The following is a 143,754-nucleotide window of genomic DNA, read 5'->3' on the forward strand; positions in this document are numbered from 1 at the left end:
TATTCAATATGCCCAAATGTGAACACTGGTGGAGTTTGGGGAAAATAGAATCTTGACATTTGGGAGTTGTAGTTGCTGGGATTTGTAGTTCACCTACAATCACAGAGCATTCTGAACCCCACCAACGATAGAATTGGGCCAAACCTTCCACACAGAACCCCCATGTGGGCCACAGCAACACGTGGCAGGGGACAGCTAGTATATATATATAAATGCTCTGTTTGTTTTGAGTGACATCATAACTCAAAATACGCTGGACGAATTGCCGGCAAATTTGGACACAAGACACCTACTAGCCCAAGGAGTGACCTTCACTCAAAATAATAATAATAATAATAATAATAATAATAATAATAATAATAAATCTGCCCCAACCCCACCAGTATTCAAATTTGGGCATAATGGGTATTTGTGCCAAGTTTGGTCCAGTGATTGAAAATACATCCTGCATATCAGATATTTACATTATGATTCATAACAGCAGCAAAATTACAGTTATGAAGTAGCAATGAAAATAATTTTATGGTTGGGGGGTCACCACAACATGAGGAACTGTATTAAAGGGTCACGGCATTAGGAAGGTTGAGAAACACTGATTTAGTCTAAGCACAACTAAGTGCTCCTGAGAAATGCCCATCCAAACAATGTCCAAGACCTCTGAAGAAGGAGAATCCACCAACATCCAAACAAGTAAACAATAAACAGATTTTCTTCTGTCAGGAACTGTCCCTTCCCATCTTCAAAATATCTTTCTCCTTTCCAAAACTATCTATCCAACCTCCCATCTTATATACCATCCACAAACCCACACCCACCCATCCATTAAAATGAGTTCAATTCTGAAAATACCTGAAAGTATGGAGTCTGGAACTTCAATATTTGGTGTGACTTTTCTTTGCTTGCAATAAAACTGAACTAACTAGTGGGCATGGTTTTCCCCCCATCCCATTTTGGAGGAAGGGACAGGAGATAGCTGTTGGGTGGAAAGAAATAAGGGGAGGCATGCATCAATTAAGCCTTTGCACGATCAGCCATTCTAATTATATCCTTCTTAGTTCTCGGATCTCTCCCAAATGATGGTGAACAGATCACAGAACGGGATGGTCAAAGGCCAGTCCAGGATGTCTTCTATTCATTGGACAAAATTTGGCACAAATACCTTATATGCCCAAATATGAATACTGATGGGGTTGGGATTTTGTCATTTGGGAGTTGTAGTTGCTGGGATTTATAGTTCACTTATAATCAAAGAGCATTCTGAACTCCACCAACCATGGAATTGAATCAAACTTGGCACACAGAACTCCCGTGACCAACAGAAAATACTGGAAGGGTTTGGTGGGCGTTGACCTTGAGTTTGGGAGTTGTAGTTCACCTACATCCAGGGAGCACTGCGGACTCAAACAATGATGGATCTTCACCAAACTTGGCACGAATGCTCAATATGTCCAAATGTGGAGTTTGGGAGAAAATATACCTTGACATTTGGGAGTTGTTGCTGGGATTTATAGTTCACCTACATTCAAAGAGCATTCTGAACCCCACCAACGATGGAATTGACCTAAACTTGGCACATGACCTACATGGCCAACATTAAATATGTTATGCAGCAAGCGGAATCTATTCAACATCCCAAGTCCGAATGCAAAAGACTCATAGACAAGAGTAAAATGAACAGAAAAATATTTACTCTTAATAGCGGAGAAGAAACATAAACTTGCAATGTTGCATACAAAAACAAACAGTGCTAGAAACTTCCATAGTCCTTGTAAATAACACAAAATAAGGCATCTTTGCCTTGATTCAAATGAGAGAGCAAAACATAAACCTCGAGTAAATAGCTATTCCACCATAGCCTCCTTTAGAACAGCATAATAGTTCTTCTCCAAACTGCTCCTCAGAGCAGAGCCTTTGAACATAAATATCCTCAGATAAAAAGCTCTCCACCACCTCACTGTATTCTGAAATACCCATACAGTTATACAACATTGGGTGCAGAGGCGGCCCTAGGTAATTTTCAACAGTAAGCAAACAGTATTTTGGTGCCCCCCCCCCCCCAACCAATCACTGATATATATTTTCTGTTCGTCGTGGGAGTTCTGTGTGCCATATTTGGTTCAATTTCATCATGGTGGAGTTCAGAATGCTCTTTGATTGTAGGTGAACTATACATCCCAGTAACTACAACTGGCATATGTCAAGGTCTATTTTCCCCCAAGAGTGCCTCAAGAGCGCCCCTGGGCAAAATCAACTATACTGCAAATGCTTACTTTGCGTAATGGTTGAGCTGCCCCTGATTGGGTGTGGCCAAAGCTGGCTAGTTGACCTACATTACCAGCTGCACATAATAATTACCATCATAAGGTTTTTCTTCAACGCACACACACACTTGGTCCTGCTACAACTTACTGTAACAGAATACTGGTGGGATTGGAGAGTCTGTTTTTTAATTCTGGGAGTTGTAGTTCACCAACACAAAAAAGGATGGGAAGGAGAGGTAGAAATATCTTTAGCCTTCTCTACCAAAAGGGTTCCTAAGACCATCAGAAATATGTGTTTTCTGATTGTCTTTGGCAAACCCTCTGAAGCCCCGCTGGCGACCACCCCAGGGGTCCCAACCCTCAGGTTGAAAAACACTGACCTGGTTGGAGGGCCAAAGTTTGCCTATGCCTGGAATAGAAGGATAGTAATTCTTTAGAGTTCTACTCAGAGAAGGAGATGATTCCTTTTTAAATAAGAGTTGATCCATATATAAGTTGAGATGGGGGGGGGGGTATTTTAATGTATGTTTCTAGACTTATACATGAGTATATACTGGACATATTGTGGCAAAGTTTCCAAAATGGAAGTGTGCTTTGTGCTTCCTGCAGGCTGGTGGCAGCGGTGCCTCATTTCTGCCGCCAGCCTTGACCCTCACCGCCCCACCTGTCGCCCACCCGCACGCAAAAATGGCTCTAATGACGTGACCGGAGCCTTTGTGTCCAGCAGGTGCACCAAATCTCCAAGAAACCCTGTTTTGATCCGCCCTCAGAGACAATTGTCCCTCTGCCTCTCACACCCCTCCCTTCCGCCTCCATTAGCCTGTGGAGTGTGAGCTGGACACATGCGAGGCATCTGAAAATAGGTGGGACGTGTTTTGCAAAAGCAATAATGGCAAAAGGGGGAGTTTAACATTAAAGCGAAAACAAGATGTGGCAGCAGAAGTGGGATATACGGGACTCTGGATTCAGTGGTGGATGGTACAAGGTGGAGAGGCTACAGAGATGGATGGTGAGGCGAACAGAGGCAACACCAAGTTTGGCAGACACCAAAGTCAACAGTAGAATTGTAGCATTGTAGAGTTGGAAGAGACCACAAGGCCATCCAGTCCAACCTGCTGCCATGAAGGAATTTTGGAAAACCAGAATCTCCATAAGCTTTTGGAGAAAAATGGCATTCATAACCATTTGAAAAAAATAACTTTTTGGAGAAGTATGATCTTCCAGAGAAGAGTCAAAGACTCATTTGAGTAAAATCTTCTCTTCAGTGGTATATAACCACATGTATTTATGCAAGGAAACTTAGCTTTCAGTTGTTAGATTGATAACCTAGTTAGAATCATAGAATCAAAGAGTTGGAAGAGACCTCATGGGCCATCCAGTCCAACCCCATTCCGCCAAGAAGCAGGAATATTGCATTCAAATCACCCCTGACAGATGGCCATCCAGCCTCTGTTTAAAAGCTTCCAAAGAAGGAGCCTCCACCACACTCCGGGGCAGAGAGTTCCACTGCTGAACGGCTCTCACAGTCAGGAAGTTCTTCCTCATGTTCAGATGGAATCTCCTTTCTTGTGGTTTGAAGCCATTGTTCCGCGTCCTAGTCTCCAGGGAAGCAGAAAACAAGCTTGCTCCCTCCTCCCTGTGGCTTCCTCTCACATATTGATACATGGCTATCATATCTCTTCTCATCCTTCTCTTCTTCAGGCTAAACATGCCCAGCTCCTTAAGCCGCTCCTCATAGGGCTTGTTCTCCAGACCCTTGATTATTTTAGTTGCCTTCCTCTGGACACATTCCAGCTTGTCAATATCTCTCTTGAATTGTGGTGCCCAGAATTGGACTCAATACTCCAGGTGTGGTCTAACCAAAGCAGAGTAGAGGGGTAGCATGACTTCCCTAGATCTAGACACTATGCTCCTATTGATGCAGGCCAAAATCCCATTGGCTTTTTTTTGCCGCCACATCACATTGCAGGCTCATGTTTAACTTGTTGTCCACGAGGACCCCAAGATCTTTTTCACACGTACTGCTCTCGAGCCAGTTGTCGCTGATGCGTTAGGAACAGAGATTAGGACAGTGCACAAAATATAGCAGTTCTTCAGAAGTGTTTTCTTCAGTTGCCCAAAAAAGACATCTCTCCCATAAAATATCTTGCTTCTATATCATGCTCTCAAGAGACAAAAATAGACTTCGCTAAAAGTAATGTTTCTGGTTTATTTCCAACCTTAATGTATTCAGCACACAGGTACATAACTTGTCAGTGCAGTTACAGATAGGTTTGAAATAGTTTCTCTTTGCAGATTACACAGAGCCTCTTTCTTAGAATCAACAGCAACATTATGAGAGTCCAATGGAGTCTGTCCTATAAAACGATTTGTTCTTTACTGAACATCTGCACCAAGGTGAAAGAAGAAAGTGCAAAAGCTGGGTTGCAGTAAAATATCAAAACAACCAAGAGTCTGACAACCACACTGATTGATAACTGGGAAATAGAAGGAGAAAACGTGGAGGCAGGGACAGGCTTTGCATTTCTAGGCGCAAAGATTACTGCAGATGCAGACTGCAGCCAGGAAATCAGGAGACGCTTCCTTCTTGGGAGGAGAGCAAGGACCAATCTCGATAAAATATTGAATTGTAGAGACATCACACTGGCAACAAAGATCCGCATAGTTAAAGCAATGGTATTCCCTGTAGTAACCTATGGATGTGAAAGCTGGACCATAAGGAAGGTTGAGCGAAGGAAGAGAGATGCTTTTGAACTGTGGTGTTGGAGGAAAATTCTGAGAGTGTTTTGGACCACAAGAAGATCCAACCAGTCCGTACTTCAAGAAATAAAGCCCGACCGCTCACTGGAGGGAAGGATAATAGAGGCCAAGATGAAGTACTTTGGCCACATCATGAGAAGACAGGAAAGCTTGGAGAAGACAACAATACTGGGGAAAATGGAAGGAAAAAGGAAGGGGAGCTGACAAAGCACAAGATGGATGGATGGTATCCTTGAAGTGACTGGCTTGACCTTGAAGGAGCTGGGGGTGGTGACAGCCAACAGGGAGCTCTGGCATGGGCTGGTTCAGGAGGTCACAAATAAACAACAACAAACTATTCCATGGCATCACTAGAAGAACACAAGTAGAACATTCAGAGGCTCAGAAGTGAAGGACCAATGGGGCAAATGACTATAGGTCAGAAGTGGGGGAGGAGGCCCGGCATGACAATGGCAGGGGATCAACAACACGCAGATTCTATTGCAAACGACATTAGACTTTGATTACAAAGACACATTTCCACACATACCCCACACCCACACTCTCCCTTTGTACATACCCCGTCCCCCCCTCCCCAAATCCCTGGAATGTATCACCTCTTTCGGGATAACAGTTGTACTCTTGTTTGGGTATCCACTTTATAATGACTAAGTGGGCATTATGTCCAAGGAACGGGGCCAAATTTAATTCCTCCCTGTCTCCCTTGCTCACGCGCTTTCCTTTCGGCTGCAGAGGAGACAAAGGATGGAGGTAATTAACTCTGTGCATCCCCCCAATCCCCCCTCCCCAAGCGATTCCCTGGCTCTTTTTGTCTCAATATAGAAAGGCCAGGATTCCAGAAAGCGAGCCAAACGGAGAGGCTGTCAACAGCAGCTGAGTGTCAAGGCGGATATTTCCCAGAGACACGAGAATGCCACACTCCCAAATACTAAACCCTGGGTCCCACGTCTGACCCCCTTTAATTTATATCTGGGCGATTTTTGGCTCATTTTCAACTAAACAATATCCCCCTTCTCCTTAAAATGCTCCAAAATTTTGCAGGTTTTTTTTTAAATTCTGGAGAATGGGTGCCCAACTTGGAAAGCACCCATTATGCCTTGTCGAAGGCTTTCATGGCCGGAATCACTGGGCTGCTGTGAGATTTCTGGGCTGTATGGCCATATCATAGAATCAGAGAATCATAAAGTTGGAAGTGACCTGGTGGGCCATCCAATCCAACCCCATTGTGTCAAAAAGAAGGAAAATCGCATTCAAAGCACCCCAAGAGATGGCCATCCAACCTCTGCTTAAAAGCCTCCAAAGACGGAGCCTCCACCACAGTCCGGGGCAGGGAGTTCCATTGCTGAACAGCTCTCACAGTCAGGAAGTTCTTCCTAATGTTCAGGTGGAATCGCCTTTCCTGTAATTTGAAGTCATTGTTCCAATGCGTCCTTGTCTCCAGGGCAGCAGATAACAAACCTACAGAAGTTGGATTTGTATGTAAGTCAGAACAGGTATGTTTTTAAAGCATTTGTCTGTCTGTGCCTCTGTTCATAAGATTTCGCTTCACTTTCTGTCCCTGTGATCAAAATTTGGCTTGCTGTGGAAACAAGGAGTGGAGATAACGCTTCAGTGGAGACCCCTCTTCCCCATGATAATAACTCTTCCAGGCATGATTTTCCCTTCCTAGGGGTAGATTACTCTCACTGCCTGTTGTCTCAACCCTGTTCTTAACAATGAGTCAGGCTTTCATGGCTGGAATCACTCAGTTCTTGTGGGTTTTTTTGGGCTATTTGGCCATGTTCTAGAGGCATTTCTCCTGACGTTTCGCCTGCATCTATGGCAAGAAGTTTGCTCCAGGCACAGTCAGCCCATTGTATGCTAATCAAGGTGGTCAGTTGAAAGATTCACACCTAGCCCAACTTACAAAAGCCCTTTGTCTCACCCTGGTCATTCCACAGATATATAAACCCTTTTTTCCCAGTTCCAGCAGACCTCACTTCTGAGGATGCTTGCCATAGATGCAGGCGAAACGTCAGGAGAAATGCCTCTAGAACATGGCCATATAGCCCGAAAAAAACCCACAAGAACTGAATGAGTCATTTGTTTGTAACTCGGGGACTGCCTGTATCTGATATGGTCAAGGTTTGTGGTTAAACTTGTTCATTCATTCAGTCGCTTCTGACTCTTCGTGACCTCATGGACCATCCCATGCCAGACCTCCCTGTTGGCCGTCACCTCCCCCAGCTCCTTCAGGGTCAAACCAGTCACTTTTAGGATACCATCCATCCATCTTGCCCTTGGTCGGCCCCTCTTCGAGCTGGGGGTGGTGATGGCCGACAGGGAGCTCTGGCATAGGCTGGATCACGAGGTCATGTAGAGTTGGAAGTGACTGAACGAATGAATAACAACAACATGGTGGGGTCCCCTTCTTTGGAGATTTTTCAACAGGAACTGGATGACCATTTGTTGGGAGTGTTTTGATTATAACGTTGGCATGACAGGATGGAATTGGACTGGATGGTTTCTGGGGTATCTTCTACCTCTGTGATTTCCCCATCTCAGGAGCTCTTCCTTCTCTGGAGGCCCAGCTTGCTACTGGGCTAAAACAAAAGGGAGGACCCAGGGAATGATCTGAAAGCATCCTAGCGACACAAACAAAAGCGGGTGTTAATCTCCAAACCCCGCCAAGACTGCGATCCCCCTCCTCCCCGGTTAATCCTGTCCCTGGGCTTATCCGGGCTCCAGCACCTGTCCCCATTCTCCATCCCTCCCTCGGTGGGGACAACAATAGCAGCTGAGAATCGGCACCAGTCTGAGAGGCCTTGAGAGGCGTGAAGTTCCAGGGACAGTGGAATTAATTCCATCTCTCTCTCTCGCTCTCTTTCTCTCTCTTTTCTCCTTCTCTCTCTTCTTCTCCCCTTAAACAACCCCTTAGTCAGCCCAAGGTCAAAGAAGGTGAGCAGGGTGGGTTTTGGTTGCCAGTAGGCATTGGAATGATACCTACCTGGATGGAGATGCTTTGTTGGAAATATTCTTTTTTTAAACACACCATGCAAGTTCTACAATCACATGGCCACCATGTCTACGTTGGCCAGAGGATTTGGGGAGCCGTGGTCCAAAAAAGTCATTGCTCTCAGCGTTGCTTGGAAGGCATCTGACCTCATGCAAGATAGATTCATGCCATTGCTCCCCACGCTTCATGGGCGCAGAAGGTTTTTGCAACAGGAAAAGCTGGATTCATCGTCCTACGCTGGAACCTTTCAAAGAAGCCGGTTCTAAATTCATATCAGCTATCCTTGGTAACGACTATTTGCATCTTATTTATGTCAACTGCCCTAATCATCTGAGAGAAAGAGGAAAAGGGAAAGAACGGTAACTGAAGTGGATCCAGTTCAGCATCCAAGAAAAAGTCATATATGTTGAGCATCTCTTATCCAGAATTTTGAAATTCAAAATACTCCAAAATCCAAAATAGTCCACCCATATGTCTGAAATCCAGTGGCGCAGTGGGTTAAACCCCTGTGTCGGCAGGACTGAAGACTGACAGGTTGCAAATTCGAATCCGGAGAGAGGCTGATGAGTTTCCTCTTATCAGCTCCAGCTTCTCATGCGGGAACATGAGAGAAGTCTCCCACAAGGATGTTAAAAACATCAATTCATCCGTGCGTCCCCTGGGCAACGTCCTTGCAGACGGCCAATTCTCTTACACCAGAAGTGACTTGCAGTTTCTCAAGTTGCTCCTGACAAAAAATAGTGACACTTGTTTTCTCACGGTTCATTGTCCAAAAATGTTTTGTTTTTTCATACACAAACATTTTTAAAATTATCTCCATACTATTCCTGTAAGGCGTATATCAAACATGAGCACATTTCCTGTTTAAACATGGGTCCCATCTCCAAGATGTCTCATTATATTTGCATATACAAATACAGATATTCCAAAATGCAAAACACTTCTGGTCCCAAGCATTTTGGATAAGGAAGACCCAACTTGTACAAGATTCCACAAGAAGGCGGGACCAAGAGCAGGACCTCCCCAGACTATCTTAATCTCCGAGGTGGTTCATAGGAGCAGATACGTTTGGACAGGTAAGCTGGGCCGGAACCATTTAGGGCTTTGTAGCCTAAAGCCAGCACTTTGAATTATGCTCGGAAGCAGACTGGCAGCCAGTGGAGCTGGCGCAACAGGGGAGTTGTGTGCTCCATGTACGCTGCTCCGGTTAGGAACCTGACTGCCACCCGTTGGACCATTTAAAGCTTCCAAACACTCTTCAGAGGCTGCCCCATGTAGAGTGTGTTGCAGTAATCTATATGGGATGTAACAAGATCATGGACCACCGTGGCCAAGTCTGACTTCCCAAGGTATGGGTGCAACTGGTGCACAAGCTTTAATTGTGCAAAAGCTCTCCTGGTCACCATCGAGACCTGGGGTTCCAGGCTCAATGATTAATCCAGGATCACTTCCAAGCTGCGAACCTGTGTCTTCAGGGGGAGTGTAACGCCATCCAATACAGGCTGTAACCTTATACCCTGTTTGGCCTTGCAACTGACCAGAAGTGCCTCTGTCTTGTCTGGATTCAGTTTCAATTTGTTCACCCTCATCCAGACCGTCACAGTGGCCAAGCACTGGTTGAGGACCTGAACAGCCTCCTTAGTAGCAGGTGGAGGTTACTAGAGTTGGACGTCATCTGCATGCAGGTGACATTGAACTCCAAAACTCCAGATGATCTCTCCCAGCGGCATCAACTTGAGAGATAGTATTGAATCCTGTAGGACACAGAACAATGGCTGTGAGGCCAAGCAAGTGTCCCCTAACAACACCTTCTGCGAACGGCCCTCCAGAAAGGACTGAAGCCACTGCAGAACAGTACCTTCCCGCCAGGCGTCCCAGAAGGATATCGTTTAGATGCCCTCTTGGATTCTAGAGCAATGGAAAACAAGCTTGCTCCTTTTAAATATTGGGCATCCTTTCAAATAATTAAACAAGTTAACATGCTTCCTCTTAACATTCTCTTCTCCAAGCTAAGCATACCCAGCTCCCTCAGCCGCTATTCATAGGGCTTGGCTTCCAGATCTTTTACCATCTTGGTTGCCCTTCTCTGGACACTTGTCAATATCCTTCTTGAATTGTTTTGCCCAGAACTGGACACAGAGTTATTCCAGATAAGATCTGACCAAAGGGCTTCCCATGACCTAGACCAGGGGTGTCAAATTTTCATTGAGAGACTCATCAGTCTGATGGTGGCCTTCAAGGGCCACTGAATCCATGAATTCAGTGGATACAGAGAGCGCTCTCTCTCTCTCTCTCTCTCTCTGGATTTGGCCCATGGGCCTTGAAGTTGACACTTGTGCTCTAGATAAAAAGGTAAAGATAAAGGTTTTCCCCTGATGTTAAGTCCAGTTGTATCCGACTCTGGGGGTTGATGCTCATCTCCATTTCTAAGCTGAAGAGCCAGCAGTGTCCCTAGACACCTCCAAGGTCATGTGGCCATCATGACTTCATGGAGCACTGTTACCGTCCCACAGGAGCGGTACCTATTGATCTACTCACATTTGCATGTTTCCGAACTGCTAGGTTGGCAGAAGCTGGGGCTTACAGTGGGAGCTCACGCCCCTCCCTGGATTCGAACCTGTGACCTTTTTGTCAGCAAGTTCAGAAGTTCAGTGCTTCAACCCACTATGCCACTGAGGGCTCCTTGCTCTAGATCAGGGGTCCTTAAACTAAGGCCCGAGGGCTGGATATGGCCCTCCAAGGTCATTTACTCGGCCCTTGCTCAAGGTCAACCTAAGTCTGAAACGACTTGAAAGCACACAACAAAGTGTCATGAGTGACTTTTCAATAACAACAACAACAACAACCGTATCTCATCAGCCAAAAGCAGGCCCAGACCTACCATTTAAATACTAATAAGTTTATATTTGTTTAAATTGTTCATCCTTTTAATTATTGTATTGTTTTTAAGTGGGGGGGGGGTTTGCACTACAAATAGGATATGTACAGTGTGCATAGGAATTCATTCATATTTTTTTCAAATTATAATCAGGTCCTCCAACAGTTTGAGGGACTGTGACCTGGCTCTCTGATTAAAAAGTTTGAGGACCCGTGCTCTAGATACTGTACTTCTATTGATGCAGCCTAGAATCGCATTGGGTGCTCCATACATCAAAATCCATTTTGGATCACCCCATATTCCCCATGAGTAGGGAGGAAGAATATCTCTGTTCCTTCTGGCTCAAATTGCACTGGGTTTTGTGTGATGCACTTTAATGGAGAAATCATCTCCATTACAGACGTCTTTTCTCTTATCGGCCCTTGGCTCTCTCCTGGGAAAGACTCACACTCTGTCCTGTCTTTCCAGTTCCATCGCCTTGTGCTTATCTGGCACCACGATCCTCCTCTAAGTGTGCTCATCCCCCCTTCTGCTGCTGCTGCTGCTGCTGCTTTTCCCAGGAATGTGCCTCTCTCCTGGAAATGGAGGGGGTGGGAGGGAAGGGGGACAGATGAAGGGATGAAGAAGCACGCCATTCATGGTCAAGCTGGACCTCCACCGAGCCATCGCTTCTTCGCCTCCTTGTCAGCATGTCACTCACAGCTGCGATGGGCCTGCAGGGAAGCAATGGGGAGGGGAAGGCTTGGAGCCTGGGATGGAGATGCTGGAGCTATTTTGGATGGGAGGATATAAAGGGAGGAGGGGGATCGCCAAGGGCTCAGATCTTGACCGGACTCCAGGCTGAGTTCCCTTCCTGGCAGTGTAAGTCTTGGGGACATATCTTTTTGAGGGGCTGAGAACTTTGGTAAAGAGTAAGATAATGAATCTGAGAGAAGAAATCAACTTGGGGTGCCAGGTATTGATAGTAAAAGAGTGCAAGTCCTTACCCAAAAACACTTGCCGCAAGAACAAATAAATGTAAAACTAAAATTTGGATTGGGAAGTTGCAGCTCAAGAAAGTCATTTGCCATGTTCTACACATTTGCTAAAATCCTTTCCCTGTGTTCTTATACTAATACTAACACAGAGTTTGGAATGTGGGTTGAGAAGATGACTAGTGAGTTGTAGTGCTAGGAAGTTGTAGTGCTTTTCTATGTTCTCCATCCTTGATACAGTCGTCTGTTTACATTCTGGGGAAATAGATTGTCTTTGGCCATAAGACCAGAGTTTGGGAAAGTCAGTTGGGAGGATGATTGTGGAGTTATAGTTCCAAAAAAAGGTACTTTTCCATGTTCTTCACATTGGCTTAAATCAGTGGCTTAAATCAGTGGTGCTAGGAAGTTGCAGTGCTTTTCTATGTTCTCCATCGTTGATACAGTCGTCTGTTTACGTTCTGGGGAAATAGATTGTCTTTGGTCATAAGACCAGAGTTTGGGAAAGTCAGTTGGGAAGATGATTGTGGAGTTGTTGTTCCAAAGAAAGGTACTTTTCCGTGTTCTTCACATTAGCTTAAATCAGTGGTTCTCAACCTTCTAAATGTCGCGACCTCTTAATACAGTTCCTCATGTTGTGGTGACTTCCAACCATAACATTATTTTCGTTGCTACTTCATAACTGTAATTTTGCTACTGTTATGAATCGTAATGTAAATATATGATATGTAGGATGTATTTCCATTCACTGGACCACATTTGGCACAACTCACCCAAATCTGAACACTGGTGGAGTTGGGAGGGAATTGAATTTGTCATTTGGGAGTTGTAGTTTCTGGGATTTATAGTTCACCTACATTCAAAGACCATTCTGAACTCTACCACTAATTGAATTGAACCAATCTTGGCACAAAGAACTCCCATGACCAACAGAAAATACTGGAAGGGTTTGGTGGGCATTGACCTTGAGTTTTGGAGTTGTAGTTCTGTGGACTCAGACAATGATGGACCTGGACCAAATTTGGCACAAATGCTCAATATGCCCAGATGTGGACACTGGTGGAGTTTGGGGGGAATAGACCATAACATTTGGGAGTTGCAGTTGCTGGGATGTATAGTTCACCTACAATCAAAGAGCATTCTGAACCTCACCAACGATAGAATTGGGCCAACCTTCCCACTCAGAACCCCCATGACTAACAGAAAATACCAACAGAAAACCTACAACAACCCAGAAAATATTGTGTTTTCTGGTGGTCTTTGGCGACCCCTCTGACACCCCCTCGCGTGCCCGCCCCCCCGAGTCCCAACCCCCAGGTTGAGAAACACTGACTTAAATCCTTTCCCCATGTTCTGGAATATTGTTCATGTTCTTCCAATTGGCTGCAGTCACTTTTCAATGATCTGTCGACTGCTCCAAATATACCTGCAAAGCTGGATAAGGAAAGAGGGCAGAAATTACTAATTCTTGGCCCTGGGTTGGCACAGTTTGCTTTTGTAGGAGAGAAAATTAGGCAGATGCAAGGCATCCACCTCTCAAATACAATTCTCTGTGCAACATAGCCATCTTTGTGTTGTGTAGTTGTGTACTTAGGTGCAATGGATGTGCCAGGGATGCAAGGAGAGGATTTGGAAAAAGATAATTTGCTTTTGACGATGGGGATACAAAATTACAAACGTCTTCTTGCATTGTAAAGTCTGGGGTTTCACAGACCTTCTCATCTCACGTTCCATCTGGTTTTATGGCTTTGGGCTGCTGTGAGTGTTCCTGGCTGTATGGCCATGTTCCAGAAGCATTCTCTCCTGATGTTTCATCTGCATCTATGGCAGGCATCCTCAGAGGTTGTGAGGTCTGTTGGAAACTAGGCAAGGGATGTTTATCTATCTGTGGAATGTCCAGGGTGAGAGAAAGAACTCTTATCTGCTTGAGGCAGGTGTGAATGTTGCCTTTGGCCACCTTGATTAGCATTTAATAGCCTTGCAGTTTCAAAGCCTGGCTGGTTGCTGACTGGAGGAATCCTTTGTTGGGAGGTGTTAACTGACCCGGATTGTTCTTTCTCCCATCCTGGACATTCCACGGATATATAAACTTCACTTGCCTAGTTTCCAACAGACCAGGGTGGGAGAAAGAACAATCTGGGCCAGCTAACACCTCCCAACAAAGGATCCTCCAGGCAGCAACCAGCCAGGATTTGAAACTGCAAGGCCATTAAATGCTAACTGCATCATTCACACGTGCCTTCAGCAGGCAAGAGTTCTTTCTCCCTCCCTGTGGACATTCCACAAGTATATAAAACCCATTTTTTGCTAGTTTCCAACAGACATCACAGCTTCTGAGAATGCTTGACATAGATGTGGACGAATCATCAGCAGAGAATGCTTCTGGAACATGGCCATACAGCCCAGAAAACTCACCGCAATCCAGTGATTCCAGCCATAAAAGCCTTCAACAACACTTTTATGGCTTTGTTAAAGTGCTAATCCAGGAAGGTGAGTTAGTTTAGGAAAGACTAGGATCATATTTAGTAGAGAGGAGGCTTTGAAGACAAAAATTCAGTGTTAACACACAGCAGGGGTAGGATACCCTAATCCTGGGCCGAGAGATCTATCTATTGTCAAAGGCTTTCATGACTGGAATCACTGAGTTATTGTGAATTTTCTGGGCTGTATGGTCATGTTTCCGAAGTATTCTCTCCTGACGTTTCGCCTGCATCTATGGCAGCTAATCTTGGGAAGAGAGATCTATCTATTGTTGAAGGTTTTCATGGCCAGAATCACTGGGTTGTTGTGAGTTTTCTGGGCTGTATGGTCATGTTCCCGAAGCATTCTCTCCTGACTTTTTGCCTGCATCTATTTCAGGCATCCTCGGAGGTTGTGAGGTCCTCATCCATTCTGCACAAACTAGTTTAGGATTTTAAGCCCCCACGTTCTCTAATCCCATGCCCATACTTTCCAAAAAGGCAGACCTCACAACCTCTGAGGATGCCTGCCATAGGTGCAGGCAAAACATCAGGAGAGAATGCTTCGGGAACATAGTCATATAGCCCGGGAAGCTCACAACAACGCAGAGATCTATCTACAGTATTTTGCAAATTAATAGGAGCAGTATTGATGGGAGAGAAAGGAAGAGAGCAAAATGCAATAATAAAGGACGGATATCGCTTTAAAAGTGAGGACTGGAAACATGAAAATATATAATATAATATAATATATTGTATATACATATAATATATTACATGTAATATTACTAATAATATAACTAATACAGTATAATGGTATAGTACAATATAGTAATATATAATACTGATATTGTACTATGCTAATAATATATAATATAATATATTGTATATACATATATTTATATCATAATGTAATACAATATAATACTAATAATACAATATTATAATTATATATTTTATATTACATTTAATATTACTAATAATATTACAGTATAATGGTATAGTACAATATCGTAATATATAATACTGATATTGTACAATGCTAATAATATAATATATTGTATGTATATATATCTTGTAAGCCGCTCTGAGTCTCCTTTGGGGTGAGAAAAGCGGCATATAAATGTCATAAATAAATATATAAATAAATACAATGAAAAACAATCGAGAGTGATGGTTAAAAGAATTGAGCAGAAGGTAGGAGAAGATGGGAGAGAGAAGGAGAAATGAAGCTGAGATTCTCATGCGTAAAAGAACAAAGACTCCATATGGCATTTGTTGGCCCGCAGGGAGGGGATTAAAGAAGTCTAGTGAATGAGACTAAAAATAGAGCAGAAGATGAAGAGGAAAGAAGGGAAGGGCCAGGAAGGAAAGAGACAAGAGATTGATGGGTGGAGGCGATCTGGAGAGCAGAAAAATGTGAGGCTAAGACAATACACTTGTTGCACAAAACAAGATACAAGAGTGCTTTCCTGTTCTACTCTAGTGACCCTTGTTTAGGATTTTAAGCCTCCACCTCCTCTAATCCTCATGTCCATACTTTCCAAAAAGAGAGCTGTTTTTCCTTATCTGACAGACTCTCCCAGCTGGTGTTTCTGACTCAGTGAGAGAAAGCTAACCAATTCCTGAACTATGGGTGCATCTACACTGTAGAATGTGGCCAGCATGACTGCATGGAGCGCTATTACCTTCCCGCTGAAGCAGTACCTATTGATCTACTCAAATTTGCATGTTTTCGAACTGCTAAGTTGGCAGAAGCTGGGGCTAACAACGGGAGCTCACCCCATCCTGCAGATTCGAACCACCAATCTTCCGGTCAGCAAGTTCTGCAGCTTACTGGTTTAACCCACTGTTCAACTGTGGACCGATAACAAAAACAATAGCGATACATTGATTATCGTCTTTTATTTATATTGTTAGAGACCCTAAATTGGGTCTTCTTAGGTCCACATCATGGGAACAGGTAAGGAAGGAGACAGTCCCAAAAAAAGATCAAAAAACAAGGTTTATTTTAGTTTCTTCATGAAGAAGACGGACAGCCTGGCAGCATACACAGATGCTACCCTTCAAGTGACTGCCGCGCCCCTCCTCTGTTTCTGCTGACTTTTATACTCAAGTAATAGGTCATGGAAAGTACTCTCTTTCTAGCCCCTCTCCCTTGACCTTTTGATGGAAAGTACCTTCTTGTACCTGCAGACTCTGCGCTTAACCACAACCTTTGGCTTAACCACAACACAACTATTTCCTATGTAGGCTTGAACTTTGTATGACCTCTACATGTCACATCTTGTCTCTCAAAAACATTTTCTTCCGTGTTGCTCCTTTTCTACAGAGAAAGAGTATATTTCTCTTTTGCTGTTAATTTCATTCAAAGCCCCTTGCTTAACATTTGCAAATTTCACTCAAAGACCCTTTCAATATCATTTGAGAGGGAGTTCCACAGCTGAGGAGCAACCACTCCTGGTGGGGACGAGAGACAGGGACTTCTCAGTGGTGGCTCCTCGTCTGTGGAACTCCCTCCCAAATGATATCAGATCCGCCCCACTCCCTCCAGGCATTCCTTAAGAAAACTTAAGACCTGGCTCTGGGGTCGAGCCTTCAAGCAATAAATATAGGTGGGATCGAGATAAGGGACTCTCCCAATGATCTTAGTCCTTCATGGTGAGATACGTTCGGACAGGTAAACAGTGTGTGTGTGTGTGTGCGTGTGTGTGTGAATGACAACATGTCTCCCTTTTCTCCTCTCAGGCTTTAAGTTCTTCCTCCACTTTCTCCTCCAAGACTCTATAAAGGTAGGACCACCTTCCTTCAACCTCACCATCCATCCCAGTTTCCATCCCTACATCTGGACACAATGCCAAGATTGGTCATGAAATAGGGAGATTCAATTCATTGCTTGGAAAAAATTAGAGTTAATGCTCAATGCTCGGCTGGGGGATTCTGGAAGTTGTGGTCCAAATGGTACCTTCCCAAGTTGGGTTGGGTGATCTCTGGTTGCCATCCCAAGCCCTCTTGGTGACCTTCAATTTGTGCCAAGGAGTTGCATGTTCCTGTCACTTCACCACCCTCTTTCTTTCTCCTGCCCAGCATGGGTGACGCACAGATGGCCGAATTTGGCGCTGCGGCCCCTTACCTCCGCAAGTCGGACAAGGAGCGGCTGGAGGCCCAGACCCGGACCTTCGACCTCAGAACTGAGTGTTTCGTGCCGGACGAGAAAGAAGAGTTCGTCAAGGCCAAAGTCGTGAGCCGCGAGGGTGGCATGGTCACCGTGCAAACCGAGAACGGAAAGGTACCCAAAGCGATGGTGCAAATTGGTGCAAAACATCAGCTCTTCCAATCGTACTGATCACAGGGGAAGTCCTGGGGTGCATCTACAGTTTGACACAACTTGGAACTGCTATGGTTCAATGCTATGGAATTGCAGGAGTGGTAATTTGGCAAGTCACTAGTTCTCTGATTGAGAAGGGTATAGCTTTTGGAACAATTCCCAGGATTCTGTCACACTGAGCCATTACAGTTAAAGTGGTGCCAAAGTACATTAATTCTATAGTGTAGATACATATACTAGCATTTACTATCATTAGTATAATTGAGTACAAGCATGTGCAAACTTGGGCCCTCCAAGGGTTTTGGACTTCAACTCCCACCATTCCTATCAGCCTCAGGCACTTTCCTTTTCCCCCTCAGCCGCTTAAGCTTCTCACACCAGGCTTACTCACAGCAAGGCTTACTAACACTGAGGCCTACCTCACACTGAGGCCTTTTACCACTGAGGCCTTCTCACACTGAGGGTTCTCTCAGACTGATGCCTCTCTCACACTGAGGTGAACTAACACTGAGGCCTACTCATACTGAGACCTAGTGACACACTGAGGCCTCTAAACTTAAGCTTAAGTGACTGAGGTGGAAAGGAAAGGGCCTGAGGCTGTTAGGAATGGTTAGAGTTGAAGTCCAAAACCCTTGGAGGGCCCAAGTTGGGCCATGCCTGATGGTCCAACTTAAGTGGTGAGGGGGGAAAGGCTGTGTCATCACCTACCTGTAGAGTTGCCGAATCAAAACTATTCAATGTCCTGAGATTTCCTCCAGCTCACATGCTCTCCTTCCTTTTCCTCCTTTAGACGGTGACAGTGAGGGAGACGGAGGTCCACCAGCAGAACCCGCCCAAGTTCGACAAGATCGAGGACATGGCCATGCTCACCTTCCTCCATGAACCGGCGGTCCTTTTTAACCTAAAGGAGCGCTATGCTGCCTGGATGATCTATGTAAGACGAGGACCAGGTGTCTTCTTTTCTGGACAAAGTGTCATGAATGACTTTTCAATAACTTTAAAGCATAGGTTGTTTTTATTGCAATTTCCAGTGTGAGAGGGTATATCAGATTACAGAACGTTTATGCAAAGAATGATATTAGACATACAGATTCTATGCAACTACATTGGATTTACAATTACATGGCTAACAAACAAACAAAGGGGAATTACATTTTCACTCAGCATTCACACACATGTACATGCATTCATCCTATTGCACCCAAATATTACCATATCCTTTTCTCCCTCCTTGGAGAAGCACCTGTTAGGCCAGACCCTGCTTTCCTGCAGCCTGCCAACGTATAGTTCCAAAACTTCCATAACGCAAAACTTCAAAACACTGGAATGCCTAAAACGTCTTTCCCTAAGCACAATGCCAAGGACCAGATCTGTTTTCCATACAGCAGAACCTGACTCCCTGCACAAAACCCAAGACGTCAAAAGCGCACTTCTTCCTCTTCCCTTGAGAAAGAAGCCCCCAAGTGTCCAGAATCATGCCTTCCCATAGCATATCTGACACTCTCCGAATACACCATCTCTGTCCTTCCCATGGAGCAGAGTGAGGTGGGTGGAACAGATTCCTCAGGTCTGCCACAATTTGAGCATTATTAGACTGAGTGTCTTATAGGAATATTCTGCTGATATAGCCCCAAAGTTGTAAATTAATGATAGACGTCTTCCATCCTGGCTCCATCTCAATTTCCTGGCCAGATGTTGATTCCTCTTGATTGGTGTTGACAAACACAAGGCTTGTGTTGACTTCCTTCTTAACATAAGGAATTTTGCAAACATTTCCTTAACTTGAAAGGACCATTGTCACAGTTCATATCAGAGTTTACTTTTCAGTTCTTATTAGCAACTTTTAATTACAGTCCAGCAAGCAGGTAGCTAGTCATTGCAGTCCTTAGTATTGTACTGATATTTCCAAAATTATTAGCTCCATCCATACATCCTTCCATTCTTCCACTCATATATTAAATTCACATTTATCAAATCTGCTTTTTTTGTAACAAAAGCTTGGGAGAAACCCACTCAAACAAGGGGCAAAACCTTTACATGAAGGTAGCCATTGTTCAAATCTGGTCCTACCTGCATTTCTAGAACCAAAGACATCTTAGAATCATAGGAATATAGATCTGGAAGAGACCCTAAGGGCCATCCAGTCCAACCCCATTTTGCCAAGCAGGAATATTCAATGGAAGCTCTTCCTGAGTCAGCCATCAAAGCTTTGCAGAGAAGGAGAGTCTATAACAGTTTGTATTTATTGTCAGGATGTTCATCATTTTTTTCTTTATCGTATCAGAAGTAAACCAAGTGTACGGTTGTAATATATTTAAAAACACAAAGTTTTTTTTATAAAAACTTGGCATTTTACTAAATGTCCAGGAGGAAGTCATCCCGTATAGACTACTGCAACGCACTCTACGTGGGGTTGCCTTTGAAGATGGCCCGGAAGCTTCAAATGGTCCAGCGTGCGGCAGCCAGGTTGCTAACAGGAGCTGGGCTCAGGGAGCATACAACTCCCCTGTTGAATCAGCTCCACTGATCCACTGGCTGCCAGTCTGCTACCGGGCTCAATTCAAAGTGCTGGTTTTAGCCTATAAAGCCCTAAACAGTTCTGGCCCAGTCTATCGTCTGGCGGGGACGAGAGACAGGGCCTTCTCTGTGGTGGCCCCCCGGCTGTGAAACTCCCTCCCCAGGGATATTAGATCAGCCCCCTCCCTCCTGACTTTCCGAAAAAGAGTAAAAACTTGGCTCTTCGAGCAAGCATTTGGAACCCCGGAGTAAACAGACAACTAGAGTTGGAAATTGACCCAGGAACGGCCAAGACAATGTAACGGATGAAGATTTGAACAGAGGACATAGTTTCTTTTTAAATTGTTATTATGCACTGTCGTTTATGTTTAATTGCACTTAATGTTTTTGCTTTATCAATGTATGTATTTTGTTTCGGCATCGAATTGTGCCTTTGGGCTGAATTGGGCGGGATAGAAATAATGTAAATAAATAAATAAATAAGTCTCTCATTTGGTATCAGCCATGGCTTGAGGTTCCAGGTTTTAGCCTGCCAATTTTGGACTCTCGCTTGCTGAGGTGTTCCTGCAATTATCTTCTGTGTGCCCAGGAGGGAGTCTCTCATTCGGTATCAGCCATTGCATCAATAAAATAGTATAAAACAGAAGTTTCAGATGTAACTCCTGTAGTTTGATGTATAAATTGCATGTACAAGGAGGGGAGGGTGGGAGTGAGGAAAAAATTAAAAAAATAATTTAGTATAAAACTGATAAAATAGAGGTAACACTACCTGCCACTTTTGGACTCTCGCTTGCTGAGGTTTGTCCTGTAATTATGGATGGGGGAAAACCTCCATGATGCATCCAAATCCATGCCCTTCCCTCTCAATAAACCCATTCTTGGCTCAACTGTGTGCAAGACGCAACTCAAGGCCCCTTCTATACACCCCTGTAATCCAGATTATCAAAGCAGATAACCCACATTATCTGCTTCGAACTGGATTATATAAGTCTACACTGCCATATAATCCATATCAAAGCATATGATCTGGATTTTATAAGGCAGTGTAGAAGGGGCCCGAGTTTCTAAGCAGAGATGGCTAGTTGTACCTACAATGGTAAGCAAGTTGGCTCAATTGCATCCTTTGTGAAATTTCACGATAAAGAACATATTGTTCTACAGATGCAAAGGTTTGTTTAGAATGCAAAACACAAGGGATGGCAAAAAGTATTTCCTGCATATCAAAAGAACCAATAACCAGGCACGTCCTTGTAATTTTCGAATAAGATCACACTTCCTGTTCTTTTGGTCCAAGGTCTGTTTTTTAGATCTAGATCTTCAGCGTTGTCTAGCTTGCCACGAAAGGTTTAAAAGCTCCTTCAAATCCTGAAGATAGATTTGAGGAGGGGGCATTTCTGAACACGTCCTTCTCACCAGAGCTATTGCTTTCCTGTTCTTCGTCTATCTCTACCACAGACGTACTCCGGGCTCTTCTGCGTGACGGTGAATCCTTACAAATGGCTTCCCGTCTACAATGCCGAAGTGGTCGCAGCCTACCGGGGCAAGAAGCGAAGCGAAGCCCCTCCACACATCTTCTCCATCTCTGACAACGCGTACCAATACATGTTGACAGGTATGACGCCCTCATTGTTCTCCCCTTTTCTTCCTTTCCTTTATGTCAGGATTTACACAGCCCTTTTGGCACTGCAACCAAACATATACAGCAGTGGTTCTCAACCTTTCTAATGCCGCGACCCCTTAATACAGTTCCTCATCTTGTGGTGACCCCAACCATAATATTATTTTCGTTGCTACTTCATAACTGTCATTTTGCTACTGTCGTGGATTGTAATGTAAGTATCTGATATAAAGGATGTATTTTCATTCACTGGACAAAATTTGGCACAAATACTCAATACGCCCATATCTGAATACTGGTGGGGTTGGGAGAGGGTCTGATTTTTTTCATTTGGGAGTTGTAGTTGCTGGGATTTATAATTTGCCTACAATCAAATAGCATTCTGAACTCCACCAACAATGGAATTGAACCAAACTGGTCACACAGAACTCTCATGACCAACAGAAATTACTGGAAGGGTTCGGTGGGCATTGACCTTGAGTTTTGGAGTTGTAGTTCACTTATGTCCCAAGAGCACTGTGGACTCAAAACAATGATGGATCTGGACCATACCTGGCATGATGGATCTGGACCAAACTTGGCATGATGGATCTGGACCAAACTTGGCATGAACCCTACATCCAGAAAGCACTGTGGACTCATATAATGATGGATCTGGACCAGACTTGGCACAAATATTCAAAATGCCCAAATGTAAACACTGGTAGAGTTTGGGAAAAATAGACCTTAACATTTGGGAGTTGTAGTTGCTGGGATTTATAGTTCACCTACAATCAAAGAGCATTCTGAACCCCACCAACGATAGAATTGGGCCAAACTTCCCACACAGAACCCCCATGACCAACAGAAAATACTGTGTTTTCTGATGGTCTTTGGCGACCCCTCTGACACCCCCTTCGTGACCTCCCCCAGGGGTCCTGACCCCCCAGGTTGAGAAATGCTGATTTATGGTGTATACATTTCCCATCCCTGCCATAAATCATTAATTGCATTTTAAACAAAAATATGATTTATTATTATTATTATTATTATTATTATTATTATTATTATTATTATTATTATATACTTTATTTCTCTCCCTGAGGGGACTCAGGGCCAACTACAGGTACATATATGGCAAACATTCGATGCCGTTATACAATTGACAAAGACAGACAGTACATAAACAAAGGCAAGGCTTCCCTCATTTCATCTCCGGCATCCGGCTGTGCTCGACTAGGCTATGGGAAGATGCAGACTCCATGGCAAGGAGTCTGTCATCCATGGACGCCTTTCCTGGTCGGGTTTTTGCCGGCATGTTTTTCAGGGCGCCTTATACCTCCCCACCAAAGCGGTACCTATTTATCTACTTACATTATTGTTTTCGAACTGCTAGATGAGCAGAAACTGGGCTGACGGCGGGAGCTCACCCCAACCCAGACATTCGGCAGGATCTTCTATAGCAGGCAGTTTAACCCGCTGTGCTAGCCCGGCCCACAGAGAATAGGTCATTAGGTTGTGACTGTTTACTTAAGGCAGCTCGGAATGGACAATCCATCTTCTTGGGGACTTTAGGTACATCTATACCAGGCATGGGCAAACTTGGGCCCTCCAGGTGTTTTGGACTTCAACTCCCACAATTCCTAACAGCCTACTACAGTTCCCAGAAGCCCCCAGCCTGCGAATGCAGGCTGGGGGCTTCTGGGAACTGTAGTAGGCTGTTAGGAATTGTGGGAGTTGAAGTCCAAAACACCTGGAGGGCCCAAGTTTGCCCATGCCTGATCTATACTGTAAAATGAATGCAGTTTGACACCACTTTAACTGGCATGGCTCAAGGCTATGGATTTGTAGTTTGGTGAGGCACCCACTCTCTTTGGCACCGAAGTCTAAAGACCTTGCAAAACCACAGCTCCCAAGATTCCATAGCATGGAGCCATGACAATTAAAGTGGTATCAAACTGCATTCATTCTGCAGTGTAGATGCATCCCTGGAGTCACCCTGCGAGGCTATTTTCTTACATTCCCCATTTCTTTTCAGACCGAGAAAACCAATCTGTCCTCATCACGTAAGTGCCAATGTTGCTGAAGTAACTCACCCTGAAGTAACTCACAGCATGAACAAGCTCATTAAAATCAAACAGAACATAACCTATAAAATAATGCTAGGCGTTAGCATGTTACATCCCAATAGGTTGTTGTTGTTGTTGTTGTTGTTGTTGTTGTTGTTGTGTGTCTTCAAGTTGTTTTTGATCTACGGCAGCTCTAAAGCAAAGTTGTAATAAAGTTTTCTTGGAAAATTTGTTACTTTTTAAAGTAACTGTTATTTTTCAAAGTTACTAAAATCTTCAAGTTGCTTTTGAATAACAACAAACTAACGAACCAACGTTTATATTATGTATTTATTAGGCTTGGGCAATCCATGGTTCTAAATGGTTCTAAAGTACTTACAAAACTAAAGTTCTGGTGGTGAAAATTTCAGAACTCTAACGAAACTTTCAAAATTTAATTATTATTTTATTATTGGTGATTTTAATGACAGAACCAATTAGGAACTGCCATTTGAGAGTTTTGTTAGAGTTCTGAAATTTTCACCACCAGAACTTTAGTTTTGTAAGTACTTTAGAACCATTTAGAACCATGGATTGCCCAAGCCTAGTATTTATTGTTAGCACAACAATAGAAATAGTTTACATTATGCATAACGTACTGAAGAGCTACTTTTCAGCTACTGTAATATAAAAATAACAAATGCTGTGTGTGTGTGTGTATGTGTGTCTGTGTATGTGCTGGAATTTTAACCAATCACTAGAGCAGGGATCCTCAAACTTTTTAAACAGAGGTCCAGGTCACAATCCCTCAAACTATTGGAGGGCTGGGTTATAATTTGAAAAAAATACGAATGAATTCCTATGCACACTGCACAAATCTTATTTGTAGTGCAAAAAAAACACTGAAAACAATACAATAATTAAAATGAAGAACAATTTTAACAAATGTAAACTTATTAATATTTCAATGGGAAGTGTGGGCCTGCTTTTGGTTGATGAGATAGGATTGTTGTTGTTGTGTGCTTTCAAGTCGTTTCAGACTTAGGTTGACCCTGAGCGAGGGCCAGGTAAATGACCTTGGAGAGCCGTATCTGGCCCTCGGTCCTTAGTTGGGGATCCCTGCACTAGAACTTGGAAAGGTTATTTTTGAGACTAGAATTCCCAGAATCCCACATCCAGCATGAGTGTTCTTCTCCCAGGTATTCAAGTTACTTTTTTGTAAACTAACTTTATACATTTCAGGCCTTGGTGCAGGACTATTCAACATCTTAATTAACGACTTGGGTGATAGAATGGAGGGCACACTAGGCATGGGCAAACTTTGGCCCTCCAGATGTTTTGGACTTCAACTCCCACAATTCCTGGCCTCAGGCTCCTTCCTTTTCCCCCTCAGCCGCTTAAGGGTGGAGGGGGAAAAGAAAAGGGCCTGGGGCTGTTAGGAATGGTGGGAGCTGGATTCCAAAACACCTGGAGGGCCAAAATTAGCCCATATTTGCTATAGAGCCTGAATTACTGTCACTTCCTTGGACTGATTCTATTTCGCCTCAGTGTGAGAGAAGCATCAGTCTGAGACAACCCTCAGTGTGAGAAGGCCTCACTGGATAAAAGGCCTCAATAGGTCTCGGTGTGAGTAAGCCTGGTGTGAGAAGCTTAAGCGGTTGAGGGGGAAAAGTAAAGGGCTTGGGGCTGCTAGGAATGGTGGGATCGAGATTCCAAAACACCTGGAGGGCCAAAATTAGCCCATACTTGCTATAGGGCCTGAAGTACTGTCACTTCCTTGGATTGATTCTATTTTGCCTCAGTGTGAGAGAGGCATCAGTCTGAGAGAACCCTCAATGTGAGAAGGCCTCAGTGGATAAAAGGCCTCAATAGACCTCTGTGTGAGTAAGCCCGGTTAAGCGGCTGAGGGGGAAAAGGAAGGAGTCTGAGGCCAGGAATTGTGGGAGTTGGAGTCCAAAACACCTGGAGGGCCAAAGTTTGCCCATGCCCAGGCTAAGTCAAAGGAAGTAAAGAGGTCACTCTATTCTGCATTGGCCAAACCTCACTTGGAATACTCTTCCCACAACATGTTAACAACCTGCCTGCTCTTCTGTCACCTCCCGCCTCTTTCGGTTCTCATAATCTATTCTGTCCTCCTTCCAGCGGAGAATCCGGTGCTGGAAAGACAGTGAACACCAAACGAGTCATCCAGTACTTTGCCAGCATCGCAGCCATCGGTGACCGCAAGAAAGAGCCTGCCAACACCAGCAAGGTCTTTATTTACCCTTCTCAGTCTTCCATAACAACAGCAGTCAGAGGTTGACTACAGCTCCCATCATCCCTGGTCAGCGTAGCCAAGTATTCTGATCTCCATAATCCAATGCTCACTGTAACACACCTGACCCATCCAAAATCCACCATTTAAAAAATCTCTACTTAGAAAACTAATTCAGAACTAGACAAAAGTATTTATTTTTTATTTATTTATTTACAGCAAAAGATGACTTACCATTGTATATTTATTTTTATTTTTTTACAGTATTTATATTCTGCCCTTCTCACCATGCAAGGGATTTAAGGCGGATTACAATGTCCATATACATGGCAAACATTCAATGCCATAGACGCACAACATATATAGACAGACACACACATTGAATTGGATTATATGGCAGTGTGGAGTTCATATTGTGGATTATCTGCCTTGATATTCTGGGTTACATGGCTGTGTGGGAGGGCCCTAAAATGGGATACAAATGGGGCTTTTCTCAGGGATGTGGAGCTAGGCATGAAATGATCCTCACTTCCAACTTTAATTTCCTAACCATTTCTTCCACTTTCAGGGGACGCTGGAAGATCAAATCATCCAAGCCAACCCTGCCTTGGAGGCCTTTGGCAACGCCAAGACTCTGCGAAATGACAACTCGTCCCGATTTGTGAGTGTTCCCAGTGCAGGAATTTGCCTAACATAAGACATAAAAGGGACTTGTACCTGTTATGAGTTGATACTTGAGGGTTGGGAATAAATAACAGGGCCTTAAGGACACCCTTATGCCCTTCTGTGGTTGCTCATAAATATAGAATTGCACTGGAAGACCTGGATATTCCTAAAGAGTGGTTTTCTCAAGGAATATTTAGGTCTCCCTATGGTCAACCTCATAGTTGAAGTCCATAGAACAGACATGGGCAAACTTCAGCCCTCCGGGTGTTTTGGACTGCAACTCCCACAATTCCTAACAGCCGGTAGGTTGTTAGGAATTGTGGGAGTTGCAGTCCAAAACACCCGGAGGGCCGAAGTTTGCCCATGCCTGCCATAGAACCTCACAGAAGAAACTAGAGAGATAATATTTAATCAAATCTATGATTAATCAGATCCACAAAAACAAAACTCACAAATGTGGAGGGATAACCACATTTGTTATAGATTTGCCACACACTTCTGTTCCAAAGGTGTCTCCAAATCCTTGGTAAGAAGTTTGGATAAGTCTTGTGTCTTATCCAATTACACTGAATAAGCTTTGTGCTGGTACGGCTGTACCAGGAGCTCCAACTTCATTTTCTTTCTATTTAATGTTTGCATTCATTCCAAGGTTTCAGGGGTTTTGCAAAAAGGTGACTTCCCTTGGTTTGCAGTTATAGGGCTAGCCACCTGTCTATCATTGTTGTGTTTGGTTCTGCCCCTTTCCCCAGGGATCTGGGGAGGAGAGGGAGCCATTTTTAGCTCAGTCTTACAGAAGGAAACTAAGCTATAGGACGTGGACCAGCTTCACCTGCAGAAAAGCTTCATTTCTTAAGAATTTCTGGGGGGAAAGTCCCAAAGCTTTGGCTGGGAGCTTACAGCCTCTCAGCCTTACAGCATCCGGGGGGAAACATCTTTATAGACCCAAAGAACTCCAGCTGGAGAATCTACAAGCCTTGACTGGTAGGTCTACTTGGCGCCCAAGAAGCAGTTTGGATCCGGTAGTAGAACCCACATCAGCAAAGCTTAGATAGTAGACAGCCTGGGAGAGGTTAAAAAAGGGTTTTCCTTGTTAAAGAAAAAAATAGTTCTCCAAGCAAGGTGCCTGTCCATTGTAGACAAGTTAAGAAACATTTGTTTGACTCATTGAAGATCTGGGAAGTATTTGTTTAATTTGTTCAATAATAAAGGACTTTGTTAAACCTTTCAAGCCTCTAAGACTATTTTACAAGAAAATCCTTGAGGGCCTCTCTTTCGAGGCGCCCTGGCTTCCCGCTGGGCACAAAGTGCACGTCCTATTCAAAAGACAATTTTTACAGGCCCAGCGTGCAACAGAACAAGCTTTATAGTAGTGGAAGATTTGAATCCAGAGTTTCATTGATTCAGTTGTAATGCTCTCACATTTCCCTTTAGGGTAAATTCATCCGAATCCATTTTGGGGCAACAGGAAAATTGGCGTCTGCCGACATAGAAACCTGTAAGTGGGGCTACAGAGGTTTTGCTTATTTGTATGTCTACTTGTAGTGTCTCTCTGGGATTATTTACATGTCTTTCTCTCCATCCTATCAGCTCATTAACCTCTTCACCTGGCAGTTCATCATCTGAACTCACTTCCATAGAGAAAGACTTCTCTGGGCCCCTCTCTAGAATATGACCTTCACCCTCACTAACTCTCTCCATATTCCTTATTTATTTATTTACAGTATTTATATTCCGCCCTTCTCACCCCACAGGCGACTCAGGGCGGATTACAATGTACATATACATGGCAAACATTCCATATATACACAACATATATAGACAGAAACACAGAGGCTATTTAACATTCTGGCTTTTTCATGAGGGAATTCTGGCCACCAGGGAAGCTGTTGCTTCACCGTCCGTTTGTGACACTGATGAAGTACTTCCTCATTCTTTGAATGCTTGCTGGAGATTTTTATGGCGTCATAAATTAGCCTCCCTGCATAAGCGGTACCTAAATTTCCTACTTGGCAGATGCAACTGTCTTTCGGGCTGCAAAGGTTGACAGCAAGCTACACAAATTGGTCGGAAGCTCACTCCAACCCAGGCTGGCTTTGAACTCATGACGTTTTGGTCAATAGTGATCTTAATGTAGCTGACTCCCAGCCAGCTGTGCCACAGTCCCGGTACTTATCCAAGCATATTAATCACATAATTGTATTCCAGGACAGGAAGCACCTCTGTACTTAGCTGCCACACTCTAGTCCAGTGGTTCTCAACCTGGGGTGCCCAGATGTTTTTGGCCTACAACTCCCAGAAATCCCAGCTAGTTTACCAGCTGTTGGGATTTCTGGAGTTGAAGGCCAAAAACATGTGGGGACCCCAGGTTGAGAACCACTGCTCTAGTCCAATGTAAACAAGCAAAGCAGTTTATTGAAGAATATATAAAAAGCACTTCAGCAAAAATAGTAAAAACATCTAAGTCCAAATGCATGAAATAGTCCATAAGATTCAAGGCACGAAAAACCAGGAATGCAAAAGAATCAGGATACACAAGGCAGCATAAAATCCAATGCACCAAATTCAGGAACAATCCTTTAAACTTGGAAGCATGGAACATGAACTAGTGGAAACATGAAACTAGAATTCCCTTAGCAGACTTGACTAGGTCTTGGCAGACTTGACTAGGACGGTCCTGTTTAATATCTTTATTAATGACTTAGATGAAGGGCTAGAAGGCAGGATCATCAAGTTTGCAGATGACACCAATTTGGGAGGGAGAGCCAATGCTCCAGAGGACAGGAGCAGGATTCAAAACGATCTTGACAGATTAGAGAGATGGGCCAAAACTAACAAAATGAAGTTCAACGGGGACAAATGCAAGATACTCCAATTAGGCAGATAAAACGAAATACAAAGATACAGAATGGGGGACGATGATGCCTAGCTCGAGAGCAGTACGTGTGAAAAAGATCTTGGAGTCCTCATGGACAACAAGTTAAACATGAGCCAACAATGTGATGTGGCAGCAAAAAAAGCCAATGGGATTTTGGCCTGCATCAATAGGAGCCTAGTGTCTAGGTCCAGGGAAGTCATGCTACCCCTCTATTCTGCTTTGGTTAGACCACATCTGGAATACTGTGTCCAATTCTGGGCATCACAATTGAAGAGAGATATTGACAAGCTAGAATGTGTCCAGAGGAGGGTGACTAAAATGATCAAGGGTCTGGGGAACAAGCCCTATGAGTAGCGGCTTAAGGAGCTGGGCATGTTTAGCCTGAAGAAGAGAAGGCTGAGAGGAGATATGATGGCCATGTAAAAATATGTGAGAGGAAGCCACAGGGAGGAGGGAGCAAGCTTGTTTTCTGCTTCCTTGGAGACTAGGACGTGAAACAATGGCTTCAAACTACAAGAAAGGAGATTCCATCTGAACATGAGGAAGAGCTTCCTGACTGTGAGAGCTGTTCAGCAGTGGAACTCTCTGTCCCGGAGTGTGGTGGAGGCTCCTTCTTTGGAAGCCTTTAAATAGAGGCTGGATGGCCATCTGTCAGGGGTGATTTGAATGCAATATTCCTGCTTCTTGGCAGGGTGTTGGACTGGATGGCCCATGAGGTCTCTTCCAACTCTTTGATTCTATGATTCTATGATTGGCAAAATTCAGTGCTTCAAAATTCAACGTTCACCAGACTGAAAAATCCCTTTGGTCTCTCTAGTAAAGCCATGAAATCATTCTGTTTTCCCTGACAAACTGATAATGGCTTTTTCTCTAACAAGCGCTGTGACCTTTTCTGAGTCTGTGAATAAGCTCGGAGTTTGCAAAAACCAAGTCTCCTATCTATCATTAACATCACCATCTGGCAGTTCATCCTCTGAACTCACTTCTCTAGAGAAAGACTTCTCAGGGTCCTTCTCTGGAATGTGACCTTCACCTTCACTCACTACAGGAGACACAGATTGCTCAATTTCAGGACTTAAAATCTCATGCTGGCTCTCAAGATCAGAAATCCCATAATCCACTTCCTTATTTACATTAGGCACAATCAATGGCAGAATTACAACACACGTTCATTTGGTTGTCCCATGCACTTCTCTCTCCTAGACCTACTGGAGAAGTCCCGTGTTATCTTCCAGCTTAAAGCGGAAAGGAATTACCACATCTTCTACCAGATTCTGTCCAACAAGAAACCAGAGCTGCTAGGTGAGACTTTGTTTTCTTCTGAAGAGGTAAGAGGAAAGGCAGATAGACAGAAACATCATATAATCCGAGTTTGCAATTAGAAACGTCGCAGCACACAACCCGCCATATTCCACTCCTAACGTTCTGTGTATCTTTTCTGCCCTCCATCAACTACCTCTAAATAGACCTACTCTTGGTTACCAACAACCCTTATGACTACAACTACGTCTCCCAAGGAGAGGTAACCGTAGCCTCCATCGATGACTCTGAGGAGCTGATGGCTACTGACGTAAGTTGCATAGAAAGGAGACTTCCAGTGGCTTGCATGATAATTCTATAGTAGGCCTGGGCAAACTTCGGCCCTCCTGGTGTTTTGGATTTCAGCTCTCACAATTTGGAATTGTGGGAGTTGAACTCCAAAACACCTAGAAGACTGAAGTTTGCCTAGACCTGTTCTATACTATAGAAATTACCATTATTAAATATTCAGGACATCATTCTTAAAGTTGGAAGTAATATTAGGTGGGGGAGATAATTGTTGCATGTAGCAGATGGTAACTTTCCCGATATTGCAGAAAATTATTGATTTATTGTCTTTTTACAGTTATTGGAAGAAAATAGGAAGGTGTACCTGTGAGATTTTCTGATACAGGTGCCAAATCACCTTTCTTCAAGCATATTGGCTGCTCCACCTCAAGCCAGATATTTTGGACCCAGCCCTTGTTGCTCAAAGAAAGCCAGAATTTTGATCTAGTCAGTAGGGACAACTGTGAGCCAATCAGCTTTCAGGGGTGGAGCTATCATGCAAATTTGGGATCAGAGTAGTACCACCTGCAGGCCAGGTAATGGTCTGCAGAAAGACAATGCATCACTTTGAGCCCATTCCTTTTTGGGTACATCTCTTTGCAGTGTAGAATTAACAGTTTTTTGTTTGTTTGTTTGTTTGTTTACCGTATTTATATACCGCCTTTCTCAGCCCAAAGGCGACTCAAGGCAGTTTACAGTCAGGACAATTCGATGCCCCCAACAACGTAAATTACCATTAAAAACAATTAAGAAAAATATAAAACCATATAAAATAAGTAAAAACAGAAGTCCTCAGCGTCTCAATACTAAAAACATTTTCCAATTGCATCGTCCAGAGGGTCTAAATTTGCCAGTTACAATGCATTTGCAAAAGCTTGCTTGAAAAGCTTGTTTTCAAAATGTTAAGAGGGAGAGGGCCAATCTAATGTCCCTAGGAAGGGAGTTCCACAGCCGAGGGGCCACTGCTGAGAAGACGCTGTCTCTCGTCCCCGCCAACCACATCTGCGGAGATGGTGGGAGCGAGAGCAGGGCCTCCCCAGAAGATCTTAGAAGAGTCCTAGAAAGCAGTACTTTCACTGCCATGGCTCTATGCTATGGAATCCTAGGAGTTGTAGTTTTACAAGGTCTTTTGCCTTCTTAGTTAAATAATGATGATGCCTCACCAAACTCCAACTCCTAGGACTCCACAGCATGCAGCAATGGTATTGGTGGCAAACTGCACTAATTCTACAGTGTGGATGCACACCTCATTGTCTCTTTTCTCTATTTATTCCCACAGAGTGCCTTCGATGTGCTTGGCTTCACCCCAGAGGAGAAAGTTGGGGTGTACAAGCTGACTGGGGCCATCATGCATTACGGCAACATGAAGTTCAAGCAGAAACAGAGGGAGGAACAGGCCGAGCCTGATGGGACTGAGGGTGAGAAGACAATGTTTGACCCAAGTTACATTTACACAGTACAATTAATGTAGCTTGACACCACTTTAACTAAGGACTCATGGGAGTTGTAGATCTATTTCCTTTCTTTCCCAGATGCGGACAAATCTGCTTACTTGATGGGCCTCAACTCAGCGGACCTGGTGAAGGGGCTCTGCCATCCGCGGGTGAAGGTCGGCAACGAATACGTCACCAAGGGGCAAAGTGTCCAGCAGGTAAGGATGGTTACTTCTGAGTAGCTTCAAAGTTGGAATGGGATTCCAGCACCTAAAGTCCCCAGACAGAAACTTGACACAAGCAGATGATTCATACTAATGGATCAGAGTTGGAGTAGTAGAGAAAGCTGCACCAGTTGACTCAACTGCCAGTAATGGACATCTTCTTGAAGAGAGTGATAGGTTTTAGTGCAGGAATGGGATGTTTTGGGACTGTAGCTCCCAGCATGCCTCACCATTGGCTATACTTGCTTGAACTACTGGGAGTTGTAATCCAGTAACATCCAAAGATTCAACATAGTGTATTGATTTGAGCATTAGACTACAGTTCAGGAGAACAGGGTTTGATTCTCCACTCAACCATGGACAGTTCCTCTCCAAACTGCCACCAAGTATAACAAACAATAGATGGAGGAAAGGCAGAATCTGCCTCAGCCACAGCACACACAAGATGGAGGACAAAGGACAAACAACAAGGTCTGGCCCAAAGCAAGACCATGAGGGAACCAGAGCACACACACCCTCACATACAACAGTGGGAAGCTACCACTGTATTTTATATTTTGCTTTTGCCACCTCCCATCATCCATTAATATTTCTTTTGCTGCCACCAATTTATTCTTTTAATAGGCCACCTCCTTCACTGGAATGGTTAATAAGCCACATGAAGACTTCAGTTGGAATAAAACGAGAAAATGTTGTTTATTTTGAACAGGCAATATGCATAATGGTTTCAAATGACTTGTCAGGCTTTACTTCTTAATAGAGGATGTTATTTATATCTTGAGTTTCTTTACACAAAGTTCCAAACACACAAATCCAAACAGGATCTTTAAAACCTTTCAAAATCTCCCTTTCTTCCACAGCACTCTAGTCACTATAGAGGCCTATTAACTATTATCCTCAAAGAGGTATCTTTAAACAACAAAATAGTTCCCAAACTCTTCCTTCCCTCCTTCCTTCCTTCCTTCCTTCCTTCCTTCCTTCCTTCCTTCCTTCCTTCCTTTCCCCTTCAAACTCCTAACTTCTTCTTCTTCACAAAACTCCTAACTAAACTTAAAATGGCTGCCTTGCTCCTTCTCCTTTTCTGGCTCTGCCTATCTCCAGCTACTGAGCCTTTCCCACCCACCTTTCTCCTTAGCTTTTCCAAGCCAGGCCTGTTTACTGCCTTTTCCGCCAACCCTTTAAGGTAGGCCAATCCATTATAGCAAGTCACAGACTCTCAGCCCCAGAAAACCCATATAGGGTCATCATGGGTCATCATAAGTCAGAAATGACTTGAAACTACACAACAACAACAAGAATAACAACAACAATTGAAGCAACAAATCATTCCAATCCCTGCTCTAGTGGTTCCATAGAGTTTGTAAACATGCAAACATCCAATAGTTAGAAGAATTATTATTGGGACTACAACATCCAGAATCTACTATGCTGGGTGGGGAATTTGGGGAGTTTTCACACTCAAAAGGAATATGTCCAAATTCTAAACTACTGATGCTGAACACATTAGTCCCATCTCCAAAATCTGCCAGACTCTGAAGTTCTCAAGAAGTTCTCTTTAAACCACAAAACAGTTCCCAAACTCTTCCTTCCTTCCTTCCTTCCTTTCCCTTTCATGCCTTTCCATCATGTGGGCATTTTTATAGAAGGGTTCAAATGCACCTTCAAGCCATGTTTTAACTTGGAGGCAGCTGCATTGAAAATAATGGAATTTTTATTCATAGAAATGCATTATTAGACAGTATTATTTAGTTTTTACTGTTGCACTAAGGACTAGAAACTTGTTTATGCCACCAGTGGAGGTCAGCAAGTATGAGGATGGCTAGATTTTGGAGTAAGCAACCCAGACGACTGCCTGGAGCCATGTGGCTTGTAGAGCAGGGTATTGGGCTCAAGAAACATTTGTCACATGGACTATCTCCCCAACAGCTGAAAGAAATCATACACATTACACGGCTTGAATAAATACTCATTTACAGACTCTAGGATGCAAGGTCATCGTTTTCTTGGACTGGGACCAATCATGCCTGCAGACTGGGTTGCAATATGGGTCACAAATGCAGTCGTAAAAATAAAGTATTCCAAAATCGAACAAATGGAAAGGCGAGGTCTACTGGCATAAAGGACAGTCCTCATCCAAGGCACCATTTGATCCAGGCCTGAGCTCAGGAATGAAGACTGAAACCACAAGAGATCATAGCTTATTTTTGAAGCACTCTGTCCAGGAGGCTTTTGGAAAATCCAATGGTTTATGGAACTGGGAGGGTAGGAGAATTAGATAATAATCCATGGTTTCTAATCCTGATGGTATATGAAGAGATGTGATTTCACTCTTTAAATACATCAAAGAGAAGAAGGGGCAGGTCTGTTCTCTGATGCCCCAAAGTTTAGGACCAGGTCTAATGGCTTGAGGGTAGATTTAGATTGAACTTTAGGAGGAACTTCTTAATAGTATGAGTTGTTCAGCAATGGAACACATTACCTTGAGAGGTGCTATGGTCTTCTTCTCTGGATATCTTCCAAAAAAGGCTGGACGGCTACCTTCTGGGGATACTTTGGCTAGAAAACCTGCATTGAGCAATGGGTTGGACTACATGGCCCATGAGACCCCTTCCAGTTCAATGAATACTGCACCCAATGCTGACTAAATCCAGGATTGGGTGCAGTATTTATGTCTCTATATGCCATCTCCTGTTGTCCTTACATCATGATGTTGGGCTTTCCAGAAGCAACTGGTTGGCCACTTGAGCCTCGAAAGGCCATTGCTTTGGAAAGTTTAGTTTTGGACGACCACTCCTAAGCCCCATTTCTTGGAGCTAAAGTGTCAAATATATATTTAATTGAGGTTCTTCACTGATTCACTCAGGTTCTTTTGGTGTTCTTGGCTTCGAGATATAAAGAGAAGGACAACTAAATGGAATCTAAGCCAATGGTCCATGGTGTTCCTACTCCTTGTTCTGCGGGGAAAAACAGCTCCATCATTTGTCTAGCCACAAATATATTTTTGGTTTCTCCTGACCAATATTCTCCAGTGGTGTGAACAATTTTCCCCAGAGTTTGCTCATTTCCCCTCTTTATCTTCTTTTTTTGCTCTTTTCCATCGTATTCTTCTCAGGTGTACTATTCCATCGGAGCACTGGCCAAGTCAGTGTACGAGAAGATGTTCAGCTGGATGGTGGTCCGGATCAACAACTCTCTGGAGACGAAGCAGCCCCGGCAATATTTCATTGGGGTGTTGGACATTGCCGGATTTGAGATCTTTGATGTAAGTATGTTGCAGCAGGACACAAGGAGGAACAAGGTGGGAGCAATGTCATGACCCTAAAGACAGTCCAGGTATATCAACAAACCATCTCTATCCATTTCCATCTCCATTAGGTACAAAAATAGCTTGCAAGGATAGTGGGCCTTAACCCCTCATTCAAGAGCAATCCAATTTGAAATGCATTATAATGCACATACTTAGTGGGATATTCCAGTTGCATCTTAACAACTTCCATCTGTTCCAGATGACAGCTAAATTTAGACGTAACTGAGGAAATGTGTCTCTGTAAGTAAAATGTCCTGTCACTTCAATGTTGTGGGCTTTGGTTCCACCTGAGGGTGACTATGGACTACATGCTGCCCAAATACAGTCAGCCCTCCACATGTGCAAGGATTAGGGGCATTGGAACCCCATAGAAGTGGAAAAAAGTGCATTAAAATGCTATTTTAACCTGATTGAATGTTTCCCTAAGAATGTCTAGATCAGTGGTTCTCAACCTGGGGTCCCCAGATGTTTTTGGCCTACAACTCCCAGAAATCCCATCCAGTTTACCAGCTGTTAGGATTTCTGGGAGTTGAAGGCTAAAAACATCTGGGGACCTCAGGTTGAGAACCACTGGTCTAGATCCTCCAATACAATTGTATCGTCAACTTCTGCTGGAAGTATTAGTGATGTATAGCTTCATAGAGAGGTGTCCTACCTAAGAATCAAGAGATTCTACAACCAGTTTCCAGAATTTGGAGATTTCTAAATAGGCCATATTAATCACATTTGCAAATGATTTAATATACATAAGTAAAATCTGCAAATGCTATTTGTATTGTCCTTCAGCTTTCTCTCCATGTATCTAGAAGAACAAACCATGGGCTGTAAAGGCTAGCAGTCTCTATTCCTTCAGCATAAGACCAATCTTGGAGAGATATGAGGAAAGTCACAGATCATGGATTCTTGACTTTCTTTTCTCCTGCTTTCCCCCATCCTTCACCCAGTTCAACAGCTTTGAACAGCTCTGCATCAACTTCACCAACGAGAAGCTGCAGCAGTTTTTCAACCACCACATGTTTGTCCTGGAGCAAGAAGAGTACAAGAAGGAAGGCATTGATTGGGTCTTCATTGACTTTGGCATGGACCTTCAGGCCTGCATTGACCTCATTGAGAAGGTATTATGAAGTTCTTGCCATGACCACAATGCTGAGGACAGTGATGCACTTCATGACTGTACCAGTTCTCTACTATGGTTTCATTCTATAGAATCCTGAGAGTTGTAGTTGGGGGAGGTACATAGCTGGCACCCAAGAGAGCACCCCTGTTATTTCTCTACCTTGTCTCACTTTTATTTTCCTCTTCAGCCATTGGGCATCATGTCCATTCTGGAGGAAGAATGCATGTTTCCAAAAGCATCAGATGTGACCTTCAAGGCGAAGCTGTATGACAACCACTTGGGCAAATCAAACAACTTTGGGAAGCCGCGGAATGTCAAGGGCAAACCAGAAGCCCACTTCTCCCTGGTCCATTATGCTGGCACCGTCGACTACAATATCCTTGGCTGGTTGGAGAAGAACAAGGACCCCCTCAATGAGACGGTGGTGGGGCTCTACCAGAAATCCTCCCTCAAACTGCTGGCATTGCTCTTCTCCAGTTACGCTGGCACGGAGTCTGGTAAGGTTGGGGGTTGCAGGGTAGAGGAAAATGAAGAAAAGGAGAATGTCAGATGATGCATCTACACTGTAAATTTAATGCAGTTTGATACCACTTTAACTGCCTTGGCTCAGTTCAGTGAAATCCTGGGAGTTGTGGTTTCTAAGGTCTTCAGCTTTCTCTGCCAATGACTGCTGGTGCCTCACCAAATTACGATTCTCCAGATTCCATGGTGTTGAGCAATAGACTTTAAAGTGATGCCAACCTATATTCATTCTACAGTGTAGATGGACTCAGCAAGAGATGACGTGGGGTGTGGGTTGAAGGATGAGGGAGGAATTGATAGAGGTAAGAGCAACAAGGAAAGGATAGAGATGAAAGAGTGAGGGACCAATAATGGACAGAAGGTTAGAGAAGAAAGGGTTGGTGAGTGGAAAATCAAGGATGGTTAGATGAAAGACGTGATAGATGGATAGGCAGACAAAAAGGGATGAAGAACAATGGATGGAAAGCTGGAAGAAGGATAAGTAGATGATAAAGAATGGAAAATGATGGATGTAAAGATGGAGATAAAAGTTGAATAGGGTGAAGAATGGTGGGATGGAGAAATGGAAGTCCCAGATACTCCTTTAAGTCCAAAGATCTTATATCTGGAATATGTGTGGAGCAGACCATTTATTTTTCCACATATGGGACTTCTAAACTTTTGATTCCCCTCTCAAGTGTGACCTATACTGTATCTTCTGTTCATAGGTGGAGATGGCGGGAAGGGGAAAGGTTCCAAGAAGAAAGGCTCCTCTTTCCAAACTGTTTCTGCACTTCACCGGGTAGGAGACAAATCCCTTCTGGGCTTGGGATAGGATCAGGGACCTCAGCTCTCTAAATTGCCTTTCCTGACGACAATGGGAGGATTTGGGGGATAGAAGCTAAAATTGTGAAGAAGACACATTGCTGTGTACCTCATGTCCAGGAATTTGCAAATATTGTGTTGGAAAACCTTGAATCCCAGCTTACGAGGAGGAAAAGATGGAGAACCAAGTCTGTTCTTGAGTAATGATGGTCTAGATCATTGGTTCTCGATCTGTGGGTCACCAGATGTTATGGCCTTCAACTCCCAGAAATTCAAACACCTGGTAAACTGGCTGGAATTTCTGAGAGTTGTAGGTCAAAACACCTGGGGACCCACAGATTGAGAACCACTGGTCTAGATGCTCTGTTGACCTTGAATAGTCTCAATTTATGCTCATTGGGCTGCACTTTGTTTGCAACATCCTACCTTTCTGCTAAATACAGAAACAGTGCCACCAGTTGTCTATCTCCCTGTGTGCCAGCTTACTATGGTACAGGTAATACACAGTGGTTTGTTTTGTGAAACCACTGAATAACAGAGCATCTCAAAGGTATTGAGGATGGGTGGTGTTATCATCTAAGGATGTGAAACTGCATGGCTTGAGTTCTGTTGGTTACCCCAACTACAGTAAAGCCATAGGAGTAATTGTTAAGTAGCATATCGGTGTCTTTAAATCATTTCCAATGTACAGCAACCCTAAGTTGACCCTATCTCAGCGGGTTTCCATGGGTTTCCTTGGAGAACCAAACCAAACTCTGGTCTCCAGAATAATAGTCCAAATCACACACCATAGATAAATCCAATTGATACAATGGCTCCTCTCTAGTCCAAACTAACCCACTTTATTCATTTATTTTTTTTCATTTTGGTATGGTTTGTTTATACATCCCACATTGTGGTCAGAAGTATGTAAAACATACTGTCTTTTGGCCTCCTTCATCCCTTTCTCCATTTTTCTTACAGGAGAATCTGAACAAGCTGATGGCCAATCTCAAAACTACCCACCCTCATTTTGTGCGGTGTCTCATCCCCAATGAAAGGAAAGCACCTGGTAATAATAATAATAATAATAATAATAATAATAATAATAATAATAATAATCCTTTATTTATATTCTGCTTTATCTCCCTGGGGGAACTTAGAGTGGATTACAGGTACATAAATGGCAAACATTCGATGCTATTATACAATTGACAAAGACAGAACAGTACATAAAAGAGGCAGGCTTCCCATTTTTCCCATGTCCGGCATCTGGAGGCTGTGCTCGACTCGGCCATGTTCCATTCTTCCATGCTGAGGAGTTTTGCCATTTCTGATTGAACTGCTAGCATGTTTTTCAGGGGCGCCTTTTACCTCCCCGCTAAAGTACTGCCTATTTATCTACTCACATTGCTGTTTTCAAACTGCTAGGTAGGCAGAAGCTAGGCTGATGGCAGGAGGTTATCCTGTTCGTGGCTTGAACTTCTGTAGCTGGCAGTTAATCCACGGTGGAGTATAATGGGATGTTTTGGGTGGACCTTTGGATCCCAACTTTAGGGTTGCCCTTCCATCAACAGATTGGCCTTTCCCTCGCAACCATTGCACCAGGGAAGGGAAGCAGATTCTAAATTGTTCCACTTGTTATGTTTATCTTATTGCTCCTGGCAATGGGAGAGAGGCAATGGAGGCAATATTCTACCTTGTGTGCCCCAATAACTATCTTGGCTTTCTTGGTTTGAAATGAGGAATTCTAAGATTTGTAATCCCCCAAATGAATTTTCCAGGGCTCTGGAGAGAAATGGTTAGAATTAGAGAAAGTTTGGAGAAAAAACTTAGTTGAGCCATATGAAGGAGGCACATTTCTAAAAAGACTTACCCCTTCCTTCCTATCTCTCATTTTGCTTTTCCAGGCATAATGGACAACCCTTTGGTCATGCACCAGCTCCGCTGTAATGGTGTACTGGAGGGGATCCGGATCTGCCGGAAGGGATTCCCCAACCGGATCCTTTATGGGGATTTCAGGCAAAGGTGAAGCTATTTGAGGAGATAGTGTTGGGGATATGGCCTCTCTACCCTCCATTGTGCCTCTTTCAGCTTGTTATATTTGACCCAAAATGCCTTCTGGAAGAGAAAAAAATGTCCTCCTAGAGTAGTGGTTCCCAAATGTTAGTCCTTTAAGGTTTTTGAACTTCCAAAACAGCTGGGGACCTAAGTTTGGGAACCACTGCTTCAGATATATAGAAGAAATGGTTCTTTAAGTTATGGTGCAGTTTGAATGAAAAAGTGGAAGTAGTTGAAAAGTGGAATCATCTTTTTTTTTTAGTTGGTAAATACAAAACTGAGCACTAAATAGTACTGAGTCGATTGAGACAAAGGAGCAATGTGCTTAGTAGACTGTACTTATTTATCTACTCACATTTCTGTTTTCGAACTGCTAGGTATTCAGAAGCTAGGCTGACGGCAGGAAGTCAAGGCAGAAAATCACACATTATCTGAGTGTGGACTCAGATAACCCAGTTCAAAGCAAATATTGTGGGATTTTCTGCCTTGATATTCTGGGATATAGGACTGTGTGGTAGGGCCCCGAGGGAGAGAGAAAAAGCAGGGCTAATCTAAAGAGCAGACCAGTGGTCGAAAATGCGGCACTGTTGCACCTCGGCAGGAGTTCACCTTCTTCACAGCACTCACCAAGAAACCAAATGTGGTAATAAACAGTTTATTGATAAAAACACATATAAAATGGGCCAAAGGCTCCTCAAGCAAATGGATGGGTAAAAATCCAAGAGTCAACTAAGGAAGCAAGTCCCAAAGGCAATAGGTAAATCCAGAAAACAAGGGTTAAAACATGCACATTAATCCAAGAAACAAGGAGCAAAACATGGGCATGAATCAAAAGGTAAATCCATAAAACAAGGAGCAAAACTTAAGCCAAATCTTGGGTCTTGAACTAAGGAATGAACTAGGAACTAGACAGGAGCTCCTTAAACCAGTAGCGACATTGCTTGATCTAAAATCCTAACAGCTCTCTCACTAATTTAAGGACTGCAAAACATGAACACATTCCTTTGACCTTGAGAGGCCTGCTTCTGCCTCTCTTTCTCACAGATTTTCCTGCACCTGAATCTCGGCCCCCTCAGAAGCAGCCTGGTATCTCTGTCTAAGCCAGCTGCTTCCTCAGATGAGCTAATGTTCTCCTCCCCTCTCTGCCTGTTGGCTTCCAAACAGTTCCACTTTCACACTGTGTCTCAGTAACAGCATCTTGCTCCAAAACCCCCTCCGTTCCCTCAGCTGCAGAACCATCTTGCTCTAAATCCCCCTCTGTTTGCACACCAACAGAATCATCAGACCCTGAACCCCCAAACCCCCATCTTCATCTGGCTGAACCACAGCAAGCATGTTGACTATGACTTAGATCTGCTGAGACAACAAAATGTTGAAAAACAAGTAACCAGAAGGCAGAAGTGCCTATATACAGTATATATTAGAGAGGAGGAAATTTGATCTTCAAATCATAGACTCGGGAATGCATACCACACTTTAAAAGGGGGGGGGGATGTCTAGTTCTGGCCCAAGAATATTGGAATTGAAGTGGAAGAACCTTGGAAGAACCTTGGAAGTTGTATCTTGAGAACCCAAGTTTCTTTATGCCAATCTGGAAGCATTAGTATTCAAAGATGAAGGTGAAAGTCTCCTAAGACAGAATAGAAATCATGCCGTCCTTCAGATATTGTTGGAGTACAACTCCAGCCATTCTTCACCATTGGCTATGCTAGCTAGAGTTTATTATACATTCAGTCCAGCAACATCTGATGGCCAACTGATTTCCACTCCAGCTTTGGTCTCAACCTGCCGTTTGTGTCCTGGCTTCTGTGCCCCAATGAAATAACCTCCTGCCTTTCTAGAAACTGAACCCTGTGTCTTGATATTCTTCATGTGAAGATCAATAAGAGGACATTTCCAGGTGGAATGTAATACAGTTGCTGTCTCCATTCCAGGTACCGCATCTTGAACCCAGCTGCCATCCCTGAGGGCCAATTCATTGACAGCCGGAAGGGAGCAGAGAAACTCCTGGGCTCCCTGGACATTGACCATGGTCAATACAAATTTGGTCACACAAAGGTAAGAGGGCAGAGCTCCCATCTGTGAAAAAGAGATCAGAATTTTGAAAAGATATTTTGGAGGACTACAACTTCCCAAATCCTTCATGACATTTGTTAGGTGATTGTATGAGCTGTAGTACATCAATCAGGGAGTGCTCCTCATGGTTTCATGTGGAAAATGGATAAGCCAGCCCGGTTTCTTCAATGACATGTCCACATTACAGGCTTAAACCTGCCCTCTCCACCACAAGGTACCCTGGGAAATGCAGTTCTTTGAGGGAAAGGCTTGGGATCACCAACCAAGCACTCTTGGTTCAAAGCACAATACCCCAAGTTGGCAGCTATTCTTGTAAAGCAGTGATTCCCAACTTTTTTTTTACAAGGTACCACTTGACCAGGGTAGACCATATCAGCTCTAGTTTCTTATACGCAACATATGCCACCCAGTAGTTGCCATCTGCCTCGGCACTATAAGATAGTTTCGCGAGACAAGTCATTCTCATTGCAACAGTGTAGTAACAGTGAGGCCGCAGACCATATTTTACTACTTGCAGACCACTGGTGGTCCTTGGACCACAGGTTGGGAACCACTGGTGTAAAGGCAAGAGAATGCAATGATTGCTGGAATAATATATAAGAAAATTGTGTTTATAGTACAAGTAAGACATCATTCAAGGTTGGAAAAGAGTAGCCCCTCAAGACTGTTTTGTGATCCCTGACCCTTCCAGACCTCCTTGGATACCTTTTTCTGCCCTGACGAAAGTGAATCACTTCTTCAGAAAACCATCAGGGTTTGCTAGAATTTTAAAAAATAAAGAGTTCATAAGCCTCCTGCACTTTGTGATATCAAGTTGTACCCACATTTAAATATTGCCAGACTACATTTGGCAATTTGGGAGCTCTGGCGTGGACTGGTCCATGAAGTCACGAAGAGTCGGAAATGACTGAACGAATGAACAACAACAAACATTTCGCCCATTTCCCCCTTCCCAACAGGTATTTTTCAAGGCTGGGCTGTTGGGACAGCTGGAAGAAATGCGTGACGAACGTTTAGCCCGCATCATCACACGCATCCAGGCCCGGTCACGAGGCCAGCTCATGCGCATTGAGTTCAAAAAAATTATGGAGCGCAGGTGAGTCCTATTAGTCGTGGATGGATCAGAGGAGAAACGTTACAAATGAGGAAGAAAATATGAGATCCGCAGGGAAAACAGTTGCTAGTGGAGTACTGGCGAGCCCTTCCTCTTTAAAGGCAGAGTAGTAATCAATAGTCTCAAATGCTCAGCTGATGTTCCATCAATGTTTTGGGAAGCTGATTATGACACAAAAGGATGACTATGTTTCTTTCAGGCAGTATTTCTCAACCTGCGGGTCAGGACCCCGGGGGGGGGGGGGGAGGGTGGCTGCGAGACATTGTCAGAGGTATTGCCAAAGAACATCAGAAAACACAGTATTTTCTGTTGGTCATGGGGGTTCTGTGTGGGAAGTTTGGCCCAATCCTATCATTGGTGGGGTTCAGAATGCTCTTTGATTTTTAGGTGAACTATAAATCCCAGCAACTACAACTTCCAAATGTCATGTCTATTTTCCCCAAACTCCACCAGTGTTCACATTTGGGCATATTGAGTACCTGTGCCAGATTTGGTCCATCATTATTTGAGTCCACAGTGTTCTTTGGAAGTAGGTGAACTAGAACTCCAAAATTCAAGGCCAATGCCTTCCAGTATTTTCTATTGGTCATGGGAGTTTTGTGTGCCAAGTTTGGTTCAATTCTATCATTGGTGGAGTTCAGAATGCTTTTTTATTGTAGGTGAACTATAAATCCCAGCAACTACAACTCCCAAATGACAAACTCAATCAGCCCCCAATCCCACCAGTATTCAGATTTGGACGTATCGGGTATTTGTACCAAATTTGGTCCAGTGAATGAAAATACATGCTGCATATTATATATTTACATTACAATTCTTAACAGTAGCAAAATTACAGTCATGAAGTAGCAACAAAAATAATGTTATGTTTGGGGGTCACCACAACATGAGGAACTGTATTAAGGGGTCGCGGCATTAGGAAGGTTGAGAACCACTGCCCTAAGAGTTCAACCTACATGTGTCTCTATGTCTCCAGGGATGCTCAGCTGATGTTCCACCACAGTTTTGGGAAGTTAATGATGATGACACAAAAGAGGGTCGTGTTTCCTGAATGGTTCCACCTTACCTGTGTTTTTATTTCTCCAGGGATGCTTTGCTTGTGATTCAGTGGAACATCCGTGCTTTCATGGGGGTGAAGAACTGGCCTTGGATGAAACTCTTCTTCAAGATCAAACCTCTGCTGAAAAGCGCAGAGACTGAAAAGGAGATGCAGGTGATGTTCAGAGTTGAAGTGAAAGAGAGAGATCGAGAATCCACCCAGGAATCCCATTCTTATTCTTATTTATTTACTTATCGTGTCAACAGCAACCAGACCATTGTATTACATTTCTAACAGAACAAAACAAACAACACAAATTTTGCAAACTTGGTAGTTGATTAAATGTCCTTTGACCAGTATCTGGCCACTTGGAGTGCCCCTGGTGTTGCCGCAAGAAGGTCCTCCATCGTGCATGTGGCGGGGCTCAGGGTGCATTGCAGCAGATGGTCAGTGGTTTGCTCTTCTCCACACTCGCATGTTGTGGATTCCACTTTGTGGCCCCATTTCTTAAGGTTGGCTCTGCATCTCGTGGTGCCAGAGCGCAGTCTGTTCAGTGCCTTCCAAGTCGCCCAGTCTTCTGTGTGCCCAGGAGGGAGTCTCTCATTTGGTATCAGCCATGGATTGAGGTGCTGGGTTTGAGCCTGCCACTTTTGAACTCTCGCTTGCTGAGGTGCTCCAGCGAGTGTCTCTGTAGATCTAAGAAAACTATTTCTTGATTTAAGTCGTTGACGTGCTGGCTGATACTCAAACAAGGGATGAGCTGGAGATGTCACTGCCTTGGTCCTTTCACTATTGGCTGCTACTTCCCGGTGGATGTCCAGTGGTGCAATACCGGCTAAGCAGTGTAATTTCTCCAGTGGTGTAGGACGCAGACACCCTGTGATAATGAGGCATGTCTCATTAAGAGCCACATCCACTGTTTTAGTGTGGTGAGATGTGTTCCACACTGGGCATGCATACTCAGCAGCAGAGTAGCATAGCACAAGGGCAGATGCCTTCACTGTGTCTGGTTGTGATCCCCAGGTTGATTCTTATTCTTAAACTCTGGGAACTCTGACATGGAGCTGTGCTTGGTGTGCTTGGTGGGACAGAACCCAGACTGGTCAAAGGGACATAGTGTCTCACCCATTGTGCCCACATGGCCATTCTCCATTAGAATGGGCCTCTGGAAAGTTTTCCCAAATTGGAATTTGCCCCTCATACTAAAAAAAGAGGATGGGTCATGAAGAACACACTCAAATATGGCTCTCCATATTTACAATCCAAAGTTGAAAATTTCAGGAACAAATCTATCACTTGAGCCTCTTTTAACACAGCAATGCCTAAGCTGATTGAGTCTGAAATTTTGACAGTCTCTTCTATATCCTCTACAGACAATGAAGGAGGAGTTTGGGAGGCTGAAAGAAGCTCTGGAGAAATCTGAAACACGAAGAAAAGAACTGGAGGAGAAGATGGTCTCCCTCCTGCAAGAAAAGAATGACCTGCAATTGCAAGTTCAGGCTGTGAGTATGTTCAGTGGGTCAATAGACAGGGATCCATCGGTTCGCCTTTCAGTTCTACTTTGCACATGCCCCTTTATTTGGATTAAGTAGTGACTATTAGGGTGATAACTTCCAATAGACCTTCCATTGTGTTCCAGTGGCTGAGGATTCATAGAATCATAGAGTTGGAAGAGACCTTGTGGGCCATCCAGTCCAACCCCCTGCCAAGAAGCAGGAAAATTGCATTCAGAGTACGCCCAACAGATGGCCATCCAGCCTCTTTTAAAAGCCTCCAAAGAAGGAGCCTCCACCATACTCTGGGGCAGAGAGTTCCACTGCTGAACAGCTCTCACAGTCAGGAAGTTCTTCCTCATGTTCAGATGGAATCTCCTTTCTTGTAGTTTGAAGCCATTGTTTCGCGTCCTAGTCTCCAGGGAAGCAGAAAACAAGCTTGCTCCCTCCTCCCTGTGGCTTCCTCTCACATATTTATACATGGCTATCATATCTCCTCTCAGCTTTCTCTTCTTCAGGCTAAACATGCCCAGCTCCTTGAGCCGCTCCTCATAGGGCTTGTTCTCCAGACCCTTGATCATTTTAGTCACCCTCCTCTGGACACATTCCAGCTTATCAATATCTCTTTTGAATTGTGTTGCCCAGAATTGGACACAATATTCCAGGTGTGGTCTAACCAAGGCGGAATAGAGGGGTAGCACGACTTCCCTGGATCTAGACACTATGCTCCTCTTGATGCAGGCCAAAATCCCATTGGCTTTTTTTGCCGCCACATCACATTGTTGGCTCATGTTTAACTTGTTGTCCACGAGGACTCCAAGATCTTTTTCACACATACTGCTCTTGAGCGAGGCATTGCCCCCCATTCTGTATCTTTGCATTTTGCTTTTTTCTGCCAAAGTGGAGTATCTTGCATTTGTCACTGTTGAACTTCATTTTGTTAGTTTTGGCCCTTCTCTCTAGTCTGTCAAGATCGTTTTGAATTCTGCTCCTGTCCTCTGGAGTATTGGCTATCCCTCCCAATTTGGTGTCGTCTGCAAACTTGATGATCATGCCTTCTAGCCTGTTATAGGAGGGTTATAGGACTTGTAGTCCATGCAAGTTGGGGTCAAGCTGAAGCATTCTCCCGGTTCTTCTTCTTCCCCTTCCAGGAGCAAGATAACCTGAATGACGCAGAGGAACGGTGTGACCAGCTGATCAAGAACAAGATCCAGCTGGAGGCCAAGGTGAAAGAGATGACTGAACGGATGGAGGATGAGGAAGAGATGAATGCTGAACTGACGGCCAAGAAGCGGAAGCTGGAGGATGAATGTTCGGAGCTGAAGAAGGATATTGACGACTTGGAGCTCACCTTGGCCAAAGTGGAAAAGGAGAAGCATGCGACAGAGAACAAGGTGAGCAGAAAGTTACAGTAAGACAAGCTAAGAGTAAGGATGAAAAGAATATTTTAAAATATTTGCAAAGTTGTTGGAACACATGGTTCCTATGTGTAGGAAACCCTGACGAGAAGAATCCAGAACTTCCAAGAGTCCAGGACTTATTTTGGTCAATATTCATATGTTTTGTAAAGAAAACAGTATTTTCTGCACAGGACATAGTGTTTTCTGCACAGAAAATAATATTTCTGCACAAAAAATACTGTGTTGTTGTAGGTTTTTTCGGGCTATATGGCCATGGTCTAGAGGCATTCTCTCCTGACGTTTCGCCTGCATCTATGGCAAGCATCCTCTGAGAATGCTTGCCATAGATGCAGGTGAAACGTCAGGAGAGAATGCCTCTAGATCATGGCCATATAGCCCGAAAAAACCTACAACAACCCAGTGATTCCGGCCATGAAAGCCTTCGACAATACAAAAAATACTGTAATTGAGCATTATTCTGCACAGAATTGGTTTGCATAGACTCTTCCAGTCAACTTGTCCAACAAGGATTCTTAGAATTATATTACAAAAAAGTAACTTATGAAGGTTCCACAATGAGATATAGTTTAACTATTGGATGTTGGTCATTTCTTGAGTTCTGAATATTTCTGGAGTGTCTTCCCATCGGTTGGCCTTCTTGAAGCTGGCTGAAATGCATTTGTATTGGCACGCTGCAATGGATGAACGTTAAGACTTTTCACACCTTATATGTCGGGAAATTTGGTCTTCTCTTAGGTGAAAAACCTCACGGAGGAGATGGCTGGTCTGGATGAGATCATCGCCAAGCTAACGAAGGAGAAGAAGTCCTTGCAAGAGGCGCACCAGCAGGCTTTGGATGACCTCCAAGTTGAAGAAGACAAAGTCAATACACTCAGCAAAGCCAAACTGAAGCTGGAACAGCAGGCAGATGATGTGAGTCAAAAACACTGCCAAAAACAATGGAGGATTGAATGTGAACCCATCAAGTTACCTTATCTGTAGTCAAACGTATCATCTAGCTTGAGCCTTTCCCAATAATGGAATACAGGACAACATTGTCCATCTTTCCTGGTCAGATGGTCAGTAATGGAGTTTGTAGACTCACGGTTGGGAAAGGTTGTGATCTAATATATGTGAGCTCTGTCGATACTTTAATTAATTAATTAATTGGATTGTTGTAGGTTTTTTCAGGCTATATGGCCATGGTCTAGAGGCATTCTCTCCTGACGTTTCGCCTGCATCTATGACAAGCATCCTCAGAGGTAGTGAGGTCTGTTGGAACTAGGAAAAAGGGTTTATATATCTGTGGAATGACCAGGGTGAGACAAAGGACTCTTGTCTGCTGGAGCTCGGTGTGAATGTTTCAACTCACCACCTTGATTAGCATATAATGGCCTGACAGTGCCTAGAGCAAACTAATTAATGAATTAATTTACTGTATTTGTATACCGCCTTTCTCAGCCAATTGGCGACTCAAGGCAGTTTCCAACAAAACAGTACACATAATATCATAAAACAAATTAAAACATTAAAACAATATAAAACAACAATAATAACAACAACATTAGCGCCTCCTTATTATCAAGCATTGTCCAGTTCCATCGTCAAGTCATTCAATATCCTAAGTCGTTTACTCTGCATTTTTGAATATTTCCTCAAACAACCATGTTTTAACTTGCCTCCGAAACGTTAGTAGGGAGAGAGCCGATCTGATCTCCCTAGGGAGGGCATTCCATAGCCAAAGGGCCACCACTGAGAAGGCCCTGTCTCTCGTCCCCGCCAAACGTATTTGAGACGAAGGCGGGACCGAGAGCAGGGCCTCCCCAGATGATCTCAGGGTCCTCAATGGTTCGTAAGGGGAGATACGTTCGGACAGGTAAGCTGGGCCAGAACCGTTTAGGGCTTTAAAGGCCAAAGCCAGCACTTTGAATTGGGCCCAGTAGCAAACCAGCAGCCAGCGGAGCTGACGCAACAAGGGGGTTGTATGCTCCCTGAGGGCCACTCCTGTTAGCAACCTGGCTGCCGTTCGTTGGACTAGTTGAAGCTTCTGGACCATCTTCAAAGGCAGCCCCACGTAGAGCGCATTGCAGTAGTCTATACGGGATGTAACCAGAGCATGGACCATCATGGCCAAGTCAGGCTTCCCAAGGTCCAAGTGCAGCTGGCGCACAAGTTTTAACTCTGCGAATGCTCCCCTGGTCACCACCGAAACCTGGGATTCTGATTGAACGATGGACTTGTAGTAAATGCTTTGTATACCCTGTTAAATTGTAGCCATTTTTTCTCTTCCTTGTTGTCCCTTGCTAAACAGTTGGAAGGCTCCTTGGAACAGGAGAGAAAAATCCGGATGGACCTGGAACGGTCTAAGAGGAAGCTTGAGGGAGACTTGAAGCTTTTGCAGGAGAACGTAATGGATCTAGAAAACGATAAACAACAACTGGAGGAGAAATTGAAAAAGTAAGAAAGATGCTTGCTTCTCAGCACACAGAAAAGCTTCACTATTTGGGATAGAAAGTAGTAAAGTAAATAAGAGAAGATGTTGGATGGAAATCCTACAGACTAGAGCTTTCTAAACTGTGTGTTGGTGTATTGGTGTGTTGGTTGCAGTGTATAAGTGTGTTGAGCGAATGTTAACGAGAAATTACAAAAATATTGAAAATGTATGTAACTATCTTGCAAATCATATATTTTTTAAAATATAACTGAAAGGTTTCCATAAGATATGTTGTGTTCCCATATATGTTGTATGTATGTGTCCATATATCTCATAAGACAGTATTTCTCAACCTGGGGGTCGGGACCCCTGGAGGGGTTGCGAGGGGGTGTCAGAGGGGTCGCCAAAGACCATTGGAAAACACAGTATTTTCTGTTGGTCATTGGGTTTCTGTGTGGGAAGTTTGGCCCAGTTCTGACAATGGTGGGGTTCAGAATGCTCTTTGATTGTAGGTGAACTATACATCCCAGTAACTACAGCTCAACCGTGTAAATGTCTACCTTCCCCAAACTCCACCACTGTTCACATTTGGGCATATTGAGTATCCATGCCAAGTTTGGTTCAGATCCATCATTGTTTAAGTCCACAGTGCACTACCTGGATGTAAGTGAACTACAACTCCCAAACTCAAGGTCCCACCAAAGTGTTTTCTGTTGTTCATTGGAGTTCTGTGTACCACGTTTGGTTCAATTCCATCATTGGTGGAGTTCAGAAGGCTCTTTGATTGTAAACTATAAATCCCAGCAACTACAACTCCCCAATGACAAAATCAACCCCCCCTAACCCCACCAGTATTCAGACTTGGGTGTATTGAGTATTTGTGCCAAATTTGGTCCAGCAAATGAAAATACATCAGATATTTACATTACAATTGATATCAGTAGCAAAATAACAGTTATGAAGTAGCAATGAAAATGATTTTATGGTTGGGGGGTCACCACAACAGGAGGAACTCTATTAAGGGGTCGTGGCAATAGGAAGGTTGAGAACCACTGTCATAAGACATTCATTTAACTTCTGGGTTTCTAGTAAAACTGAATTACTGTGTCATGAAATGATGCATGTCTAAAAAGTAATCGCCAGCATGAAATGTTTGGAAAGCTTTTCTGTGGACTAAAGAGACAGAAGAGGAAGAGCAGAGGAGAGATGCTTACTTCCCAAAATACTCTATTGCAGGAAGGAATTTGATATCAACCAACAGAATGGCAAGATCGAGGATGAGCAGGCCCTGGCTGCACAGCTACAGAAGAAATTGAAGGAACTGCAGGTAGGTGGTCTTGGACATTGAGACCATCCATTTACACTGCAGAATTATAGCAGTTTGACACCGTTTTAGCTGCTGTAGATCATAAAATCAAAGAATAATAGAGTTATAGAATCATAGAATCAAAGAGTTGGAAGAGACCTGCTGGGCCATCCAGTCCAACCCCCTGCCAAGAAGCAGGAATATTGCATTCAAATCACCCCTGACAGATGGCCATCCAGCCTCTGTTTAAAAGCCTCCACCACACTCTGGGGCAGAGAGTTCCACTGCTGAACGGCTCTCACAGTCAGGAAGTTCTTCCTCATGTTCAGATGGAATCTCCTCTCTTGTAGTTTGAAGCCGTTGTTCCGCGTCCTAGTCTCCAGGGAAGCAGTAAACAAGCTTGCTCCCTCCTTCTCCCTGTGGCTTCCTCTCACATATTTATACACGGCTATCATATCCCCTCTCAGCCTTCGCTTCTTCAGGCTAAACATGCCCAGCTCCTTAATGGAGTTGGAAGAGACCACATGGGCCATCGAGTCCAACCTCCTGCCATGCAGGAAAAGCATAACGTTCCAACTTATGGAATCCTAGGATTTTTGGTTGTTTGTTGTGGTACCACAGCACTCTGACAAAGAAGGGTAAATTTTTCACAATGCTTCACATCCAGGAATGGAGTGATGGCAGCTTTTTTTTTTTTTTTTTTTTTTGTCGTGTCATGAGCGACTTGAGAAACTGCAAGTCGCTTCTGGTGTGAAAGAATTGGCCGCCTGCAAGGACGTTGCCCAGGGGACGCCCGGATGATTTGATGTTTTATCATCCTTGTGGGAGGGTTCTCTCATGTCCCCGTATGAGGAGCTGGAGCTGATAGAGGGAGCTCATCTGCCTCTTCCCGGATTCGAACCTGCGACCTGTCGGTCTTCAGTCCTGCCGGCACAGGGGTTTAACCCACTGTGCCACTGGGGGCTCTGGTCATGGCAGCTAATGTGGTTATTTATTTCGTATCAAAAGCATTGCATACATTAATATAAAACTGATAAAAATAGAAAGAGCGCAGGCAGCTAAATATCTTTTGACCAAAACGGGCAACAGCAACGGCATTGTCTGTAGCCTCCAACAACTCTTCCTCTGTACATGAGGCAGGGAATAGTGGACAAGCATACAGATGCAGAGTTGTCTGTCCTGCTCCACAGTCACACAAGGTGGGGGATTCTTTTGGGTAGTGCCATTTTGCCAGGTTGTCTTTTGATCTGCCCACTCCACTTCTGAGTCTGTTCAGGGACTTCCAAGTTGCCCATTCTTGGTTTGGCCCTGGAGGAAGACCCTTGTGGGACTTAATGTGGTGTGAAAGAGCTAAACTTCTGCAGTGTAGATACAGGCTCAGCCTCAAATCCTCTGTTAAAGGTCCCTCTGTCCATTCCTTCTATGTACCAGGGTTCTGGTGTTAGACACCATTCTAGACCATTTGTCTCATCTAGAATAGCATTTAGAACTATTCCTCTTATATCTAGAAGAATTAAATAATATTTCCTCCTCTCCCTCAACACTGGGGATTACAATTCTAGAGCAGCCTTCTGCTCTAGAAATACCCAAACCTGGGAATTCCAATCTAGAACAACTCCTTGCTCTAGAATTCCATTCCCTACCCTATGGAGTTCCCTTCACTCTAGAGCTGCCCCATGAAAAACCTTGTGATATGTTGCTACCAGGATGGGAACCAGTTAATGTTGGAAAATGCAGGAGCACCAAAGATTGCACACAAAGAATTAGATCTATCCCAGGGAAGAAGTTAAATAAACTGCCTGGACTTAGGGAAGCATATTCCTCTTCCATGATTCAGGCACGGATTGAGGAGCTGGAAGAAGAGCTGGAGGCTGAGCGTGCATCCCGGGCCAAAGTAGAGAAGCAGCGCTCCGAACTTTCACGAGAGCTGGAGGAGATCAGTGAACGCTTGGAGGAAGCTGGTGGAGCCACTTCCGTCCAGGTTGAGCTGAACAAGAAGCGGGAGACTGAGTTCCAGAAGATGCGTCGGGACCTGGAGGAGGCGACCCTCCACCACGAGGCCACGGCTGCAGCCCTGCGGAAGAAGCATGCAGACTCTGTGGCGGAGCTGGGCGAGCAAATCGACAACCTTCAACGTGTGAAGCAGAAGTTGGAGAAGGAGAAGAGCGAGCTGAAGCTAGAAATGGATGACCTGGGTTCCAACATGGAGCAACTGCTGAAAGCCAAGGTACTAAACAGGAGGGGGAGCTAAACCTAGTTCAGAGGGGGGAGCTATTCATTGGTTCTTTACCATTTTAAGGACATTTCACAGCTGGAAAGTGGTAGGATGATACAGTCAACTCTCCAAATTTGCTGATGTTAGGAATTCAGGGCCACTGCAAAAAGTGGGGGAAACATGTTGAGATTAACTTCACAATTCAGCAGCAGATCAGTTGCACAACTTCAGCGCTTTCCAGTAGCTTCTTCCTGCACAGTATTTTCAGTTAACTGCTCCCACAGCCTGCAGTCACTCTGGAACCTTTTACAGACACTTGAGAACATGCCCGGCCATTGTCAGTTTTACCATTGTCTTTCCCCCAGTCTAGATGATATTACAAACCTACCACAGCAAACTTAGCAGACAGGTTCTTTTAATTACATATAGCCTTCGACGAACAACATCACAGCACAAGGAGAGGAATACACACTGTACATGACTTCCTTATATACAATTCTATACAATTACACATAGCAATCTCTGATTGGTTCCCAACTCATTAACTTAACTCAGACCCAGGATTACATCATTCACAATCACCTGGACTAGGCCAGAACACATTCCCCAAATGATTCCCTATATACAGTTAATGCATGACTCCGCATTTCCAATAGAAGCCCATTAGCAGTGCATGACTCAGCTATATTACATTACAATACATTGCAAAACCTGACAAAACAGGAATAAAAACTATGTTTACCTGAAAGAACATCTCTCTAGGGATCTATAAATCCTCCAGTGTGACTTTATGGTGAAATTCCACCAGAAGTTCACCATAGAGCTCACTGGAGGCCCTAGAGATTCTTAGGGGGCCCATATCAATTAAATCTGTGAATAAGCAAATCTGGCAAAGTTAGACCCACAAATGTAGAAGGACAACTATATCTTCTTAAATGGGGTAGAAAATAAGCCCTCCCTTCACAAATGCTCAGAACCCCTTAAATTTACTCCCTCAAAGGTCACAACTCACAAGCTGCAAAATGTATTGTTCTTATTATTGTTTATGTTCATAGTCCTATTGATGTACATGGCACTTTAGAAGTCAAACAAGTTGAGAAAGCACCTCAGAACCTACTATCCAGATGATTTTGGGGCTGTTCTTACTTGAGGAGTTGATCCAACTTCTTCAGGTGGACAGTTGTTCACATATGGAACTATCTCTGCTTATTTTCACTCTTCCTCATTATTATTATTTCTGTTGTCCACAGGTCAATTTGGAGAAAATTTGCCGAACCCTTGAGGACCAATCCTCAGATTACCGAACCAAGTTTGAAGAAACCCAACGGACCCTCAATGATACCAACACACAGCGGGCTAAGCTCCAGACCGAAAATGGTACTTTCTTATCTCCCTTTGGCCCTGTTTTGAGCAACAGTTCCTGAGGTCAACACTGTTGGGGGACAAGAGCATTCACCATCTTGTGGACTCTATCTTTCCATTTTTACTGTCCACAGGAGAACTGAGCCGTCAATTAGAAGAGAAGGAATCTCTCATTTCTCAGCTGACCCGAGGAAAACAGTCATACACACAACAAACGGAGGACCTGAAGAGACAGTTGGAAGAGGAGGCAAAGGTATGATAATGTCTTGGAAACAGTAGGCCAGTGGTTCTCAACCTGTGGTCCCCAGATGTTTTTGGCCTACAACTCCCAGAAATCCCAGCCAGTTTACCAGCTGTTAGGATTTCTGGGAGTTGAAGGCCAAAAACATCTGGGGACCCCAGGTTGAGAACCACTGCAGTAGGTTAAGACCTAATGGTGGTTGTGGGGAAAAGCCATGAGAGAAAGGACTGAGGGAAATCAGTCAAATGTATGTGTGTCTGTCTCTTCCTAAGGCCAAAAATGCTCTGGCGCATGCGCTCCAGTCGGCCCGCCATGACTGTGACTTACTGAGAGAACAGTATGAGGAAGAGATGGAGGCCAAAGCAGAACTTCAACGCATGCTCTCCAAGGCCAACTCTGAGGTGGCTCAGTGGAGAAACAAGTACGAGACCGATGCCATCCAGAGGACAGAGGAACTGGAGGAGGCCAAGTAAGTGTCCATGGTGCAGAGTACCTAACGACTTATGGGAGCCAGTCAATGCGCAGCCTGATGATCTGAGAGGGACATCTTGGCTTGAACATCAAGGTGAATGACAACAAGCCAAGGCATGGAAGAGCAAGACTCTGGATCCAATCAGTCCCTCCAATTGAATAACCAACAAGTCATGACTCTATGTTCAACACTACAAAACCCAGAAACTCTGCTGGAGGTTGTCCACACTGGAGGACCTAGTCCAGTGGTTCTCAACCTGGGGTGCCCAGATGTTTTTGGCCTACAACTCCCAGAAATCCCAGCCAGTTTACCAGCTGTTAGGATTTCTGGGAGTTGAAGGCCAAAAACATCTGGGGACCCCAGGTTGAGAACCACTGACGTAGAGGTTCCTAAGGAGGTGTTCTTTCTAGGAATATCCTGGTCCACTTCCCATTAAAGCCCCAACTCTGGCAGTCTTTAGGAGGAGCCTGAAAACGTGGTTGTTTCAGTGTGCCTTTCAGTGAATAAGGAAACTCCCAGCAATATGTCCCTCAACACACTTTATTAGTGATCTAAGATTGTCTGCACATTTCATCCCTCTCCAAAATTTCTATCCCAGTTATATGTCACCTTGTCATGCCCAGCATTATTATTTTTTTTTTTAAAAAAAATAATTATTACATTTGGCCCAGCCATAGGTTTTGAAACGTGTTGTATTATTGTTAATGTTGTATTGTCGAAGGCTTTCATGGCCGGAATCACTGGGTTGTTGTAGGTTTTTTCGGGCTGTATGGCCATGGTCTAGAGGCATTCTCTCCTGATGTTTCGCCTGCACTTTGGCAAGCATCCTCAGAGGTAGTGAGGATGCTTGCCAAAGTGCAGGCAAAACGTCAGGAGATAATGCCTCTAGATCATGGCCATACAGCCCGAAAAAACCTACAACAACCCATTGTTAATGTTTATTGCTTGTTTTTTGCTTATGAGTTTATTTATTGTTTTGTATTATTGCTGTTATTGTTTATTGTTGTATTCTGGGCTCGGCCTCATGTAAGCCGCACCAAGTCCCTTGGGGAGATGGTAGCGGGGTACAAATAAAGTTTATATGATTATTATTATTATTATTATTATTATTATTATTATTATTAAAGGTCCAGCTCAAATTGACCATAAAGTCATACTAGATGATCCAGGGAATCATAGAAAGAACATATTAATCTAATCTTTGCATGATCAACTCCACAAAAGTTAAACCCAGAAATGTGGACAACTGAATGTAGAGGGTCACATCTGTCTTCTGGCTTGTTGGCTGTTGCATGCCTTCTAAAAGGGGAAGCTGATTTCTCCTATAACTCCTTACTTGACCAGAGCTCACTGGTTGCATTTTGTCCCCCTGACAGCTGTGATGACCCCATCTTGGGGCCTGGTTTGTGGTCTAATACTTCCCTGTTTTTCTTCTTCACTTTCTATCTCATCATCGGTTGGTTTGGTTCTTGCTTCCCTAGCTTCTTAATTCAATGGTGTACCCAACCTATTTCCCCTAAACACAATTTCCATGGACATCACTCTTCACAGGTGTTTCCTCTAACAAGGAAGCTTTTGGCTCGGGTTATATTTTAGAATGGCGGTGTATAAGACGAGCAAAAAGCTTGTTGGTTGGAGGAGAGATCCCCATTTTAAAAGGCACCAAGGTAGGTGGATAGGAAACTGATCTGCGGGTGGATTGACTTTGCTAACAGGGTGGGAACTATGACTCAAGGCTAAAAAGCAGCCCACAAGCATCTTTCAGGCTATTATGGCTTGGTCTCTACTCTCTATGTAACTCCTTGTTGGTTCTCCATAATACATCATATCAGTTATAACACACGGAGCACAGAAATGGCTTCCTGTTACTCTGTTGATGTCATCAATGTTTCCCTGGGTCCTCCTAGTATTGTCATTCTTGCTCTGCCAACTTCTACTCTGAAGAAAATATGGGAGAAATGACTTCTCTATAGGTGATAGAAGGAAAAATTCTTTCACCCCTGTGGTAAGTGGCTTGCTCTCCCCCACTATACGTCAGGAAGAAGCTGGCCCAGCGGCTACAAGATGCCGAGGAGGCAGTGGAGGCTGTGAATGCCAAGTGCTCCTCATTGGAGAAGACCAAACATCGTCTGCAGAATGAGATTGAAGACCTCATGGTGGACGTGGAGCGCTCGAATGCAGCTGCGGCTGCCCTGGACAAGAAGCAGAGAAACTTTGACAAGGTGAGGAACTCCGTTGTGGAGAAAATTACTTACTTACTTGGGCGATCCCTCGTTGGCCGAGTAGGATAGTCTTCCAGGATCAGTGTTCTGGTGGGTCCGTAAGTGACTGTGGAGCCCTGTTCTTGATCTACATCTTCTCCCGCAGTGAGGGCATTGGTTTCCAGGTGGAAGATGGTCTCGGTCGGGGTTGGCTTGATGTGCCTTCCTCTTGGCACATTTCTCTCTTTCACACTCCATTCGTGCCTCTTCAAATTCTGCAGCACTGCTGGTCACAGCTGACCTCCAGCTGGAGCGCTGAAGGGCCAGGGCTTCCCAGTTCTCAGTGTCTATGCCAGAGTTTTAAAGGTTGGCTTTGAGCCCATCTTTAAATCTCTTTTCCTGTCCACCAACATTCCGTTTTCCATTCTTGAGTTTGGGAGATGGTGGTTGGGCATCCAGACAAGGTGGCCGGTCCAGCAGAGTTGATGGCAGAGGACCATCGCTTCAATGCTGGTGGTCTTTGCTTCTTCCAGCATGCTGACATTTGTCCGCCTGTCTTCCCAAGAGATTTGCAGGATTTTCCGGAGGCAGCGCTGATAGAATTGATAGAATAGAGTTGCATGTGACGTCTGTAGACAGTCCACGTTTCACAGGCATATAGCAGGGTTGGGAGGACAATAGCTTTATATGTGGTGAAAGTAAAATGGATACAAAGAAGGACTGCCAAATCAAGTGTCTCCCAGATCCTAAATTTCAGGGTGAGGATTGTAAGGCCTTGGCTCTATACCTTGTGATGTCATAGGAGGCAAGCCTGGTAATATCCGATTGGGTCTTTCCAATCCAAAATGCTTTGGACCAGAAGTGCTTTGGATTTTTTGGTCTTTTCAGATCTTGGAATATCTGGATTTTTACATACATAAATAATGTGATATCTTGGAGACCCAAGTCTAACATTGTATGTTTCGAGTATACCTTATAGTCTGGAGGTCATTTTGTTCAATATTTTAAATAATGCATGCACACTGAAATATGAGAAAGCAAAGATGTCACTATCTCAGCCACCTATTGTGGACATTTTCAGATTTTGGAATTTTGGGAAGGGATGCTGTAATATGATGCTTTAAGCATCAACCACCACTGCTCAGATAACTGTATGATATTACACTAAACAAACAGTCTAATGAATGATATAAATATATACAAACATAAGTATACACATGATTTTCAAGACAGTGCTCTCACCCTGAGATTCCTTAACGTTTCCCCTTTCTTTCCTATTAGATCCTATCTGAATCGAAGCAAAAGTATGAAGAGTCCCAAGCAGAACTGGAGGCATCACAGAAGGAATCCCGCTCACTCAGCACCGAACTCTTCAAGCTGAAGAATGCCTACGAGGAGGCGCTAGAGCATCTGGACACCTTAAGAAGAGAGAACAAGAACTTACAGGGTGAGTTAGGCTGAGATGGGGGCACAAGGACCTTCCAAGGAAGGACTCTTTTTGAGTTATGGTTCTGAAAGCTTGGGTCCATCATCCTTGAGTTGTATGTACCCATAGCTGAGTCTAAACCAAGTCTCTTGCTTGCTTCTCAACACAGAAGAGATATCTGACCTCACTGAACAGTTGAGTGAGGGATCTAAGAGCATGCATGAGCTGGAGAAGGTTCGGAAGCAACTGGAAGCTGACAAAGCTGAGTTACAGGCTGCTCTGGAAGAGGCTGAGGTGAGAAAGAGGGCCGAGTTCTTCCTCCTCAAACTCCATTAATTAACAAACATTGTCACACACTGTTTAACATTTTATGCTCCTTCTCCTCACTTATGGCCCACCAAATTTCTTGACACCACCATCTCCTTCCATTCTCCTTCTCCATTTGTTTTCTCCCTTTACGCATAATTTCCCAACTTCATAGGCATCTCTGGAGCACGAGGAAGGCAAGATTCTCCGGGCGCAACTGGAGTTCAGTCAGATCAAAGCCGACACCGAGCGCAAGCTAGCGGAGAAGGATGAAGAGATGGAGCAAGCCAAGCGCAATCATATGAGAATGATCGAATCTCTCCAAGCTTCCCTGGATGCTGAGACTCGCAGTCGCAACGAGGCCCTGAGGGTCAAAAAGAAGATGGAGGGCGACCTCAACGAGATGGAGATCCAGCTTAGCCAAGCCAACCGGGTGGCGGTGGAAGCCCAGAAACACCTCAAGATTGCTCAGGCCCACCTCAAGGTAATGAGTCTTGGGATGGTGGAGAGGTGTTTCAGAGGAGGACTATTCTCACCTGAGAAAAGAGAAGTTTAGATATAGTATTCTGACACCTTGAAATCAGTGTGCCCAAGGCTTTCTTCTCTTTGGTTGCATAGGACAACCAGATCCAGTTGGATGACGTCTTGAGAGCCAACGAGGATCTGAAGGAGAACATTGCTATAGTGGAAAGAAGGAATGCTCTTCTGCAGGCTGAGCTGGAAGAGTTACGCAATGTGGTGGAACAGACAGAGCGGGGCCGGAAACTGGCGGAACAGGAATTGATCGAAGCCAGTGAGAGGGTCCAGCTCTTCCATTCCCAGGTGAGCAGGGCTGCCTATCAGTAGATAAGCAATCTTCTGATACCATCTTAAATGAAATACTATGTTATACTTTCAACTTAGTGGGAAGTGATCTAAGTTCACAGTTGAATTCCTAGCCCTTGTGTTGCACTCTAGCACTGAAACACCTTTTCACCCAGCACCACACCAGAGTCCAGTAATTCTATCTAAAATGCTTATTAAAAAGAGGAAAAGGGCAATTCCAAAAGGGTCAGTAAAATACAAAATACAAAATAGCAGTAATCCAAAAATGGCAAGAAACATAAAGCCAAGGAAACCATAATCCAGAGCAGTAGTTCAAACATAAATCCATGAACGTGAAAACAGGAACTTTTCCAAAGTAAACTCTCCAAGGAAACAAAGGCATGAATAAGAATAGGAAACTTGAGAATAGTTGAACCAAGACTTGAGAGCAGAGACAGAAGTACAATCTCCTATAACAACGTTGCAACCTCTTGAGAGACCTGAAACCAAACCACTTAATTTAAACCCTCTTAGACACTCATGACATCATGTCTGACACACCTGGACTTCAGGCTCTTATCTCTGAGGCTCTGAGAATATCTAGTTTTCCTGTTTTTCACTCCCTGCATTCTCAGGTCTAATCTAATCTCCCTGGAAAACTCCACATCTGCCTAAGGCCCTTTCTTGAGGGAACTGGAACTTTAACTTTCCCCTGTTGCCTGGGAACTAGCATAACAATCCAAAACATCAGCCTAATCTGCTTGCAATTCTCTCTGATCACACACAGACTCGTCATTTTGAAACCCACCATCCTTTTTATCCTCTGAACCTTCAGAAAAATCCTCTGATGCTTGCCAAACTACAACTCTTTGTTTGTTTCCATATTTGCCTTCGTAGGAAAGGTGTGAGAGGAAGCAAAGGTGGATTCTTGACAGTGTTGTGTGGCACTTTCATAGCTTTCTTATCACTGTACTCTACCCAAATGCAGGAGTGACATGGTTATCTGAACAAGTCAGAAGAGAATCACCAAAAGCTCCCAATCACCAAAAGCTACCTACATAGTTCTGTCCAAAAGGAAGGAGTAATTTGACCCCAACACACCTACATAGTTCTGTCCCTCACCCATCCCACCTTGGTTCTCGTTAATACTTCTTACGATAACCAGTATTGATTAGGTAGTGTTATGGGCAACCTGAGGATGAATGGACAGTGGTTTGCCTGAGGACAACTTCTGATTGTAGTGGCAGTTATATCTGAGCTCTTTGCACACTTGTTGCACTATCCTACTTGGACTCTCTCTTTTCATAGTTCTCCTTCTTCTCCACAGAACACCAGCCTCATCAACCAAAAGAAGAAGATGGAGTCGGATCTCTCCCAGATTCAGTCGGAGGTGGAGGAAGCAGTGCAGGAATGCAGGAATGCCGAGGAGAAGGCCAAGAAAGCTATCACTGATGTGAGATGTTTTAAAGAAAAATAAATTATAGAAAGTGGTGCAAGGATTGGCAAACCTCGTGATTTAAGCTCCTTTCCCCATAACATCATCTAAAATGAAAATGATTGACCTCACCCTTATCCCCCTTCTCCTTTCTGGAATGATTATGAAAGATACAGGATTGCATGCTAGGATCTCCCCATTCCTAAGATTCCCTAACAACCTGTAGAAGACATTTTGAATTAAGGTAGGCAGCCTACCATAGTTCAAAATGGCCATGGCTAATCAAAGACATGGCACTGGAGATTGACTTTTTGTGTCTCTGTTAGGAAGGAGAACACAGACTATTGCTGTCATGTAGGTGTGAAAGGACTTAGAGTGTGCAGTGGGTTTGCCAGACCAAAACAGTTCTCTCTCCTTCTGTCTGAATGATGACTTTTGTTTCTGTGTTGTCTCCTGAATGGGTCAGGCGGCCATGATGGCGGAGGAGCTGAAGAAAGAGCAGGACACCAGCGCACACCTGGAGAGGATGAAGAAGAACATGGAGCAGACCATCAAGGACCTCCAGATGCGTTTAGACGAGGCTGAGCAGCTGGCCCTGAAGGGAGGCAAGAAGCAGCTCCAGAAACTGGAGGCCCGAGTGCGGGAGCTGGAGAACGAACTGGAGTCGGAGCAGAAGCGCAACGCAGAGAACGTCAAAGGGATGCGCAAGTTCGAGAGGCGCATCAAGGAGCTCACCTACCAAGTAAGTGTAGCATGCAGGTCTTGAGGTATTATTATTATTATTATTATTATTATTATTATTATTATTATTATTTGAAACACAACAAGATGGGTCCACAGCAGACACTCTGCTGGCTGTTGAATTGGATTACACGTCGAACACTTCCCAAGTGTCTAGGACTGTGTGATGAATCAGCGAATAATGCGTGCAGATCCCAGCAACTGGCAGATGGTAATTTTGTCAGCGCCGATTGTGTTTAAGTGCAGGCCAAGGTCTTTAGGCACTGCACCCAGTGTGCCGATCACCACTGGGACCACCTTGACTTGTTTATGCCAGAGTCTTTGCAGTTTGATCTTTAAATCCTCATATCGTGTCAGCTTTTCCTGTTGTTTCTCTGCAATCCTGCTGCCACCTGGGATTGCAACATCGACGATCCATACTTTGTTTTTTAACACGATTGTGAGGTCAGGAGTGTTGTGCTCCGGAACTCTGTTTGTCTGAATTCGGAAGTCCCAGAGGAGTTTGGTGTGTTCATTCTCTGTAACTCTTTGCGGCTTGTGATCCCACCAGTTCTTTGTTGCAGGCAGATGGTATTTGTGGCACAAGTTCCAATGAATCATCTGAGCAACAGTGTTGTTCTGGTACAGCTGTACCAGGAGCTCCAATTTTGTTTGCTTTGCATTGAATGTTTGTTTGCAGTCCTAAGTTTCAGGGACTCTGCAGATAGGTGGCTTCTTTTGGTTGCAGTTATAGGGCAAGCCACCTGTCCATCATCATTAAGTTTGGTCCCGCCCCTTGCTCAGGGCAATTGGGAAGGGAAGGGAGCCATTTATTAGTTAGTCTCAGCAAGGAAAGCTATGTACAGGACGTGTGTAAAGCTTCCCCTGTACAAAAGCTTCAACCTTTAAGAATTTCCAAGGAAAGAATTTCCAGGGAAAGAATTTCCAGGGAAGCATCCCCAAAGCTTTGAAGACTTTCCGGGGGAGAACAGTCCTAAAGATCAAAGAACTCCATCTGAAGAGACTACAGGCCTTGCTGGTAGGTCCACTCGGTGCTTTGAGACGCAGTTCAACCCGGTAGTGGTGCCCACATCAGTTAGGTTTAAGTTTACAGTCAGCCTGGGAGAAGTTAAAAAGGGGATTTTTCTTTAAAGTAAAGAAGAAGTTATTGAAGACAGTTGCCTGTCCTTCGTGGGCAAGATTAGGAATTCACCAGTTACCTAAAAGCTTGGAATCACTTGCTTAATTTTACTGAAGACAAGAGAAGTTTCTGTTTGATTGTTCATTAATAAAAGATTTTGTTGTACTTCTCAAGCCATCTAAAGACTGTTTGTGGTGGAAACCTCTGAGAACTTCTCTTTAGGCCCCCGGCTTCCCGTTGGGCAAAGGTTGCATGTCCTGTTTTAAAGACAACTATTTACGGGCCCAGCGCACAACAGAACAAGTGTTATGCCTCTGCTTGTAGTCTGTTTGCGCGATCATCTTGCAGCAGCTGAGGATGTGATCTATTGTTTCATCTGCTTCCTTGCAGAGTCTACATTTGGGATCTGTTGTCGATTTATTATTATTATTATTATTATTATTATTATTATTATGTCTCTGGAGACACATAAGTTATTGAGCTACAGGGTAATAGCCACAACTCTTCTTTGTCACAGGTTATTATAAATATCCATTGATTGATAAGAGATATGCCAGGACTATGCAACTACAAAACAAAATATGCATTGAGAATCTCTTATTTGAAATGCTTAGGACCAGAAGTGTTCCATATTTTCAGATTGAGAGAACTTGGAGATGGGAGCTATGAATGCATCTATACTGTAGAATTAATACACTTTGACACAACTTAATATTATGGAATCACAGGAGTTATAGTTCTACAAGGTCTTTACCCTTCTCTTCTGAAGAGTCTGCTGTCTCACCAAACCACAACTCCAATGATTCCATAGCATCCAAAGCAACCAGTTTTGAACAAGAATGATATGTAGATGGAACTCAAGGCTTTGCTTCTCCTTCTTCCATTTTTTTCTCATGTGCAGACAGAGGAAGACAAGAAAAATTTGTTGAGACTCCAAGATCTGGTGGACAAGCTGCAGCTGAAGGTCAAAGCCTATAAGAGACAGGCAGAAGAAGCGGTGAGTCCTTGGATCCATCCGACGATTTCCCTTCTCAGAGACAATTCCAAAAGTACTGGAGCTACTAGATCGAACTGTAGCCCCATTTCATGGTATCTTCTCATTTCTGAATCAAAATATGTTCTGCTAAACCAGGCATGGGCCAACTTGGGTCCTCCAGGTGTTTTGGACTTCAACTCCCACAATTCCTAACAGCCTACTACAGCTCTCAGAAGCCCCCAGCCTGCATTCGCAGGCTGGGGGCTTCTGAGAGCTGTAGTAGGCTGTTAGGAATTGTGGGAGTTGAAGTCCAAAACACCTGGAGGGCCCAAGTTGGCCCATTCCTGTGCTAAACATATACCGCTGGATTGGTCAGATTAAAGGTCATCCCATATTTGGCAGAGCTTTCATAGATCCAACTGTTTACATCTACGTCTTGCAAGCTGAACTAGTGCTGTTTTAGAAAGTGTGATAAGACTTGGTTTTAAAGCCTTCTGATCATTCTTTCCAATAGAGTATATATAATATGATTGAATTCTGCCAAACTTAGTAGGCCTTTTGTTCATTCTCTGCAAAACATGTGGCACAATCGGAAATGGTTCACCAGGTAAATGCTGTTGATTTGGGTCCCTCTCCATCAGGAAGAGCAAGCCAACACCAACCTGGCCAAGTTCCGGAAGGTCCAACATGAGCTGGATGAAGCCGAAGAACGGGCCGACATTGCCGAGTCCCAAGTGAACAAGCTGAAGGCCAAAACTCGGGATGTGGGAGGAAAAGTGAGTAGCACCTTTCTGGCTTGCATTTCTCCGCTGCTCTGTGCACCTTCCTCGCCAGGCTGGGCGCCAGGCTTGGGAGCCTAGCCTGGCAAGGAAGGCATGCTCCCTGCATGAGACCTCTTTTCCCAAGCACCCAGCAACGTGTCCCTCTCCTGGTGTTAGGAAGTGCGCGCCCTTCCCCGCGCATTTCCTAACACCGGGAGAGGGACGCACACCGCCGCCCCGAGACACGCGCTCTACGCAAAAGCGTAATTTGCGTACCGCCTTGAGCCGCCCCTGCCTATGGGCTGCATGTTGCCAATACCTGCATTACAACAGCTAGCTTTTGGCCAACACAGAGTCACACTTGGAGGACCTAGGCCCCGTCCACACTGCCACATAATCCAGTTTCTGAATCCAGATTATCTGCTTTCAACTAGATTATATGACTCTACACTGCTATTTAACCCAGTTCAAAACTGATAGGTAAAGGTAAAGGTTTTCCCCTGACATTAAGTCCAGTTGTGTCAGACTCCGAGGGTTGGTACTCATCTCCATTTCTAAGCCGAAGAGCCGGCGTTGTCCATAGACACCTCCAAGGTCATGTTTTCTGGACTGTGTGGAAACCTCAGATATATAAATATGGTAAATAAATAAATATTGTCGAAGGCTTTCATGGCCAGAATCACTGGGTTGTTGTAGGTTCTTTCGGGCTATATGGCCATGGTCTAGAGGCATTCTCTCCTGACGTTTTGCCTGCATCTATGGTAAGCATCCTCAGAGGTAGTGAGGTCTGTTGAAAATAGGAAAAAGGGTTATATATCTGTGGAATGACCAGGGTGGGACAAAGGACTCTTGTCTGCTGGAGCTAGGTGTGAATGTTTCAACTGACCACCTTGATTAGCATATAATGGCCTGATAGTGCCTAGAGAAAACTTTTGTTGAGAGGTGATTAGATGTCCTTGTTTGTTTCCTCTCTGTTGTTGTGCTGTTGTAATTTTAGAGTTTTTTTTAATACTGGTAGCCAGACTTCATTCATTTTCATTTCATTTCATTTTAAAAGTTTGCTCCAGGCACTGTCAGGCCATTATATGCTAATCAAGGTGGTCAGTTGAAACATTTACACCTAGCTCCAGCAGACAAGAGTCCTTTGTCCCACCCTGGTCAGATATATAAACCCTTTTTCCTAGTTTCAACAGACCTCACTACCTCTGAGGATGCTTGCCATAGATGCAGGTGAAATGTCAGGAGAGAATGCCTCTAGAAAATGGCCATATAGCCCAAAAACACCTACAACAACCCAATAAATAAATACATGAATAAATAAACCCCATTTCCTAGTTTCCAACAGACCTCACAACCTCTGAGGATGCCTGCCATTGATGTGGGCGAAACGTCAGGAGGGAACATTGTGTTGTGTTTCCTATCAGCTTGGCCACAACAATCTGCCTACTTTTCTTTCTGCTTGAACTAGGCTATCTCCTTCTCTCCTCCTTCTTTTTCTCTCCTTCACCATTTCTTCTTCTTCTTCCATTCCAGAAACTTCATGATGAAGAGTGAGCTTGGAAATCCACAGCAGTGATGACCTTTTGAATTGTTATTTTTTTTGATGCAACACAGTTATAGTGTCAGGAATAAAAGCTTAATATAGTGTCGTGAATAAAGTTAAACAGCAAACTGAAATCTCCATTTATCATTTACTTCATCAGTGGAATAGAGCAGGTTGGGTTGTGTCACCTGTTGAAATGAGATAGAATGGAATTGCCATATAATGGAATTGTTGGTCTGTGCCTTTAAGAGCTTCTCAACAAGCAGGTATGTTTTCTCTGGTTTATAGAGACATACAGTACGCCCTCTGCTGGTCATATCGAGCATCTTCCCACAAGGTTCACATTGAAATCACTAGGCTTTATTTCTCATATCATAGCACCACCCTGTGGCCAATCTGAGAAATTACAATCTTGATTATTTACTTTATTTGGAAGCTTTTGCTTTGGAACAAAGGCAAAAGTGTCACCCAACAGAACCTCATTGCAATCGCTCTTGTTGACACTCACCACAATCTCTGGGTGCATCTGCACTGGAGAATAAATGCAGTTGCGGCCCACTTTAAATAACATAGCTCCATACTATGCAGTACTGGGAACTATAGTTTCCCAAGGTCCACACCTTTCTCTGGGTGCATCTGCACTGGAGAATAAATGCAGTCAGGACCCAGTTTAAATAACATAGTTCCATACTATGCTGTCCTGGGAACTATAGTTTCCCAAGGTCCACACCATCCTACAATGGAGAATAAATGCAGCTGCGACCCACTTTAAATATCATAGCTCCATACTGTGCAGTCCTGGGTTATAGTTTCCCAAGATCTACACCATTCTGCAATGGAGGATAAATGCAGTTGGGGCCCACTTTAAATAACATAGCTCCATACTATGCAGTCCTGGGAGTTATAGTTTCCCCAGATCCACACCATTTTGCAATGGAGGATAAATGCAGTTGGGGCCCACTTTAAATAACATAGCTTCATACTATGCAGTCCTGGGAGTTATAGTTTCCCAAGGTCCACACCATTCTGCAATGGAGGATAAATGTAGTTGGGGCCCATTTTAAATAACATAGCTCCATACTATGCAGTCCTGGGAGTTATAGTTTCCCAAGGTCCACACAATTCTGCACTGGAGAATAAATGCAGTTGGGACCCACTTTAAATAACATGCAGTCCTGGGAACTATAGTTTCCCAAGGTCCACACCTTTCTCTGGGTGCATCTGCACTGGAAAATACATGCAGTAGAGACCCACTTTAAATAACATAGCTTCATACCATGCAGTCCTGGGAGATATAGTTTCCCAAGTTCCACAGCCTCCTCTGGTTGCATCTGCACTGGAGAATAAATGCAGCTGGGACCCACTTTAAATAACAGAGCTCCATACCATGCAGTTCTGGGAGTTATAGTTTCCGCAGGTCCGCAGCCTTTTCTTAATTGCATCTGCTCTAGAGAATAAAGGCAGTCAGGAGCCACTTTAAATAACATAGCTCTATATTATGCAGTCCTGGGAACTATAGTTTGCCAAGGTCCACACCTCCTCTGGGTGCATCTGCACTGGAGACTGTGTTGGGGACCCGCTTTAAATAACATAGCTCCATACTATGCAGTCTTGGGAGCTATAGTTTCCCAAGGTCCACACCATTCTGCAATGGAGAATAAATGCAATGGAGAATAAATGCAGTTTAAATAACATAGCTCCATACTATGCAGTCATAGGAGTTATAGTTTCCCAGGGTCTACACCATTCTCTGGGTGCAACTGCACTGAAGAATAAAAGCAGCTGGGACCCACTTTAAATACCATAGCTCCATACTGTGCAGCCCTGGGTTATAGTTTCCCAAAGTCCACACCATTCTGCAATGGAGAATAAATGCAGTTAGGACCTACTTTAAATAACATAGCTCCATACTATGCAGTCTTGGGAGATATAGTTTCCCAAGGTCCACACCATTCTGCAACGGAGAATAAACGTAGTCAGGACCCACTTTAAATAATGTAGCTCCTTACTATGCAGTCTTGGGAGATATAGTTTCCCAAGGTCCACACCATTCTGCAACGGAGAATAAACGTAGTCAGGACCCACTTTAAATAATGTAGCTCCTTACTATGCAGTCCTGGGAGATATAGTTTCCCAAGGCCCACACCATTCTGCAATGGAGGATAAATGCAGCTGGGGCCCACTTTAAATAACATAGCTCCATACTATGCAGTCCTGGGAGTTATAGTTTCTCTTCTCTATGGTGAAGTGCATTGCCACTTTCCCTCCCTCCTTGCTTCCTTGCTTCCGGACTTAAAGACACGTAACAGCTGACATTTCAAAGAGAGGAGGGGTTTTTTTTTCCAACAAAGAACACAAGAAGCGATGGTGGGTGGGGTCAAACCTTTAAAGTATGTTGGCAAATAAACTCAAAGAATGCTGAGTAACACAGATGCATTTAACAGTGTGATGAAGTGTGATGTAGGTAGGGAAATCATCTGTTTCGTTGCAAAACGGAGCTCTACTCTGCCAAACACTTCCCTGCTTCAATGTGATGAAGTGGTCAGAATTGCGACTGCATCCCTAACACATGCAATCAGAACCCACACAGCACACCCCGCACTCACACAGTTGTGAAAAACAACTTCCATACAATCTTAAAATCACCTTTATTCATGCTTTAACCTGTCCAGTTAAATACAAAAGCCATCCAGCAGCAGAAACCAGGGTCAGTATCCTCCAAATATTCCACTCTGGTATGCGTGTCTGTGAAATCCCAGTTGGGTGTTGTCTTTTGCTCCCAGACAAATGGGTTGGGAACTAAAACACTAGGTGAAGAGAAGGGTTATTGCAGAACTTGGAACGAAGATATAGGAACATCATCAGATCTTGATCAAGTCATCAGAGGTTGCAGAAATAGGGAGAAGTTGTGCGGGGCGGCAGCAACAACCGCCGTATGTGTAGCATTCACCAAGAAGGCATGTGTGCGTGTTCGCTCAGCCAAGGTCTGGGTCTGTGAGATAAAAGAGTTACAAGTCATGATATGAAGCAGTTGGAAGAAGAAAAGGAGGAAGAGGAAGAAGAAGAGGGTGGTAGAAGGAGAGGATGAAAAGGAGAAAGTAGTAAAACGAAAGAGGGAAAGGAGAGCAAAAACAACGAAGAAGAGGCTGAAGGAGTAGCTGAGTAAGAAGGAAAAGTAGGAGGAAAAAAGTGGAGAAGAAAAAAAAGGATGGTTAGGAGGAGGTGGAGAAAAGAAGGATGGTTAGGAGGAGGAGGAGAAAAGAAGGATGGTTAGGAGGAGGAGGAGGAGAAAAAAAGGATGGTTAGGAGGAGAAGAAAAGAAGGATGGTTAGGAGGAGAAGAAGAAAAGGATGGTTAGGAGGAGGAGGAGAAAAAAAGGATGGTTAGGAGGAGAAGAAGAAAAGAAGGATGGTTAGGAGGAGAAGAAGAAAAGAAGGATGGTTAGGACGAGGAGGAGGAGAAAAAAAGGATGGTTAGGAGGAGAAGAAGAAAAGAAGGATGGTTAGGAGGAGGAGGAGGAGGAGAAAAAAAGGATGGTTAGGAGGAGAAGAAGAAAAGAAGGATGGTTAGGAGGAGAAGAAGAAAAGAAGGATGGTTAGGAGGAGAAGAAGAAAAGAAGGATGGTTAGGAGGAGGAGGAGGAGAAAAGAAGGATGGTTAGGAGGAGAAGAAGAAAAGAAGGATGGTTAGGAGGAGGAGGAGGAGAAAAAAAGGATGGTTAGGAGGAGAAGAAGAAAAGAAGGATGGTTAGGAGGAGGAGGAGAAAAAAAGGATGGTTAGGAGGAGAAGAAGAAAAGAAGGATGGTTAGGAGGAGGAGGAGAAAAGAAGGATGATTAGGAGGAGGAGGAGAAAAAAAGGATGGTTAGGAGGAGACAGAAAAAAAGGAAGAGGAGGAATTGGAGGAGGAAGAAAAGGGAAGAAAGAGAGCAAGAAGATGAAGGGAAGTACAAGGTAGGAAAAGAAAAAATAGTATTGGAGGAGGAAGACAAAAGAAGAGAGGAAGGACAAAGAGGAAGAAGATGACAAGGAAAGGGAGAAGGAAGGAGAGTGAAAGGAGGGAAGAGAAAAAGAAGAGGATGAGACAGAAGAAGGGAGAAGAGAGGGAGAAAGAATAGGAAAGAAGGAGAGCAAGAAGATGAAGAAATGGAGGAGGACAAGGGTGAGGAAAAAGAAGTAGAAGCAGGAAGAAAGAGGAGGAGGAGAAGAAGGGGAGAAATCAGAGACATCCAGTATGAAGGACCATTTGAAATGTTTGTCTCGACTCTCACCATGACATGCACATACATAGCTGCAGAACTTCAGTTCCCCCCTTGCTCTGCTTACCTTGTTCCGAGCCCATTTCTGCCCTGTAGGTTTTGTAGGCATCGAAGCAGAAGACAGCAATGAGGATAAGGCTGAAGACCTGGCAGGAGAAGAACAGGTACGGATAAGACATGTGGGAGGAGCATGACTCATTGGCTTATTATGTTCTTGGTCTTCCTCGTATCTTATTAGTATTTGGATGGGAGACCACCAGGAGAAAACAGATCTCAAGATCTCCACTGGCTGCCGGTCCAGTTCCGAGCACAATTCAAAGTACTGGTTTTGACCTATAAAGTCCTATATGGTTCCGGCCCAGCTCACCTGTCCGAACATATCTCAACCCCACCTCTGTCACAAACACACTTGGAGGGGACAAGGGACAGGGCCTTCTTGGTGGTGGCCCCCTGCCTGTGGAACTTGCTCCCCAGCAAAATTAGGTCAACTACATCCCTCCTTTCCTCCAGGAAGAAGTTGGAAACGTGGTTGTGGGACCAGGCCTTCGGGTACAAGATTGACAATGACAATGATGACAATGCTATGGAAAATGGACTATGGGCAAGCTTCTGATTGTGTCACTGGTTGCAGAATTTCAGTTCTAGATAAGGCTAAGCATCTAGTATTATTTTAGATTGATTTAATTTTAACTAATTTAAAGTTTTTATTTACTTATAATTAACATGCATGAGGGGGCATCGAATCGTTGCCGGCTGTAAGCCACCCTGTATCCCCCTGCGGGGATTGAGAAGGACGGGGGTACAAATAATTGAAATAAATAATAAATAGATAGATAAATAATAAAATAAATAAATAAGATAGGGCTAGGAAAAGAGTGTACATGAAGCCTTAGAAAGCCACAGATGCCAGTCAGTGTTGACAGTACTGGATTGGATGGACCTTTGACCCAAAATAGGGTTGCCAGGTGAGAGAGGGCTCTGTTGCATCGACACTGTAGAACTCGGATCCTTCTGGATTCGGCCTGTGGCCAAATCAAGCAACCTCCAGGAGGATCTGAAGTGGAAGAACTGCTGAATGGCCTCTGTATGTCTTGTATGTCAAAAACGGCATTGAATATTTGCCGTATATATATACATTGTGATCCGCCGTGAACTACAAGAAAGGAGATTCCATCTGAACATGAGGAAGAACTTCCTGACTGTGAGAGCCGTTCAGCAGTGGAACTCTCTGCCCCAGAGTGTGGTGGAGGCTCCTTCTTTGGAAGCTTTTAAACAGAGGCTGGATGGCCATCTGTCGGGGGTGCTTTGAATGCAATATTCCTGCTTCTTGGCAGGGGGTTGGACTGGATGGCCCATGAGATCTCTTCCAACTCTTTGATTCTATGACTATGGGCCAGCTTGGATGTTTTGGACTTCAGCTCCCACAATTCCTAACAGTGGGTAGGCTGTTAGGAATTGTGGGAGTTGGAGCCTAAAACACCTGGAGGGATGAAGTTGGCCCAGGCCTGGTGTATACTCAATACAAGACAGATACTAAGTTTCTGCAAGCAAGCAACAAAATGCTGGTTATGTCCTATCAAGTCCTATACGCCTCAGGTTCAGGCCATCTGAAAGCTTATGAGATACACGTGTTTTGGAGGGACATCATACAATTGTGCTTCTTCCTTTCCAACTGCCACTGCCCTGACTATGGAGGAGGAGAAGCAGGCACAATTCCATTGAGTCTAGGCCCAAAAGTGGACAAATGGACCTCATTCCACCCCAACTGCTACTGCCCTGGACTCAGAGAAGGAGAAGGCAACAGCTCCATCAAGTCTTGACCCAGGAGCAGAAGAAAAGCCCTCTGACCATCCCAACTGCTACTGCCCTCACCTTAGAGGGCACTGTCTTCCAGAGTTCATCTCCTCCTATGGTGCCACCCCCTTTTCCTTTTGTGTCACATCATAACTAGATTCCAGAAGAGCTTTGTTGCTCTTTCCTTGTAAACCACATGGATGATGATGGCATTATATGTAGAGATGATGGAGAAGATGAAGATATGATAATGATGATGATGATGATCATCATCACACCATTTACAGAAAACCCACACACACAGATAGATATCTACATAAAAACTCCAACCATCACCCAAGTCAAAAAAGAAGCACCATTAAAGCCTTGGCAGACCGTGCAAAAAGAATCTGCGAACCCCACCTCCTCCAAGATGAGCTGAACCACCTCAACTGGGCTCTCCAGGCCAATGGAGACTCCACCTCAGACACCAGGAGAGCTTCAAGACCAAGAACAAGCCACGAGAGTAAAGATGAAGATCCACCCAGAGGAAAAGTGTTCCTGCCATACATCAAGGGAACCACTGACCGCATAGGGAAGCTGATGAGGAAACACAACATACAAACAATCTACAAACCCACCAAGAAAATCCAACAAATGCTACGTTCAGCAAAGGACAAGAGGGATCCTCTCACCTCTGCAGGAGTCTACCGTATACCATGCAGCTGTGGACAAGTCTACATAGGGACCACCAAACGCAGCATTGCCCAGACAAGAATCCAGGAACATGAAAGGCACTGCAGACTACTCCAACCAGAGAAATCAGCCATAGCAGAGCACCTGATGAACCAGCCTGGACACAGCATTTTATTTGAGAACACAGAAATGCTGGACCACTCTCACAACCACCATGTCAGACTACACAGAGAAGCCATTGAAATCTACAAACATGTGGACAATTTCAACAGAAAGGAAGAAACCATGAAAATGAACAAAATCTGATTACCAGTATTAAAAAATTCTAAAATTGCAACAGCAAAACAGCAGGGAGAAAAACAGGCAGGGACATCTAATCACCTTTCAAGAAGAGTTTGCTCCAGGCACAGTCAGCCCATTGTATGCTAATCAAGGTGGTCAGTTGAAAGATCCACACCTAGCCCAACTTACAAAAGCCCCTTTGTCTCACCCTGGCCATTTCACAGATATATAAACCCCCTTTTTTCCCATTTCCAGCAGACCTCACCTCTGAGGATGCTTGCCATAGATGCAGGCGAAACGTCAGGAGAAATGCCTCTAGAACATGGCCATATAGCCCGAAAAAACCCACAAGAACTGGATGATGATGATGTTGATGGATGTTAATTGGGCAAAGATGGAGATGATGAGGATGAGGTTGATGGATGTTTATCTTTCTTACTCTCCATGTTTGACCCTCGTTTACATCTATCTAACCACTACCATCACATCATGTGGATTCCTCTCGAATCTCAAAAGTAGGAGGAGTTCTGATGGTGGGCATGACCTATAAGGGAAGAGGTAGGGACAGCAAGGTGGCAACTTACAAAGGCCGAGACTGCAGATCCCTCATGACTGGCAGCAATGACAGCGAAGGCCACGACCGTGAAGACGATGGCAGCACTGACGCAGCGAAGGAAGTCCTATGAAGGAGAGATCAAGGGTTGCCGATGGATGAATCGTGTTGGAGATCAAATTGGTCATCAAAATAGGGATGGTTGCTAGGATGCTGAGACATTCAGTATCTCAATTTTTCAAAGGTTCTGAAAACTACAACTCCCAGGGTTTCAGAGCATTGGGCCATGGCAGTTCAAGTGGTGCCAAACCACATTCATTCTACAGTGTAACTCAGGGCTTTCCAAACATTTCATGTTGAGGATGCACCTTTATAAACAAACAGGCATCATTTTGCAACACAGTAATTCAGCAAACCAGTTAACTTGGGCCTACCAGCTGTTAGGAATTGTGGGAGTTGAAGTCCAAAACACCTGGAGAGCCCAAGTTTGCCCATGCCTGGGTTAAACCAACCCCTTTTAAGAGATACAGACACATTTATATATATATATTAATGACTGTGTTGCACTCCAGACCTGGAAACACCTATAACCACCACACCACACAAGAGTCCAGGAATATAAGCAAACAGTGCATTGTAAACAAATCAGGAATAAGAAAGGAAGATATATAACCCAAAAATGTTTAGTAACAGGTGATAACCAAACAGTAATCCAAATGTCTCATAACGTTCCAAAAGTGTCAGTCCAGAAACAGCCAGAAATCTCAGGAACAGCATAAGTCCGCAAAGCAAGTAAAAGCTGAACAGGAGCATAGAAAACTTCGAGGATATATTTAATTCAAAACCAAGGCTTGACTTGAACCAAGAACCAGAGAACTCAGGCTTAGCTTCTCACACCAACACAACGTTGCCTGAACTACCCTTAAGGTAATCAACATGTTTAATAGACACTCATGAAAGTATTACGTCTCCCGTGAATTTTCTCTACAACTTTCCCTCGTAATCTCTCTGAACAACACAATCTATTTTTGGCTCTGATTTGTAAACAAAGACTTTTGTTGATTTCCGTAGCTACAGGTGGTATCTCTTGGGAACTCTCCTTATCACTCAGCTCTTCACTCGATTCCTTATCTGCTGTTGCTACTTCTGGCTCCCCGCCTTGAGGCCCTGTACTTTCTGAGCCAGTTTCCTCACAGAGAGAACTACCATTTCCCAGACCTGAATTTCCCGGACTTAAGGTCCTATCGGTTTGTGTCACAGGAAAGCTCACAATCCTCTCTAAATCATCAGTCAAACCATCAGCCTCTGGCTGATCTACAACAGAGTGTGCAAAGGGATGTGGGAAATCGCAAAGAAAGAGTCACCCACCAAACAAGGCCAATTGACTCTGGTCAGCCTCTCGTAGTAGTGTGTCGCTCGCAGTGCCAGGAATGCCAATGTCACCAACACTTCCAGAAGAGCAGCCCCCATGTAGGCCGAGATGGACGCTGTCAGGAGTAAGAACACCAAAAAGCAGAGACCCTAAAGAATGGTCGGGAGAGGAAGAAATCAAATAAGTCAGTAACAGACACAGATGAGGTTTGCAGCCCATTGGGAGAAACACACCTATTCCTCCTTCCTAGGTGTTCTGACGGTCAACAAGTGTCCCAATTGTCATCTGATCTCTGTTTGTGCAACAGTTATGTCAGTCTACATTGAAGAATTGATGCGGTCTGACATCACGTTAACAGCCGTGGCTTAGTGCTATAGAATCCTGGGATCTGTAGTGAGACACAGCATTCTTTGGCAGAAATGGCTAAGGTAAAGGTAAAGGTAGTCCCCTGACATTAAGTCCAGTCATGTCTGACTCTGGGGTGTGGTGCTCATCTCCATTTCTAAGCCAAAGAGCCAGCGTTGTCCGTAGACACCTCCAAGGTCATGTGGCCGGCATGACTGCATGGAGCACCGTTACCTTCCCGGTACCTATTGAGCGGTACCTATTGATCTACTCACATTTGCATGTTTTCGAACTGCTAGGTTGGCAGAAGCTAGGACTGACAGCGGAAGCTCACGCCGCTCCCCGGAATCGAACCTGCGACCTTTCGATCAACAAGCTCAGCAGCTCAGTGCTTTAACCCACTGCGCCACCGGGGGCTAGAAATGGCTAAAGACTGTGTTAAATTAAAAAACCCAAGATTCCATAACATTGAGCCAAGTGGGATCAGATTGCATCACTTTGACAGTATAGATTAGGCATGGGGCAACTTGGCCATCCAGTGGTTTTGGATTTCAACTCCCACAATTCCTAACAGCCCCAGGCCCCTTCCTTTTCCCCCTCAGCTGCTTAAGTGGCTGAGGAGGGGAAAAGGAAAGGGCCTGAGGCTGTTGGGAATTGTGGGAGTTGAAGTCCAAAACCCCTGGAGGGCCAAGGTGGCTCATGCCTAGTATAGATGGATGGAGAGGTAAGGTATCTAGATGAAAAGTGAATTGAGGAATATAATGTTGGGTGCAATATAGGTTGAGAGGGAGTTGAGAATGAGATGGAGTTAAGAGAGGAAGAGATGGATGGAAACATGAGAGATGGAGACAGGAAAATGGAAAGAGTGAGTGAGTGAGAGAGAGAGATGGAGAAGTTATGGGTCTGGATGAAAACTGAGTAGAGAAATATAATATTGAATGCAATATAGGATGCAAAGAGAGAGTTGAGAATGAGATGGAGCAGAGTGGAAGAAATGGATGGAAACATGAGAGATGGAGACAGGAAAGTGGAAAGAGTGAGTGAGAGAGATGGAGAAGTTATGGGTCTGGATGAAAAATGAGTAGAAGAATATAATACTGAATGCAATATAGGATGCAAAGAGAGAGTTGAGAATGAGATGGAGCCGAGAGAGGAAAGGATGGATGGAAAAGTGAGAGATGGAGAGGGGAAAGAGTGAGAGACTGATAGAGATGGAGTAGTTATGGATCTGGATGAAAAATTAGTTGAGGAATATAATATTGAATCCAATATAGGATATAAAGAAAGACTTGAGGAAGAGGTGAAAGGGATGGAGAAACGGATGGATGGAAAAGTGAGAGATGGAGACAGGAAAGTGGAAAGTGAGTGAGTGAGAGAGATGGAGAAATTATGGGTTTGGATTAAAAAGTGAGTAGACGAATTGAATGCATTGATATTGAATGCAATATCAGACACAAAGAGACTTGAGGAAGAGGTGTAAGGGATGGAGGAACGGATGAATTGAGAGATTAAGAGAGGAAAGTGGAGTGGAACAAGTGTGAGAGAGAGAGAGATGGATGTAGAGGTCAGGCATCTAGATCAAAAGTGAGAAGAGGAATATAATATTGAATGCAACATAGGATGTCAAGAGAGACTTGGGGAAGAGGTGTAATGGATGGAGGAACTGATGAATGAAAAAGCGAGATATGAAGACAGGAAAGTGGAAAGTGAGTGAGAGAGATGGAGAAGTTATGGGTCTGGATGAAAAGTAAACAGAAGAATATAATATTGAGTGCAATTTTGGGTACAAAGAGAGACTTGAGGAAGAGATGTAAAGGATGGAGGAATGGATGAATGGAAAAGTGAGAGACTGAGGGAGGAAAGTGGAGTGGAACAAGTGTGTGAGAGAGAGATGGATGGAGAGGTCAAGAATCTAGATGAAAAGTGAGTTGAGGAATATAATATTGAATGCAATATAGGTTGCAAAGAGAGAGTTGAGAATGAGATGGAGCTGAGAGAGGAAGAGATGGATGGAAACATGAGAGATGAAGACAGGAAAATGGAAAGAGTGAGAGAGTGAGAGAGAGAGATGGAGAAGATATGGGTCTGGATGAAAAATGATGAGAGAATATAATACTGAATGCAATATAGGATGTAAAGAGAGACTTAAGGATGAGATGTAGCTGAGAGAGGAAAGGATGGATGGAAAAGTGAGAGAGAGGGGGGGAAAGAGTGAGAGGCTGATAGAGATGGAGTAGTTATGGACTTGGATGAAAAATGAGTAGAAGAATATAATACTGAACACAATACAGGAGGCAAAGAGATATTTTGGGATGAGATGGAGCCAAGAGAGTAAGGAATAGATGGGAAAGCGAGAGATGGAGACAGGAAAGTGGAAAGAGTGAGTGTGTGTGAGAGAGAGAGATGGAGAAGTTATGGGTCTGGATGAAAAATGAGTAGAGCAATATAATACCGAACGCAGTATTGGATGCAAAGTTAGACTTGAGAATGAGATGGAGCCGAGAGAGGAAAGGATGGATGGAAGAGAGAGAGATGGAGAGAGGAAAGTGGAGTGGAACAAGTGTGAGAGAGAGATGGATGGAGAGGTGAAGAATCTAGATGAATAGTGAGTTGAGGAATATAATATTGAATGCAATATAGGATGCGAAGAGAGAGTTGAGAATGAAATGGAGCCAAGAGAGGAAGAGATGGATGGAAACATGAGAGATGGAGACAGGAAAGTGGAAAGAGTGAGTGAGAGAGATGGATAAGTTATGGGTCTGGATGAAAAATGAGTAGAGGAATATAATACTGAATGCAGTATTGGATGCAAAGATGGACTTGAGAATGAGATGGAGCCGAGAGAGGAAGAGATGGATGGAAACATGAAAGATGGAGACAGGAAAGTGGAAAGAGTGAGTGTGTGAGAGAGAGAGATGGAGAAGGTATAGGTCTGGATGAAAAATGAGTAGAGGAATATAATACCGAACACAGTACTGGATGCAAAGATAGACGAGAATGAGATGGAGCCAAGAGAGGAAAGGATGGATGGAAAAGCAAGAGATGGAGAGGAGAAGTTGGAGTGGAAAGAGTGAGAGATGGAGCACTTTGAGGTCTGGAGAGCGGAGGGGAAGAAGAGGAGGGTTCTTGTTACCAGCTCTGCCTCCATGAGGATCCCCTTGGGGGAAGTCAGGAACTCCTTGTCTAGGGCGAAGCCTTGCAGCCCCCCAGCCGGGTCTTCGTGCTCCCCCATCCTGCCTCCTCTGTGCTCCTGCTGCTGCTGTTGGGAAGGATGGATGGTGGAAGCGGAGGGTGGGAGGAAGCGGGAAAGGAAAAAAAAGGCCCAAGAGGAGATGAAAGGGGGTGTCTGTTCTTCCCCGTCCACCTGGCACCCGGCCCGGTTTCCACGCATAAGGCAGAGGAGAGGAAACCAAAGTTTTTTGGGGAGGGGGAGAGAAAAAGAGAAGGGGGTGGCGGAAAAAGGGTCTGTGAGAAAACCCAAAAATGGGCAAGGGAGGCCTGGAAAAAGAGGGTTCTGAAGGCAGAGGTTGTGGGTCTTGCCCAGAGTGGGAAGGGAATGCTTGGGGTCTCCCACCACACATCTGTCCCCACTCTCTCCACGCTCTGTGCCCACCTGCCCTTTGGCTCTGGCATCCCAACCTCCCTCGAAGGGACAATGCGGGATTGTTCCCCAGGGCCAGGAGCGGACGGCCCCAGGAGAACAAGGTCCGGATTGTCTGGAGGGCCAGGAGGCCAAAGGCGGGAAGAGGGAAGGGAGAATGGGACACATTCTCTAGAGGGCCCAATTCATTTGGTCCAGGATGAGCGTAGGAGGAGGAGAGGAGAATGGACTGGGCGCGTAAAGCTCAACGAGGACAGCAGGGGGCAATCAAGAGCAGAGAGGCCAACAGACCAGCATCACCCATTGGCAGCTCAAAACTACTGGACTACAATCCCCATCACTCTACATTCATCCTCCATCAATGTGAAATTCCGGGACTACAAACCCCATTGCTCCCCCTTCACACTCCATGAGTAGTGCAAAAGGCCCAGACTACAACTCCCATCAATGTCTTCTCATCACTCACTAACAATGTGAAATTCCAGGACTAGAAATCCCATCACTCCCTATTCATTTTCCACTAGCAGTGCAAAAGGTCTGAACTACAACTCCCATCACTGTCCTTTCATCACTCACTAGCAAATTGACATTCCAGAACTACAAATCCAATCACTTCCCATTTATTTTCCACTTGCAGTGCAAAAGGCCTAAACTACAACTCCCATCATTGTTCTTTCATCACTCACTAACAACGTGAAATTCCAGGACTGCAAATCACATTGGTTCCCTTTCATCACTAGCAATGCAAAAGGCCCAAACTACAATTCCCATCACTGTCCTTTCATCTCTCACTATCAATGTTAAATTCCAGGACTACAAATCCCATCACTCCTCTTTCATACTTCACTAGCAGTGCAAAAGGCCCAAACTACAACCTCCATCACTCTCCTTTTATCACACACCATGAAATTCCAGGACTACAGATCCCATTGCTCTCCTTTCATACTCCACTAACAGTGGAAAAAGACTCAAACTACAATTATCATCACTCTCCTTTCATCACTCACTAGTATAAAAGTCTAGGACTACAACTCCTATCACTCTGTGTTCAGCACCCACTAACAATATGAACGTCCAGGACTGCAAGTCCCATCACTCACTTTTCATCACAAGCACGCAGCCCAAAAGGTCCTGAACTACAACTCCCATCACTCTCTTTTTATCACTTACTAGTATTGCCAAAGGACTGGATTGCAACTCCCATCACTCTCTTTTCATCCTCAAGTGAAACTTTTTCTGCTTAGAGGGGTTTTAGGAACTGACTGCAAAATGCTTTCATCAGAGCAACGTTGGTCTTTTATGTTTGTATTTGAAATGTCAGTTCTACAGATAGTTCAAGAGCCTTCTTAGAAACACTTGGGGCCAGAAGTGTTTGAGTTTTGGGATTTCTGATGGATTTTGGAATGTTGGCATGTTCATAATGGGATATCTTGGGATATGTCTCCAGTGTAGAATTAATACAACGTAATTGTAGGACTTGTAGTTTGTTGAGGCATAAGTACTTAAGTCTTTATAAGCATGTTTACCAAATGAGTCCCAATTGTGAAAAAAGTGAGATGATATGAATGAAAAAAATGTCATAAAGATAAAGTTTTCCCCTTAGCATTAAGACTAGTTGTTGTATACAACTCTGAGGGGTTGGTGCTCATCTCCATTTCTAAGTCGAAGAGCCGGCTTTATTCATAGACACCTCCAAGGTCATGTGGCTGACAACACTGCATGGAACACCGCTACCTTCCCACCAGAGTGATACCTATTGATCTACTTACATTTGCATGTTTTCAAATTGCTAGGTTGGCAGAAGCTGGGGCTAACAGCGGGAGCTCGCCCTACTCCCCGGATTTGAACTGCCAACCTTTCAGTCGACAAGTTCAGCAGCTCAGCGGTTTAACCCGTTGTGCCACTGGAGGCTCCATCTTTGATTGTAGGTGAACTATAAATCCCAGCAACTACAACTCCCAAATGTCAAGATCTATTTTCTCTAAACTCAGCCAGTGTTCACGTTTGGGCATATTGAGTATTCATGCCAAGTTTGGTCCAGAGCCATCATTATTTGAGTCCACAGTGCTCTCTGGATGTAGGTGAACTACAAATCCCAAACTCAAGGCCAATGGCCACCAAACCCTTCCATTATTTTCTGTTGGTCATGGGAATTCTGAGTGCCAATATTGGTTCAATTCCATTGCTGGTGGAGTTCAGGATACTCTTTGATTGTAGGTGAACTATAAATCCCAGCAACTATAACTCCTAAATGTCAAGGTCTATTTTCCCTAAACTCCACCAGTGTTCACATTTGGGCATATTGAGTATTCATGCCAAATGTGGTCCAGATCCATCATTGTTTGAGTCCACAGTGCTCTCTGGATGTAGGTGAACTACAAATCCCAAACTGAAGGCCAATGCCCACCAAACCCTTCCAATATTTTCTGTTGGTCATGGGAATTCTGAGTGCCAAGACTGGTTTGATTCCATTGTTGGTGGAGTTTAGGATACTTTTTGATTGTAGGTGAACTATAAATACCAGCAACTACAACTCCCAAATGACAAAATCAATCATCCTCCCCTCAAACCCCACCAGATATTCTAATATTTGAATGTTTTTGAACTGCTAGGTTGGCAGGAGCTGGGTGTAACAGCAGAAGCTCACCCCGCTCCCCAGATTTGAACCACCAACCTTTCAGTCAGCAAGTTCAGCAGCTCAGCAGTTTAACCTGCTGGGATTATTGTCATAATCATCATCATATTCTGCTGGGATGACTGAGGATGATGTGCGTTGTGGTCCAGGATGTGCTTAAGGAAGCACTCCATTCAGTCACATTGGAAAGGAACAAGTGGGCTTGAATACAGAAGACTTGACATATTGTTGTTCTTTCAAAATATTTATTGAATTTGAACACTTAAATATAACAAAAATAAATAGTATCAGCATTGTAGCTCTTTCAGAAAAAGCTAAACAGAAGAAGTATTCCATACAGGGTGCAAAGAGCAATCTCTCAAAACATTTTCTGCAGCAATCCATACATTCTGTAGCAATTCATACACAAGATTCGACATTTCCTCCCCATTCCTTTTGCCTCTCACTCAATCAGACAGACCTTAGAGTCGTTGTCAGTTCTTCTCCAGACCCTTGATCATTTTAGACACATTCCAGCTTGTCAATATCTCTTTTCAATTGTGGTGCCCAGAATTGGAGACAATATTCCAGGTGTGGTCTAACCAAAGCAGAATAGCAGACTGAAAGCAGAAATGCGAGTAGATAAATAGGTACCGCTTTTAGCAGGGAAGTGCCCTTAAGGACATCGATTGGGAGGACGTCTAAGGATAGCAAAAGCACTTCGGCATGGGAAATGGTGCAACAGCACCTCCATGTGGCCGGAGTTGAGCGCAACCTCCAAGATGCCAGAAATAAGATGGGAAATGCCTTTATTTCTGTTTGTGTATTGTTTGTTCTTGTTAATTGTATAATGGCATTGAATGCTTGCTGTAGGTGTGTTCTGTAATCCGCCCAGAGTCCCCTCGGGGAGATAGAGCGGAATATAAATAAAGTATACACAGTGTTCCCTTGCTACTTCGCTTATTGCGGACTCGCTGTTTCGCGAATTTAAAAAAAATTAATTTAAAATATATATTATAGTAATTTTTGCTGTTTTGTGGGGTTTTGCTGCCATCACTTTCCAAAGCGCTTTCCCTCCTCAGTCCTCCCTCCCTCCAGCCTTGAAGAGCCTTTCCTTCCTTTCCTTCACTTTATTTTAAGTTTATAAAGACTTAAAATAGTGTATAACTACTACAATAATGTGTATAACTACTACAATAATGTTCGCCCTCGGGCTAAGAACAGCGGTATGTAAGTAAAGTAAATAAATAAGGAGGGCGACTAAAATGATCATGCGTCTAGAGAACAAGCCCTATGAGGAGCAGCTTAAGGAGCTGGGCCTGTTTAGCCTGAAGAAGAGAAGGCTGAGAGGAGATATGAAAGCCATGTATAAATATGTGAGAGGAAGCCACAGGGAGGAGGAGGGAGCAAGCTTGTTTACTGCTTCCATGGAGATTAGGGCAAGGAACAATGGCTTCAAACTACAAGAGAGGACATTCCATCTGAACGTGAGGAAGAACTTCCTGACTGTGAGAGCCGTTCAGCAGTGGAACTCTCTGCCCCGGAGTGTGGTGGAGGATCCTTCTTTGGAAGCTTTTAAACAGAAGCTGGATGGCCATCTGTCAGGGGTGATTTGAATGCAATATTCCTGCTTCTTAGCAGAATGGGGTTGGACTGGATGGCCCATGAGGTCTCTTCCAACTCTTTGATTCTATGATTCTATAAATATTAAAATTAATAGAGCATCCCTACATCACGGTTTTTGACTTATTGCGGGAGGTCCTGGAACGTAACTCCAGCAATAAGTGAGGGAACACTGTATATAGGGTAAAGGTAAAGGTTGTCCCCTGACATTAAGTCCAGTCGGGTCCGACTCTGGGGGTTGGTGCTCATCTCCATTTCTAAGCCGAAGAGCCGGCGTTGTCCATAGACACCTCCAAGGTCATGTGGCAATATGACTGCATGGAGCGCCGTTACCTTCCCGCCAGAGTGGTACCTATTGATCTACTCACATTTGCATGTTTTCGAACTGCTAGGTTGGCAGAAGCTAGAGCTGACAATGGAAGCTCATGCCGCTCCCCGGAATCGAACCTGCGACCTTTCGGCCAACAAGCTCAGAAGCTCAGCGCTTTAACCGACTGTATATATATTATCATCATTATTCATCCTACAGCATCGGAAAGTGAGTATGACCAGAGAGAATGGACATTTCGTTTACTATTTCCCCCTTCCGTTGCCATACAAATTCAAAGGAATAGGAGCATTGGAAAAGTTGGCTGCCAATATTTGGCAGAATAGGTGAATATAGTGAGATAATGAGGATGACAAGAGAGAGATAGGAGAGTTGACTTTACACACCTCGCTTGTGTATGGGAAGCCTGAGTGGTGGTGCCATTTCTAATGACACACATATGCTGCTCTTTGGTACCACACATGTGCAAGACACATTCATCCTGTACACAGCTGTCTGCAAGTAGAAGAGTGTTTTCGTATTATCCCCAGGACAAGGTTTCCGGTAAAAGACGAGGATGTCGTGTGGAACTTCGATGGAGTTTCCATGGTGGACCTGCCTGGTGTAGATATTTTTGCTGCCTTGTTTCACACAGGACTTCCAGGAGACACAAGTTGAACGGCAGTTGCATCGAGCATTCCAGATGGTTTGTGGGTAGCGGCCAGGTTGCTCGTCTTTTCTGAAGGAAGCAACAGAAGGAAGATAAGTTTAGGTGAGACATATCATAGAATCATAGAATCAAAGAGTTGGAAGAGACCTCATGGGCCATCCAGTCCAACCCCCTGCCAAGAAGCAGGAATGTTGCATTCAAATCACCCCTGACAGATGGCCATCCAGCCTCTATTTAAAAACTTCCAAAGAAGGAGCCTCCACCACACTCTGGGGCAGAGAGTTCCACTGCTAAACGGCTCTCACAGTCAGGAAGTTCTTCCTCATGTTCAGATGGAATCTCCTCTCTTGTAGTTTGAAGCCATTGTTCCGCGTCCTAGTCCCCAAGGAAGCAGAAAACAAGCTTTCTCCCTCCTCCCTGTGGCTTCCTCTCACATATTTATACATGGCTATTATATCTCCTCTCAGCCTTCTCTTCTTCCGGCTAAACATGCCCAGCTCCTTAAGCCGCTCCTCATAGGGTTTGTTCTCCAGACCCTTGATCATTTTAGTCGCCCTCCTCTGGACACATTCCAGCTTGTCAATATCTCTCTTGAATTGTGGTGCCCAGAATTGGACACAATATTCCAGGTGTGGTCTAACCAAAGCAGAATAGAGGGGTAGTATTATTTCCCTAGATCTAGACACTATGCTCCTCTTGATGCAGGCCAAAATCCCATTGGCTTTTTTTGCCGCCACATCACATTCCTGGCTCATGTTTAACTTGTTGTCCACAAGGACTCCAAGATCTTTTTCACACGTACTGCTCTCGAGCCAGGCATTGTCCCCCAGTCTGTATTTTTGTACTTAAGGAAGATGTCAACAAAAAGCCTACTTACACATAGTGCCATGGGGAAATGGAGCGTTCCCTTTGTGATCCTTCGGAAGAGGCCTGGCATTCATTGAAAGAAGCCAACGACCGGATGTGCCTGGTTGTCTTCTGGGCATGTTCTTTCAAATGTTCGAATTCGCTCTCTCTGCAACAACGTGATGCTGAAAAGCAATCCATGGCTTCTGGTGTCGGAAACATTAAGAGGATAGAGATCGCGACCTATGAGAAAAGAACAAGAGGATAGAAAAGGTGAGGTTTGCTGAAAATCATGTAAGAATGCAACTTTCAGAATCTCCAGTCACCACTTATTGCTTTATTACAGGCATGGGCAAACTTTGGCTCTTCAGATGTTTTGGACTTCAACTCCCATCATTCCTAACAACGGGAAGGCCAAAGTTTGCTCGTGTCTGCTTTATTATCTTTTAACATTGGAATGAACAAAATTATCATATTCCAATTATAAGCTAATAGAACTGGGCTCTAGTGTCCCTAACATTATAATTCTATAACCCCAGTGAAAGCTATCTAAGTATCCTAGCATATGTTTACTTTGATCTGTTGAGCTCTATGGTTTGACTCAGAAAAGAGCACAAAGATCAGCTACTAACTAATTTAACTTCCTATCATACAAAACATCTCTGAGTTCTGAAATCAGCCACTGCCAGAAGGGACAATTTTTTTAATCTATGCTGATGATCGTGCCATCACCGCTCAAACAGGGAGCTTTGAGATGGTTGAACAGAAGCTCTCCGAAGCGTTATATGCTCTTACTGCCTATCACAGGGGAAACCAGCTCATTCCTAATCCATCTAAAACATAGACATGTGCTTTTCATCTTAAGAACAGACAAGCATCTCGTGCTCTGAGGATGACCTGGGAAGGAATCCCACTGGAGCATTGCAGCACACCCAAATACCTGGGAGTCACTCTGGACCATGTTTTGAAGAAGGATTGCTTGAATATCAATCAAAAAGTGAGTGCTAGAAACAACATTATACGAAAGCTGACTGGCACAACCTGGGGATCACAACCAGACACAGTGAAGGCACCTGCCCTTGTGCTTTGCTACTCTGCTGCTAAGTACACATGGCCAGTGTGGAACACTTCTCACCACATTAAAACAGTGGATGTGGCTCTTAATGAGATATGCCACATTATCACAGGATGTCTGCGCCCTGCACCACTGGAGAAATTACACTGTTTAGCCGGTATTGCACCACCTGACATCCGCCGGGAAGTAGCAGCCAATAGTGAAAGGACCAAGGCAATGACATCTCCGACCCATCCCCTATTCGGATATCAGCCAGCATGCCAATAGCTTAAATCAAGAAAGAGTTTTCTAAGATCTACAGCAGTGGTTCTCAACCTGGGGTCCCCAGATGTTTTTGGCCTACAACTCTCATAAATCCCAGCCAGTTTGCCAGCTGTTAGGATTTCTATGAGTTGAAGGCCAAAAACATCTGGGGACCCCAGGTTGAGAACCACTGATCTACAGAGATACTCGCAGGAACACCTCAGCAAGCAAGAGTCCAAAAGTAGCAGCCTAAAACCCTGAACTTCAATCCATGGCTCATACCAAATGAAAGACTCCCCCCTGGGCACACAGAAGACAAGGTGATTTGGAATGCGCTGAACAGACTGCACTCGGGCACCACAAGATGCAGAGCCAACCTCCACAAAGTAGAGTACACTGTCATTTCCTAATTGGTTCTGTCCTAAAAAAAACATGGGAAAAGTTTGTCTTTTTAGGAATCTAGGTCCTCAAGTATGACTTTATGGCAGGCATGGACAAACTTTAGCCCTCCAGGGGTTTTGGACTTCAACTCCCACAATTCCTAACAGCCTAGCAGCTGTATTGTCGAAGACTTGCATGGCTGGAATTACTGGGTTGTTGTAGGTTTTTTCGGGCTATATGGCCATGTTCTAGAGGCATTCTCTCCTGACGTTTCACCTGCATCTATGGCAAGCATCCTCAGAGGTAGTGACCTCACTACCTCTGAGGATGCTTGCCATAGATGCAGGTGAAACGTCAGGAGAGAATACCTCTAGAACATGGCCATATAGCCCGAAAAAACCTACAACAACCCAGACTACCAGCTGTTAGGAACTGTGGGAGCTGGAGTCCAAAACACCTGGAGGGCCAAAGTTTGCCCATGATTGCTCTATGGGCCACCTCTTCTGGAAGTTGACTATAGAATTGCACCGGAGAACCTACAAATGCCCCCCAAAGGTGTTCTCTATAGCAGTGGTTCTCAACCTGTGGGTCCCCAAGTGTTTTGGCCTACAACTCCCAGATGTCTCCGCCAGTTTACCAGCTGTTAAGATTTATGGGAGTTGAAGGCCAAAACATCTGGGACCCACAAGTTGAAAACCACTGCTTTATAGGAACCTCTAGGTTCTCCAGGACAACACTATGATCAGCTTCTGATGGAGTTTGACCAACAGACCTGTACTAGAACAGAATCAAGTCTGCCAAAGTGAAACTCACAAATGTGGAAGACCGACCACAGTCCTCAGCCAGAGGAAGGATCCAAATGGAACCCTGCCAGAAAGTGGCTCCGGATTTTAGTCCGAACTTCCAACAGATTCAGCACCTTGGATGATTCTCGTAAGATTGAGGCTACAAGAAGTATGGGCAAACTTGGGCCCTCCAGGTGTTTTGGACTTCAACTCCCACAATCCCTAACAGCCTACCGGCTGTTAGGGATTGTGGGAGTTGAAGTCCAAAACACCTGGAGGGTCTAAGTTGGTCTATCCCTGGGCTACAATCCGAAGCAGATTTGTTGCTCCATTGACACAGAAGCCATTGCCTGCCATAGACTTGATCTTCAACCTCACCTCCCAAATTCTACCCTCCATCCTCTGCTGAGGGAAAAAACAGAGTTTTTGGGACTCACCGATAGGATTTGGTTCATCTTGGCGTCTCTCTCAGGGCACCTGTCTCTGTCCGATGCCGGGGACTACCTGCTGCTTCAACCTTCGGGATTCCCATTTTTATCGCCGGCAAAGTTCCACTGATCTGCATGCGATGCAAAGTTGTGGCTACTTTTTTCCCTGGATGCGTTTTCCTTTTATGCGAGGCAATTTACTTTTCCGTTTGCTCCGTAAAACACCCACGGGTGGTGAATTTTGCAATATGAAGAGGTCAAGTGGGGAGCTAGAGAAGGTGGTCCCAAATGGCACCGATCCTGGCATCTCCTTTACACCGGAGTACGGCTTTTTTCAAAGTCCAGCCTTGGAATCAGTGGATTTATCCTGTTTTGGTAAACTTCCTTTGCTCCTCCATCTGACTGAGGAATGGTGTGTGGTCCTCACGCATGGGGTGCTGGACTGCAATTTCCAGCATTCTGTCTAGAGCTGCTGGGAACTGCAGTCCAATGAAATAAGGACTGCCCTTTGTCTACAAGGTGTGATAAAGCTTCTAGGTTCCAATTTCAATGAGAAGCATCCCAAACATAGGCCTGATGTTGGCATATCCTTTCATGGATCGTTTGACGAGAGCTAGAAATTCCCGATACAAGCAGAAATTCCCCAAAATTGACTCTGAATGAGGTTTTTATTTTGTCATTGGCAGAATTTGAAAAGAGGTATATGACAAACTGGAATGTATGAAGACAAGGAAACCGAGGTGGTAAAGGGTCAAGAAATCAAGAGAAAGCAGTGGTTCCCCACCTTTTTTTTACCCAGGGACCACTTGACCAGGGACCACTTTGACCAAGGACCACTTTGACCAGGGACCACTTTGACCAGGCACTACTTAACCAAGGACCACTTTGACCAGGGACCAATTGACCAGGGAACACTTTGACCAGGGAACACTTTGACCAGGGACTACTTGACTAGGGACCACTTGGCCAGGTGCCACTTGACCAGGGACCACTTTGACCAGGGATTACTTGACCAGGGACCACTTGACCAGGGACCACTTGACCAAGTATCACTTTGATCAGGGACTACTTGACCAGGGATCACTTGACCAGAGACCACTTTGACCAGGGACCACTTGACCAGGGACCACTTTGACCAGGGACCACTTTGACCAGGGACTACTTGACCAGGGACCACTTTGACCAGGGACCACTTTGACTAGACGCAACTTGACCGGGGACCACTTTGACCAGGCACCACTTGACCAGGGACCACTTTGACCAGGGGACTACTTGACCGGGGACTACTTGACCAGGAACCACTTTGACCAGGGGCTACTTGATCAGGGACCACTTTGATCAGGGACCACTTTGACCAGGGACCACTTGACCAGGGACCACCTTGATCAGGGATCACTTGACCAGGGACCACTTTGACCAGGGGCTACTTGACCAGGGACCACTTTAACCAGGGACTACTTGACTAGGGACCACTTTGACCAGGGGCTACTTGACCAGGGACCACTTTAACCAGGGACTACTTGACTAGGGACCACTTTGACCAGGGGCTACTTGACCAGGGACCATCTGACCAGGAACCACTTTGAACAGGGACCAACTTGGATCAGCAAGAACTGCAAGGTTCTTTTTACACGTACTAATACTAAACCATATATGTTCCAACTAATATAGGTACTGTATAGCCCAGCTGATGTTTGGCCTGAGGAAGAGAAGACTACAACCCCCATCTTCAAATGACTGAAGGTCTGTGATGCAAAAGACACAGCAAAGTTGTTTTCTTAAACTGTAGAACATGTGAACCGGACCAATGGATTGCAATAAAAACTTTTAGAAAAGTTTTACCTGTAAATTCTTGCCCTTGTAGAGGTTTGGACTACATATCCCATCCAATGCTGCAGTCCTCTGATCTTGAAGGCCCTCTTATTTGGAGGCACCCAAGGTAGTACCTCACATAATATGAGAAGAGAAGTTGGTTCAGGACCAAATTGGTCAACTGAATCTCCAACAATGGACATTACTGCAAGGCAAAGCCAAAGAAAATCTTGAAAGGCAAAGTGCTCTTCTGCTACTTGGTGCTGCTCAATATTTGCAGGTATCCTGCCCCCAAACATGGAAGCTCTGTTTAATGTGTCATACCTTGTTCTGGAAAGGAGCAGGAGCTAGATGACAAAGCAAAGTCACAAAACTTGAGAAAGTTTCTTTTTGGACTACATTTACTAGATTGGGTGGTTGTGAGTTTTCCGGGCTGTGTGGCCATGTTCGAGAAGCATTCTCTCCTGACATTTCATCCACATCTATGGCACACATCTTCACGACCTCTGAGAATGGCTGCCATAGATGTAGGCAAAACATCAGGAGAGAAAACTCCCAGCAACGCAGTGATTCCAGCCATGAAAGTCTTCGACAAAACATTTACCAGATTCCCCAGAATGGCTGTGGATTCTGTGTGTTGCAGTCCAACTTTTTCTGAACTCTACCATCTTATGGGACTATTTCATTAAGACTCAGCATCCTTAGATTGATCGTTCTTACAGCAAGCGTAGTTTCTCTGGCTTTTCTTAGGATTTTATCACACAAGGTTGCAATAGGGCAAATACAGCAGGAGGAAATGCCTTACCTACCACTTGATGTTGTGTCTCTCCTATATTTGAATCACAGTTGGATCATCTCTGTCCATTGGCAGGAAAACCCATGAATAAATTCAATATCGCTGTTCCATCAATCTTTCCTGTGCAATAATATCCTTCTGTTGCAGTCCTGACATTGCGAAGTGGAGGAAAATTTGGTGATGAATGCAGGAAAATAGAAAAAAAACAGAGAAATAGGAAAAGATGGATAGAGACTGTTTGAAAGACTGCACATAAATTCACAGGAACCAACTGGAGGCATTACGTACTTGCGGCAAGGTGTGAAAAGGATCATTCCAATAATGGTATGTTTTCCTTTGCTTAAAGCAGCATTTCTTGACCTGGGTGTTGGGACATCTTGGAGGGCCGCGAGGGGTTTTCAAAAGGGTCACCAAAGACCATCAGAAAGCATATAATTATGATGTTTTTTGGAACCTCTTTGGCAGAGAAGGCTGAAGATCTTTCCACCTGTCCTTCTCTTCTTTTTTGGAAACAGACGGTGAATCCTCCCACCAAAGGTCTTCCTCCACTGTGGTTGGTTGGCTTCTCAGTCAAGCGGAGGTCTGTTTCTGAGACTCCAAGCATGGAGGGGAGAGCAGGCGTGCCCAGTGTATGTGGGTGAGGGAGAGCGTGTAAGGCTGGAGGGAGGCTCGTGCCAGCGAGTCCCTTCAAAACATGGGGGTCTGTGTGGAGGCCCAAGTGGGGTTTAGAATGCTCTTTGATTGTAGATGAACTATAAATCCCTGCAACTACAACTTCCAAATGTCAATGTCTATTTTCCCCAAACCCCATCAATGTTCACATTTGGGCATATGGAGTATTCGTGCCAAGTTTGGTCCAGATCCATCATTGTTTGAGTCCACAGTGCTCTCTGGAAGTAGGTGAACTACAATTCCAAAACTCAATGCCCACCAAACACTGCCAGTATTTTCTCTTGGTCATGGGAGTTCTGTGTGCCAAGTTTGGTTCAATTCCATCATTGGCGGAGTTCAGAATACTCTTTGATTGTAAATGAACTATAAATCCCAGCAACTACAACTCCTAAATGACAAAATCAAATCCCCCTACCAAACCCCACCAGTATTCAAATTTGGGCATATCGGGTATTTGTGCCAAATTTCATCCAGTGAATGAAAATACATGCTGCATATCAGATATTTCCATTATGATTCATAACAATATGGCCATCTGTAGGGGGTGCTCTGAATGCAATATTCCTGCGAATAAGCAGGAATATATGTGTGTTATAGCAACAATTTTTATGCTTATATTTTGTTTTTTTTAACCTTATGGTTATGTTGTTTTTACTTTGTATGTTTTGTGATGTTACCTGGGAACCGCTCTGAGTCCCCTCGGGGAGATGGAGCGGTATATAAATAAAGTAAAGGTAAAGGTAAAGGTAGTCCCCTAACATTAAGTCCAGTCATGTCTGACTCTGGGGTGTGGTGCTCATCTCCATTTCTAAGCCGAAGAGCCGGCGTTGTCTGTAGACACCTCCAAGGTCATGTGGCCGGCATGACTGCATGGAGCGCCGTTACCTTCCCGCCGGAGCGGTACCTGTTGATCTACTCACATTTGCATGTTTTCGAACTGCTAGGTTGGCAGAAGCTAGGGCTGACAGCGGAAGCTCACACCGCTCCCCGGAATCGAACCTACGACCTTTTGATCAACAAGCTCAGCAGCTCAGTGCTTTAACCCACTGCGCCACCGGAGGCTCCATAAATAAAGTATTATTATTATTATTATTATTATTATTCCTGCTTCTTAGTGGGGGGTTGGACTGGATGGCTCATGAGATCTCTTCCAACTCAATGATTCTAGTAGCAAAATTACCGTTATGAAGTAGTAATGAAAGTAATTTTATGGTTGAGGGTTCACCACAACATAAGGAACTGTATTAAGGAGTCACGGCATTGGAAGGTTGAGAAACCCTGACTTAAAGAGTGTGATTGTGACAACAGGCTGGTCCTTGTCTGGGACTGAGACAACACCTGAAGCTGATTCTTGGTCCTCCTCTTGGTTTCCATCTGTCTTTGTTCTAATCCAAGTTATGAGCAAACTAGGAATGGATCTACACCAAGCATGGGCAAACTTGGGCTGTCCAGGTGTTTTGAACTCCAACTCCCACCATTCCTAACAGCCTCAAGCCCTTTCCTTTCCCCCCTCAGCCGCTTAAGCGGCTGAGGGGGAAAAGGAAAGGGCCTGGGGCTGTTAGGAATGGTGGGAGTTGGAGTTCAAAACACCTGGACAGCCCAAGTTTGCCCATTCCTGGTCTACTGTATTGTTAATCTGACTGCCGATGATTATTTATCGATTATTACAAATTTCCCACTAACAGGTAGACATGATCCTCATTTCTTTTGGATAGAAATCCAATAAATTTATAATAGGGGGAAATGAAATCCTGGGGTCCAGCTTTCTGGTCTACCCACATCGTCCTCTTCTGGCACCAGACCAGGCAATTGTGTTGGGATATCCCCTGGAGCAACCAGACTTGTGTGGATATCCAAATCCCGGTCATTGAAGGGATTTCCTTGTGGTTATGAAAAGTCTGGTCAGGTTCCATTTCAAATTATTTCCTTCTTTTCCAGGGTTCCCTTGACAGACCGGCCACAAGTGGCTTCCCCTATCGGCTGCTCCGCCTCCAGGATCTCTCTTCTGCAGAAGGCAAACCCATTTGTTCCTGACTCACTCAGTAAAATGAGAACCTGAACAATAGGTTGCCTTTGACAACCACAGGCAGACAGGAGAGGTTGCCCGAATGACTCACTGCCTTGCACAAATCCTCAGGTCCCTGCATTACTGCATGCTGGAAGGCAGAGATCTCTCTTCCACACTGCAGAAGTAGACCACTTTGGCACCACTTTTGCTACCACAACCGTCATATGGAGTCCTGGGGTTGGTAGTTATGATAGTTATGGGACTAGAGCAGTGGTTCTCAACCTGTGGGTCCCCAGGTGTTTTGGCCTACAACTTCCAGACATCCCATCCAGTTTACCAGCTGTTAGGATTTTTGGAAGTTGAAGGCCGAAACATCTGGGGGCCCACAGGTTGAGAACCACTGGACTAGATGAAGAACGGTTTATATATCTCACAAAACTACAAATCCCAAGATTCCATTTATTTATTTATTATTCGAACTTATATGCTGCCACTCCCCTGGGGCTCGGAACAACTTACAAGAATGGCTAAAATCTAACACAATTTAAAAACAATTTAAAACAATTTAAAAACAGCAATATCACAAATCAAAGGCCTGTCGAAACAGGTATGTCCACCATTGCATTGTGCCATGGTAGTTAAAATTCATGTCAACATGCTATTATTTTGTAGCCTGGACACAACCAAAGATCTGACTGGTTTGTTCAAACTGCAGTGGTGCCCAACCTTTTTTGACCAGGGACCACGTGTCCAGGGACTACTTGACTGGGGACCATCTGACCAGGGAACACTTTGACCAGGGACCACTTTAATCAGGGATCAATTAGATCAGGAACCACTTTGACCAGTGACTACTTTAACCAGGGCCACTTGACTTGTGACCATTTGACCAGGGACCACTTTAACCAGGGATCACTTTGATCAGGAACCACTTTGGCCAGTGACCACTTTGACCAGGGGCCTCCGGACCAAGGACCACTCTGACCAGGGGCCTCTTGTTCAGGGACCACTTGACCAGGGACCATTTTGACCAGGGCCATTTGACCAGGGATCCCATCACCAGGGACCATTTTAATCAGGGCCCACTTGACCAGGGACCACTTTGACCAGGGACCACTCTCCAACATTAGTACCAAAAGAGTTACAAATCAATTTTTGGTCAACTTTAGATTCAGTTTGGTTATTTGGGGTACTGATTGAGAAAACTGCATTTGGTAGAGCACATCAGCTCTCATTTCTGATACAGAACAGATGCCATCGAGTAGTTGCCATCTGTTCGCCCACAGAAAACCATATTTAATAATCTAGAGTTGATGTGGTAGAAGTAATCTTTTGTGGGAAGTTCCAACATCCTCGTTGCCTTGGCACTATAAGAGGACTTCACGAAACCAATTGCTCTCATTGCCGCGTGGTTTTGAGGCAATGGTGTAGTAATGGTGAGGCCGCGGACCATATTTTCATTCTTGCAGACCACTGGTGGTCCATGGACTACTGGTTGGGAACCATTGGTTCAAAGCAACCATGAATCTCAATGGTACCTGCATGGCACACACCACTAGGTTTTAAGGGGCATTTTCTTGGGTTTATGCTCTACCATTGTCCATACCAAGAGATAGAGAAATGGCAGTAAGGGTCATTTTCTGATGGCCTTTTTATTGGTCTTATTCCAGGACTATACTGTGTGTTCCCAATGTACACCTATACATACAGGTGTCCCTTATCCAAAATGCTCAGGACTAGAAGTGTCTTGGATTTCTGATTTTTTTTATTTCAAAATATCACTACAGTTTGATCTCCGTGAAAAATGTCACAAATAAAAAAAAAATAACTTGAGAAAACCTACTCTAACAGTCTCTAGGTCCTCCAGTGCAAATCTATTGTGTACTATTTCTATGCAGGGGTCGCGGTAGCACAGCGGGTTAGGCAACCAACTGCAGAACATCTTGCTGACCGGAAGGTTGGCAGTTCAAAGCTGTGGCTTGGAGTGCGCTTCCGCTGTTTGCCCTAGCTTCTGCTTACCTAGCAGTTCGAAAACAGCAATTTGAGTAGATCAATAGGTACCGCTTTGATGAGGAAGTAAAAGGAGCCCATGAAGACATGCCGGCAATTCAATCAGGAAGGTGTCCGTGGACAACAGGCTCCTTGGCATGGGAAATGGAACAACAGCACCTCCCCATGGCCGGAGTTGAGCACAGCCTTCAGACACTGGAGATGAAAAAGAGGGAAGCCTTTGCCTCTGTTTGTGTACTGTCTGTCTTTGTTAATTGTATAACAGCATTGAATGTTTGCCATATATGTGTTCTGTAATTCATTCTGAGTCCCCTCGGGGAGGTAGAGCAGAATATAAAGTATATTATTATTATTATTATTATTATTACTGCAGGATGTAGAGATTTCTAGAGAGCAGCTCACTCTAGAAATCTCTAGATCCTCCAACTGAAGTTGACTACATAGTTTCACTGGCAGACCTAGAGATTCGTGAGGAGAACATTGTAATCAAATCCAAGAGTCAAACTTGCAAATGTCAGCTAGGAAAAAAAGCCCCCCTTTTAAAGGCTGGGGAAGGCAAAATGCTGGAAATATTGGGGATTCTGGGGATTCTGATTCAGATAATGAGATTTTAACTGAGTCTGTGTCTGTTACACAGGTTGAACCACAGACAAAATGCAGGTCGTAGACAGCTGCAGAAGAGATAGAGGATGTTTCTCTTGAGAATTGGCCTTCCATGTCTTCTCAGCCTTCAGAAAATGGGGAGTCGCCCCCGCGATAGGTCTTCAGAGGGATCTAAAGAAAGGTCATTGAGAAGGTCAGAAAGAATTCATGAGAAACAGTCCTTGAAACACAGGCTCAGAAAAGAAGATCTCATGTTTGTTGGGTCAGGTTTGAACTTAAATTAGATGCTGTTTCCTGGGGCACTTCAGAGCAGACAACTTTGTATTCAAATCACATTTATGACCAGCTCTCATGTTTGCCAATGTTTCTGTATGGATTTTTGCCTTGCTTAAGTACTTGTTTTCATGCTATGAATTATTGACTATGCTTAAACTACTTGGATTTTCATGTACCTTGCTCTTGGATTTTGGTTTTCATGTACCTTGGATTTCCTGTATCTGGTTTTTCAAGAACATTGCCATTTTGGACTATTGATCTTTATATTCTAGGGTTAGGGTTATAATCCTAACCCTAACCCTTTTTCTACTGCCTTTTGGGAAATGCCCCCTTTCCCCTTTTGTATTTGCCTTTATTAAATAAACTTCTGTGGTTAGCAGCTACTGGACTCTGATGCTGTGTGTCAAGGTGTTCCTGACCTAGTGTGCAATAGTAATGCTCCCAAAAGTAATTTTCCCAAGATATGCCTGTCATCTCCCCTTGGTGATCCTTCACCTACACAGTAGAATCAAGGCAGTCTGACACCACTTTAGCTTCCATAACTCCGATCAATGGAATCATGAGAGCTGTAGTTTTACAAGATCTTTAGTCTTCACCACCAAACAGTGTTGGTGCTCCACCAAACTACAACTCCCAAGATCCCATAACATTGAGCCATGACAGTGAAAGTGGTGTCAAACTGCATTACTTTACTTAGGCAATCCCTTGTTGTCCAAGTAAGATTGTCCTCCAAGTTTGGTGTCCTGGCGGTGGGTATGTAGGTGGCTGTGGAGCCCTATTCTGACCTGCATGCTCTCCCACAGTGAGGGCATCGATTTCCAGGTGGAACGCGGTCTTGGTTGGGGTTGGCTTGATGCACTTTCCTCTTGGGACCCTTTTCTCTTTCACCCTCCATTTGCGCCTTTTCAAATTCTACAGCACTGCTGGTCACAGCTGATCTCCAGCTAGAGCACTCGAGGGCCAGGGCTTCCCAGTTCTCAATGTCTATGCCACAGTTTTTAAGGTTGGCTTTGAACCCATCTTTAAGTCTCTTTTCCTGTCCTCCAACATTCTGTTTTCCATTCTTGAGTTCGGAGTATAGTAACTGCTTTGGGAGACTGTGATCGGGCATTCAGACAATGTGGCCAGTCCAGTGGAGTTGATGGCAGAGGACCATCGCTTCAGTGCTGGTGGTCTTTGCTTCTTCCAGCACACTTACATTTGTCTGCTTGTCTTCCCAAGAGATTTGGAGGATCCCCCGCATTCCCACATCAGCTAGTTATTCTTCCTGAAGACTTTTGCTTTTTTTGGCTCATCAATACGGCAATCCCATTTTCTGCAGATGGCAACGTTATATATTTTCACAGACCATGTTTTTCACATTGCCACATTCAAGAAGAATACATATTGAGCATTGTTACCAATGACAGCACAGAGGAGCGGATCCATCTACTAAGTCCATTTACTCTTGTTGTGAAAGCAACAAAAGAAAGAGAGAGAGAGAAAAACACGAATATAATAGATGATGTAATGGGTTTGGAGATGGCTTCTGGTCATTGATGGATGACTTCAGGGCATGACTCATATGGAGGCATTATAGGCCTGCTGCCTCATGACTCAAAGCATCAAAGCTTTCAAAACACAGATTTTGCAGTGGTGTAGAATTAATGCAGTTTGACACCATTTGAACTGCCACAAGTCAATGCTATGGAATCATGGGGACTATTGCTGGTGTCTTAACAAACGACAACTCCAAGAACCCCATAGCACTGAGCCATAGCAGTTAAAGGGGTGTCAAACTGCATTCATTCTACTGTGTATGACGTCGAGCATGCCCCCCCCCCCAACAAGGGAAGGTGACTTATAGTTCTGCAAAGGACAAAGGTATCAGACTGCGCAATAGGGGTTAAGTCTTGGTCACATTGCCAAGGCATTGACAACAACAAGGACCCCACGAGGCTTTTGGGAAACGGCTGGATCTTGGGACTTCTGCCCTTCGTGAGAGTTGTAGTTTCCCAAGGACCAAAGTGTGAATCAGTTGCAGCACAGCTGGGGTTTCATCTGCCAGCCTTCCCAATGATCATGGACTCGCTGCCTGCATGTCTTGGACTTCAGTACATACTATCTCCCTCATGAACTTTCCTCAAAGACCTTTTAAAACTTCTGAATCTAAGCTTTCAAATAAAATGATAATTTTGCTTTATTAAATATTTCGGATGAGGGATGGGGACGGGATCTTTTCCTGTATGAAATATTGATTGTGTATGTATAAAATATTGCTTGCCCCTTTGCCTTTTCCTTTGCCCTAGAAAAAGGGCACCAGAGATTGCTCACTGCCTGAGGGGGGGACCACCGCCTCCCTCTAAACTGGTCTAATCATTCAACGTTTGAATGGGCAATAACAAGTTGGGATTTCCTCTGCCGGCTCTCTGAGTTTGTCTGGCGGGCAAGGAAGTTTCTTTGGACACTTTGACTGAATTACAAAGGGGGGTCCCCTTGCCCAGGCTCTGTTTGTTTCCTCCACAACTACATCATGAGTAATGTGGATGGGAGTTGTGACAGTGTTAGAAACAGCAACCTTCTACAAGCCTCCTATACTAATTATTTGTTATGTATATAATTCAGATTGCTTACTATATTGTATATGTGTGTATTGATATGCAGTTTGCCCTTAACTCTATGTTGTGGGAGGGAGTACAGACCATGTGACCAAATCTGGGACTGCTGAGAGCTCAGGCTCCATTTTTCTTAGACCTCAGGCTCCATTAGACTCAGAATGGAGAGGTGCTTTAGACCAGCACCTCTCAATCTGGGGGTCGCAGGTCATGAGAGGTGACAGAGGGGTCGCCAAAGACCATCAGAAAACACAGTATTTTCTGTTGATCATGGGCGTTCTGTGTGGGAAGTTTGGCCCAATTCTATCGTTGATGGGGTTCAGAATGTTCTTTGATTGTACGTGAATTATAAATCCCAGCAACTACAGCTCCCAAATGTCAAGGTCTATTTTTCCCAAACTCCACCAGTGTTCACGTTTGGGCGTATTGCGTATTTGTGCCAAGTTTGGTCCCGATCCATCATTGTTTGAGTCCACAGTGCTCTCTGGATGTAGGTGAACTACAACTCCAAAACTCAAGGTCAATGCCCACCAAACCCTCCCAGTATTTTCTGTTGGTCAAGGGAGTTGTGTGTGCCAAGTCTGGTTCAATTCTATCTTTGGTGGAGTTCGGAATGCTCTTTGATTGTAGGTAAAGGTAAAGGTAGTCCCCTGACATTAAGTCCAGTCATGTCCGACTCTGGGATGTGGTGCTCATCTCATTTCTAAGCCAAAGAGCCAGCGTTGTCCGTAGGTAGACACCTCCAAGGTCATCAGGGAGAAGCCAAAACTGCTATTCCATATGCCCTTCAATGTTTGAAATTAGGGAAAGGTAAAGGTTTTCCCCTGACATTAAGTCCAGTCGTGTCTGACTCCGGGGATTGGTGCTCATCTCTATTTCTAGGTCAAAGAGCCAGCATTGTCCATAGACACCTATATGTGGCCAGCATGACTGTATGGAGCAGCGTTACCTTCCCACCGGAGCGGTACCTATTGATCTACTCACATTTGCATATTTTCGAACTGCTAGGTTGGCAGAAGCTGGGGCTGACAGCGCAAGCTTATGCCGCTCCCCGGATTCGAACCTGCAACCTTTCAGTCAACAAGTTTAGCAGCTCAGTGCTTTAACCCACTGCGCCACCGGAGGCTCCAATTGTAGGTGAACTATAAATCCCAGCAACTACAATCCCCAAATGACAAAATCAATTCCCCCCCCCCCCTCAACCCTACCAATATTCAGATTGGGGGGTATCAGGTATTTGTGCCAAATGTGGTCCAGTGAATGAAAAGGACCTGAGGCTGTTAGGAATGGTGGGAGTTGAAGTCCAAAACACCTAGAAGGCCCAAGTTGGGCCAGACCTGCTCTATATTACGGTATAGTATTTTGTATTTCCATCGGATTGGATGGAAATATGCACTTAGTCATCCCCTGTATTCTGAGGCATTTCTGGAGAAAAACGTGGAGCTGGGGGTGTGGGGAGAGAGAGAACGCCCCCACTGCAAGACAATGTGTGGCATTGGGCCCTCAGTTGTGCTGCTGCCATGGTCTCCCAGGAACGTGTGTTTTGTTTCGGAGAGAAATCCCGGCTGGCTTTCCATGCCTTGCTTATCGTGGGCCATTTGCATGGCACTCTGGCAGGGTTTGCCCTGCGGTTGAGGCATGAAGGAAAAAACCGCTGCGAGGGAAAAATACCTGGGCAGCCTTTTGACAACATGAGCTGTCACCATAGCAAAGGATGCAGACCGGGAATCCTAAGAATAGGGATTCCTGGAAGGGGAGGAGGTGGGCAAGATAACAGATTTGGATGCCGGAAACAGTGTCCTCTCTGTTCTTTCAAAAGGGTAAGCAACCTGCCCAGACTCAATCCTCTTCTGGAATTTCCATCCTCGAATACATGAAGTAAAGATGCCTGCAAACCTTCTCTGAGCATGGGCAGAGTGTCACCCTGTCCAAGGATGCCAACATACCTCTGAGCATGAGCAAAATGCTATCATATCCAAAGATGCCTGAAAGCCTCCTCTGAGCATGAGCAGAGTGCCACTCTTTACAAAGATGCCGGTAGATCTTTTCTGAGCGTGAGCAGAGTGCCACTTTTTCCAAAGATATCAGAATATGAGCATGAGCAGAGTGTCAAGGTTTCCAAAGATGCCACAGAGTGCCACTCTTTCCAAAGATACCAGTATATGTCCACTGAGCATGAGCAGAGTGTCAAGACTTCCAAAGATGCCAGAAAGCCTTCTCAGAGCATGGGCAGAGTACTACTCTTTCCAAAGATACCAGAATATGAGCATGAGCAGAGTGTTAAGACTTCCAAAGGTGCCAGAAGGCCTTCTCTGAGCATGAGCAAAGTGCCACTCTTTCCAAAGATGCCGGTAGATCTTTTCTGAGCATGGACAGAGTGCCATTCTTTCCAAAGATACCAGAATATGAGCATGAGCAGAGTGTCAAGACTTCCAAAGATGCCACAGAGTGCCAGTCTTTCAAAGATACCAGTATATGTCCACTGAGCATGAGCAGAGTGTCAAGACTTCCAAAGATGCCTGAAAGCCTCCTCTGAGCATGAGCAAAGTGTCAAGACTTCCAAAGATGCCAGAAGGCCTTCTCTGAGCATGGGCAGAGTGCTACTCTTTCCAAAGATACCAGAATATGAGCATGAGCAGTGTGTCATAACTTCCAAAGATGACAGACGTCCTTTTCTGAGCATGGACAGAATACCACTCTTTCCAAAGATACCAGTATGCATCCTCTGAGCATGAGCATAGTGTCAAGACTTCCAAAGATGCCAGAAGGCCTTCTCTGAGCATGGACAGAGTGCCACTCTTTTCAAAGATGCCTGCAAACCTTCTCTGAGACTGGACAGATTACCACTCTTTCCAAAGATGCCAGGAAACCTTCTATGGGTATAGACAGAGTGCCACCATTTCCAAAGATGCCAGAAGACCTCCTCTGAGCATGAGAAGAGTCCCGAGACTTCTAAAGATGCCAGAAGACCTTCTCTGAGCATAGACAAAGTTCCACCTTTTCCAAAAATGCCAGCAGACCTCTGAGCATGAGCAGAGTGCCACCACTTCCAAATATGCCAGAAGGCCTGCTCTGAGCATGTATAGAATATTACTCTTTCCAAAGATGCCTGCACACCTTTTCTGAGCATGGACAGATTACCAACCATTCCAAAGATGCCGGTCGACTTTTTCTGAGCATGGGCAGAGGGCCACCCTTTCCAAAAATGCTGGCAGGCCCTCTTTGAGCATGGGTAGAGTGCCATCATTACCAAAGATATCAGAAGACATTCTCAGAGCATGAGCAGAGCACCACACTTTCCAGCTGCACATAATAATTAACATCATAAGGTTTTTCTTTAACACACACTTGATCCTGCTACGACTTACTGTAACAAATTCAACATCATTGAAGAAATGCTTCAGGCATGAAAACTCTGCAAAATAAATCAAAATTCACAGCAGTTTCTCTAAATTGGGAATTTGTGACATAACACAGTGGTGGTGCAGCGGGTTAAACCACTGAGCTGCTGAATTTGCTGACCGAAAGGTTGGTGGTTTGAATCCGGGGAGCAGGGTGAGCTCTCATTGTTAGGCCCAGCTTCTGCCAACCTAGCAGTTCGAAAACATGCAAGTGTGAGTATCTCAATATGTACCGCTTCTGCGGGAAGGTAATGGCACTTCATGCAGTCATGCTGGCCACATGACCTTGGAGGCATCTACGGACAACGCTGGCTCTTCGGCTTAGGAATGGAAATGAGCACCACCCCACAGAGCCGGATATAACTAGACTTAATATCAGAGGAAACCTTTATCTTTTAATACAGTGGCATAATTACACTACACCATTTGAGTAAGTTACCTTATACATCTCCCACAATGCTTTGTTGGTCATGTTGATGGGGCAATCCTAAGAATTGTATTCCAAAAAAGTAACAGAATTGTATGACGCTCCAGATTGCCAGTCCAATTTGCTTATAAGCAAGGTATCAAAGGTGTGAGTGCCATTGTTTCAAGCAGCAAAATGCCTTGAGTCAGCCCTGCTTTTGGCCCATGTTATTATTGATGGTGTGACTTTAAACTGTTTCACCTTTTAGTAACTCTAAGGCAATCCTATCACAGTGTTTTTGTGGCAAGATTTGTTGCGTAAAGATTTGCCATGGCCTTTTTCTGAGGCTGAGAGAGTGTGACCTGCCTAAGCTCACCCAGTGCATCTTCATGGCCAAGCAGAGATTGATCCCTGGTTTCCAGAAACATAGTCCAATTCTCAAACCAGTGCTTCACCTAAGCTCATATTCCTTACTTAGGAAATGAAGATGAAATTCTGCTTCTAGTAAGGTATCAGAACTGAATGCAGTTTGACACCGTAGCTTTATCAGCCATGGCTCAATGAAATCAAATAGTGGGAGTTGTAGTTTGGTGAGGCATCAAACAGCAACTCCCAGTATTCCCTAGCATTGAGCCATGTTAGTTAAAGCAGTAACCTAATGCATTAATTCTTTAGTTTAGATGCACTCCAGGAATGGATAATATGGCGTATTGTCAAAGGCTTTCATGGCTGGAATCGCTGGGTTGTTACAGGTTTTTTGGTCTATATGGCTATGTTCTAGAAGCATTCTCTCCTGACGTTTCACCTGCATCTATGGCAGGCATCCTTGGAGGTTGTGAAGTCTGTTGGAAACTAGGAAAATTGAGTTTATATATCTGTGGAAAGTCCAGGGTGGGAGAAAGAACTCTTGTCTGTTGGAGCTGGGTGTGAATGTTTCATTTGGCCATCTTGATTAGCATTTGATGGCCTGACAGTGTTTGGATGTGGCGTGTTACTGCTTGAGGGAATCATTTGTTGAGAGGTGATTAGCTGTCCCTGTTAAAGCCTTGGCAGACCATGCAGAAAGAATCTGCGAAGCCCACCTCCTTCAAGATGAACTGAACCACCTCAACTGGGCTCTCCAGGCCAATGGAGACTCCACCTCAGACTTCAGAAGAGCTGCAAGACCGAGAACAAGCCATGAGAATAAAGACGAAGATCCACCCAGAGGAAAAGTGTTCTTGCCATACATCAAGGGAACCACTGACCGCATAGGGAAGCTGATGAGGAAACACAACATACAAACTATCTACAGACCCACCAAGAAAATCCAACAAATGCTACGTTCAGCAAGGGACAAGAGGGATCCTCTCGCTTCTGCAGGAGTCTACCGTATACCATGCAGCTGTGGACAAGTCTACATAGGGACCACCAAACGCAGCATTGCCCAAACACGAATCAAGGAACATGAAAGGCACTGCAGACTACTTCAACCAGAGAGGTCAGCCATAGCAGAGCACCTGATGAACCAACCTGGACACAGCATATTATTTGAGAACACAGAAATGCTGGACCACTCCAACAACCACCATGTCAGACTACACAGAGAAGCCATTGAAATCCACAAGCACGTGGACAATTTCAACAGAAAGGAGGAAACCATGAAAATGAACACAATCTGGCTACCAGTATTAAAAAAAACTCTAAAATTAGAACAGCACAACAACAGAGAGGAAACAAACAAGGACATCTGATCACCTCTCAACAAAAGTTTGCCCTAGGCACTGCCAGGCAATCAAATGCTAATCAAGGTGGTCAGTTGAAACATTCACACCTAGCTCCAGCAGACAAGAGTCCTTTGTCCCACCCTGGTCATTCCACAGATATATAAACCCTTTTTCCTAGTTCCAACAGACCTCACTACCTCTGAGGATGCTTGCCATAGATGCAGGCGAAACGTCAGGATTGTCTCTAGAACATGGCCATATAGCCCAAAAAAACCTACAACAACCCAGTGATTCCGGCCATGAAAGCCTTCGACAATACATTGTCCCTGTTTGTTTCTTGTCTGGAGTTCACCTGTGTTTGAGTGTTGTTCTTTATGTACTGTTATAATTTTAGAGTTTTTTTAATACTGGTACCCAGATTTTGTTCATTTTCATGGCTTTTTCCTTTCTGATGAAGTTGTCCACATGCTTGTGGATTTCAATGGGGATTCTGAGGATGAGATTTCCACTGAGTCTGTGTCTGTTCCTCAGGTTGAAGTTCAGGAAGGGGCCTGAAGCTGTTAGGAATGGTGGGAGTTGAAGTCCAAAACCCCTGAAGGGAGGACCCAAGTTGGCCCATGTCTGCTGTAAAGGATGCTCCCAAGGTTGCAGCAAAGTGGAGCAGGGTGTTCTTAGGACCCAGGACTGAAAGGCAGGAGGAAAGAGGGAGGGGAAAAAGGAGGCTGGGGGAGGAATAGACGTGTGTGCCCTGGGCGAAGAGGGAGGGGGGCCTCGGGCTCCCAGCCAAATCCATCTGCCTGCCCTTTCCTTGCCTCCCCTCCATCTCCTTCGCCTTCTCTTTCTGCCTTTCTCCGGAAAGCCAAGCGAGAGAGAGAAAGAGAAAGAAGGTAGAAGGGAAAGAAAGGAGGAGAAAGAGCTTGCTGGGTCAGGAAAGGGGAGGAGGAGGAGGGGGGGAGAAGGAGGGAGGAAGAAAGAATGGGGAAGAGCTGAAAGGAGGAGAAGAGCCGGCTCAAGACTTTGGGGGGTGAAAGGCGGAAGAAAGGAGGAGAAAATCCCCCCATCCAGGAGAGGAAGAAAAGGAAAGGGTCAGCAGCCCCCAGCAGATGGGCGAGAGAGAGAAGTAATCCTCTGCGGGGAAAAGCAGATTGCAAGAGAAGGGAGAGAGAGAGAGAGCAAAAAAAGCAGATTGGAAAAGAGGGAAAGACTGCAAAAAAGAAAGAAGAGCAAAAAAAAGCAGACTCCAAAGAAAAGAGAAGGCAGGTGGCAAAAAAGAAGAAAAAGCAGGCTCCAAAGAAGAGAGAAGAAAAGGCAGGTGGCAAAAAAGGAAGAAAGAGAAAAAGCATGCTCCAAAGAAGAGAGAGAAAAGGCAGTTTGGAAAAGAACTGAGAGAGAGAAAGGAGACTGCAAAGAGGGAAAACTGAAGACAATGAACTCAAGGCGCATGCTTTGAGCCTTTTTCTGCCTCCTTTTCCTTGCTCGCTTTCTTTTTCTCTTCTGGTTCCTTCCCTCTCTACCATTCCTTCCTTGTGAGTTTGCCTTCTGTTCTTTCCTTCCCACCGGGTTTTCTGCCTGTCCTTCTGCCTGGTTTGCTTTCTCTTTCTTTCCACCTGATTGTGCTTTCTTTCCACCTGATTTTCTCTCCATCCCCTTGATTCTCTTCCTTCCAAACTTCTCTCTCTCTTCTGCCTGGTTTTTTTCTCTCTCTCATACTTGTTTTCTCCTTCCACTTCATCTTTCTCTCTTTCCACCTGATTCACCTTTTCTGTCTCCACCTCATTTTTGTCTTTCCCACCTCATTTTCTCTCTTCCACACTTGATTTTTCTCTGTTCACCTGATTTGTGTTTTTGAGTTCCTTCTTTCAGATTTACTTTCTCTCTCCACCTGTTCTCTCTTCCAAAACTTCTTTTCCTTTCCTCCTCGGTTTTCTTTCTCTCCACTTGATTTCCTCTCTTTCAGACTTATTTTTCTTTCTCCTCTTGGTTTTTTTGTCTTTGGTTTCCTTCTCCTTCAGACTTTTTTCTTCTGGTCACTTGATAGTTTCTCTCAACTGATCTTTCGTTTGACAGAGTGTATCTGTTTTTCAAACCTTTTCTCTCTTTCCACCTGATTTTTTTCCTTGGTTTTCTCCCTTTTTTCAAACTTGTTTTCCCTCCCACTTGATTTTCTCTTTCCTTCTGATTCATTTTTAAACACCTTTTCTGTCTCCAACTATATTTATCTTTGACTTTCTCTCTTCCAAAACTTATTTTCCCTTCCTACTTGGTTTTCTTTCAATCCACCTGATTTCCTCTTTCAGACTTAGTTTTCTCTCTCCTCTTACTGATCTTTCGTTTGCCTGAGTGTATCTGTTTTTCTATTTTTTTCTCTCTTTCCACCTGATTTTTGTCCTTGTTTTTCTTTCTTTTTTCAAACTTGTTTTCCCTCCCACTTGATTTTCTCTTTTTCCTTCTGATTCGTTTTTAAACACCTTTTCTGTCTCCACCTGTTTTTATCTTTGACTTTCTCTCTTCCAAAACTTCTTTTCCCATCCTACTCGGTTTTCTTTCAATCCATCTGATTTTGTCTTTCAGGCTTATTTTTCTCTCTCCTCTTGTTTTTTTTGTCTTTGATTTCCCTCCTGTTCGAACTTGTTTCTTCTGGTCACTTGATTGTTTCTCTCACCTGATCTTTTTTTTTTTTGCCAGAGTATATCTGTCTTTCAAACTTTTTCTCTCTTTCCAGCTAATTTCTGTCTTTGGTTTCCACCCAGTCTTTCCCTCTCCAATCTCCACTTGATCTTTTCCCCTTCTATCTGATTTTCTCTTTCAAACTTAATTGGTTTTCTCTCATCCAAGCTTATTTTCTCTTTCCATCTGATTATGTTCTAATTTCTGCCTGATTTTCTCTCTCTTTTCAACTTGTTTTCTCCTTCTACTTGATCTTTCTGTCTTTTCACTGATTCCTTTTTTTAAGCATCTTCTCTCTCTTTCTCCTCTTCCACCTGATTTCTTCTTTCTTTGCACCTCTTCATTCATTTTTCTCATCTGCCGTATGCTTTCCTCTCCCTCTCCTTACATCTCTTTCTTTTTCTCCCATCTGGCTTTCTTTCTCCCCCTCTTTTCTCTCCTCCTTTCCTCATCCTCCACCCTCCCTCTCTCCCTCCCATTCATATGGCCAGAGCATCCTCAGCTATAATTTCCCTTTGGAGTCTGGCCATTGCATCCAGCAGTTTAGGTTTGTGCCACTTGGACGGCGCGCCTTTCTCCTGGGCCTGAGGAATTGCTACTTTGGGAGAAGGGGCCCAGCACCCAACCCTTTCATTATGGCTTTGTGTGGCAGCCAGGATCCCAGCTTTACATGCAAAAAGCTCTAAACTCTTCCATTTGTGAGCGGGGCGGCCTGCTTTTCCTTTGAAGAGCGTCCCTCCTCCACCAACGCTTGCAGCAAACCAAGCCTCCCAGCCTCAGCAGAAATTAAATTTTGTCTTTCTACAAAGGAACCAAGGATAATAACACTAAGGATCTGACAGATCTATGGTTCCCCCAAAGTGAGGAACATCTGGGGATCTGTTCGCCAAGCCCTTATTTAGAACCCACAAAGAAAGAGCAAAGCCTTGCAGACTTTTTGAAAGTTTTGTAGTGTTAATGTGCAAAATGCAAAACTCTTTTCTAGCTGACGGTATGAATTTTGCTCCCAACAGCTGATCTGGATTGGTCTAGATTCTGCTACCACTTTTTCTGGATTTTCAAGTAGCCCTTTGTTTGTCAGCTCTTGTTCTTCTCGAGACAGCCCCCATTTGTTTATCTTTGTATGTTTTTATTGCAGCACGTGCAATTTTGGACTTTGTCATTGGTTTGGACTACTGTGCTCTTTCTGGATCTGGATTGGATGAAATAGACCTGCTAGAAATACATCTCTTTTTGCTACAGTTTGTCTTGGGAGTTATCACTGGGTGTGCTTCTTCTGGACTGGAAACAAAACTGTATGCAATTCCTCAAAATTTGCAAAAGATTTTTGAATAGTTCCAGAGGATGATTATGTCCTATGTGCTTGGAAAAATAGCAAGATTGAACTGTTTTCCTCTCTTACTTTCTCTAGAATTCTGCGGCTTTTGAGTACTTAGCTTTCAAGATGAAAAAACTAGGGTTTTTAATGAACCGAAGTTGAATTTGCATGCATTGTGATTTCTATAAAGTTGACTTTTTGGAACTTGCTGGGAATTGGTGTGGCAAAACTCCAAATACATTGGTAATTCTTGAATTTCAGTAAGCATCTGGGCAATACATTTTGCAATTGGGAGGAAGCTGGAAACCAGACCTCAGCATTCAGTGAGATACATATTTTGAGGTCTGGAGTGTGTTTGCCAAAACATCTGGATATTTTGATGCCCATTGCCTTTAATTCTCAGGAGGAAAAAGTAACCTGCAGGATTATTTTTAAATAAACCCAATATTCTGGATTTTCTTTCCATTTATTCTGAATCTGAGAATGAAATTGGGATCCGAAAAGGACACTGGGAACTGTAAATTGGGACTTTCCAGCTGCCATGCTTTCTGTATCTAAGAGGAAAGTTCAGGCTTTCTGGATTTCATGACACTGCAGAATCGGTGTGCCAAGTTGTGTTTGCATGGTTTTTATTTTATTTTTATTTGTGGAGACTTCTTGTAAAGGTCTCTCTTTTGGCTTGCGATTCCTCCCTGCGGTTGCAACACAATTCCCTGTTCAAGCATGTTGAGTTTACGCCCAGCCTGGCTCAATCCATGCAGCCAGGCCTTTTTCCCAAATGGCTTTTCTGGGGCAAATGTGCTGACCAAGAGATTTGGGAAGAGTTAACAAAAACGTCTGGGAATAAAGGAGAGACAGAAAGAGAATTGCAAACTGTCCAGAGAAGCCTTTGTCATCCAGATACAGGGCTTGGTTTCAGTGGAAATGTATATTTTTCTCCTGCTTGGCAAACTTATAATATAACATTGCCAACTTTTCTCAGTTTGCTTTTTGTATCAGTCATCAGGTCTTCCAAAAGAACTGGATCTTTAAAGACTCTTCATTTTCTCAGGAATCTTTTCTTCTTTCCAGAGCAGTTCAAGAATCACAAATGCACATGAAGCCAGGATGTCGAACATCAAAGGAATGGAGAAGGAATAATTGGTAAACACGGGTCCTCGGCGTTGGATAGCTTAACCTGCCTTTGGAGAAGCAAAATGTCTGTAAGTATGCTCAACCTGGAGAGGAAAAGCGAGAATTAATTTATGTTTGCAGGAATCTAGTGTAGAGACAAGGAGGAAGAGCCCTTTTGACCTTGGAGGGCAACTAGGTCACACCATTTTCTGATGCACGCTTGGGCAAACTTTGGCCCTCTGGGTGTTTTGGACTTCAACTCCCACAATTCCTAACAGCCTGCTGGCTGTTAGGAATTGTGAGAGTTGAAGTCCAAAACACCTGGAGGGCCAAAGTTTGCCCATGTCTGAGATAAAGAGATGTATGAACAGAAAATGTATTGGAAAAGGAGGAGAGGGATAAAGTGCTTTTGGCCACTTCTGTTCCTTAAAGTATTTCTATTCGCAACCCAATCTTCCAACAGTGTTTAATCCAGCTATCTCTCAACCTGCAGGGAGTGCCTCAACATAATGGATTTGGAAACCCATCATCCCCAGCCACAGTATCTGGGGGTGGTGTGTTTTGGAGTCAGCAGGATGAGAGAGGATGCATGGTGTTGCTTTCTCTGAAATGTACCTGGGTCCTTTTAGGTCACATTTAAAATAAGTGATTTAGCAGGTTGACCAAATAAGAATTTGAAGTTGAATTTGGATTGGGTTTGTGTCAAATTAGGTTTGCAGTCCCGTGACCTATTTGATGATTGGCGTGCTGGTGGAAAGGCCTTTATGTCCCCCAATTAGTTGTTGTGTACCTTCAAGTCATGTCCAATCTATGGCACAGGGTTTTCTTGACAAGATTAGTTCAGAAGAGGGTTGCCATCGCCTTCCTCTCTGGCTGAGAGTGTGACTTACCTAAGGTGGGTTCCTTGGTGAACTAGGGATTCAAACCTTGGTCTCCAAAGACATAGTCCATCACTCAAAACCGTTGCACCACCCTGCTTCAATTTCTAAGGAATAGTTTAATATATTAAGATGTCAGGTCCTGTGAGTGTCCTCCTAGAATAGTGTTTCTCAACCTGGGGGTCGGGATCCCTGAGGGGGTCGCAAGGGGGGTTTCAGAGGGGTTACCAAAGACCATCAGAAAACATATATTTCTGATGGTCTTAGGAACACTTTTGGCAGTGAAAGCTGAAGATCTTCCCATCTGTCCTTCCATTCCTTTTTGGAAACAGCTGGTGAATCCCCCCACAAAAAGCCCCCCTCCTGCTCTATGGAGATAGGTGAACTACAACTCCAAAATTCAAGGTCCAAAAGCCTTCTAGTATTTTCTATTAGTCATGGGAATTCAGTGTCAATATCTATTTTCCCCAAACTCTAACAGTGTTCACAATTGGGCATATTGAGTATTTGTGCCAAGTTTAATCATTGTTGGAGTCCACAGTGCTCTCTGGATGTAGGTGAACTACAACTCCAAAACTCAAGGTCATTGCCCACCAATCCCTTCCAGTATTTTCTGTTGGTCATGGAAGTTGTGTGCACCAAGTGTCATTCAATTCCATCATTGGTGGAGTTCAGAATGCTCTTTGATTGTAGATGAACTATTAATCCCAGCAACTGCAACTCCCAAATGTCAAGGTCTATTTTCCCCAAACTACACAAGTGTTCACATTTGGGCATACTGAGTATTCGTGCCAAGTTTGGTCCAGATCCAACATTGTTTGAGTCCACAGTGCTCTCTGGATGTAGGTGAACTACAACTCCAAATCTCAAGATCAATGCCCAGCGAACCCTTCCAGTATTTGCTGTTGGTCATGGGAGTTCTGTGTGCCAAGATTGGTTCAATTCAATGTTGGTGGAGTTCAGAATGCTCCTTGATTGTAAATGAACTATAAATCCCAGCAACTGCAACTCCTAAATGATAAAATCAACCCCCCCCCCCCCAACCCCACCAGTATTTAAATTTGGATGTATCGGGTATTTGTGCCAAATTTGGTCCAGTGAATGAAAATACATCCTGCATATCATATATCTACATTACGTATTGTTGAAGGCTTTCATGACTGGAATCACTGGGTTGTTGTAGATTTTTTTGGGCTATATGGCCATGTTCTAGAGGCATTCTCTCCTGACGTTTTGCCTGCATCTATGGCAAGCATCCTCAGAGGTAGTGAGGTCTGTTGGAACTAGGAAAATGGGTTTATATATCTGACCAGGGTGGGACAAAGAACTCTTGTCTGTTGGAGCTAGGTGTGAATGTTTCAACTGACCATCTTGATTAGCATTTGATGGCTTGGCAATTGTTTCGTTCATAACAGTAGCAAAATTACAGTTATGAAGTAGCAATGAAAATAATGTTATGACACCACAATATGAGGAACTGTATTAAGGGGTCACGGCATTAGGAGGGTTAAGGAACACTGTCCTAGTCCATTTGAGTCAGGATGTGGAAAATAAATACTTTTTGATCTGCACCTCCCAGAAATTCTCAGGGATTCTGGGAGCTGCAGTCCAAAAGAAGTCAAATTTCAGAGCTGTAATTTGAGTTCAAATATTTCCCAGCTGCATGGAATTAGGCATGGCTTAGATTATGATGCCACGTTTTCCCCAGTCTCCTGAAAACTTTGGCAAACTGCAGCCCTTCCATCCCTCCAGGGATCGCCCTTCTAACCTCAATTGCAGCTGGAGAACGCCCGCCCGTCCATCGGGCTTCTTGAAGGTTCTTTAAGCACCAAACCCTAATCTGAGGTCATCCTTACTGAAGATTTATTTGTCAACATGTCAACTGGTTCTTTTCTCCTCCCCAGCCTCCCATCTGCGACCTTTGAGCTCCAAGTATTAATCATCCCTCTTAGATACAGGAATACAAAGAGCATATCTCATCTGACGCGAGAACGGTATTAGGGATATATTTAATCTGGCTATTTTATTGTCCAGGGCCTCCATGGTGAGCGTTGGCTTGGCTGATAAGCAGGATAGCAACAAGATAGGAAAGAAGTGGGTCAAATGCCAAACCAGATCCCAAATTTAAGGCTGTTTGCCTTGTGGCCACCTGGCAAACAAGCCACGTAGTTTTGGATTTGTTGTGATCTTGTCAACGGATTTTCTGGGGGCTGAGAGTGTATGACTTCCCTAAAATTGCCCAATGGGTTTCTCTGGAAACCAAACCCTAGGGTTGCATCTACACCAGGCATGGGAAAACTTCAGCCCTCCAGGTGTTTTGGACTTCAATTCCCACAATTCCTAACAGCCCCAGGCTCTTTGTTTTCCGCCTTCAGGTGCTTAACAATGACATACAAATATGTTAGAAATATTAAAAATTAACTAGGCATTTTAAATACAAAAATGTGAATCAAGCACTGAAAGGGTTAAATGGATGTAATGACTCAGCAAAAGCTGCAGTAGCCCTCAGTCTGAGGTAAACCGCAGTGGGAGAAAGGTCTGTGAGAAGGCCTCACAATGTGAGGTCGGCCTTAGTGTGTGAGAGAAGCCTCTGTGTGAAGAAGGCCTTAGTCTATGAGAAAGCCTGGTGTGAGAGAAGCCCCAGGTTGAAGTCCTCATGTGTAAGTTGTATGTATTGATTATGTCACTTGGAAACTGCTCTGAGTCCCCTTGGGGAGATAGAGCTGTATATAAATAAAGTTTTGTTGTTTGTTGTTGTTGTTGTGTGTAAAGCTACTATGTGAAAACCTTAAGTCCAAAACACCTGAAGGGCCCAAGTTTGCCAATGTCTAATCTACACGGAGGAGTTGTTGTCCTAGGGCAAGTGCACCGCTTTCAAAACAATGCGTGTATGTGCATTTATATTCCTCATTTATGAGACTTGGTTTTTTTATGGCATATTTTGTCCAGCTATGGTTGATGTATCCTGTATCATTAGTGACATAATCATAGGCTGACCTTCCATCACCTTGTAACAACCCCTGTGACATCACAAGAGGGTTCACCTTAGGTCTCAGGGTTTGGTCCTGAAATCCTGTGTCCTGGGATCGCCCTGTCGCTCGACACACAACTACAGCACTCTATTTCACTTCAACTGCCATAGCAACATCCCATGGATTTGCAGTTTAGGGAGCGCTACTTAGAATTCCCAGTTTGAGAGGTCTAATGCCTCCCCAAATTACAAGCCCCAGGATTGCATAGAGGGCAGACATGACAATTATTGGGACATTATATCATTAGAATTGTGTAGCATGAATGGGCCGCCATGGCAACTCTTTACAGACAGACTGTACTAGTCTGTCCACACATTTGTGAGCATGTGTGCTTTCTTTCAAATTATTATTACTATATTTATGTATATCCCACTTTTTTCGCTCAAAGGAGACTCAAAGCAGCTATATTCCCTGGTATTGCCTGCTCTGAGAGATGGAAATAGATAGATAGATAGATAGACACATCCGTCCGAACAGACGAATAGACAGACATCATTCCACATGGATTACCTGGTCGAGATTGACCATAGAGTCATGTTGGAGGACCTTAACTGCCTATACCTCCATTTGCTTGTGTTACAGCTTTCTTTCACCTCTGAGTCTAGAAGCTGGGTTGGACTACAGTTCCCATCGTCTCCGGCCAGTTGGGAATGGTAGAAACTGTTGTGCATGGTGGATTGCGGACTGGAGTTGTCAGATCTTGATGATTTACTGACTTGAGTCTCAGAGTTTGACCCTTTTTTCAATGCAGTTTGACACCACTTGAACTGCTGTGAATCAATTCCATGGAAACTTGGGGATTGACCCTTTTTATTCAGATAGGCTTTTAAAGTTGAAGGTGTTTAACATCTAGTCAAGGGGGTAACTTTGAATATATTTTGATGGATTTTAACTGTGGCTTTTTAAGTGCTGTTTGTGTTTAATTCTGTTGTGATGTTAGCATATTTGTATATTTTAATTTGTATACTAATGCTTTTATGTCAGGCCACTTTAAGTCCCCTTTGGGGAGATAAAGCAGAGTAAAAATAAATATAATAATATACTTTATTCATATTCTGCTCTGCCTCCCCGAGGAGACTCAGAGCGGATTACGGAATACATTTATGGCAAACATTCAATGCCATTATACAGTTAACAAGAACAGACAATACTCAAACAGAGGTAAAGGCATTTCCCATCTTATTTCTGGCATCTTGGAGACTGTGCTCAATTCTGGCCACGAGGAGGTTCTGTCCCTCCATTTTCCATGTCGAGGTGCTTTTGTCATCCTTAGATGTCCTCCTGATTGATGTCCTTAAGGGCACTTTTTATTCCCTCCCTGCTAAAAGCAGTACCTATTTATCTACTCACATTTCTGCTTTCGATCTGCTAGGTGGGCAGGTGAGCTGGGGCTGACAGCAGGTGCTCATCCTGACCCAGGCTTACAGAATACATATATGGCAAACATTCAATGCCATTATACAATTAACAAAAGTAGATAATATATAGATAGAGGCAAGGCTTCCCTCTTTCATCTCTGGCATCTGGAGGCTGTGTTAGACTCGGCCATGGGGAGGTGCTATTCCATTTTCCACATTGAGGAGCCTGTAATCCATGAACGCCTTCCTGATCAAATTGCCAGCATGTTTTTCAGGGGCGCCTTTTACCTCCCCGCCAAAGTGGTACCTATTGATCCACTCACATTGCTGTTTTTGAACTGCTTGGTAAGCAGAAGCTAGAGTTGAGTGTGGGAGCTCACCCCAACCTGCGGCTTGAACTGCCAACCTTCTGGTCTGCAACATCTTCTGTAGCTGGTGATTTAACCCGCTGTACTAACTGTGGGTTAATAATAATACTTGAAGTTTTACAAGGTCTTTAGCCTTCTCCGCCAAAAAAGTGCTCTAGCCTCACCAAACTACAACCTCTATGATTCCGTAGCATTGAGCAATGACAGTTAAAGTGATATTAAACTGAATTAATTCTACAGTGTAGGTCCTCCAACATGACTCTATGGTCAATCTCGACCAGGTAATCCATGTGGAATAATGTCCGCCCATCCATCCATCCATCCATCCATCTATTTCCAACTCTCAGAACAGGCAATACCAGGGATATAGTAATAATAATTTGAAAGAAGGCACACATGCTCACAATTGTTGTCCGATTCTGGTATTGAAGTCTCAGGATCTGCTAAACCTTCCCTATATGTGATGGCCTTCTCCGCTCTCAATCTCTCAGCAGGCCCAACTCTGCCGTGCCCTTTATGACAATGCCGCCGAATGTCCGGAGGAGCTGTCTTTCCGGAAGGGGGACCTGATGGTTCTGCTCCAGCCTGAAGCCCCTGGCCTCGAAGGATGGCACTTCTGCTCCTTGCATGGCCAGCAAGGAATCGTGCCGGCCAACAGGGTCCGGATCCTTCCTCAGCCTGCGTCCCCCGGACTCACTCCTTACCAACATCACGTTGCAGCCGAGGTTTACCAGGTGCCCAGGAAAGAGGTGGCTGCAGTTGGGACGGTCTTCGAAGCGCCCCAGGAGGAGCGGAGGCAGCGGGGACGGAGGAAAGAGGAGCAAGAGGTAAGGAAAGAGGTCACAGGACCATCAAGTTGGAAGGGACCCCAAGGGTCGTCCAGTCCAATTCCCTACCATGCAGCAGTACACAATAAAAGTCCTCCTGACAGATCCCCATCTAGCTTCTGCTTTAAAATCTCAAGAGCAGGAGACTCCGCCATATTCAGGGGTAGAATATTCCGCTTTCAAACAGCATTTGCCATAAGGACGTTCTTCCTAATGGGTTGTTGTAGGTTTTTTTGGGCTATATGGCCATGTTCTAGAGGCATTATCTCCTGACGTTTCACCTGCACCTATAGCAAGCATCCTCAGAGGTAGTGAGGTCTGTTGGAACTAGGAAAGGGGGTTTATATATCTGTGGAATGACCAGGGTGGGGCAAAGGACTCTTGTCCGTTGGAGCTAGGTGTGAATGTTTCAACTGACCACCTTGATTAGCATTTGATGGCCTGGCAGTGCCTGGGGCAATCTTTTGTTGAGAGGTGATTAGATGTCCTTGTTCGGTTCCACTCTGTTGTTTTGCTGTTGTAATTTTAGATTTTTTTAGTACTGGTAGCCAGATTTTGTTCATTTTTGTGGTTCCCTCCTTTCTGTTGAAATTGTCCACATGCTTGTGGATTTCAGTGGCTTCTCTGTGTAATCTGACATGGTGGTTGTGAGAGTGGTCCAGCATTTCTGTGTTCTCAAATAATATGCTGTGTCCAGGTTGGTTCATCAGATGCTCTGCTATGGCTGACTTCTCTGGTTGAAGTAGTCTGCAGTGCCTTTCATCTTCGTTGATTCGTGTTTGGGCCTTGCTGTGTTTGGTGGTCCCTCTGTAGACTTGTCCACAGCTGCATGGTATACGGTAGACTCCTGCAGAGGTGAGAGGATCTCTCTTGTCCTTTGCTGAACGTAGCATTTTTTGGCTCTTCTTAGTGGGTCTGTAGATAGTTTGTATGTTGTGTTTCCTCATCAGCTTCCCTATGCAGTCAATGGTTCCCTTGATGTATGGCAAGAACACTTTTCCTCTGGGTGGATCTTCGTCTTTATTCTCGTTGCCTGTTCTCCGTCTTGCAGCTCTTCTGATGTCTGAGGTGGAGTCTCCATTGGCCTGGAGAGCCCAGTTGAGGTGGTTCAGTTCATCTTGGAGGAGGAGGGGTTCGCAGATTCTTTTTGCACAGTCTGCCAAGGCTTGAATGGTGCTTCTTTTTTGACTTGGGTGACAGTTGGAGTTTTTATGTAGATATCTATCTGTGTGGGGGGGGTTTTCTGTAAACGGTGTGACCCAATTGTTGATCTGGTTTACAGATGACTAGGACATCTAGAAAAGGCAGTCTTCCTTCATTTTCTTTTTCCATGGTGAACTGGATGTTTGGGTGGATGCCGTTCTTCCTAATGTCTAGGCAGAATCTCTTTCCCTGGAATTTGAATCCATTGCTCCGTGTCCTCAGAGGGACTCATGGTTCCCAGACCTTTGATCATTTTGGTCTCCCTTCTCTGGACATGTTCCATCTTGTCAAGATCCTTCTTGAATTGCTTTGTCCAGAATTGGACACAGGGTTGTTCCAGGCGAGGCCTGACCAAAGCAGAATAGAGTGGAACTATGACTTTCCTCAGTCTAGACCAGGCATGGACAAACCTGGGCCCTTCAGGTGTTTCGGACTTCAACTCCCACAATTCAATTTACTTAGATCTGTGCACATAATTCAAAAATACATCACACAGTCCTAAACACTTGGGAAGTGTTTGACTTGTGATTTTGCAATACAGAATCCAGCATATATATCTTGTTTGCTGTGTCACACTGTGTTTTTGTGTCAGTAAAATACTTTATTTATACCCCACCACCATCTCCCATTGTGCCCTGTCTCATGTACAGAGGAGGAATTGTTGGAGGCTAGAGACAATGCCATTGCTGTTGCCCGTTTTTGGTCAAAAGATATTTAGCTGCCTGCACACCTTCTATTTTTATCAGTTTTATACTAATTTAGGCAATGCTTTCGATATGAAATAATAATCTTCCATAGGGACTTGGGGCAGCTTACTAAATAGCACACAAAGAAGCCATACATAAAATGCATAATACATAAAATAAAATACATCAACATGAAAACAATATATATAACAAATAACTAGTGGAGGCTTGAGGAAGGTTGCTATTTCCAACATGAACTCTCTCTAGAAGCCAAGATGATGAAACATATCATGAGGAGGCATGACTCACTAGGAAAGACACTCATGCTTGGTTAAGGTGGAAGGCGGCAGGAAAAGAGGAAGACCACATTCCGGATGCCTAGACTCTATTGAGGAAGCCTGAGTCTGCAAGACCTGAGCTGGGCTTTTGAGGATATTGACGTAGAAGTGTCTCACTAATGGGGTTGTCATCAGTTTCAGTCGACTTGATGCAGTTATCAGTGAGAAAGAAGCCACGAAAGAGGCAAGCACTGGATACTTGGGCTGCTCAGAGCAGATGGATGCTGCTGCTCTCCTCTCTCCCTTGTATCAAGTACCTCTGTTAGCCTTGTCCAAAAGACAAAGAATTCCTACTGATTCCAGGATGCGTCGTTTGGGAATGGCAAGACACCGGTTTCTGATTTCTCCTTGTTCTTGCCAGGTCTATGAGGTGCCACCACCAGCTCGCCCCTGTCCTTTGCCCCCAGAGAGCATCTACCGGGTGCCGCGGGGCACCAGAAGAGATGGGGATCCGGCAGAGGTGAGTAGTACGTCTACTTATGCTGGGCTCTGATTTTTATTTTATTTTTGTCATGTCAGGACTGACTTGAGAAACTGCAAGTCGCTTCTGGTGTGAGAGAATTGGCCGTCTGCAAGGATGTTGCCCAGGGGACACCCGGATGTTTTGATGTTTTAACATCCTTGTGGGAGGCTTCTCTCATGTCCCCGCATGGGGAGCTGGAGCTGATAGAGGGAGCTCATCTGCGCTCTCCCTGGATTCGAACCTGTGACCTGTCAGTCTTCAGTCCTGCCGGCATAGGGGTTTAAACCCACTGTACCACCGGGGGCTCTGATCAAAACCTGAGACAGTTCCTTACGGGGTGCTGAAAACTCGCATCCCTCCCCATTGGATTGAGAGCCTGACCTGGCTTTTAATGCCCACCTGTGTATAGTCCAGGCATGGTCCAACTTTGGCCCTCCAGGTGTTTTAGACTTCAACTCCCACAATTCCTAACAGCCTAGTGGGAGTTGAAGTCCAAAACACCTGGAGAGCCTAAGCTGGTCCTTACCTGTTGTAGTCTATAGGCAGAAAGCAGTATGTTTAGTTAGAAGGAGAGCTTCTAGGAATCTGGAACAGTTGTTCTCAGCCTTCCTAATGCCACAACCCCTTAATACAGTTCCTCATGTTGTGGTGACCCCCAACCATAACATTATTTTCGTTGCTACTTCATAACTGCCATTGATACTGTTATGAATTGTAATGTAAATATCTGATATGCAGGATGTATTTTCATTCACTGGACCAAATTTGGCACAAATACCTGATACGCCCAAATTGGAATAGTGGTGGGGTTGGGTGGAGGAATAGATTCTGTCATTTGGGAGTTGTAGTTGCTGGAATTTATAATTCACCTACAATCAAAGAGCATTCTGAACTACACCAATGATGGAATTGGACCAAACTTGGCACACAGAACTCCCATTACCAACAGAAAATACTGGAAGGGTTTGGTGGGGATTGACCTTGAGTTTGGGAGTTGTAGTTCACCTACATCCAGAGAGCACTGTGGACTCTAACAATGGTTGAACTTGGCACAAATACTCAATATGCCCAAATGTGAACACTGTTAGAGTTTGGGGAAAATAGATAGTGACATTTGAGAATTGTAGTTGCTGGGATTTATAGTTCACCTACAATCAAATAGCATTCTGAACCCCACCAATGATAGAATTGGGCCAAACTTCCCACACAGAAATCCCCACGACCAATAGAAAATAGTGTGTTTTCTGATGGTCTTTGGCGATGGTCTCTGACACCTCAGGTTGGGAAATGCTGATCTAGAACATCTGTATCAATATTCTTTCCCCCTTGCCTCCATTTCCTTCCCTTTCATATACACTTAAGAATTGGAAAAGACTGCAAAGGCCACCTAGTCCAACCCCATGACATGTAAGGATACATAACTAAACAACTCCTGAAATATATCCATCCGACCTCTATTAAAAGGCTTCCAAAGATGGAGAGAACTTTCCTTAAGCATCTGGGATGTATTTGCTCAGTTTTGCTCAACTTGGTGCCCTTTCAGGTCAGCTGGCCCTTGGGACAACAAACTTTTCTTGGGTAAAGCAATAGTAATGATAAGGGGCGTCCATGCTTTCTTCCCGTACTTCTTTACATTTTGCATGTTGACAAGTCCAAAGTGTATCCTTTCAAAATTGTCACAGTTATCAGTCACCTTTTGATAACTCTGCCATTTGGATGTGCTTTGGCTCCTGCTGCTATCTGCTGGTGGGTTTGCCTGTCTCCTGCGGAGCATCGCCTTGTTGAGCAGCTGGCTCCATTTGTCGCAAAAGACAGCTGGGTCCCTCCTGGTCTCCGAGTGTAACCCTATCACAAGCCAAATGTGGAGACGGCTTGCTCTTGAACCAATTTGGGGGCTTTTTCGGGCCCTAAATGGATAGAGACTCAGCAGGCAGCGGCAGCTGGGAAGCAAGGAGGTGGCAGCTGGCTCAGACCGTAAAATTGAAGGGCTACGTTCCGAGATTGGAGGCAGCAAGTCTGGTTGAGCAAAAATGGGGCGCTCTTTGGACTCAGAGAGCATCTGTGCCAACATCTGAGACATATATATATTTTGCAGCTTCCAGAATCCCCTACTCAAACATATCCAGTAGGCAAAGGCTGCATGGCCATCTGTTGGGTAGGCTCTGATTGTGTGTTCCTGCAAAGCAGGGGGTTAGACTGAATGGCTCTTGTGGTCTCTTCCAACTCTGTGATGTATGATTATTTATGATTAGGCAACTATGAAAAAGAAAAGTTTCCAAAATCAGATTATTTTCATTGAAATACTTGTAATAATAATAGGTAAAGGTAAATGTTGTCCCCTGACATTAAGTCCAGTCGTGTCCGACTCTGGGGTGTGGTGCTCATCTCCGTTTCTAAGCCAAAGAGCCAGTGTTGTCTGTAGACATCTCCAAGGTCATGTGGCCAGCATGACTGCATGGAACGCCGTTACTTTCCCGCTGGAGTGGTACCTATTGATCTACTCACATTTGCATGTTTTCAAACTGCTAGGTTGGCGGAAGCTGGGGCTGACAGCGGAAGCTCACGCCGCTCCCTGGAATCGAACCTGCGACCTTTCAGTCAACAAGCTCAGCAGCTCAGCGCTTTATTTATTTATTTATTTTATTTGGTTTACTTTTACCCCGCCCTTCTCACCCCGAAGGGGACTCAGGGCGGCTTACACATCCAAGGCACAATTCGATGCCCATAGCATACATAATACACAATAATAAGCAATAAAACAAAATAACAAATTAGCAAACAACAACAACAACAATACATTGCATCTAAACCCGTTAAAACCAATAAAACCAGTAAAATTTCATACAAACCGATACAACCACTTCTTCCTTCTTGCCAGTCAGTGTTCGCTATCTCATGGTTCAGAGTTTTCTTCCACATTTATCAGTCCACATATATCAGTCCTGCCGGTCCTAATTGCCTGGTTGTCCTATCTAGTTAGCAGACTGCCCGAAGGCCTGGTCCCACAACCACGTCTTTGTCTTTCTCCTAAAGGACAGGAGTGATGTCGATGCCCTGATATCCACTGGGAGTGAGTTCCACAGGTGGGGGGCCACCACTGAGAAGGCCCTGCTCCTCATCCCCACCAGCCCTGCTTGAGAAAGCGGTGGAGTCGAGAGCAGGGCCCCCTCAGATGATCTTAAATTCCGTGGTGGGACGTAGAGGGAGATACGTTCGGACAGATACGCTGGACCGGAACCGGAACCCCTGCGCCACCGGGGGTTCCTGTAGAAACAATAATAATACAACTTCATTTACGTATATTCCACCCTATCTCCCAGAAGGGACTCGGGGCGGATTCCAGTCACAAAAAGGCAAACATTAAATGCCTGGATATAGCAAACAATACATACCTAATAACATAAAAATAATAACCCAACATATAACAATAAATTATAACTTAACATCTAGAATTAAGATAAACATTACCTATCAAATAAATTACATCAACATATATTGTTGTGGTTTTATCATAGCACTTGGTGGGGAATTGGGGAAAAGAACAGAGGTATTTATAAACAGATACAGTAACTGAACCAAATTTGGAGGAACTGGGAGACCCATTAAAGCAGCATTTCTCAACCTGGGGGTCGGGACCCCAGGGGGGTCGCGAGAGGGTGTCAAAGGGGTCGCCAAAGACCAATTAGAAAACAGTCTTTTCTGTTGGTCATGGGGGTTCTGTGTAGGAAGTTTGGCCCAATTCTATCATTGGTGGGGTAAATTAAAATTTAGCAAACTTTAATTACTCTCTAATGCAGTGGTTCTCAAACCTCCTAATGCAGCGACCCCTTAATATAATTCTTCATGTTGTGGTGACCCCCAACCATAACATTATTTTTGTTGCTACTTCATAACTGTAATTTTGCTACTGTGATTAATTGTTATGTAAATATCTGATATGCAGGAAGTATTTTCATTCACTGGACTAAAATTGGCCCAGATGAACCCAAATTTGAATACTGCTGGGGTTGGGGTAGGGGGTTGATTTTCTCATTTGGGAACTGTAGTTGCTGGAATTTATAATTCACCTACAATCAAAGAGCATTCTGAACTACACCAATGATGGAATTGGACCAAACTTGGCACACAGAACTCCCATAACCAACAGAAAATACTGGAAGGGTTTGGTGGGGATTGACCTTGAGTTTGGTAGTTGTAGTTCACCTACATCCAGAGAGTGTATCTTGACCAAACTTGGCACAATTATGAACACTGGTGGAGTTTGGGGAAAATAGACTTGAAATTTGGAAGTTGTAGTTGCTGGGATTTATAATTCAACAACAATCGAAGAGCATTCTGAACCCCACCAACGATAGAATTGGGCCAAACTTCCCACACAGAACCCCCATAACCAACAGAAAATACTGTGTTTTCTGATTGTCTCTGATTGACCCCCCTGACACCCCCTCGTAACCCCCCCCCCAGGGTCCCCACCCTCAGGTTGAGAAACGCTGATTTAAAGGAACACACAAAGGTTAGTCAGTAAGAAAGACGGAAAGAACTCTGTTACCTTCCAGGCCCCAATCTGAGTATGTGTTTTTTCTTTTTCTTAAAGGAGCTTTAAAACCAAATATTTGGAAATGCTGCATGAAAGAAAAAAGCAAACCAGCAAAAAGAAATTCTAGATAAAGCTGAGTCTGTTGCAATTCTGACTTAGTTAAGCAAAACTTACTCAAGACTTATTCCTGAGATAAGCAGGAATGAGACAGAGCCAAACTGATAATGACAAATTGCTGCTCAGAAATCATCCTATATTATGGGGTAATGATTTGACAGAATGCCTGTCGAAAAGCATTCAAGGACAGTTGACATGTTTGGCTTGTAAATGGAGAAATTTGGAAATGGACACAGTGTCTTGACTACAAATGTGAAGGACTGGGGTGAAAAGCTGGGCGGGCGGGCGGGGGGGGGGGGGGGACCAAACTGTTTACCTCCTTTTTTCAAAGCATATTTTTCTGGATTAAAATAGAAATGGATTGTGGAGTAAGAATTAAAATCGTTAAGATGAGGTATTCCTATATTTTCTCCTCCTGCGTCATTTCCAAAAACTATGCAGTAAGTAGTTTCTCATATCATTGCTGTTGTTGATCTCTTTATACACTTATTATTTTCACAGGAAAAATACATTTAACATATCAAACATAATTGTGCCAAAGACAGTCATATGTCATGCTTTTTATGCTCCTAAATTATATAAGAAAGAGCCAGTGTAATTTGAGCATTGAAGTACAACTCTGGAGACAAGAGTTTAGGATGAGTGTAGGATTTTGTGATTGTATGTTTTGCACAGTTTGCTTTATATTATATTAGCTTGGGTACCCAGTGTTGACCGGGCTATTTGAAAAAGTAATTTTTTTAAAAAAAAAATTCCAAAATGCATAAGGTTGGGGGTGAACATCTTGCCAGATTAACCCCCTGAAATGCCATCAGTACTTAGTTTGTCGTGTTCGGCAAGTTTGCTCTAGATGCATCATCAGTGGGGTTCAGTATGCTCTCTGACTGCAGGGTAAACTACAACTCCCACCATGGTGAGTCAGTTCCCTCAAACCCCTACAGTAGGTTCAATTAGTCATGGGGGTTCTGTGTACCAAGTTTGGTCCTGGTTTATTGTCGGTGGTGGCCACAGTGTCTCTGGATGTAGGTGAACTACAACTGCCAGAAATGAAGATCAGTTCCCCTCAAACCCCTCCAGTATATTTAGTTGGCCATGGGGTTCCATGTGCCAAGTTTGATTTAGGTACATCATTAGTGGGGGATCACAGTTTCTCTGGTTTTAGGTGAAGTGCAAATCCCAAAACTCAAGGCCAATCCCTCCCAAACCACTCAAATTTGGGCGTATCAGGTATGCATGCCAGGTTTGATCCAGGTCCATCATTGGTGGAGATCAGAGTTTCTCTAGTTGTGGGTGAACTACAACTCCCAGAAAAGAAAGTCGGTTCCCCCCAAACCCCCCAGTAATCAAATTTGGGCATATCAGGTTTGGTCCAGATCTATCGGCTTTTAGGTTCACCGTGCTCTCTGGTTGTAGGTGAACTACAACTCTTCCAAATCAAGGTGAATTTCTCCCAAAGCCCTCCCAGTATTTTTTTTTTTTTGTGGTCATGGGGGCTTTGTGTGCCAAGTTTAGCCCAATTTCCTTTTTGGTGAGGTTCAGAGTGCTCTTTGAATGCAGGTGGACTATAAATCCCAGTACCTGCAACTCCTATAAATCAAGGTGAATTCCTCCCAAACCTCGTGGATTACTATTAAAAATAGGCCTAACAATTACTACACCCCATGCTGCACCATGACTTGATATTAATATTGAAATATTACAGTAATTCAAAACAAATTAAGAGAAATAAAGAGAAATGTAACTTAATATAACAGCTTCATTCTAAAATCAGCTTTTTAATAGGGGTTTTTAGTTTAGAGTATCACAAGGCAACAAAATCAAACTTTTTGTAATCATCAGAAATGAGAGCAGCACAGTTCAAATCAATCTATATGCTGATTTTAAATATGTCTTTATTTTTTTCTGCCACGTCAACTTTTTAAAATATGACAAATGGTACATTACAGTGGACTACTGTAGAGTCTGCACATTTGACATCACATTCGTGTAACACAGTGGTTCTCAACCTTCTTAATGCCCCGACCCCTTGATACCATTTCTCATGTTGTGGTGACCCCCAACCATAACATTATTTCGTTGCTATTTCATAACTGTAATTTTGCTACTGTTATTATTCGTCATGTAAATATATGATATGCAAGATGTATTTTCATTCACTGGATCAAATTTGGTACAAATACCCAATACGCCCAAATTTGAATACTGGTGGGGTTGGGAAGGGGTTGATTTTATCATTTGGGAGTTTTAGTTGCTGGGATTTATAGTTCACCTACAATCTAAGAGCATTCTTAACTCCACCAACGATATAATTGAATCAAGCTTCCCACACAGAACCCTCGTGACCAACAGAAAATACTGTTTTCTGATGGTCTTTGGAGACCCCTCTGACACCCCCTCGCGAACCCCTCAGGGGTCCCAACCCCCAGGTTGAGAAACACTGGTGTAACACAAGCCAACAAATATTTTCATCAGATATAATTTTAGGTCATTCTTACAGAGTTTTTTTGTGCTGAATTCAGATAAGTGTTTATTTTTTCTCTATCACGTGTAGTTTTTGCAATGAGGCTAATCAAATAATCAATGCATTTACGCACTAAGATCAATTAGATTCTATGGATATCAGTGTGTAAATGCATGAATTATTTGATTAGCTTCATTGTAAAAACTACATATGGTAGTGAAAAAATAAACACAGATCTGAATTCAGCTCAAAAAACTATAAGAGTGACCAAAAAATGATGTATTGTCGAAGGCTTTCATGGCTGGAATCACTAGGTTCTTGTGGTTTTTTTCGGGCTATAGAGCCATGTTCCAGAGGCATTTCTCCTGACGTTTCGCCTGCATCTATGGCAAGCTTCCTCAGAGGTTGTGAGGTCTGTTGGAAGTAGGAAAAATGGGTTATATATCTGTGGAATGGCTGGGGTGGGGCAAGGAGCTCTTCCCTGCTGCAGTTAGGTGTGAATGTTTAGCTGATCACCTTCATTAGCATTTGAAGGCTTGCCTGAGCCTGGGAAAATCTGTTGCTGGGAGGCGTTAATCTGTGCCTGGTTTTTTCCTCTCTGTTGTTTAGCTGTTATAATTTTAGAGTTTTTTAATACTGGTAGCCAGATTTTGTTCATTTTCATGGTCTCTTCCTTTCTGTTGAAATTGTCCACATGCTTGTGGATTTCAATGGCTTCTCTGTGTAGTCTGACATGGTGGTTGTTGGTGTGGTCCAGCATTTCTGTGTTCTCAAATAATATGCTGTGTCCAGGCTGGTTCATCAGGTGCTCTGCTATGGCTGACTTCTCTGGTTGAAGTAGTCTGCAGTGCCTTTCATGTTCCTTGATGCGTGTCTGGGCGCTGCGTTTGGTGGTCCCTATGTAGACTTGTCCACAGCTGCATGGTATACGGTAGACTCCTGCAGAGGTGAGAGGATCCCTCTTGTCCTTTGCTGAACGTAGCATTTGTTGGATTTTCTTGGTGGGTTTGTAGATTGTTTGTATGTTGTGTTTCCTCATCAGCTTCCCTATGCGATCAGTGGTTCCCTTGATGTATGGCAGGAACACTTTTCCTCTGGGTGGATCTTCATCTTTATTCTCGTGGCTTGTTCTTGGTCTTGCAGCTCTTCTGATGTCTGAGGTGGAGTATTCATTGGCCTGTAGAGCCCAGTTGTGGTGGTTCAGTTCATCTTGGAGGAAGTGGGCTTCGCAGATTCTTTTTGCATGGTCTGCCAAGGCTTTAATGGTGCTTCTTTTTTGACTTGGGTGATGGTTGGAGTTTTTATGTAGGTATCTATCTGTGTGTGTGGGTTTTCTGTAGACGGTGTGACCCAATTGTTGATCTGGTTTGCGGATGACTAGGACATCTAGAAAAGGCAGTCTTCCTTCATTTTCTTTTTCCATGGTGAACTGGATGTTTGGGTGGATGCTGTTAAGATGGTCCAGGAACCTGTTGAGTTCTTCTTCTCCATGGCTCCAAATGGTGAAGGTGTCATCCACATATCTGAACCATATCGTGGGCTTTTTGGTTGCTGTTTCCAGGGCTTGTTCTTCAAAGTGTTCCATGTAGAAGTTAGCTATGACCGGGCTGAGAGGGCTCCCCATAGCTACTCCATCTTTCTGTTCATAGAATTCATTGTCCCACTGAAAGTAACTGGTGGTAAGGCAATGGTGAAACAGAGCCGTGATGTCTGATGAAAAAATGATGTCTGATGAAAAATACTTGTTGGCTTGTGTTATTTGTGCTTTAAGCATACCAGTTGCTTGAGTTCCAATTAACAGAGAGTCTACTGTAAATAAATAAATGGTGATGATGATAATTATCTATATATTGAAATCAAATGCATAAATTGACACTTCTGCCCACAGTCACTGACCAATTGCCCATTTCTTTCACTCTTCTCCATTGGCAGGTTTATGATGTCCCCTCTTCTGTACTCCGGGACTCTCCGTCTGACACGTATGACTCACCCTCTCCGTGCCCCAAAAAGGTGGCCCGTGTGGCCCCACAACCCACTGCCCCGCCACCTTCCGACGACCCTTACGACGTTCCCCTTGCCTTCAAGAAACTCCCAAGCCAAGAGGTGGAAGAGGAGGAGGAGGACAGAGACCCTGAGAGTCCCCTAGTTTATGCCACCCCATCTAATCTACGCCGGGCTTCAGCGTTGCTTAACCTGTACGAGTCGCCCGAGGAAGTGTTAGCGGGAAATGCAGAGGAGAAGGAAGAGAAGAAGGAGGAAGAGGAGGAAGAAGATGGAGGTATCTACGATGTTCCTCTGCTGGTCTCTAGCTCTCCGCCCCTTGAAGGGACTCTCCAAGGACTGAGCCTGCGGGAACCCGGACCCCCGTCCCGTCCGCGCCTGCCTTCAGCGGAAAGTCTGTCCCGCCGCCCGTTGCCTGCCCTTCCCAGCGAAGAACGGCTGTCAACGGAGCCTCCTCCACCCTCCCCAAGCATTGTGAGGAAGGGCAGCATCCAGGACCGCCCGCTTCCACCACCACCACCCCGACTGGGGGGTCTTGGAGCCGGGGAGCCAATAGAACAAGTTAGGGATGATGGCCACAATGAATATGAAGGAATCCGCTTGCCGGATGAATATGATTATGTTCACCTCAAGGTAAGGAGAACAGAAGCTAAGATTATGGTGCAGCCTTTAGCTAATTGGCCAAAGATATGTTATTACTGAACTCTTGGGATAGATTGGCCTCTAATCCAACCAATTTGGGAGCACAGTTGTCCATGCAGATTTTGTGGATTAGTTATTCACACAGTTTATGGTCTCTAGGTTCCTCCAGTGTAACCTTCTGGTCAGCTTCCTCCAGTCATGATGAAGGACCAAACATTTTTTGAGGGAATACCATTCTAGAAATCTCTAGAGCAGGTATGGGCAAACTTAGGCCCTCCAGGTGTTTTGGACTTCAACTCCCACAATTCCTAACAGCCTACCGACTGTTATGAATTATAGGAGTTAAAGTCCAAAACACCTGGAGGGTCCAAGTTTGCCCATGCCTTACATAGGTCCTCCAGTGCCGTTCTGTGGTCCCTTTCCAATGTGAGTTGACAGTAGAGTTGCACTGGAAGATCTAGACCAGTAGTTCTCAACCTGGGGTCCCAAGATGTTTTTGGCCTACAACTCTCAGAAATCCCAGCCAGTTTACAAGCTATTAGGATTTCTGGGAGTTGAAGGCCAAAAACATCTGGGGATCCCAGGTTGAGAACCACTGATCTAGACATTTGTAGCAATAGAGCATGTTTTTATTTACCATGTGTCACTTTCACTGAGGTCCTGAGTCCCTGGATCTAAATCCAGTATATTAGTACAATGTGCAAACCACGTTGACTATTTTTCACCCTGGAACCCACTCAATCTTTCCACTCAATGTAGCTCTACAGAATGTGGAATAGATCCATGATATATCCTTTGTTTGATCACATTTTTCTTCACTACATTTGTGGGCCATTTTCTCACCAGTTTGTCCCAAACCCATCAAATGAATACCCAATTCCTGGCTCTCTCTTCTTAGGGGGCAGATAAAATCCAGCCCAAAGCAACCACTCCAGAAGGCAACCCTGGACTCACGTTACCGACAGATACTGCGCAGACAGAAGAAATGGTATCTTGACACTTTTCATTTTGTAATTAATATATCACGTTTGTAACCCTCTTCCATAAAGAATCTACCCATATTGTCTCCTTTATTTACTTCTTTTTAAAGCTGAAACTGACCAAGAGGCGCTCTGCGAAGGCCAAATGGTCAGTTTATAACAGCAACAAGACTCCAACTCTCATCTATTAAGAGTGTTCAACATCTCTCTTTCTCTTTCAAAACTTAAAGAGACAGATGAAAAAGATATCTGTTGTTATGGTCCATCATTTTTAGCTTCCCATAATCTTTTCTTGGATTGCATTAAATATCCTAGCATTATTCTGGGGAATTATTGATGGCCATGTGTATAAAGTGTATATTAAATACCAAATATAAGCCAAGAAGCTAATGTTACCACAAAAAACTGGGAAACGGCATTGACTCGAGTAGAAGCCAAGCGTGGGAAATGCAGCAGCTGGTAGATTTCAAAATAAAAATGCATACCAATAAAATTACATTAATTGGGGTATCAATAGGTTAAATGTTTTTGAATATTTATATAAAAACTTTAATTTAAAATAAGACTGTCAAACTGTGATTAAACTATTATTCTAACCTTCTTCAATGTAAATGTAATAAATGTAATAATTGAGTAAAATAATAAATGTAATAATAATAAAAGTAATAATAACAATAATAAATAGAGTAAAATAATAAATATAATAATAGAGTAAAATAATTAATATAATAATAATATTGTCTAAGGCTTTCATGGCCAGAATCACAGGGTTGTTGTAGGTTTTTTCGGGCTATATGGCCATGTTCTAGAGGCATTCTCTCCTGATGTTTCGCCTGCATCTATGGCAAGCACCCTCAGAGGTTGTGAGACTTCACAACCTCTGAGGATGCTTGCCATAGATGCAGGCGAAACATCAGGAGAGAATGTTTCGCCTGGATCTATGGCAAGCATCCTCAGAATTTGTGAGACTTCACAACCTCTGAGGATGCTTGCCATAGATGCAGGTGAAACGTCAGGAGAGAATGCCTCTAGAACATGGCCATATAGCTCGAAAACATTTACAGCAACCCAATAATAATAATCATCATCATCATCATCATAGAGTAAAATAATAAATGTAATATAATAAATAGAGTCAAATAATAAATGTAATAAAATAATAATAATAATAATAATAATAACAACAACAACAGAGTAAAATAATAAATACCTTTGACTCAAGTATAAGCTGAAGGGGGCTTTTTCAGCCCAAAAAAGGGCTGAAAAACTTGGCTTATACTCAAGTATATACAGTAGATTAATATTCAGATTTGGGTCCCATCTCAGGGTTATCTCATTATATACCTATATGAAAAAACGGGTTTTCCAATATCTGCAAGGATCCAAAATACTTTAACTCCTTTTCAGCATAAGGGATATTTAACTTGTATATATGAAATTATTATTATTATTATTTATACCTAGGTTTATCTCTCCTGAAGGAGTCTCAAAGCAGCTTAATATAAAAGCATTAGCATTTAAATTATACCAATATGCAAACATTAAAACAGGATTAAATATAAACAGTATTTAAAAACTGGGTTGCTGTGAGTTTTTCGGGCTGTATGGCAATGTTCCAGAAGCATTCTCTCCTGACATTTCGCCCACATCTGTGGCAGGCATCCTCAAAGGTTGTGAGGTCTGTTGGAAACTAGGCAAGTGAGGTTTAGATATCTGTGGAAGAACCAGCCAAGCTTTGAAACTGTAAGGCCATTCAATGCTAATCAAGATGGCCAACTGCAACATTCACACCTGCCTCCAACAGTCAGGACTCCTTTCTCCCACCCTGGACATTATTCCACAGATATATAAATCTCACTTGCCTAGCATCCAACTGACCTCACAACCTCTGAGGATGCCTGCCACAGATATGGGTGAAACGTCAAGAGAGAATGCTTCTGTAACATGGCCATACAGTCTGGAAAACTCACAGTAACCCAGTGATTATGGCCATGAAAGCCTTCGACAACACAGTATTTAAAAATGTCCAGAAAGCACATTTCCAGTGTTGACAAAAGGCAATTTCTGTTATATCCCATTTTGAAAACAGTAGTAAAGATGAAACCTGTTGCCATCTCACATCTTTTCCTGTTTTCTAGGCACCACCTTCCCCGGAGGACAGCCAGCTTCTGCAGTTTTACACAGGGCAATGCCAGACTCATTACACAACCCTTCTGACAGCCATTGAAGCCCTGCTTGCCAGTACAGGTGCCCACAAGCCCCCGTGGGTCTTCGTTCCTCATGGCAAATTTGTCATTGTCACAGCGCACAAACTGGTCTTTGTGGGGGACACAGTCTCACGGCTGGCCTCCTCAGCCACGGTGCGGACACGGGTGGGCGCTGCCAGCGGCTCACTCTGCCAGGCGCTGAAAGAAGCCGTGCGCTCAGTCAAGAACGCTGCCTTGCACTATCCGTCGCCTCCTGCCGCCCAGGAGATGTGCGAGTGCGTGGCCGAACTCTCCCGACAAGCCTTGGCCTTCACCTCTTTGCTGGGCACCTTGGCACCCTCTTGATCCTGTGCTCTCCTTCCCCTCCTCGCCAGCAAAGTCTGATCCATGGTCTGAGAGAAACAGAGAGGGACACTAGAATCCCTGGTGCCTATCATCATCGTGTCATTTCAGACCTCTTACTGCAGTGGTGCCATGTGGACTCCAGCAAATCGTGTGCCAAAAGTGTGTCTGTTGGGTCACCTTCCACTGGTGCCAATGTTACATTTCGGAGCTCTGACTTACAACACTGTTTTATGGCCACCAACATTTTCTGGCCACCTACATCATTTCAAGACCTCTTATGCAATATTGACCCTCCGGACGCTAGCAATACGTGTGCCAAAACGTGCCTGTTGGGTCACCTTGCATCAGTGCCAATGTTTATTTTTGGAGCTCTGACGTCCAGCTCTCCCAAATGTTCAACGTGGTCCATAATGGAGATGTAGATGGACGCTAGAATCCCTGGTGCCAATGACTACCGTGTCATTTCAAGACCCATTTTTGCTGTTGGTCACTTTGCATTGGTGCCAATGTTTCCTTTTGGGGCTCTGATTTCCAGTACCATTGTCTCTAATGAGTCTTTGCTCCATGACATTCCTTTAGTTCAGTGATTCCCAAAGCTTAGTCCTCTGGGTGGTTTAGACTTCAGGTCCCACACCTCAGCTGTCTTGGCCAATGACCAGGATTCTGGGAATGAGAGCGCAAAACACCCAGAAGGCCAGCGCTTGGGAAACAAACATTTTTGGCTTCTCTAGGTGGCTCTTGGTCCATAATTTCAAGCTCTTTACAAGTATCAAATCTGTGCCGCTTCGTGTTTAGGCCTCAGTCTTTGCAGGTACAAAGATGGCATTACCTTCATTCCACTCCAGTTTAGATCGTTTGGTCATTCTCCTAACCAAAGAGCTTTTCTAGTATTGTTGAAGGCTTTCATGGCCAGAATCACTGGTTTGTTATAGGTTATTTCGGGCTATATGGCCGTGTTCTAGAGGCATTCTCTCCTGATATTTCGCCTGCATCTATGGCAAGCATCCTCACTACCTCTGAGGATGCTTGCCATAGATGCAGGCGAAACGTCAGGAGAGAATGCCTCTAGAACATGGCCATATAGCCCGAAAAAACCTAGAACCCAGCTTGTCTAGTGTTTCTCCTTACCAACTGTTTTCTCCATTTGATGTTCAAAATGGTTTAACCAACAGGAAATATTTTTCCCAAAAGTTTTGCTGATGAGATGGGGTTGCAAACCCAAATACATGGGGCGAGACATGGCTGCTGCTTCCCGCAAACTTGATATTAGGGATGCAACCCTTTGCTCATACACACATCCAAATAAAAGCCTTCATGGGAAAGGAATAAGGAGCAAATTTGGGAGGAGACACTCCTTCTCATTTGGTAACAGTCGTCTGGATAGGACGGAGGGAGGAAAAAAGCCCCAGAATGGGAATAGTCAGTATAAATATAGCAGAGAAGATAATGGAGAAAAAGGGAGGGGAGGATTAGTCCAGATAAAGCAAACAAATGCAGAAAGTTCTGCCAAATCCAAAAGGGAAGCAAAGAAATCTGGGGCACAAGCAAAGAAGCCAAAGGTGAGGAAGGAAGTGATAAAAATAGACAATAGAGTGACTGGTCAATGTCGATTTTATACACTACACAATACAGAGCACAGAGATGGGCACCTGAAAACTGGAAGGGCTGCATATGGGGGAAAGGAAGCATTTCTGGGGCAGTTGGCAGAGATCCATTTACTCAGGTCTTTGCTTCTCTGAAATTTCTCAATTAGTTTTGCATTCTTTACTGAATAGGTGCCAACTGGTTTTCCCAAGTTATAAAACATATCTATGTATAGGTACGCAAAAAAAAACTCCTTCAGATCATTTCCTCACCAAAAGCAAACTGGGTCAAAGCATCTCTCTCAGGAAATATTTGCCAAGTTGTTTTCTAGGTTTGGTCATAATAAAAATGGTGCAAAATGAAACAACTGTGTGTGTGTGTTTTGCTTCCTTCCAAATTCAATTTCCCCTCCTAGCCACTGGGAACCAGTTTCATTCTTAATAAGAGATATATTACTGTTCATATAATACAGCAAAGAGATTGGAAATACAATGAGCAAAACAATCAAACCACAATCCTTCATGCAACCATTTATTAAAACCAGGTATTGTTCACAAAAGTTGCATAAAATTTAAGATGCAGCAATTAATGTGTAGTCAAAGGCTTTCATGGACAGAATCACTGGGTTGCTGGGAGTTTTCCAGGCTGTATGGCCATGTTTTTGCCTTATTATTTCATTTCAGGAGACACTCTTGATGTGAACACAACCCACTGTGGCATAAAAGTACTGAATGGATGTCACTCCATTTTGCTTTACAAAGGCAAGTAGATAAATCAATTGGTAGTCTCCGTCCAGGTGGCCTTCTGTCAGGAGGGATCGGATGGTGTCTCCATCCATTATGGCGGAAGGGGTTTAGACTAAATAGCCTTTAGAGATCCCTCCCAACTCCAGGATTCTATACCTATCATATATCTTTCTCAATTGCATCTATGTATGTATCTATCTGACTCGATCAAACATATGGTTGGATGGTCCTCTGTCAGGAGGGATCAGATGGTGTCTTCCTACATTATGATGGAAGGGGGTTAGACTAGATGGTCTTCAGAAGTCCCATTTGTAGGATTCGATACTTATCATATATCTTAATAACATCTATGTATCTATCAGGCATTTCGCCCACATCTATGGCAGGCATCTTCAGAGGTTGGGAGGTCTATTGGAAACTAGGCAAGTAAGGTTTATATATCTCTGGAATAATATCCAGGGTGGGAGGCAAGTGTGAATGTTTCAATTGGCCATCTTGATTAGCATTAAACGGCCTTGCAGCTTATTTATTTATTTATTTAAAACATTTATATTCCGCCCTTCTCACCCCGAAGGGGACTCAGGGTGGAGCACAGCATATACACAGCAAACATTCAATGCCGGGACACAAATTCACACACACATACATAAACATTTAAAAACATTTATCAAAATATTAAAGTACACCATTTAAAACCGCCCTAGTCATCAAAGCCTGGCTGCTACCTACCTGGGGGAATCCTTTGTTGGGAGGCATTAGCTGGCCCTGATTGCTTCCTGACTGGAATTCCTCTGTTTTGGGGGTGTTGCTCTTTGTTCACTGTCCTGGTTTTAGAGGTTTTTTTTATACTGGTAACCAGATTTTACTCATTTTCATGGTTTCCTCCCTTCTGTTGAAATTGTCCACATGTTTATGGATTTCAATGGCTTCCCTGTGTAGCCTGATATGTTAGAGAATCCTTCCAACAATGCAGTCCCCTGGGCAGGTTGCAGCCAGACTTTGAAGCTGCAAGGATATGCAATGCTAATCAAGGTGGCCAATTGCAACATTCACATTCGCCTCAAACAGATGAGTTCTTTCTCCCACCCTGGAAATTCCGCAGATATATAAACCCCACTTGCCTAGTTTCCAACAGATCTCACAATCTCTGAGGGTGCCTGCCATAGATGTGGGCGAAACGTCAGGAGAGAATGCTTCAGGAACATGGCCAAATAACCTGGAAAACTCACAGCAACCAAATCAAACTCAATGCTCAAAAGGTGAATAAACAAAATTCTCATCTTTATAAAATAAAGAAATGAGATCCCAACGCAGTGGTGTCTGGCAAGTTTGTAGGACAGAAACTACTGTGCCCAATGGGCACAGATGTTGGCGAGATCCCTAGTACATTGAGGGGGGAAATAATATCTGCTGGTCCTCCATATCAAATAATCTGAGAAATATTTCTCTAAAAGAGCAATATCAAACATTTTAAAATGTAATCACCTGTTCATGTGGGAACAATCCTGTTTGCCTTAACTTCCACGTCACCAGACGGATCTCTAGCCTGTAAAGTTAAAAATATGTGTTTCTCTTGTGAGCAAAGAACATTCTGTCTCTGTCTCCTGCCTACTATCACAGCCCTTTGTGGCTTCATGGTAGCTTCTCTTTCAAAACTGTTTTTGTCATATTCCTGTTTGGCGCCATGAAAAAAATTCAGAAGAAACCAAAAGTAAAAAAAAAGAAGTCCAGATGACCCTTTGGGGTCAAATGTTTCCAGAATGATCTGACTGGGAAGAGAGGGAAGTTACCTAGCAGTGTAGTTGTGTCAATGGGTTAAACCCTTGTACTGCTGAACTGTTGACCTGAAGGTTGACAGTTCGAAGCAGCGGGTCGGGGTGAGCTCCTGCTGTTAGCCCTAGCTCTTGCTAACCTGGCAAATGTGAATACATCAATAGGTACCGCTTCTGCGGGAAGGTAATGAAGGTGCCTGTGCAGCCATGCTGGCAACGTGTCTAGGAAGTGTCTACGACAACAGGCTCCTTGGCTTGGAAATGGAAAAAGAGCACCTCCTCAAGGCCAGAGCTGAGCACTGCCTCCATAAAGCCAAAGATGAAGAGAAAGCCTTTACCTTTATTCTGTGTATTGTTACGCAAGTGGGCTTATTAACAAAAGACCCTCCCCATTAATGTATAGCAGAGTAACTTATTAGCAGCACCGTGACCCGGCAGCAATAGCCTAAAGTGATGAAAAGAACAAAACCACACAGACCAATAGCCATAGGAGGCTTTTCTTTGTAGTAAACAATACGGTTACACTATTTAGAAGAACAAGATTTCTATAACACAAATAAAGTTCTTTATACTTCCTTCATTGCTTCCATGCTGGGCTTCCTTCTTATGCAGATAAATAGCTTCACTCTCACAGAGCCTCCTCTCAGACTGAACTTACACAGGAGCTTCACACAGTAGCTTTACACAAAACTTTACACAAAGCCTTCAACCTCTGGCTTCTCTCACCGAAGCTTCTCATACCAGGCCTTCTCACACACGGCCTTCTTATAGACTAAGGCCTACCTCACAGAGAGGCATCTCTCACAGACTAAGGTCTATCTCACACTGTGGTGTGAGGTAGGCCTTAGTCTGAGAGAGAAGTTGTGTGATGCAGGCCTTAGTCTTTGAGCCTTCTCTCAAAGACTAAGGCCTACCTCACACAGAAGCTTCTCTCTCAGACTAAGGCCTACCTCACACTGTGATGCCATCTCTCAAAGACTAAGACCTACCTCACATAGAGGCTTCTCTCACAGACTAAGGCCTATTTCACTGTGAGGCCTTCTCTCACAGACTAAGACCTACCTCATACAGAGGCTTCTCTCACAAACTAAAGCCTACTTCATACTGTGAGGCCTTCTCACAGACTGAGACCTTTCTCCCACTGAGGTTTACCTCGGACTGATAGCTACTAAGCTGCAGGCACACCTGCTTATATAGAACTGCATCTTTTGTTGAATCATTGCATCCATTTAACTCTTTCAGTGCTTGACCCACAGTTTTGTAATTTAAAAATCCTTGTTAATTTTTAAATATTTTTGACATATTTGTGTGTTGGTGTAAGGCCAAACTCACACAGAGGCTTCTCTCACAGACAACAGCCTACCTCACACTATGAGGCCTTCTCACAGATTGAGACCTTTCTCCCACTGAGGTCTACCTCAAACTGAGGGCTACTAAGCTGCAGGCACACCTGCTTAGGAATGGTGGGTGTTGAAGTCCAAAACACCTGGAGGGAGGGCCCAAGTTTGTTCATGGCTGATCTACACTGTAGAATGAATGCAGTGTGACACCACTTTGACTGCCATGGCTCAATGCTACGGAATGCTGGGAGTTGTAGTCTAACATTTAATGCCTTCTGGGAAACTACAACTCTCAAGATACCACATTCAGCCTTCTTATAGACTAAGGCCAACCTCACACAGAGGCTTCTCTCTCAGACAAAAGCCTACCTCACACTATGAGGCCTTCTCACAGATTGAGACCTTTCTCCCACTGAGGTCTACCTCAAACTGAGGGCTACTAAGCTACAGGCACACCTGCTTAGGAATGGTGGGAGTTGTAGTCCAAAACACCTGGAGGGAGGGCCCAAGTTTGTCCACGGCTCAATGACAGTCAAAGTGGACTTCAACTCCCATCATTCGTAAGCAGGTGTGCCTGTAGCTTAGTAGCCCTCACTTTGAGGTAAACCTCAGTGGGAGAAAGGTCTCAATCTGTGAGAATGCTGGGAGTTGTAGTCTAACATTTAATGACTTCTGAGAAACTACAACTCCCAAGATACCACATTCAGCCTTCTTATAGACTAAGGCCAACCTCACACAGAGGCTTCTCCCGCAGACAAAAGCCTACCTCACACTGTGAGGCCTTCTCACAGATTGAGACCTTTCTCCCACTGAGGTCTACCTCAAACTGAGGGCTACTAAGCTACAGGCACACCTGCTTAGGAATGGTGGGTCAACTTGGGGGGCCCAAATTGGATCAGGCCTGGAGAATGAATGCAATTTGGCACCACTTGCAACTCAATCATGGGATGTGTTTGATGGGTTTCCCAGTCACTCTCTAGCAGGGAAAGCCTTGCAATGCTCCAAACCCCCACCGCGTTGAGTTTAGGCAGTGCCAAAGCGCCTCCATCCTCCTGCAGTGTGGACGCACCCTGGCCTCCTTTCCCTTGGCTGAGTCTCCATAAGCAGCGGAGGGAGGGAAGCCGAAAGGGGAGGGAGGAAAAAGAGGAGGAGGAGGAGGAGGGCTGGCCCTGGAAGCGGCGTCTGCGCAACCTTCCACGGAAGCCAGGATCCTGCGAGACAGGCTTAGGGGGCCTGCCCGCAAGAGAGGAGCCTTTCAGAGGGGAAGGCCAGCTGCAGGAGCCCCTCGATGGGCCGGGGGACGCCTTGGATGGGGAGCCCACCCTCCCCGCCCAGCGCCTGGTGAGCTGGCCCGACTGCCTTTTGTTCTCCCCGCTTCCTTTCCCCTTCCTTCTTCCTTCCCTCTTTCCTCCTCTGCCTCGCCTTCCCTCCTCCTTAGCAGCCTTTCGCGTTCCCCTCTTTCCTCCTTGATCTCCTCTCTCTGCTGTCCCATTGCCCTTCTCCAGACTCTCTCTCCTCCCCCTTTCTCTTCCACTCGAAGCCTTTCGCGTTCACCTCTTCATATGATATTTTCCAGGAAAGGGGGGGGGCTCCCTTTATCCATCTCTCTCCACCCACCTCCATTCCCTTCCACTCTTCTTAGGGTCTCTCACATTCCACCTTTTCCTCCCTTTTCCTCTCTTCTTTATGCTTTATTTCCCTGCGCTTCCTATGAAAGGGAGAGGGAGGTAATCCCTTTCTTCCTCCTATTCCTCCTCCTCCACCCTTCAGGCCTCTTTTCCTCCACACCCCCTTTTTATTCTCCATCTCTCCTTTTCCAAGGAGACTGCCTCCTTCCTTCTTTTCTTCCTTCTTTCCTGCCTTCCTTCCTTCGTTCTTTGCTTCCTTCCTTCCTTCTTTCCTTCTTTCTTTCTTTCCTACCTGCATACCTGCCTGCCTTCCTTTCATTCTTTCTTTCCTTCCTTCCTTCCTTCCTCCCTCCCTTCTTTCATATCTTCCTTCCTTTGATCTTTCCTTCCTTCTTTCCTCTGTCCCTCCCTTCGCTCCTTCCTTCCCTTCTTTCCTTCCTCCTTTCCTTCCTACCTTCCTTCCTTTCTCCCTTCCTTCTTTCCATCATTCCTTCCTTCCTCCCTTCCTTCTTTCATATCTTCCTTCCTTTGATCTTTCCTTCCTTCTTTCCTCTGTCCCTCCCTTCGCTCCTTCCTAACCTTCTTTCCTTCCTCCTTTCCTTCCTACCTTCCTTCCTTTCTCCCTTCCTTCTTTCCATCATTCCTTCCTTCCGTCTTTCCTTCCTTCTTTTTTCCTTCCTTCCTTCCTTCCATTCTTCGTCTCTTCCTTTTTTCTTTCCTTCATTTTTTCCTTCCTTTCCTTACTTCCTTCTTTCTTTCTTTCCTTTCTTCTTTCTTTCCTTTCTTTCATCCTTACTTCTTTCTTTCCTTCCCTTCTTTCCTTCCATTCTTCCTCCCTCCCTTCTTTCTTTCCTTCATTCCTTCCTCCCTTTCTTCCTTTCCTTACTTCCTTCTTTGTTTCCTTCCTTCCTTCTTTCCTTCCTTTCTTCCTCTCTCCCTTCTTTCCTTCCTTCCTTCCATCCTTCCTTCCTTTTTTCTTCCTTCTCTCCTTTTTCCTTCCTCCTTTTCATCTTTCCCTCCTGCCTTCTTTTTTTCCTGCCTGCCTGCCTTCCTTCCTCCCTTATTTCCTTCCTTCCCTTCTTACCTTCCTTCCTTTCCTTCCTTCTTTCCCTGTCTCCCTTCACCCATTTCATCTCTCTCCCTACACCTGGACTTTCCTTCCCCATTTATACTCCTTACCCCCTCATAGATATGGAGGGACAGATTTGCCCTTGATCTGTTTTTCCCTTAGACTGACGCCTCCACCTTTTATTTCTTCATCCCCTTTACCACCTCTCCAGTCCTCTCTCTTTTCTGCTCACCACCCACTCTTCCTTCACCCGTCCTTTCGATTCTTTCTCTCAGGTCGTCTCATCTTTTTCTCCATTTCTTCCCCTATTCCTTCCTTCCACACCCCTTTTAGTCCATTTCTCATCTTCTTTCTTTCTCCATCTTCCCCAGTTTCCATTCACTCCCAGTTTGGCTTTCTTTGCTTCCAATTTTCATAGCATTCCCCTTCTTCCTGCCCTTCTTTTTCTTTCCTTTCCTTCCTTCTCAGTCTTCATTCATAGCTGCTTTGAGTTTAATTTAAGAGAGAGGAAATTGATTATTATTATAACATACGCTTTAATACAGGCATGAGCAAATTTGGACCCTCCGGCTGTTTTGGACTCCAATTCCCACCATTCCTACAAGCCTCAGGCTCCTTCAGTTTCCCTCTCAGACGCTTAAGCTGTTAGGAATGAGGCTGTTAGGAACGGTGGGAGTTGGAGTTGGAGTCCAAAACACTCGGAGGGTCCAAGTTTGCCCATTCTGGTTCTGGATTATATGGCAGTGTATATGGCCCCCTCGGTTTGCCCAATTTCTCTACTTTGTTCTCTCTGCAGACGCTGGCCATGGATTCGAGCCCCCCGACTCCGGACCCCGGGGGTCCTCGGAGGGACTTTGCGGCCCCTGCATCCGAACCGGGGCCACCCTCCTTCGAATGGCTGCTCGGGCGGCTGGGAGCTGGGGGACGGCGCCAGCGTCTCCTGCTGGCCCTGAGTTGCCTTCCCTGCCTCCTCCTGGGACTCGGGGATGGCTCTGACTCCCTCTTCACCCTGACACCCCCCAGGCACTGCAAGGACCCCAATGGCACCCGGCTGCCTGAAAACGTGACCTGCCAAGACACCCATTGTCCGAACTGGGAGTACGGAGGGCTCCCAGCGCTCACCAGCAACCCAGTCACAGAGGTGAGAATTATAGTTGCAGGAGACCCCAAGGGCCATCCAATACAACCCCTTACCATGCAGGAAAACACAATCAAAGCTATCTTGACAGATGGCCATCCAGCCTATGCTTAAAAACCTCCAGAGAAGGAGACTCCATTATACTCCTAGACAGCAGCATATTCTACTATCCAACGGTACTTATCATGTATATAAATAAAAATGTAATTTTCGTTTGTGGGATTAACATAATTCAGAAACCACTGGTCGAATTGACACGAAATTTTGACACAATGCACCTAACAATCCAAAAAGTGTCCATCACCCCTAAAAACACACACAACCCCCCCCCCCCAGCAGAACACACTTTAAACCCCCCAAAATACACCATATATACATACACTCATTCACACACACATTCATACACACATATACAAAACACATATACACAGACTGGACCACAGCAACACGTGGCAGGGGACGGCTAGTAGAATCATAAAATCCTAGAGTTGAAAGAGATCTCATGCACCATCCAAACCAACGCCCTGCCAAGAAGCAGGAAAATCACATTCAAAGCCCTTCCAACAGATGGGCATCCAGTCTCCGGCAAAGGAGATTCCATTACACTCCGAGACAGCAGCAGATTTTACTGTCCAACAGCACTTATCACAGAATCATAGAGTTGGAAGAAATTTCATGAGCCATCCAGTCCAAACCCCATTCTGCTAAGAAGCAGGAAAATTGCATTCAAAGCACCCCCGACAGATGGCCATCCAGCCTCTGGTCAAAGGCTTCCAAAGAAGGAGCCTCCACCACACTCCAGGGCAGAGAGTTCCACTACTGAACAGCTCTCATCATTAGGAAGTTCTTCCTAATGTTCAGGTGGAATCTCCAGGGCAGCAGAAAACAAGCCTGCTCCTCCTCCCTAGGACTTCCCCTCACATCTTGATCAATGGCCCTCCTAACGTCTCCTCTCAACCTTCTCTTCTGCAAGCTAAACATGCCCAGCTCTTGTTCTCCAGACCCTTGATCCTTTGAGTCACCCTCCTCTGGACACATTCCACCTTAGAGTCAACATCTCCCTTCGCTTGCGGTGACCAGAACTGGACACAGTGTGATTCCAGGTGTGGTCTGACCAAGGCAGAATAGAGCATGGGTAGCATGACTTCCTTGGATCTATAATAATAGATAATAATAAAACTTTATTTATACCCCGCTACCATCTCATGCCGGCCACATGACCTTGGAGGTGTCTACGGACAACGCCGGCTCTTCGGCTTAGAAATGGAGATGAGCACCACACCCCAGAGTCAGACATGACTGGACTTAATGTCAGGGGACTACCTTTACCTTTACCTACCATCTCCCAAGGGACTCGGTGCGGCTTACATGAGGCCGAGCCCACAATACATCAATACATGCAATAACAACCACAATACAAAGCAAAATACAAATACTAATACAAAGCAATTAAAAATAAAACTCATACATAAAAAGCATAAACATTGAACAATAGCACAAAACACATTTAAAATCTATGGCTGGGCCAAATGTAATTAAAGTTAAAAAAATATAATGCTGGGCATGAACAAGATAGAGGAGGTAGGACGTTGGTGGAAACGTACAAACAATCCTAAATCAGTATAAAGTACTTTTAGAGGACATAATGCTAAGGGTTCATTATTCTGGGAAGGCACACTGGAACAACCACATTT

General features: G+C 44.3%; 5 protein-coding genes across 10 annotated transcripts in view; 3 read left to right on the forward strand and 2 right to left on the reverse strand.

Annotated features, from left to right (window-relative positions):
- Nucleotides 1-11,680: 11,680 nt before the first annotated feature.
- LOC132777625 (myosin-6) lies at nt 11,681-67,242 on the forward strand. Its single transcript, XM_067469747.1, has 41 exons — nt 11,681-11,755; nt 17,073-17,116; nt 17,412-17,613; nt 18,443-18,586; nt 21,625-21,781; nt 23,805-23,832; nt 25,957-26,065; nt 26,637-26,729; nt 28,166-28,229; nt 30,813-30,911; nt 31,076-31,179; nt 32,476-32,614; nt 32,729-32,847; nt 35,966-36,115; nt 37,105-37,275; nt 37,465-37,774; nt 38,507-38,580; nt 39,567-39,654; nt 40,493-40,610; nt 42,578-42,701; nt 43,679-43,815; nt 44,920-45,046; nt 46,246-46,374; nt 47,517-47,759; nt 48,522-48,698; nt 50,077-50,222; nt 51,436-51,526; nt 53,343-53,732; nt 54,971-55,097; nt 55,217-55,335; nt 55,596-55,792; nt 57,834-58,017; nt 59,278-59,443; nt 59,592-59,716; nt 59,904-60,212; nt 60,347-60,550; nt 61,860-61,985; nt 62,434-62,709; nt 64,730-64,825; nt 65,446-65,580; nt 67,099-67,242. Exons 3-41 carry the CDS (start codon nt 17,413-17,415, stop codon nt 67,117-67,119), a joined length of 5,817 nt encoding a protein of 1,938 aa, XP_067325848.1. The 5' UTR covers nt 11,681-11,755; nt 17,073-17,116; nt 17,412; the 3' UTR covers nt 67,120-67,242.
- A 2,689-nt stretch (nt 67,243-69,931) lies between these two features.
- On the reverse strand, nt 69,932-80,074 carry CMTM5 (CKLF like MARVEL transmembrane domain containing 5). Its single transcript, XM_060780011.2, has 5 exons — nt 79,519-80,074; nt 76,037-76,189; nt 74,700-74,795; nt 71,432-71,510; nt 69,932-70,100 (listed from the first exon to the last, which is right to left on the reverse strand). The coding sequence occupies exons 1-5, from the start codon at nt 79,774-79,776 to the stop codon at nt 70,084-70,086; spliced, it is 603 nt and encodes a 200-aa protein (XP_060635994.2). The 5' UTR covers nt 79,777-80,074; the 3' UTR covers nt 69,932-70,083.
- Nucleotides 80,075-84,929: 4,855 nt separating this feature from the next.
- Nucleotides 84,930-88,985, reverse strand: IL25 (interleukin 25). The gene is made up of 3 exons (XM_060782901.2): nt 88,968-88,985; nt 86,078-86,289; nt 84,930-85,269 (listed from the first exon to the last, which is right to left on the reverse strand). The coding sequence occupies exons 1-3, from the start codon at nt 88,983-88,985 to the stop codon at nt 84,930-84,932; spliced, it is 570 nt and encodes a 189-aa protein (XP_060638884.2).
- A 16,977-nt stretch (nt 88,986-105,962) lies between these two features.
- EFS (embryonal Fyn-associated substrate) lies at nt 105,963-134,734 on the forward strand. 6 transcript variants are annotated; one of them, XM_060780012.2, is made up of 7 exons: nt 105,963-106,129; nt 110,299-110,429; nt 116,468-116,803; nt 119,392-119,490; nt 128,541-129,242; nt 130,150-130,239; nt 132,370-134,734. In XM_060780012.2, the coding sequence occupies exons 2-7, from the start codon at nt 110,424-110,426 to the stop codon at nt 132,781-132,783; spliced, it is 1,647 nt and encodes a 548-aa protein (XP_060635995.2). In that variant the 5' UTR covers nt 105,963-106,129; nt 110,299-110,423; the 3' UTR covers nt 132,784-134,734. The 6 variants fall into 6 exon arrangements, with proteins under 6 accessions (XP_060635995.2, XP_060635996.2, XP_067325849.1 ...); XM_060780013.2 differs by lacking the exon at nt 105,963-106,129 and adding an exon at nt 106,137-109,204; XM_067469748.1 differs by lacking the exon at nt 105,963-106,129 and adding an exon at nt 109,211-109,829.
- Nucleotides 134,735-139,365: 4,631 nt separating this feature from the next.
- Nucleotides 139,366-143,754, forward strand: part of SLC22A17 (solute carrier family 22 member 17) — a 25,278-nt gene continuing 20,889 nt past the window's right edge. The window contains exons 1-2 of the mRNA XM_060780016.2: nt 139,366-139,566; nt 141,719-142,063. Coding sequence (XP_060635999.2) covers nt 141,728-142,063 — 336 coding nt within the window. The 5' untranslated portion in view covers nt 139,366-139,566; nt 141,719-141,727. The remainder of the gene's footprint in view (nt 139,567-141,718; nt 142,064-143,754) is intronic.

This window comes from Anolis sagrei, chromosome 6 (genome assembly GCF_037176765.1).
Source record: "Anolis sagrei isolate rAnoSag1 chromosome 6, rAnoSag1.mat, whole genome shotgun sequence".
In the NCBI taxonomy this organism is placed as follows: Eukaryota; Metazoa; Chordata; class Lepidosauria; order Squamata; family Dactyloidae; genus Anolis; species Anolis sagrei.

Bases quoted from the DNA above. Each gene is read 5' to 3' on its own strand.
- CMTM5 (XM_060780011.2), bottom strand. From the start codon at position 79,776: ATGCGTGGAAACCGGGCCGGGTGCCAGGTGGACGGGGAAGAACAGACA. The intron at 76,190-79,518 runs GTAACAAGAACC...ACCATTCTTTAG, and splicing joins TCCTCATGGAGGCAGAGCTG to GGTCTCTGCTTTTTGGTGTT. The intron at 71,511-74,699 runs GTAAGTTGCCAC...TTCTCCTGCCAG, and splicing joins GATCTGCAGTCTCGGCCTTT to GTCTTCAGCCTTATCCTCAT.
- LOC132777625 (XM_067469747.1), top strand. From the start codon at position 17,413: ATGGGTGACGCACAGATGGCCGAATTTGGCGCTGCGGCCCCTTACCTC. The intron at 55,336-55,595 runs GTATGATAATGT...TCTCTTCCTAAG, and splicing joins AGTTGGAAGAGGAGGCAAAG to GCCAAAAATGCTCTGGCGCA. The intron at 62,710-64,729 runs GTAAGTGTAGCA...TCTCATGTGCAG, and splicing joins TCAAGGAGCTCACCTACCAA to ACAGAGGAAGACAAGAAAAA.
- EFS (XM_060780012.2), top strand. The intron at 116,804-119,391 runs GTAAGGAAAGAG...TGTTCTTGCCAG, and splicing joins GGAGGAAAGAGGAGCAAGAG to GTCTATGAGGTGCCACCACC. The intron at 119,491-128,540 runs GTGAGTAGTACG...CTCCATTGGCAG, and splicing joins GAGATGGGGATCCGGCAGAG to GTTTATGATGTCCCCTCTTC.
- IL25 (XM_060782901.2), bottom strand. The intron at 85,270-86,077 runs GTAAGTAGGCTT...TGCTTCCTTCAG, and splicing joins ATTTCCCCATGGCACTATGT to AAAAGACGAGCAACCTGGCC.